Source organism: Lepisma saccharinum, chromosome 5, assembly GCF_977018435.1.
Source record: "Lepisma saccharinum chromosome 5, izLepSacc3.1, whole genome shotgun sequence".
NCBI lineage: Eukaryota > Metazoa > Arthropoda > Insecta > Zygentoma > Lepismatidae > Lepisma > Lepisma saccharinum.
Window position 1 is genome coordinate 19,315,702 of NC_139233.1, and position 144,179 is coordinate 19,459,880.

General features: G+C 38.4%; 2 protein-coding genes and 1 non-coding gene across 3 annotated transcripts; all 3 read left to right on the forward strand.

The window, feature by feature from the left end:
• Nucleotides 1-22,940: 22,940 nt before the first annotated feature.
• On the forward strand, nt 22,941-93,846 carry LOC145987807 (fer-1-like protein 6). Its single transcript, XM_083122515.1, has 26 exons — nt 22,941-23,159; nt 29,839-30,028; nt 31,755-31,960; nt 38,393-38,590; nt 40,605-40,721; nt 42,611-42,763; nt 43,353-43,538; nt 45,519-45,635; nt 47,831-47,965; nt 52,368-52,532; nt 53,518-53,618; nt 55,221-55,389; nt 57,842-58,022; nt 59,587-59,774; nt 61,249-61,389; nt 64,464-64,598; nt 65,622-65,750; nt 71,714-71,985; nt 72,357-72,527; nt 73,029-73,177; nt 74,943-75,073; nt 76,414-76,601; nt 83,970-84,208; nt 86,999-87,180; nt 89,492-89,592; nt 93,578-93,846. The coding sequence occupies exons 1-26, from the start codon at nt 22,941-22,943 to the stop codon at nt 93,762-93,764; spliced, it is 4,350 nt and encodes a 1,449-aa protein (XP_082978641.1). The 3' UTR covers nt 93,765-93,846.
• Nucleotides 93,847-111,936: 18,090 nt separating this feature from the next.
• Nucleotides 111,937-115,317, forward strand: LOC145987815 (uncharacterized). Its single transcript, XM_083122537.1, has 2 exons — nt 111,937-111,973; nt 114,934-115,317. Exons 1-2 carry the CDS (start codon nt 111,968-111,970, stop codon nt 115,315-115,317), a joined length of 390 nt encoding a protein of 129 aa, XP_082978663.1. The 5' UTR covers nt 111,937-111,967.
• Nucleotides 115,318-120,959: 5,642 nt separating this feature from the next.
• Nucleotides 120,960-121,033, forward strand: TRNAT-UGU (transfer RNA threonine (anticodon UGU)). The gene has a single exon. It is a non-coding gene; the product is annotated as a tRNA-Thr (tRNA).
• The last annotated feature ends 23,146 nt before the right edge of the window (nt 121,034-144,179 follow it).

Consider the following 144,179-nt stretch of genomic DNA (forward strand, 5'->3'; position numbering starts at 1 on the left):
CGGAGAGCGACACGAGTCAGAGCGCGGCAGGTGTGATTGCGCAGTAGGAGGGATCTTCCTCTAACAAGCCACAACTTTTAAATAGCTCTTTGTCTCCTGGATTACTTTCATCTACGCTGTTCTTTCCAACACACTTTCTATTTTCCAGTTTTGTATTTGAACTTGACTTATTGCATTTTTTACATCAGTTAGTTATCTGGTCTTCCCTTGAGATACCAGGCTCGTATCCCTGCCTGATCGTGGGTGTCCTTTGTGAATGTCCCTTCATCAATATCACATCACTCATCCTCATCGTTGCGATTTCTTAGAAGTGGCAGAAAATCTACTCTAAATAACAAAAATCAAACAAAATAAAATCATATTTTAATTTACTATTCTCTTTCACGAATTTTTCATCATGAATCAGCCAACTCATTCATTGTGAGTTTTGATAGGCCTGTTTGTTCTAATCCTCTATCAGTATGTCTATTTTTTCATTTGTTTCTTTCTTCATTTCACTGCCTCTTTGAACTTCTTTTCATTTCTCCTTTCTTTAGTCTTTCTAATGTACTCTCTCTCTCTTTGTTGCTCTATTTCTTGTCTCTTCCCCTTCCTCTCTTTCTAACCTTTCCCCCTTTCTCTTCCCTCTATTTTTTATTTTCTCTGTCCTTTTTTTCTCACACACTTTTTCCTTTTCCACCCTCTTTTTATCTGACCCTGGTTTCTTCTCTCTTTCTCTTCTTCCAATATTTTATTTCATCTGCTCTTTTCTCTCACACACTTTTTCATTTTCTTCCTCTCTTTATCTGAGCTTGGTCTCTTTCTCTACTTCCTATTTTTTATTTCCTCAGTCCTTCTCTCTCACACACACTTTTCTCTCTCTCTCTCTCTCTCTCTCTCTCTCTCTCTCTTCATCTGTCCCTCATTTCTTTTCTCTATTTTTCGCTTCCACTTTCTCCTTTTCGTCCTTCGTTTACAAGCAAGAGAATGCATCAAATAAACCGATCCAAATATATCTAATTCAACAAGACTGAACGAGATACATTCAACATTTCCCCCATTTTCGCCAGAGAGAATTTCTTGCAAGGAAGTGACATCAAAACATTAACCCCCCCCCCAAAAAAAAGTGAAACACGTAAAAAACAAACGAACATCTGGCAGCGTCGTGCTTTCCGGTGAGATTTAATAAGCAGTGGCCTCTCTCTTGGTGAGCCTGCCGTGTGTCAATCTCTCCTTCCTTCATTCTAGCCCCCTCCCCCTTTTTCCAGATGCTCTCGGAGGGGGGAAGGGGTACAATGTGGCACGCAGTCACTATCTTCTTCCCATTCACCGCCAGGGATCGCCTGTTTGCCTAAATTGTAATCATCACTTCCTTTCACGTAACCCTTGGGCGACTGAGACCAGACCACAAACATCCGGCCAGAGACGCACCACTGCCCCCTGGTAGCTGGTTTCGGAACTATCTCGGCAGTGATAAAATTGTTGCTATTTGATGAACAGGGAATGCATCTTTAGATTAATGGTGACCACGTGGATGAAAGATGATTAGTAAGCACCGAATTTGTAAGTACCTGAAACATATTCTTAAATATGGACGAAAATTTACTAAAATATGTACAAAATATGTAGGCCTAAGTATATAAAAATGTGCATTGTGCAATGTACACTTTTAGAAGTTACCGCGAAGTTTAACATGTTACGTAGTTAAAATTTAACCGTATGCTCATAAATTTACCTAAACTATATGCGACCGTTTTCGTAACGGCATGCGCAAGTGCTACGACTCAACAGGTCCTGGATTCGAATCCCGCCGTCGGCATTTCTGTTGTCTGTTAGAGTCTTAATCAATTATCATCATATCATAATCGTCGCGATTAGCTGACCTTCGTTGCGGTGCGGTTAGCACAGTGCGCTACAAAGCCAGAGGTGCCTGGTTCGAATCTTGGCCTGGGCATGGGCGTTCTTTGCAGGGGTGCCCATCCCCCCCAAGGCCGAGGACTCATCCCCCCAAAATTGTTCAACAAAATCCCCCCCCCAAAGAATTCTTCATCATAACCTCCCCCCCCCCACACACACACAAATATAGTTTGGATAAACATGCAGTAATTGATTTTTGTTTGAATGTCGATAATTTGATTTCATTTTTTAAAAATAATAAGTTTTCGAAAAACGTAAGTTTTAGACAACGAAAACTGAAGTATTTTAAACTATCCAGTCAGTCGTAGCACAGGAACACATACAAGCGAAACAAATCGTGCCTGAAATAATCCAACCTTAAAACTGAAGTTCGCATGTCGGAAGTTCCGAGCCAACTCGGAATTACCACAAAGAAACACCAGCCAGTTTACCACTAGCTGAGATGCGGACAATTGAAAGGCGCATGAAATTCGAAAACTTTCATTGCAGTTGAAATTAAGAGACTGAAGAAAGAAAAAGCACGGCTCACTTTCATGTGTGCTAACATAAAACGTGCAAAACTTCTCAGGCTTACTGCCATTGTTAGTGTACTGAATCAACCTTATTCTTAATAGTTTGTCTGCTTGACTAACCTTGTATTAATTCCAAACCGATTCTAAAGGCATAGGAGGTAGTGGTTCATTTCAAACCAATTGCCGTGATCACTCACAGGTAGGAAGAAAGAATAATAGTAACAACCATAACTAAAAATCAAGAACAAGCCAATCAAACCAAACAATCCCCCATTTTTGTGTGAAAATATATACAGAAGAATTGGAAGTTAAACTATAAACCCAAAAATTCCCACGACGCAGGCGCCTCATAAATCCCCCCTGTGGACACCCCTGGTTCATTGTGAGTGTCACTTCGACAATTTCATCATATCATCACTTGTCCTCATCTTCGCGATTAGCCAAATGTGGCAGAAAAGTGACGCTAAATAACAAAAATCGAATCAGAACTTTTGGAAGATGCAGTGTCCCTGTTCCTTTCTCGCTAAAATACCTACAGACACTAAAACATTAAAATTACCCAAAACTTCTTGAGATGCTACAAATTCTCCCCCCAAGATGGAAGTCAGTCACGTGTGAGAAAGTGAAGGCAGGAGATGACACGAATATTTTTAGAACAGTTGGTAGCACTGGAAGTTGGAGTCTCACCTACTGGAGGCCGCCACATGTTGGATGGGAGATCTTCAAAGCCAGGAAGAACACATCCTTAGGGCGACCTTCCGTGGATCTGAGATATTGAGAAATCCTGGATGAAGAAAGATGAGGAATGTGATCTTTTTTTACGAACTCCGCCCAGTTTTCCCTTCCAATCGACCCTACTTCCCTCTCAAAAAATGCCAAAGTGTCAAAATGTCTTTTAGTCATTCCGTTTCAGAGTTGTTTCACGGACGAGCTCACTCTGACATTTCATATTTGGGTAGAAAAGGGACAAAAAAAATGTTTGGAGGGGAAGACAGACGAGACAGATCTGTTCCTCAGAAACAAAACATATGTGTTGTGCTAAAGAGAACGCCAAAGTATTTCGGAAGACATATTTGTATTTCCTGCCCTTTGACGTTCTTGATTTCAGGGCCTCTAATTGGCTGAAAGACGAAGAGAAGCAGGGTTGGTGTTTTCCCCTCCTTTTATTTTTTCATTTTAGCTAACAATCATATTGAATGGAATTTTTATACAGTCAATATTGTACTAGATGGCGCAGAAGTCGCCCATGGGTTTCACATGTGAAAAACTACCGATATTGAACTAATATTTTGTTCATTGTCCAGATATTGATGGACCACAGTAGGGAAATTCGCCACGGTTGACAACACCGAACACAAATGAAAGTTCTCCAATGCTATTGTGAACATTACCAATTCAAAATGCAAACACGACCGACGTATTACAGACATTTCAGTGATGGACAGTAGTGGTGTGTCCAGGGAGGGGGTCATACCCCCTCCCTTTGGCCCAGTATTACTAAAAAGAAGAACGCCAAAGGCAGGAAAATATGGCAAAATATTCATAACTTCCCATTTTGAAAATCCTGGGCACGCCACTGGCGATGGAATATCGCGATCCCGAACGCGACAAATTACCTACAGATACCTGTTGCTGAAAATCGTCGCACTACGTCACGAGTCATCAATTCTGAGAATGTCTGCAACACCTGAAAATGTCTGCACTACGCACGTCACGTATGGACTATGAGAAAGGCGATATTCATAAAGTTTATAGGAAATTACCTTGTCGAACAAGTACCTTCCCGCTAAACTTTCACTTACCAGAACGTCTACTTTCCATCCCCTGATATTTACCTTTGTTGCCATCTATATACGACTGGGAGAGGCTATTCAATACCGCTTTCAACACATTGAGAACCACAGTGTACATTTTATCAGCATCGAACATTAACTTCCATAGTCACAATATGCAAGACAAAACATACTTCTTAAAAATTTCTTGATCAAAACACTACAGATACCATCCCACGTTCTGCTCAGAGCCACACGTCCAATAAGTTTACTCCTGACGTTGTAATAACAGGTCTGGTGCGAGGCACAGCCAGCTTCCACCCACCAAGCCCAAAACTAAATATTAGCTCTAGACCTGGCTCTTCTAACCTACATTTCCGCTCAGGTCTAATAATGCATATATGGTTAGGTTAGGAGCAGTGGCGTAGCAAGGGGTGGGCGAAGTGGACAACCGCCCGGGACCTCGCGCCTGAAAGGGCCTCGCGTCTCATGGGATTGATACGAAAAATGTCAAAAATAGAAGTGAAAAAAATATGGAAAAGGCTTATTTCTGTGGGTAAAAAAATAAAACCTTATCTTTTATCTGGCTTTAAATTCTAGTTAAGCCTTATAATTTGAATAAATACGTCAAATCAGGGACGTAACATACAGGCGGGCGGGCCCTAAGACTAAGAGACCCGAAAAGAAGTAAAAATTATTGTCGTATTTCTCATGTGAAATATTTACTTAAAAATTCACGATAACTTGATTGGACATTTTTATCCATTTATTATTATTTTCTTGAAAAAAAGCACTCCCGATTTTAATATGTTAAGAATAAAGTACCTCCAACCGCCACGAAGCAAATATGTGGTATTTAAATGTTTGCAAGTGAGCAATATCACTTATTTTGAAAATTGTAAAAATTAAGAAAATTGCAATATATTAAAAGTAATTTATCACATATTAATACTTAGGGAAAGAACAGGCATGTATGTCATGTGTGAATTGTATGCAAAACCTCTTGGGTGACGAATACCCCCCCCCCCCCCGTTAACATCGAAAGGTGTCAGATGTATGCTATCAAGCGAGGGTTAAAGAACGGATGGAGCCTCGCATTCTAATCTCGCCCAGGGCCTCGCGATATTTTGGTACGCCACTGGTTAGGAGGGCCAGGATTAGAGCTTTTAGCATTTAGATTTGGCTTTTGGGGAAGCTGGGTGTGGCCCGCACAAGACCCACGTTATAACATCATCTCATCCTTCAGCCAGTATTGCATGTCTGTGCTCGATTCTATCGGTCACACACGTCGAATAAATCTTGCACAGAACCTGCAACAGGCATATTGGAATGTTCTTGTTTGTGTTATAGGGGGATGGGGGGGGGGGGAAGAAAAGAGAAAGTGTTTGCATCTCGACTCCCATTTACGGTAGCCATGCTTGGTCCTGATAATCCCCCCTGCACCGATCTGTTGATACATGGTCCACTGTTGCTGGTAGTGCCACTTGGGTTCAGTACGAGAGACGCTGTCAGCTGCTTTTGCATGCAGAGACTGGTCAAGCTTAAAAGTAGGTCAGCGAACAGACTGCACTTATGTTTCAAAAGATAACTTGCGTATACTTGTAGTGTAGTGGCGAATCCATTAAGTTCTAACTGGCATTGCTTGTACAGGGCGTTTCACAATGTTCTATGGGGTTGGGATAATTTATTACAAGAACGAAACCAGCACCAGTTGAAACAGGAACTCAAAACATTTTTTTTCACTCAGGCCGTCACGCCGTAGTTCACATGTCCGGCGATACGCGGAGCTAGTTTAATCCATTCGTGAAAATGACTGTTACATCTGTTGGGAAATAGAGTTGCATGTTGGGATTCCAACGAAGTCCGCAATCACCGTGCAACTTGCATTTCGTTGAAAATTTGTTATGGACCCAGCTAGTGACAATTCAATTCCCGAGTGATACTATAAACAGTTTAGTGAGACAGGTTGCTTGGGTACGCGCAAATCAACTGGTCGTCCGTGTACTACTTAAGAAGTTCAAGTTCGTACTGTTCGTACAAGTTTTTTGCGCGTAGCCAGAAGAAATCAGTTGTAAGTGAAGCTACAGAAACTGGATATGTCAAAATTAACTGGGTGGGTGGGGGATTTGTAAAAATGTTCGTGCTTAATTGTATTCAAACATTTGTGCTATTGTAACCGTGCTACCTTCAACTATTGCCGGGTTAAAAGGGCGTATCACCGCAGCAGTAAACACTATTGACGGGCAAATGTTGATTAGGATGTGACATGAACTGGAATATCGTGTCGGCGTCTGCCGTATCACATGGGGTGTATACATTGAACATTGTAGTCGTGAAAATAAACTGTTTTGAGTTTCTGTTTCGACTGGTGCCGGTTTCGTTGTGGTAAGTGCAATATTCTTCTTGTAATAAATAATAACACCGATAAACATTATGAAACGACTGTATAAACTCACAATTTTTTAGTGTAATGATTACAAAATATTTGATAAGAAGAAGGATATCTCATCATCACTGTCACTATTATAAATGTAATATTGTAGATAGATAAAATATGCAACTGGTTAGGCACTCCGCCTTTTTCTAGGACTAAGGAAATCTAGTCCAAATATTGGTGTCTACAGCGAGAGCGCTGAACAGGCCCTTTCATCTTAATATACGTATATCAGGATTTAGTGGACGAATATGGAGAAAAAAAAAAAGGCGAAGAACACTCTTTTTCCTACTCCCCTTCGTTTATCCCATACTCATCTTCTACCCCGAGTTAAAATGAAACTTAATTCCCAATGGGAAGCTCGGGCACTTAATCAAATTGCAAATACGACCACTTATAAATAGTATGCAGAGAAAGTAGTCAGTCGACCCTGGTTTCATAAACTGCAACTTCCTCGTGAAGTGATAACTTTCACACTTCGCCTACGAACGGGACACGTTTGCACAAACGAACACCTAGCAAGACTGCATCAAAATCCCTCCCCTGCTTGTGATTGCGGAGAAAACAAACAAACACCAAATCACCTCTTCTTCCATTGCCCGTTAAGGAGCAAACACAGACACGCTTTTTTTTAACAGATTACACAGAGCCAAGATACCATTTCCTGTATCCATACCCTCCCTATTATCGTCTCCTTCCCCTCGTACGATGTGGATATTATATAGTTTTGCGCGACAGAGTGGTATTCAATTTTGAAATTTGTGTGTATGTTCAAACTTCTGATCAGTGTTAAAGTACAGTGAAGTGTAATATTACGATATCTTTACGACCACAACTTACTATGACTTCGATTCAATGGTACTTCTACTCACCAGTGTTCTACATCCCAGATCTTTGACCAAAACTGCCATATACTCGGCTGTAAGGGTCACGAAGAAGAAGAAGAAGCAACTGGTACGTTGATTTTTGTGTGCTATTTAATAAACTCATTTACATATTTTTTGTTGCTAATGTAAAAAATCTAGCAGAAACAAAGTACAATGTGTTTTTTGATATTGAAATGATAATCTTTTATGATTTTTCATTTCATAATATTTGAAAAGAAAAACCCATTGTTTTACAGAACGTACCGGATAAGAGTGGGGGGAGGTCTATGGATTTTGAGCACTTTTCCCACAAGGACTCGGAAGCTGAAAAGTCATATGTTTTCGGAACCTTTAATTAAGACGATGCTAAACGTAATAGTACACTGTAACAAGTTGAATAGATAAATGGTTGCCTAAGACCATTCATTTCCACTGCCATACAACTACCGTACATAAATGACCATGACCGTTTTTAAAGCATTAACGGCCATTACATAGTTACCCTGATTAATATACTACAGATGATTCAGTTTTAAAAACATATTAATTGTACACGAATTTGTAATTTGTAATCATTATCTATCTTTGTACATAATAAAACATTAAAATTTAAGAAACAAACGGTTGCGACTTAATTTTGAATATAGGCCCTATTAAAAAAAAATGGTATCATTTTGCTTAGCTTACTTGAAGTACTGTAAACACATGTTCGTCATAGGTTCGATTCTCACGTTAAATAGATAAGACTACATGCGGTAGACTATGGATAATGTCTACTAAGAATTGCACTATGGCTCAGAGAAATGGAAGTGGATGGAAAAATTTACTTTGCATTCCCTCAAAGGACCGATGTGCATTTAGAGCTCGACTCACTGACAAAGATGCTGGGTTCGAGCCCAGGATTGCTTTTGTCCCTTCATTAATTTCATCTCATTGTCTCTAGGAAAGCGACGTTAAGGAACAAAATCCACACAAAACCCTTGCAGCGAGCTATTGTAATACTATTTGCTGTCCATCATTCCAGGCAGAACATTGGCCTGTAAATTTACTTCTGCAGCCATTATCTTAGTTTTACAGCTCGTTGAAGTGTTGTAATTTTAGAAACTTGACGCACACGAGCCCATCGTTTGATGCGCCAATAGCAGACGAAAGGAGAATGCACTCTTGGTAGAAAGATATGACTGGATATCCGCTCCGCAGGTAGTGTAGCCAACTATTTAAGAACAATGTACCCAGGTACTCATGTAAAATGCCCCTTCAAATTGACAAAATATTTGCAAAGTTTTAAAATTCCAGTTTATGCACAAATAGGCTACTACTTTAAACTAGATCTATAGTTTAAAGTGACATCCAAACCACTCTCAGTTTGTTCTAAGTTCACTTTATGCTAAGATAGACAAAAGGGGGACTAAACGTGCAGTTAAAGTGTAATGCGATCAGCTGTGGGATGTACTTGCAATGAAGATTGAAACACGAAAACAGAGCAATTCAAACTCATCTTAGTGCACCCCAGGCTCGTAGACATAATTTTATTTTGGGGGCTTATCCCTTATCAGCAGCCATCATCTAAAGGCAAAATAGTAGATGGGGGAAGCTCTGAAGATGAATTTCTCAGTACTTTACAACTCATTATTCAAGATGTTTAATCCTACTAAGGAAGTAAAATTAATTACCACTATTTAAATTATCTATTTGTAGAACTTCGTGAGGGTTTCAGCTCCCGACCCCCCCCCCCCCCCCCCGACTACGTTCCTGGGCACTCTCAACAAATAAATTAACCTGCGTACGCCTATCATCCCAACGTACAATTCTATTTCTATAACAGCGTTTCTCAACCACTGGCCGCGAGAGGTTCTGAAGTTTGCAACTTGCAGCCCGAGCTGGCAACCTTATGTAAAGATGGCCTTTCGTTCGGCGTTCACTACCGGTAAGAGAAAATCTTTTCTCGCCAGTGCTAGTGAGAATTCAAAGAGACTGATATCGGATTATTCCCCTTGCGGACACCAAATTTGAATTTTAACGGTTGAGTCTTTCTCGAGTTACGGCCGGAAGAGTGATGCGACTTGCGGCCCGAGGTAGCAAGCATATGGAAATATGGTTTCGACGGCAATAACCAGAAATCTTTTCACGGCAGCTAAGGTGAACGATCAAGCTATTTAACCTGGCGTCGCATTGCCTGATGAACAGGGACGAGGTCAATTTAGTTTGTGCTTCAATTTTCATTAACAAATATATTGAAGTGGAAAAATTTTGATTAATTGGAATTTTTCTGTGACCGAAATGGAACATCCCAATGAAAATCTGCACTTATCTAATTAATTGAATGATATTGTCCAGATAAACTAAAAGATTCCATTAAATCCAACTAATTTAAACTAAATTTTATATTATCTAAAAAATAAAAAAAGCTAGACATAATCGAACTAGTACTCTCTATGATTATCTATGCCACAGTTTATTTATTAATATTAAATTTCAACGGTACAAATTAAATAACGTATAAAGTTGTTTTTTTTTTAAAAAAAAATAGTAAGCTATTTACAAGTAAAATTGTTGGGATTGGGTCATCGACTTTCAAAGAACAAAATTTACCGGACCGCGAGTTCACGAAGGTTGAGAACCGCTGCTTTATAAACACACAGAATGAAGAACAATTGTTAGCAGTGGAAAGTTTGCCTACTTTTCTCTTTGTGGTTGCTTGCATAATCTCAAACATTTTATTTAACTGCTAAGAATTTTAATAATACTTTGACTCAAAACTGAAATTTTGAAAAAAATCGGTTCCTCCAAGAAGTATAACAGAACAAATGTATTGAGTTTCTTGATTATATAGTTTGGGATTTTAGCACTCAAGAATTCATTAAAAGCTCATGACTTTTGAAATGAAAAATTGTTAATTTCAATTTTCTGGTGATATATATTATTTATTGTGAATAATTGTGACGTAAATTTTTAATTAAATCGTACGTTTTTGTAATGTTCTGGTGACCCTATTCATTTCCACTATATTTCTTCTTTGATTTTGTTTATGTGGACATGCCAACTTCATGTAACTTTACGGTTGGTAACATTGCCCCCAAGTAGCTGGTGTTTGTTTGCGTCTGTTCGTTTTTAAGGAACAGCATCTGCTGGGCGTTTTTATGTGCATCCACCCGCTGCAGAAACTTGAATTCCGGGAGTCCTCGATAAGATACAGCAACCTTGCGTTGCATCAAACAAAGCGCGGCATTCTGGGTAAAGGGTTATCGAGACCTACACCAGAGAACGCACCAGACGCCAGCTCCACTTGGTGGTTGGTCCTGTCGCGCTGGAGGGTTCGAAGGAGAGGGGGTGCGGGAAGGGAGATATGTTACTCCTGCAGAGATAAGGGAATCAGCAAGTGGTTCCTGCCTGGTGGTCGCTTGAGAGGGGCCTTGAGGAGGTCACACGTGTGGAAGTTGAACTACTTTCCAAGTTTCTTAAAGAGTTACGTTCACATAGCTGGATTTTTTGTTCAAAAAGTACCCTGATCAGAGTATATATGTCACTGGAGTGATAAAAGCAGCTTCCTGCGTGTAGTGAATTGACACAGAGGCAAATTATAAGAAAATATATTTACAGTGTTTTATCATGTGTAAATGGGGTTTCAAGTTTAAATTGTTGTAATTACTTCGTTTTCTCGCCTTCTTGGCGGCATTACGATAGCCAAATAATTTGATTGAAGAAATGATAGCCTAAGACAGTGAATTGCTGTTGCCGTCCAACTGCGTAAGAATATGACCATGGTTGTTTTCAAAGCATTAATGGCCATTACATAGTTAACCTAATTAATGCAAATTTTATGATTATTTTTTTTAAATATATTTATATCGCATTCAACTCTAATTTATAATTATTATCTACCGTTATGGAAGATAAAGTATTCAAATTTAAATAGAAAACTGTTACATCCCAATTTTGTAAATTAACAGGCAGATTGTTAAATTTTAATGTATGTTTAAAGAATGTTGTAAATTTCACTTCAACTTCTAAGAGTAGTTCAAAATATTATTTACTATCTTAGCGATCGCTTCATCAAAATTATATCAATTTTCACATTCATAGAAATGTTACAGGGAAAAGAATTGGGCATTTGCAACAAAACTCCGTTTAATACAATAGAAGCACGACTTGGCTGATACCAGCGCCTCTAGCGGATTTGATCATGAAATGGAACCAGCCAGGAACGGTAGATGCTTGCCGTTTGCCGCGACGTGATAGGAAGAAACTACTGCCATTTTCAAAATGAGAGTGTTCGAATTGATTAAAAAAAAAAAAAAAAACAATTTTAGAAACAACTGATAGACGCATGATAAGAGGAAGAAGAAGAATTTGTATTTTATAGCATGTTATTGATAGGTTGTGATAGTAACCGTGTGCAAGATGTACGTGAATGGCTTCCATCCATTAAAGTTATGTTGTTTAATTTGTACCTACGTGTTTGTATATCTTGTGTAAGTATAGATAAGAAATCACAAACACAACAACAAGGCTTACAACAACTTCACCCACGAAAACCACTGTAATGAAATACCGTATTATCCGGTCGAAATGCTTATCAATATGAAGACATGTTACCAACATCATTAGAACATGTCGCATAGGTTGACGTTTTCATAAGGCGTCAATAAACATACTTTTATACTTGAGGTCAAACCTTATTGTGTGAATCTTGGAATTGAATTGAAAATACTGTTGTGTATTGCATGTTTTATGCCGAATTTTCGACTCTACATCAACCTAAAGATTTGTAGTATGATATCTCGTTTACGTCAGTGTCCATGCAGTAAACCACTGTAGAAGAAGAGGAAGAGAAGATAGAATATTCTGTTTATGTGTATCTTCTTTCCACTTGTACTTTCCGTCAGAAACGTTTACAAACGAGTTGATGTTATCATATTTGATATACTTTAACAAGTGTTGAACTGTTTGTAGTCAGGTAAGAATGGTCTATGTACTTTTTACTTCAGCGTGTGTCAAACGCTATTGTAATAAAGCTGCATATAAATTTGCTCTGAGAGCTAAATATCTTAAATTCTACCCTTGTACTTATATTTACAGGGGCTTTTTTTTGGGAGGGTTACGTTCAATTGCAATTTTCCTTTCAGCCTTCAAGAAAATTCACTTCTCTGTATCAGTCTTGATAATATAAAGCTAATCTCAATATTTTCGTAAAATATTGAGATTCCTACTAGAAATAGAACAGTAAAAATTAAAGGGTAGGTGATTGAATACATATTTTTGTTTAAAGTCTAAAACATATTTTTATGATATTTATCGAGTTCAGTAAATAACAACATATTTTCGCACCAGGATTTACAGGAAAGGAAAGGGGGGTGTCCTCGGGTCGACATCTGCAAAGGGGGCTTCACTGTGAAAAGTTGCTTCAAAAAGAACTAGTAAATAAATAATATTGAGATTCCTACTAGAAATAGAACAGTAAAAATTAAAGGTTAGGTGATTGAATACATATTTTTGTTTAAAGTCTAAAACATATTTTTATGATATTTATCGAGTTCAGTAAATAACAACATATTTTCGCACCAGGATTTACAGGAAAGGAAAGATGGGGGGGTCCTCGGGTCGACATCTGCAAAGGGGGCTTCACTGTGAAAAGTTGCTTCAAAAAGAACTAGTAAATAAATAACAGTGAGATATTTCCAATGTGGTATACATATTATATAGCCTACTAGCTGGTTACCCGGTGTTGCACGGGTGTTTAATGAAATCTAACTATAGCGTAAAATGTAATTAATTTTATTTATAGGTATTTAAAAACATAAGTACAGTATACAAATTATAAAGTAATATCTTTTACAAATTCACTATAATATAAATTTAACAACAATTTATGAACAAAATTTTTAATTCCACCTCCAGGAGCAAGAATAAATAAATTAATAGGCATTGGGAATGTCACTATTAATCTTAGCGACCCGGAAAACTATGGATTCCACACTAATATCGGTCGTTTTACATGTCACCCCCTTCCCACCCCCTCCCCTAGGGGTGCCAGTGGAGTCTTGGAGTTGAACGGCATTGGGAGTGTCACTATTCATCTTAGCGAACTCGAAAACTATGGATTCCACACTAACATCGGTCGTTTTCGATTATTTTTACATGTCACCCCTTTCCCGCCTCCACCCCGCCCCTAGGGGTGCCAGGGGTGTCTTCGAGTTGAATGGCATTGGGAGTGTTCCTATTCATCTTATCGACTCCGAAAACTATGGATTCCACACTAATATCGGTCGTTTTCGATTATTTTTACATGTTATCCCATTCCCACCCACCCCCCTAGGGGTGCCAGAGGTGTCTTGGAGTTGAACGGCTTGGGAGTGTACCTATTCATCTAATCGACCCCGAAAACTATGGATTCCACATTAACATCGGTCGTTTTCGATAATTTTTGCATGTCACCCCCTCCCCACCCCAAACCCCCAGGGGTGCCAGGGGTGTCTTACCCCCACAGTATTTCTTTCGAGATTGCAAGTGATACGCGTTCCAAGTTTGGTTGAAATCGCTCCAGGCGTTCGAGAGTTATGCCGGAACAAACACACACACACACACACACACATACATCCAATTTTATATATTAGAAGATATAATTAATTGTTTGACATAACTTCGTATAGAAGTTATAACTGAAATTGTATATAAGTAGGCTTGTGATGATGTTACCCCGGGCCTTGAGAGATATATAAATCCTTCACATATTACATTTTTTGTAGCTAACAAGTTTGTTTAACTTGATGTGCATATTCTCTAGTTCAATTTAGTTCTTTATTGTCATTCAGCATAATTTTCTGTAAGATTACACAGTGTTACTTTAAAATTGAAATCCATGAAGAGGCATACGTAAAAGTTTCGTTGGTCAGTTTACACTTCCCAACATTTTCCTACATATAATTTTAATGCAATATTCAAATTTACAAATCGACCTGCATTTAATAGCGTAAGATCCAATCCCGATTATTGTATTTGTGCTAAATTTTATTTTATTCTTCGACTGTCTGGAAAGTGATATTACCACAGATAAATGTATATCCTTTTATCTGTGGTATTACTGAAGGGAGTTATTGAAGGATTATATTTTGTATTGTTCGAACATGTTTGTTCTTTGGAGTCATAGGGCGAATTAAGCCTTTTGCTTTGGGAGGGATGGCCAGTCAGTGGCGTATTTGTGATTTCATTTCGGGAGTTAGTTTTTTTTTGGGGGGGGGGGCATCAGTCAGTTTTTTTCCTGACGGTACAGTACATACCGGGTAGTCCAAAAGTCCAGGAACGGTCATATATCGTGTGAAATACACATCGAATCGGACCCCCGCCCTATTCCATATACTCTATTGAAAGGTCTTGACGTGCAGATTACGATCAGCAATCGTTTTCACTCTAGCTCAATTAGGGGCAGAGAGTCCCTTTGATTTATTTATTTTTTTCCTGCGAAAATTTTAAATCGCCATATCTTCGTTCCTAATTGAGCTAGGAGGATGGTTGATAGCTCGTTGGACTCGGAATGAAGTTCTCTTTCCTATTATACAATACAAAATGGGGCGGGAGTGGGGAATCAAGTGTGATATCATTGAATAGCTTTCTTTCACTTATTAAACAGGTATTTTTTCGTTTTCCTATTCGATGTGTATTTGTCACGATATGTGACCGTTCCGGGACTTTTGGACCACCCGGTATATTATTTGCATTCTAGGAAAGCCAAAACTCATACACAAAAACATCTATCGAAGTAGTAACACCGAGAACATGACCAAATTTCTATTGTCAGCCTACCTACAAGTTTCTTGTGAACTTTAATACATGTAAAATATCAGACTTATGCCATGAAAACGTTAGTGGAAAACAGCTTGTGGTTGGCTCTGTGAGTTGTTCAGTTGCAGAATGGTGTTCATTTTTAATTCACAAGGCTACATACTCTTCAACAAGGAAATCTTTCATAACTGGACCATTAATGAACACAAATGATATTTCAATTGTTTTTTTTTTATACATAGTTAAAATGGTATACTATGTACTATGCGCTTTCAATTCAATTTTCTTTGAAAGGGATAAAAACATCCATGGCAGGGATAAAAATAAATGTATTTTGCCAGGGATAAAATTTCTTGTGGGGGTAAATCCGCGGCATCCCCCCGTTAATTCGCACACTGTTTGGAACATAACGATATCTCATCAACGCATTTGGGTGGGGAACTAGTCCCTCCTCATTAAATTCGCCAATGCTATAATCTGATTATTTTGTTGCAGATAAATGGGTCAAAATGAGCAACTTCAGGTGTGCGTGACGGTGCATGAGGCAAAGGAGCTGAAGGGGCAACATATCAGCCCTGTTGTTTGCATCCAGATAGACAAGAATAAGCAGTCTACGTCTTCGAGGGAGAATACGACTGCTCCGTTCTATAACGAGGTCAGTAGCTACACCGTACTCTTTAAAATCTCTTCTTTACCTCATTAAATTAACGGAGACTATGAGCATTATTAATGAATGAGTAAAAAATATATGATTATCTGAAATTCGAACTCAAAACTTCTGACTTTGCAGTGCGTTGTGTTATGTAACAAGCCATTATCGACTGTACCACATTAAAGAGTTTATCAGTAATACACGTGCATATTCAAATCATCTGGCATGTGTTACTAGCGTTACTCATGTGCGTTTCATATAATCAGAAGTGAATACAATTTTGTACTCAAACTCGAAGAGCCCCGACCTCGGTGGCGGAGTGGTTATCATACCGAGCTGCGGTGCCAGGGATCCAGGGTTCGAATTCTCGCCTGGGCATGGATGTTCTTTGTGAGTGTACCTTCATCAATTTCATCATGTCATCACTTATCCTCATCTTCGCGATTAGCCAAAAGTGGCAGAAAAGCGAAGTGAAATAAACGAAATCAATCAAACTTGAAGAGAATTTATTATCTTTTTTTCAAAATAATTAAATTAAAATTGAAGAGTAAATACTTCTCAGGCTTGAAGTAAATATAGTATATCTTTTCGAGTAGCTTTTAGTTCATACTTCTTACGCTTGAATGAAATAAATTAGTCGTTTATCGAGATATCATTAACCAGTTTCCCATCCGAGATTAAGAGGTTTAAATGTCTATTTATTGTGCTTCTTATATCATTCAATATATTATTGTTATTGAATCGCCTAATTTTCTCTTCCAGTATTTCGTATTCGATTTCAACATTCCTCTGGATAAGTTGCTGGAGAAAGTAATTGTAATCAGCGTAAGTATTCTCCAATTTGTTTTACTAAACCATCTATTATAACTCTCATGTTTGGGTTTCAGCTTATTACTGACTTCTAATATAAACCAGTATTTCGTATTCGATTTCAACATTCCTCTGGATAAGTTGCTGGAGAAAGTAATTGTAATCAGCGTAAGTATTCTCCAATTTTTTTTACTAAACCATCTATTATAACTCTCATGTTTGGGTTTCAGCTTATTACTGACTTCTAATATAAACGAGGTTCTAATGGCCAGTAAAGTTCTCCCCTGTGGTTTGCACCACGCCATGAAGTCGTATAGGGGGTGTGGAGGGTTTGGACCCCACACTTTCTTGATCTCTGCCGAGCTGGGGGTGATGTGATCAGCACCACGCCCCTGGCCGCCTTTACCCCCAACTGTTTCCTCCAGGTACCCACTTTATACGACGCTGGGTGGGTGCGGAGCCGGTTGAACAGGTTGAAAAAATCCCAGTTCTCCCCCGCCGAGGGTCGAACCCGGGTCTCTCGCATGGTAGTCAGACGCCCTAACGACTTTTTTCTTTAAGGTAATACCCCTACACGGAGGTATCCCCCACCATTCACACTTTTTCTCACTTTTACACTTTTCAATTGTTACAGTTTCTCAGTTTCATATCATCTGGACAAACACAAATACCCATGCCTTACCCGGGACTCGAACCCGGAACCCCTAGCGTTGTAGCGCGCTCTGCTAACCACTCCGCGACGGAGGTCGACAGCGACTGAGCTACCGCGGCTGTTTACTGAAGTAAGAAACGTAATAAAAGTTATTTATCATTTTGCAAGTTTGCACGTTATGTATGTTTGTGTGTGTGTGTGTGAGTGTGTGGAGAGGGAGAGAGGATAGAGAGAAATAATGTTATTCATTTTAATAACAGTGTTATAATATGGAATATGGACCAAAAGACACCCCTCCAAAGGAAAGGTTATGGCATTCACTCACTTTAATCCTTTGAATGTAAAAACATAATTGTACATACTTATCAATATGGCTTTCATTATTTTTCTAGTGGATACAAATTTGTAAGAACCACGAAATTTACTTTGTCTTCAAATATTTATAATAATATTTCAGCTTTTTGTTCAGCAATCTTTATATTTCAGTCAGTGGTCAGCCAGGAGAATGTTGTATGTTTCCGATTCTTCTAGTACATTTTTGTTGGCACATTGTTGTAAATTACCTGTACAAATGTTGAATTCCAAATTCCTACTAACTAGTACAAATCTAGGGTTCTATCAATGGCAGATTTATTTCTTATTTAAAGTGAGAGAGTCAACATACACTGTTGAATTTAAAGTACTAAAATGATATTATGGAAAATGCTTCAAAAGCATAAAGCAAATAAGAAATTAACTAGATCACCACTACACACTGTGTAAATCAGCCCACAACCACTCCTGGAGATAAATGGTTGATACCAGAAAGGGGGAATGCAACAGATTTCCTCATGCCTTTCCCAGTCAATGTATATTACCAGGCTGTCCCAGAAGTCCTGCACCATCAGCACACTGAGCTACAAGAGGTGAAGTTTGCGAGGGTAAGTTGTGTTTCCAGTGAAAGACTGTTGGCAGGCATATAGGACAGATTCGTGGGATCAAGTGAAGGCACGCACAGCATGTGTAGCGAGTGTTCCCGTGAAGTTAAAGTGGGCACGATGAGTGAGGACCAAATTGCACTTCGTGCAGTGCTACGTTTTTTATGGAAAAAACTACTAACAGCAAAAGCGGCAGCGGAGAAAATTTGTCGTGTGGAGAACGAAGAAGTGGTGAATCGATCGACAGCTTCCCGTTGGTTTAAAAAATTCGCTTCAGGCGATCTACACCTCGAGAACAAGGCTCGCACGGGGTGACCTCCGATGGACATTCACGAGTCTCTGCAGGATGCTGTGAATGCTACACCACAATCCAGCACACGTGGGTTAACAAGAGTGGTTGGGGCATCCAAATCGACAGTAAACCGTCGCTTGCATGACATGGATTACACCAATAAACAACCCCGACAAAGTCCGCGAGAGCTCACAGAGGTGCAGGCCAAGCGCAGAATTGCAATTTGCCAGACATTGCTACAAAACCTGCGTGATCTTCGTTTTTGGAGGAGAATTGTAACAGGAGACGAGAAGTGGGTGTTTCTGAAAACCCTGATACACGTAAACATTGGGTGGAAAGAAGACAGGAGGCCGTCGCCCATGTGAAACAGGACAGATTTGGGAAAAAGCTCATGCTGAGTGTGTGGTGGAATATTGACGGGATTGTCTATTATGAGTTTGTTCCAGAAGGTCATGCTGTAACATGTGAACTGTAATCTGAACAATGACGCCGAATGTATGCCATTTTAAACGGGAAATACCCAGCATTAACGAGGAGGAAGAGGTTACTGCTGTAAAATGACAATGCTCCCAGTCACCGGTCTCGAAGATTGACCAACACACTAGCTGAGCTTGATGGATTTGAGTTGTTACCTCATTCCGCCTATAGTCTGGAAGTTGCACCATCGGATTACGGTTTGTTTCGCTCTCTCTCACATTTCCTGTGTGGTCGTCACTCAGTTGATATGATGAGGTAAATTCTGCCTGTCGTGAGTTTTTCAATTCTAAACCTGCCACCTGGTATCGCCATCAGATTGAACTGTTGTCGCAGAGATGGATGAAGGTAATTGAACATGGAGGCTTGTACTTTGCTGAATAAAGTCTGTCTTTGTTTCTGATATTCTGTGTTTCATTTTCCCCCTTGTATGGTGCAGGACTTCTGGGACAGCCTGGTAAGTGCCAGTCAGTACACATGCTAAAAGGGGCTCAAGGGAGCCACAAAAGCGTTTGGCCCCCACACAGTCCCCCATTTTTCTTAAGAAAAATTACTATTAATATACACGTATAACGGCACCATTATTAACACATGTAACATTTTTATTAATTTTCAAACACTTCCAAATTAACTTTCATCTCTCTCCCTGCTTGGCTCCCTTCTATTTTTTAAAGTTTTTATTTAAGCAAATTCAACACAGCAGAAAGTAATGTATAAATGTTTTATATACAGGTGCTGAACCAAAAGAGCCTTATAAAAGTAATGAAGAAGAAAACTCTTTTGGGCCTCGCAAAGATGGACATAGGCTCTGTATGGGCCGAGAAAGGTAAGAACGTTGTAGCTATTTACCTTACTTTATAATTGTATTTAATAACCAGATTCTGTTACTAGTGCAAAATGTACATACGTGGAATAGAGGTTGACATTTGGATGTATTTTGACAGGACCACTCCCAGCATTACACTTGGTAATGTCATGTTAGGCTGGCCTTTGACATAGTTTATGGCCAGCCTCCAGCCAGTTGCCATTGCAACAGACCAAGACTAGTATCATACATTCCAATTATTCATTTCCAATACTGTGAGCTATGAGTTTGGTTTGGTTTGATTTGGTGTTTTAAGTCCACTTTATGCACAGTAAGGCTAATCGGGACTGGACCTACAGTTTAATGTGTGATCCGAACTACTTGTGCCTCCACCGGGTATCGAACCCGGGACCTCTTGATTACAAGGCAATGACGCTACCAATGCGCCATAGGGGAGGCCCCACTGGGAGCTATGAGATTCACCTAAGGAAGGAATTACCAAACTTCCCGAAAGATGGATCTGATTCCCTATTTCAAAGTAACATGTCGGGTTAACGAGTGAATTGATTTCTCCATAATTTTCTTTTGCAAGTATGAAAACTTTAATATTTGATGAAACTTGATTTTTTCTTAAATCGAAATACATAAGAAATAATAAAAAAAATATGAATATTTACACCATATTTTACTTTATAAATATTCAGATTTGCACATTTATAAGTTTCTTAAGTGGAAAGGCATAAGATTGTTTCTCTCAATCTTTTTTATACGCGATTGATCGTCAAGGTCAACATGAAGGTTCAGTTGCCTGCGAGGCTGAATGTTTCCCAGTGTATTGGACGATTTTTGTTGTGATTGCTTCTCGTAATATTCACCAAACTGTCCGCTTCCTGTGGTGGGAGTGCAATCAGCACGAAGACGCGTTGTTGCTAAGGTTCGGACCCAACTTTAAACTGTAGGTCCAGTTTCGATTAGCCTATCTGTACATAAACTGGACTTAAAACAAGCTCTGGCAATTTCACATGTCTTTTTCAACAGTTATACAAACTGTTTATATTTACTTAACTATCTTAAAATTTATACATATGTAATTTCCATATTCTGTATATGTATAAACAATTAGCACAACTGTTTTGCTTAGCACATTATTTCGTGTAGTACAGGGCAAGAAGCTGTTATTTTATAGGATTGATTTGGTTCATTTTACTTCGCTTTTGTGCTACTTTTGACTAATCTCGAAGTTGAGGATGAGTGATGATATGATGAAATTGATGAAGGGACATTCATAAGGAACATCCATGTCCAGGCCAGGATTCGAACCCGGTACCTCTGGCGTCATAGAGCGTTGTGATAACCACTGCGCCATGAAAGTCGACATAAGCTTAAGTGTAACCCTAAATAAATAAATAAAATTAATGGTGCTGTGAATGTGATTACACGTCCAGTCTGAGATCATTCTAATCTCTAACAGTCCTCATGTTTATTTCCATTCATTTTTCGTTCTCTCTCTTTTAATTGATTGATTGATTTGGTTTATTTAACGCCTCATTTCTTCCTTTTTTGGTTAATCGCGACTGTGTGGGTGAATGGTGATAAGATGAAATGGATGAAGGAACACACACATGGACAACACAACACAAATCTACAGAGGATTATAGTGGCTACAGGTTCAGGCGCGAGAGCCTTGTTATCCTGCAGTACTGCAGTTACCAGGATTTGCTACATGGAAGCGGGGTTGACATTTAGGTCCCTACTCTGGTTTTTCACTGCAACCTCCAGTCTCACATATCTTGCCCCTTTATCAACGTAGAACCACTACGTATTATCTGCCATTTGCCATCTTCTCCGCCAGATCATTTCCCCGTTACCAATTCCTTCGAACAGACCTCCGTGGCAGAATGGTTAGCATAGAGCGCTGCGACTCCAGAGGTCCCCGGTTCGAATCTCGGACTGGAGGTGGGTGTTCTTCGCGAGTATCCCTTTATCCGTTTCATCATATCGTCACAAATCCTCATCTTCGCGATTAGCCAAAAGTGGAAGAAGTGAGAACCGAAGTTAAAAAAAAACGAATCAATAAACCATTTCTCCAGTGTGTTTTCAGCAGACAGTTCCTTCAGAATCGCTCGTTTCACCATCTCTTTTTTAAACACAGTTTATTGCTTATAATTAAATAAAAATTACGAAACCCCGGCTTTTGAACCACTCTGTATAATGTCATATGTGTTTAGAGATTTCTTAAAATTTAACTTTTATGATTCTGTGAATTTCCTTTACTTGTTGTTGCAGATCACCAAATCTATCACAAATGGGCTGTAATTCGAGGCGACGTGGACATGGGGGCGGGACCTCAAGGGTATGTGAAGCTCGACATCAGCGTCGTCCGAAAGGGGGAATCAGTGAGTGCTCCTCCACTTACGGAGATCGACGAGGACATACAGAAGTAAGTGAGCTCTAGTAGACATAGACATCGTAAATGCTCAGTTTCTGAGTACGACTGCTGAATACATGTATCGATGCATTGCAACTAATAGTACCTGTAGCTATTTGAAAATATCAGGCTCCGGTACTGGTAATACAGGAATATCGATAAACTGGAAATCGTTATTTTTCGATATCTTCCATATATTTCGTATTTCGCTAGCTTCGGTATTTCCGTCTTATAGCCAGATTCTCACTATTTTTATTAACTAAATTAAAATTCAATATTTTCCACGACTCCAATCAAAATGCCAAGACGCCATTCTGATTCGACGCTACATATTTTGTAAAACTTGGATAGTATAGCGCTCCTAGTGACAACATTTGGAAATGCTTATCACTGGTCCACAAACTTCAACAACGAAGTGCAACAAACGTCCAGAAGTCAGCATTCGAAAGTTATAAATAACTATAATCGAATAATTATTTTTTGGACACCCTGTATTTTTGTAGAACCAATTAAATTATCAATTTTTGGATGCTTGTAGAGAAATTACCGAAGCAATGATGTAGATTTTCCAGTTTTGAAACTTAATTATCATTAGATAACTCTTTTCTATACCAACTCTAACAAATGCCTAAAGCATTTAACAATAATTGAATGGCGTATTTCTATAAAACACGGCATATCTCTCGTAGGAACCTTCTAGGCCTGCAGGGAACAGCAGAGGACCAGCGTCTGGCTCGCTACATAGTGAAGGTGTACCGCGCAGACGGCATACCTGATCCAGGAAGTGCTTTCCCCTCCCTAAGGACAGGAGGCGGGAACTCCAGAGAGCTTGTGGATCCTTATGTCAGGGTCACGTTCGGTGATCTTGTGGTAAGCAGTTTGTCAACAACTTGTATTTCAGGAAATTTACGAAATTTCATTTTTGCATATACAGGGTGATTCAAAAGTCCCAGGACACTCTTTTTTCTCTGAAACGGATGCGGTAATGACAGTTCCAACTTCACCTGGGTACAACGGGGTAAGGGCGCATGTGCAAGGGTGCTTCCGAGACATGGCCGCCATCTTGAAGTTCACCATATTGGATCGTGATCAAATTTAATGACACTGAAATATGGCAATCGTGTGCTGCGGTACCCACCGGTATGTTCTAGAGGAGGTGCTCAAGGTGGTTCCCATCGTGCCGACATCACTCCCCTGAACTTTTTTCTATGGGGTTACTTGAAACAGCTTGTGCACTCCGAGAAAATCTGCGACGCACATCACCTTCGCTACCGCATCGTACAGGCCTGTGATTGATTGATTGAGTTGGTGTTTCAAGTCCACCCTATGCACGGTAAGGCTAATTGGGACTGTACCTACTGTTTAAAGTAGAATCCGAACCACAATGTTCCTCCACCGGGTATCGAACCCGGTACCCCTTGATTACAAGGCGATCAGGCCTGCGATAAAGTACCCCTACAGATGCTCATGCGGGTCCATGCAGAGTGAATCTCACGCCTCGAAGAGTGTGTTCGGCACTATGGATACCACATTGAGCACATCATCTAGGACATACCGGTGGGTACCCTCAACATGCGGTTGCCTTCTTTCAGTGTCAATAACTTTTGTACCGTTACAGCTATCACAAAACTAATTACAGCATTTCATGCCTTAGAAAATTCTAATGTGTTTTGATACCCCACATGGCCCCCTTCCTATTGGATAAATTTGACTTCGATCCAATATGGAGGCCATGTTCCGGAAGCACCCTTACACATGGGCTCTTACCCCGATGTACCCAGGTGAAGTTGGATCTGCCATTACCGCATCCGCTTCAGAGAATAAAGAGCGTCCTTGGACTTTTAAATCACCCTTCATAATGCTCTTTAATTGTACCGAGACAATTCGAGGAGAGAACAAGACCAGACACTTGGAGAGTTGACGAGACCGAGAACGAGACAGAACTCTGTAAAATCTAGACGATACCGAGAATCGCCATCTCATTCGAGACTGAAAATTTTACGCAACCTAAATTTTATTTGCTTCAGATGTACCAAGGGATACTTATAGACAGTAGTGGCGATTGGGTGCCAAAACTGGGGGGGGGGGACAAGGACAGTTTACTTTCTCTTGGTAAACAATGGTTAGCATAAAGATGTCATGCGGGGGTAAGTGTGTCAAAAAGTGAGGGCTAACTGACCACCACGACTCCCCTAAACGCCGTCACTGCTTATAGATAAGTCACATATATGTTGTTGTATTTATAGTAATTGCAATGTGCATTCGTGGCAATTTAGGACCTGTGTTACATAGTTGTCATGTGTATTCAGGATAAAATTCCATTTTTCGGACGTTCGTAGCGTCGAAACTATAAGCGTTAAACAGAAAGACATTCTTAAGAACAGTTAGTTGTCTTAATAACTAATATGCCATGTGTAAGTTTGTTCTGTGGATCATGTTGCTTATGCTACGTATTTCGAGATTCGAGACAACGAGACAGGCATTTGCAAGAAGATACGAGACCGATTCTCTACCAAGTGTCTTATCTTCTGAATACGAACGGTATCTAATTAAACAGATTGATATGGGAACGAAGATGAATCGTTTATTTCAGAAACCCCCCAATCGACCTCTTCTGGCGTAAACGATATTTGTACATTTTCATAGAGCCCTTGTGTCATGATCGATTTCTGTATCAAACGATGCGTCTGGACAAGGACTGTATGAAACTTTACAAATATCGCTTACACCAGAGGTGGTCGATATGCAGTTTCTGAAATAAGGTACTCCCTCTGTCCCATAATTATAGTCCGGTATGCCAAAATGGTAGTACAGGAATTACAGACGAAGAGGCAGATGGAAAGCACATGGATGAGGAGAGGCACAGTACATCAGTCTTCAAGATTGTGAAGAGGAACAACGTGACCTTATCGCAACGAGCAAGAAATACCGCCCAGACGATTACCAAAAGGAGGCGTTGGGTTGCAACACACCGGTGTGGCACTGTATGGCAACCGGTCTAGCAAGGCACGCTGCAAATCATTAGTAGAGCACTCCTTCAGTGAGTACGTGTGAGAAGAATAGCCATGAACACACAACCCATGATAGGAAGCGACAGCGGTAGCAAGAACCTCACGGACAGTAAACGACAAGCAGTGTACGATTTTTTCTTTGAAAACAGTACGGCTGGGGTAGTGAAGAATGGTCACCAAACCATTAACTGTTACCAAAGATGTTTACCGGGACATGCTCATCAACAAGTTAATCCCAGCAATAGATGCACAATGGCCTCGTGGACTGCGCGCAGGGAGAATCCAGGTGTCCGTTCAGCAGGACAATGCGCGTCCGCAAATCGTTCCCAATGACCGCGCCTGGATGGATGCTGCAGCGACCAATGGAATCACTTTGGATGTCCTATGCCAACCGCCAAACAGTCCGGACATGAATGTTTTAGATCTGGGGTACTTCAGGGCAATTCAGTCTCTCCAGCATCAGGCAGCTCCACAAACTATTGATGAGTTGATTGCCGCCGTTGAAACATCTTTCTCTGATCTGACACGCGACAAGCTCAACAACATCTTTTTCACTTTGCAGTCCTGTCTCATTGAAATTATGCGCCTCCAAAGGTGTGGACAACTACAGGATTCCCCATATGCAAAAAACACACTTGAACCGCCGAAACTTCCTGCCATCTCGCTTGGAGTGTCCTCGAAACATTTACGACGAGGCTAGAGCAGCACTGCAGCACTAGATCTAGCTCGTTGAAGGGATGACAACCTTCCTGGACCAACAATATCTTTCGTCTTGATGTTTTATTTTGTCGAACTTCTTGGTCACTTTGTATTGATCCTGGATTGATTACTTTTTATTTAGGTTCTTTTGGATACTTGATCGGCCAATTTGTACTGATCCTTGAGTTATAAAGTTGTATGATTCATTCCCGTGTTTCATTTTCTTCTTCTGTATACACCAATGCCAGAGTTTGAATATCGGACAATTATTATGGGACAACAAACAAAGGTGTACCGGACAATAATTATGGGACAGAGGGAGTATTCAATTGTGGAGAACAAGTTCTGAATCACATCAACTTACGAGTACAGAACATAAAGAATTCTAGACAAAAAACTGGGATATACAAATATACAAATTTTACTATAAACCTTTTTACTATAAACCTATACTATATACTACTATAAGTTTTCAATAAATTTGGCAACTTTATTGTGAGCTCCAGTCCAAATAACGTGAATGGTTATTCGTTATTGTTTGTATTACTTATGTTCCTGATTCACTTATATTGCCATCCTTAGCTGCATATTTTCATAATCATTTACTACCATTTTAGTATAAATTTAGTCTCATTCTGTTTGATTTATTCTTACAACTTATAGGAACTTTGCTTTATGGTGGAGCCATCTACCTTAACTCATCTAAGTTCTCTGCTCTTCACATTCCTCTGAGGTTAATAGTGATGATGAGAATGATTGATGAATTGATTAAATGGATAACACCAAGGAACAGGCATTTTGCAACAGAGTGATCCATCCACTGGCGTACGGAGGGGGAAGGATGATGGGGCTAGCAAGACCTTCTACAAATTTCAGGAAATCAAAGTTTTCAAATGAAAGCACAAAGTGGTAAATGTAAACCTATTTTAAAATGAATCTGATTACCATTTTTGAGCTTGAAGATCTTTTAAATCAAAGCTTAAAAATGGTAATTACGAAATATTTCATCCCCTAGAACGCAGCTATGTAAAATCCACCATTGCAAGTTCAGCCCCCTCCGAAAGAAATCCTGCGTACGCTAGTGAACCCATAATGTGTGTCTTAACGATGTTTGGTTCTCTGATTTCAAATATGTGAATGCTACGCTAGATGCGATTTCAAGGAGGTGATGGGGGATTCCCCAAGACTACTAGAAGGAAAGGCTGGGGTCAGACACGCCTCTTTTCGCGACTGCCGCGGGTGTGACGTCATTGGGCGGACAAAACCCAGCTGAGTCTTTACCCCATACGGAAAGAAACGTGTAAAGGCTGATCTGTTTTGTTCTTTTCGCTCCTTTTTTCTTGTATTTCTCGATTGTTGGGTTCAGGGTGCGAAATCCTGGAGGGGACGAGGGGGATTTCCCCCCACCAACAATCTTGGCCACAAAAAAAAAAACACCAAAAATTTCCCGGGAGAAAGAGTTTTTGTTATAACAATGAAAAGATAAGCAATTACTTTAAATTTCAAATATACTTTACTAAGAATAATATTGAAAACACACACAAATTAGTGTAGTTGTGAGTGTTGAATGCTTTCTGTCTCAAGAGATCATTAACAAATCTACATCAATACGCACAGTAAAAGTAAAACAAGAATGCAAAACAATAATAACTATGAAATCTAATTGATTTATATTAACATAGTGCACAAACTAAACAGAAACTTACACATAATAAAACCACTTCAACTGCCATAATTTATTAACATCTTTAACCGGTTAGTAAAGGAATTAGTTAGCTGCTTTACACTATCTGATATGTATGAAAGTAACAAATTAATTTCTAATTAATAATCACAATAATTATTTTAATTGAGTAATTTATTTTTACTTTTAATAACATTACAAATATGTACATCGTATAATTCACACATATGTTTGTGGGGAGGGGGGTTGTAGGTTACGAACTTTCTCCCCCTCACCAGTTTTCAATGATTTCGCACCTGGTGGGTTGTGAGGTGTTGCAGTTCACAATGCCTTCAGTGAGGTGTTGCGACGTGTCGTGATCTCCGATGAAAAAATAAAAACAGCGGGCGACAATATATAACTGAACACATCGCATCTAACGAGACTTGTTAGTGGATTGCAATACCAGTAGTCTCATTACACAACATCAGGCTACCATACACTTCAACTTGCTATTTATATACGAGTTAAGTGGACTCAACCAGCTTTCACATACCCGCCTGTAGGCACCCCTGTTCGACATTCCACTGATTATATATACGTATAAGTATATAAAGTGACCCTCGACTTTCTTCAGTTCTATGTCTCAAGTTTTCGTTCAGTGAAAAGTTTTTTAAAGTGTGTGTTACATAATACACACGGAACTTCCTCACATTGTAGTTCAAAGATTCATAAGACTCAGAATTGTAATCTGAATAAGGAAAATTAATTAAGAAATAAATACCAATAGTCGAAGCAAAGTTACCAAGTTTGAAGAAGTTAAGTGAAAACAGCTCCTCTCTCACTCCTAAAAGAGAGCAATAGACGAGATTGTTTTCTTTTACATATTCAACTTATCCATATTCTGCCTTTCTTTATTTAACAAAATTATTTTACGCATTCAACATATATATTTTTCTTTCTGCCCTAACAAAATGCATTACTAGGTGTATTAACCCCAATTTTACATGAATTTTACATGAATGTTTCACAGAGGAATGTGACGACATATAAACTACCGATAAAATGTGTGCGTAAATGGCTGTGTAATCCAACTGTAAGGACATACGTTATGACGGATCCTAAGTAAGTCTGTGTATTCACTCCCAATTAGCTTCTGGGCATAATTACGGCTCTTTTTTGTTCATAATTACTGCTTTGATTCGGCTGCGAAACCGGAGCGTAGAGCGTTCTGTCCGCGCGTGACGTCACGCCTGACGTCAAGGACCACGTGGTCAGGTATGGCCCCAGCCTTCTACTCTACTAGTCTTGGGGATTCCCTCCCTCCCCATCTGCCTTGAACCACCCCGCTCAACTTTGGGGGAAGGCACTTTCTGTCCCCACCCCATTTCACGTAAAACGACACATTTTGTATATATTTACATATATAAAATATTGTTTAAGCCAACCATGCCCCCCCAAATTTACCTTGCCTCCAAATTATCTTAAGTTGGCGTCTCTGGCCCGGTCTCTGGTTATGAATGGTACATCCCAGTCAGGGATAATTATCGCCCATCCGCTGAACATGTAAAGCATAGAGTCTCCTGTTGTGCCCTTATAATCAAAGGTTCCGGGTTCTATCCCCGGTGGAGACACATTGCACAGTGGTTGAGGTCCCACTTTAAACTGTATGTCCGGTCCCGATTAGCCTATCTAAATATGGCCGAGCGTGTGCTTACTTTTGATCTCGCTACTGGACCTCCCGATGGCGCAGTGGTAGCATCGTCGCCTTGTAAGCAAGGGGTCCCGGGTTCGATACCCGGTGGAGGCACACAGTGGTTCGGGTCCCACTTTAAACTGTAGGTCCAGTCCCTATTAGCCTTAAACTTTAAACAACATATCAACCAATCAATCGATCTCGCTACCAAAGTTTCCGGCTTCGAATCCCAGCTTAGGCGTTGGTGTTCTTTGTGAGTCACCCCTCCCTAATCATTACTTCACGATTAACCAAACATTGGCAGAAGGGCGACGCTAAATAACAAAGAAGCAGTAATACTATCCGAGATTTGAATTCGCTAGTTCTGCATGCGTAGACCTTCGGCATAGAACCGTTGGGAACAATTTTCAATGTATTGAAATTTTTATTTCCGTCCTTCTTTCTTTGATGGACTGATTTTGAATCCTAATATATTTTCAGGGTAAAACAAAAGTTAAGAACAACACGTGCAGCCCAGAATGGAACCAAGGGATTGTATTCACTGAGCTGTTTCCTCCGATGTACCAGCGGTTCAAAATAGAACTTCTTGATAGTGACCTTGGCAAGGACACTGTCATTGGCACTCACTGTATTGCCATTCCCAGCATTTCCAGCAGGGATGATGCAGATGGTAAGTGAACCTCATTATTGATTCTTCATTAATCGAATACAGCATACTTTAAAGTTTAAACACTTAGTTAAGTATAGTTGCATGCACAGTACCATGAGCTCACATGGTGAAGAAAATCATTGAAGTTAAACTTTTGGTTGCGTCAGCGCTTAGGCCCATTTGCACCAGTCACATGATACAGGATACAACCCCTTACTTTATCTAAAACATAACTAATAACCAGTGGTAGCGCTTGGATTCCCAAACTGAGGGGGGGGGGGGTAGGAAGGTGCCAAATTTGGGGGCGGGAAGGAGCGAAGAACAATTTGCTTTCCCTTGGTGGATAAGATTTAGCATAGTACGGGGACAAAGATGGCAAAAAGTGGGGTGGACAACTTCAAATCACGTAAGTTCGTATCCAGCCGAAAAAAATAATTTACAAGTAAAATGTCTCACATTCCCCTTCAGGCAACAATTGCAGCAAAAACACACGACAATCGTGAGACAAAGGTGGTATTTCCCCATCAATCATAGAATATTTAATGTATTCTATGTATTTGTTCCACAGTGAAAAATTGTTCGTAATTGTAAAGAAGAGTACAGGCCACTTCTCATACTACTTCAACGTTTTTACAGTGTCCTTTGTTAAAAAAAACCTCTGCTGGAATATTGTCGACATGTTTTACGCAGTCTATCTCCATATTGATAGAATGATCGCTGTTTACGCATAAATGTACATCACTGGAGGTGCATGGCGAGCTCCACGTATTCTCGATGACTACCTCAATCGAGGCATGCGTTCATGACGACACTCTGCCGACCCCCACTCAAGGTCGCCTCTACGTAGGTATTCATCGATGGAAGGTTAGATGTGCATCCTGGTAATTGAACATGATTCCCTTGGTGGCAGTCAGACACCTTGCCGAATGAACTATCGGCGTTCCTAAATTAGAACCGTATGTCGAGAAAATTGTTATTGCTAATTATGTACGCCTGACCTAAAAAAAAAAAATTCATTTCATATACAGCATGTTCCAAAATGATTATCGGAGTTTCAAGTAGTTGGTATATTGGAACAGACGAAGGTGAATGTTTATATGGTTCATGTACGATAAGAACGGCTGTGGAAGTTTTCTACCCTGAGCGCTTATAATTTGTTTCCCATCAGTCACAGCGGCGTAGCTGTATTACAAAATGGCGACTCCCATGCAGAAGTCCTTTGGTGTCATTGAATTTGCAAGGTGTGGTTCTGCTGTTTCAGTTCAGCGCGTTTATAGAGGGCGATTTGGAAGTGATCCTCCGTCCGATAACAACATTCGTCGATGGTTTAATAAGTTTCAAACAACCGCATGTGTCTGCAAAGAGAAGAGTTCTGGACGTCCAAGCGTGTAGAACGAAAGCGTCGAGAAGCATTGGAGTACCGGATAGATGTATGCCGTGTTACGAAAAGCTCACATTAAACATTTACAAGATACACTATGTAAACTTGTTGAGTTTACTCCCATATAAGCTTTGTCATTTTTATACCCCACATATAAGGAAAATTAAACGACTATGAAACCACTCTAAACACGCTGTACATATCAATTTCCTGTCTACACATGAACCCAGGTAGGGTTATACGAATCACGATATTGATATTTTCAGCATTGGCACTCTGTCTTAAGAATGCCCAATTATATTCTGTTCACTCCACATTCCACCTAGTGGACCTGACTTTCATTTCTCTTCATTGTTGCATTTCCAGGATTCCCGCCAACATTCGGGCCAGCTTATGTTTGCCTATATGATCCACTGGTGGAGGATTCGCCCGGGTCATCTAGCAAAGGCTCTTCAGGGAACATCATTTCATACCGAGGGAGAATTCTTCTGGCCATAGATACAAAGTTTCCGGGCGGGAACGAGAGAACGGGTGCGAAGGCTGAAGTGCAGGATACCAAATCAATCACTCAGGTGAGATTTCGCGAATTGCCATCAGTTGAACAGCTGATTTTTTTTTCAAAATATAAAATTTCATTATTAGAAACTGGAGAGACTTAAAAAAACTTTGACCCCTCTACCGATGCAACTTCCGTTGGCCCTACTCCAAAACCACCATCACCACCACAACAACTGCGGCTATCGTTGTTAAATCACGATCACTGCTGAAACTATCGCTCCTAAAAATACAAAAAGAAACACCATTACAACTAGTGTATCAACTTGAACAGACACCGCCGACCTCCGTGGCGGAGTGGTTAACGCATCGCGCTACGACGCCAGGGTTCTCGGGTTCGAATCCCGGCCTGGGCATGGATGTTCCTGAGTGTCCATTCATCAATTTTATCATATCGTCACTCATCTCCATCTTCGCAAATTAGCCAAAAGTGGCACAAGAAGCGAAGTAAAATGAAAGCAAATCAATCAACCATACTTTATTAATAACGAAAAAACATACATTTTAGCACAAACATGCTACTTTGATGTCACATTTCTGTTCGTACAGTTGCAATGAAAATAGAAAAACAAACATAAAAATGAGACAGTTTAATAGCCAGATGCATAACCTTTGGCCTTAATAGTTGCTTGGTTTCTACTGTGCATAGAAGCGACCAAGGTCTCTGCAGAATGTCTGGGCTGACTCCCTCCCACTCTAAAGTGACGGCCCTTTTCAGATCTTTTGATTTGCACTCCTGTTTATGAACAGGTTTATTCAAAAATGTCCATAAATGCTCAATCGGATTCAGATCTGAACTTTGAACTATTGTTTTCAACTGCTTTGGTGCATTCAAAATCAACTACTTCCTGTTGAGTTGAGCAGTATGTTTGCTACAATAATTCTTGAAGCTTTCCTTTCGTTATCCTGCTGAAACAAAAGCGAAGTAAAATAAACCAAATCAATCAATTATGTAGAACTGTCACCGCTACCATGCAAACACCATCACCACCAAAATACTAATACTATAACTACTGTAACACCATTAAGCCTTGTTTCCATGATATGAAAAACTCAATATGCTGACCAAGGCAAAAATTTATTTTATTATAAAACATAAACTAAATGTAACGTTTTAACCTTCTAGCAAGGTATTCTTCAGACTCTGTACCAAGTATAAATGAAAAAGATACAAAACAGGAAGATATATATATACACAAAAATCACTCGCCTCCAGACACCACCACAAGATTATTAGAAAGTTGTTTCTGGAACATTCCAGCAGGTGGCCTTCCCTTGTCAACTGTACTTTCACCTGACAGGCTATTTCATTTCCTTTCATCTGGAAAGTGGTTGGACTCTTTATCTCACTCTCTTTTTCCATTCTTTCTTCATTCCTCTTCCTTCTTCTCTCCTCTTTCGCTCTTGTCCTTTCCACTCTTTCTAACACCTTCTTCCATTCTTTGTTTATCTTGAGTCCCCCATTCCAGTTCATTGTGTCTTCTTCACCTTTCTTCTCTATTTCCTTGAAGAAAGATTGTAAAAGAGAGTGAGATAAAGAATCCAACCACTTTCCAGATGAAAGGAAATGTTTAGCAAAATCGCCTGTCAGGTGAAAGTACAGTTGACCAGGGAAGGCCACCTGCTAAAATGTTCCAGAAACAACTTTCTAATAATCTAGTGTCTGGAGGAGAGTGATTCTTGTTGATTGATTGATTGATTTGATTGATTTAGTTTATTTTACTTCGCGTTTTGTGCCTCTTGGCTAATTTGCGAAGATGGGGATGATTGATGAAGTGATGAAATTGATGAATGGACATTCACAAACAACCAAGCCCGACCGGGATTTGAACCCGGGACCCTTGGCGTCGCAGCGCGATGTGCTAACCACTCGGCCACAGGGTCGGGCTGAGTGATTCTTGTGTATATATATATATATCTTCCTGTTTTGTATCTATTTTCATTTGTACTTGGTACAGAGTCTGAAGAAGACCCTGCTAGAAGTTTGAAACGTTACGTTTAGTTTATGTTTTAAAATAAAATAAATTTCTGCCTTGCTCAGGATATTGAGTTTCTTATAACTAATGCTGATAAGCGCCTAACATCTACTATTACCATCAATATAATACTACAACGGCATCAAAACCACAACCATTTATCAGTTCCTAAATATTCAGGGTGAGAACGTGTGTCTAACTTCTCTAAAGTAAGTCTCCTTGTTCCTTCATACAGGGTGTCTCACTCGCTCTCGGCCCCAGATGTTCGCATATACAAATCAAGGTAATTGTTGTAATGTAATAAAATTTACTACGGACATACCTTGGTGTGTGTGAAGTGTGGTGACATCAAAGAAAATGTTGGAAGTGATCGCCATGAGCATCAACGCATGTCTGCACACGGTTCTCCACATTCTCATCTTCGCAATTAGCCAAATGCGGCAGAAACGCAAAGTAAAATAAATCGAATAATTCGTTCGTTCATTTTATATTATTTTTCTTTCAGCACTTATATTACAAGCTCAGAAGTTATCTGCTGTTTGCAACAATTTTTGAAGTTTCGAAGATTGATAAGAAAGTTGCCGACAAGTCGATATTCTTTCAGATAACTATAGGACCGTCTGGTAAGCGAATTAATGATACACCTTTTTTTCTCAGAGCAAGTTGTTTTCATATTAAAGTTAACGGTTTCCTTGACAACCCATGCAATAATATTTTTTTTAATAAAATTATGATTACCTTTGTAACGCAAACTGAAGTAAAACCTACCTTTTTCATTTTCAAAAAGTAACAAAAGCATTTATTCTGAAATTGTAATAACAGTTCCAACCATTTTATGTGAAGCTCACTTAGAAAAAGGGATCTTTTTACATAAATTTACTCCTTTTACAGAAGCGGAAGAGGATGAAGAAAATCCAGATTTGGATACGACGCCCCCAGTGAAAACAGGATCTCTCACAGAAAAAAATTACTATCTGGAACTTAGGGAAAGGAAACCTTGCATGTATATATGTTCTTCTTGGCCGGACAATAGGAGTCGCCTCTATCAGTCGAATGTGTTATCGAAGATATTGGAGAAATTGGTACGTTCTTATTTCAACTCCCAAGATTTATATACTTATCTTCCAGAGTTTAAGTATTGGAAAATTGTCCATGCAGGCACACTCATCCAAAATTTAATATTTGCTTGAGTTTTCAGTCCACTTTATTCACAGATAGGCTAATCGGGACTTTAGCTACAGTTTAAAGTGGTATCCGAACCGCTACGTGCCTCCACCGGGTATTGAACCCGGGACCCCTTAATTACAAGGCTAAAGTTAGAATTAATAAGAACATTTGTTTCTTCAATGGCTATAATTATATAATTTGATCAGCGTTTCAACGTAAGCTAGTGTGTGTCGAAACGTCCAACAAATTGAAAATAAAATTAGAAAATAAAAGTTCTTATTAATATTAAAAATACATATATATATCGGTGTACTTTTCTCTTTAGTCTTGGGGACTATATGTACTTCTTCTTTCAAACCTTCAACAACAAAGTTTTCCCAGATGTTTTAGTTGTACCTCCCTTTTCAGTCTTGGTGAAGAAACATGAGTTCCAGTTTCTATCAGCTACAAGGATGTTCATTATGTTTATCCTTATGATTTTTAGTGCCTGTTACCATACTTTTTGCCACAAGTTGCAGTGCTTTTATTCACAATTTTAGTGCATTTTGTCTGCACACAAAACTCGAAATCGTATCACGTCGAAGGTCTGACTCGAACCCGGGACCCCCGGCGTCATAATTCGATAGACTAATCTCTTCGGCAAGGGGTCCGGCTGAAGCGCTGGAAGTAGCTTATTACACCGGCGACCTTTAGTGGATCCGTAAATTCCGTTGACACGAAAATCCACAGGAAATCGGCCGAAATAACGCAACGTCAGCCCTATGAAAAAAACACCGTTAACGACAAAACTGAACTCGCCCAACGGCTTTAACGATCGGAAATTTGAATCTCCCTTAAATAGATCGCGAGAACATTTCTCAGCCCCAGTTGTAATCATAAAGTTATAGAGTGAACAGTTGTTGTCTCCAATTAATAATCTGATTCGATCGATACGTAAGGAGTTACAGCGGGAGTTGCGCTCCCGAAAGAAGTTTAATTTCAGGACCGTGCCTTGCCTACTAAATCAGCGAGACGAACATTTCTACAAGACACCAGAGGTAAACAAACATTCTTTTATTCATTTTCTATGATTCTCACGACCCTGCCAGACCAGTCAATCGAAGTACACACAGAAAACTAAAATGCATCATGTCGATTGATGCACCAGAATGCATCGATTGTTGCACTAAAGTGTATATTATGGCTTCTTCAAAGAATCAGATTTGCATTTGATACATTTGGGTGCATTTTTGTATGTCATGAAAGAAACACGAAAGTACATCATTTGATTCAAGTGAGGATTTATTTCAGTCGAGATGCACTTCAATGCATCAGTTGATGTTCCTTGATGCACCTTCCTGCATCATCAACTGATGATCAACTGATGCATTGAAGTGCATCTCAACTGAAACAAATCCTGACTTGAATAAAATTATGCACTTTGGTGTTTCTCTCACGACATACAAAAATGCACCCAAATGCATCAAATGTGAATCTCATTCTTTGAAGAAGCCATAAAACACACTTTAGTGCATCGATCGATATGATGCATTTAGTTCTCTGAGTGTGGATGGCCCGTAAAACGGACAAATGATACAACTGTTCGGAAAATGCACACATCAAGATATCCGGATATTTCGGATAATCCGAATATCCTGATAATCTGGACAATTCGGTTATTCGGATGAAAGTACCCTTATGCAATTCTCTGTGTATTTTGAGACACAAAAGTAAATCATTAGCTGTCTTTACATCTAATGTGTAACTAGAGCCAACGTTTCATTGGTAAGTTTTTATGTGCCTACAAATCAAGGCTTTAAAGCTAAGTGTAACGAATGTGAATAGCCTAACTCTTTAAGGGGCAGGAAATGTTTTTTTCAAGATATTCATTTGCAACATTGATTATATGTAAGATATTGGGTAGATAATTAAATTTTGCCTTTGAACTTTTTCTTTTTTTTTTAAATATTTTTATAGTTATTAACAATTACAATGTGGTTACCTATGCTAACCACCGCCCACTTAATACACACATTTAAGTGTTTGGTAAAGAATAGTATGTAATGTTTATATAAATGATTTTATCTAAAATCTTTTCCTTAATCACTTGCTTTATTGCGTTTTTTGTCATACTTTAATTTGAGTGAAACATCAGAAAACAAGTTTTCCCTTCCTTAGGCAGAATAGTACATTGTAGGCTCTGCATGCCCAAATTGTCCTGGTTGGTGTTGCACGCGTACTGAATGCAAATTACACATTTTCTTGAAATTCCCTGCACTGGTTGCTATCGTTTGCCTCCAATCTTATTTGCTTATTTACTTTTGCTTTGTGATTACTTATTTCAACATATTTTCCCTGCAAACCTCGCAAACTGTCTCCATTTTCATTCTTTACAATAACCTTATTTGACAACAGTCCCTTGTACATTCTTCATCGCAAATCCTAGTTTGTCAGAGGATCATAGCCAGAATCCTCAATAATACTCAATTCGTTATCTGAGCCACATGGAAGTTCCTAATAAGCAAGATTTTCTACGAATTCTTTACACAAGTTTTAAATAAACAAGCTTTTCTACGAGATCTTTACACGGAGTTCTCGAAGACAAGTTGGCAAGAATACACCGTCGTCTGAGCGCGGTGGTTAGTGACACTAACCACATATTGTATAAGTAATATGTGTCAGGACACACACATAAGTCAAATCACAAACACTTTACATGTGAGAAGTACAGCTCAATTACTTATAAAATGTCTACGATCACTTCGAGGTGACACTTATTTTGACGAAAAGCTAAGGAGAATCGAACACATGACCACACACCTTGATATCTAACGCTGAAGTGAGTAAGAAATGTTTCATGCTTCTCTAAGCTCAAACGAAACAGCCAAGTAGAGTTCCGGGATGTATGATGCCTACAAAATTAACAAGAAAGAATGTTGACAGTGACGTCAAGTCATACATCCAGGGACTCTACAATCTAATGGTGAATTGAGGAAATACATATGTGGTCAGCGGTGATAACCACCCAATAGGAAAAGAACCGTTACAGTTTGAAAATGTGGTTAGCATAGGTAACCACCGCTCCTCAAAGAGCTAAGTTGTTTGATTGATTGAGTTGGTGTTTTAAGTCCACTTTTTGCACAGTAAGGCTAATTGGGACTGAACCTACAGTTTAAAGTGGGATCCGAACCACTACATAGAACCCAGGACCACTTGATTACAAGGCGACGTCCTTACCACTACGTCATCGCGGAGGCCGTGAATAGCCTAAGTGTTGATGTACCCAGAAGCTCAGTATCATTTAATAAAACTTCCATTTATTTTCAGGAAGACGACCTTCACATGGTGCAATGCAGTTTGGACAAAGAGGAAGGCGAAGTTGCTGATAAGTTGGCGTCTGTCTTGCAGAAGTTTTCCCGAATATTTTCTCAGTTCAAGACAGCGAGACCGCCTCCTCCCTTAGGAGAAACATCCCTGAAAACAGCCCTTGATATCAACAGGAAGAGGGGTTGTGAGAAAACAATGGTGAGTTTATTGTATTATTATTCAGCCCAACAACCACGTTTGTTGTTGTTTGTGATAAACAGTAAGCTTGGATTGATTGAATTTATTTGGTTTGGTTCAGAGTTGATAAAGGTCCAGGGATTGTAAATAGATTCAATTCCGGTCCGGGAGGGAACATTAGCAAGCGTAAATACGTTCTGGACCGTTAAGAACCTTTCTATCTGTAAAGTATTTCAATTCGTTCCCGCAACCTGTCACGTGCCAGTTCCGACGACACAATGAAAAATGCAAGGAAGAACTGTTTCCCAAGAGCAACGATAGATGGCAGCGCGTCATATAAAGAAGAGCAGAGCTCATTGTAGAAACTGGGTTCCTGGACCTTTAACAACCCTGTTTTTTTTACTTCGCTTTTCTGCCACTATTAGCTAATCGCGAAGATGAGGATGAAATGGTGAAATTGATGAAGGGACACTCAAGAGGGACACCCATGTCGGGATTCGAACATGGAGCCTCTGGCTTCTTAACGTTATGTGCTAACTACTCCGCCACGGTTTGAGTTTGTGTTTCAAGTCCATTTTGTGCACACTAAGGCTAATCGGAAATAGATCTACAGTTTAAAATGGAATCCGAACCACCATCTGCTTCCACCGGGTATCGAACCCGAGACACCTTAATTACAAGGCGACGACGCTATCACTGCGCCATCGGGGAAGCCCTGCTCCTCCACGGAGGTCTGCGAAATCAGTATAGCAATTTGCATCTCTACGTTTGGAGAATCTAGGCAGTGTTTCAAAGGCAACAGATCCCGTTGCAGTAACACTGACAGAGACAACTTCACGCAGACAGTGAAAAATCAGGCGAAGCCTGGGCTGGCTCGGTAGCTCAGTTGGTCGTCGACCTCCTTGGTAGAGTGGTTATCATAGCGCGCTACGACGATAGAAGTCCCGGGTTCGAATCCCGGTTAAGACATGGATGTTTTTGTTTGTCCTAAATATGAAAATAGAAAATTGAGTAAAACTGATGCATGTGAAAACTGAGAAAGAAATAATGACGGGGGAAATTGCCACTTAGGGATTTTCCATTTATATATACTGGGTGGCCAGAATTCAAGTTACCCAACTCAGAGCCCTCTGTAGCCTGTTTGAGGCATCGTAGAACTCTGAAATTTGGTGAATCCACTATGCAGACCATGGAGAAGAGGATGGCGATATATATAAAAAATAGTTCAATTTTCCGCCACCAGGTTGAAATGTGGCACTGTACTTCCATGATGGGTTGTAATAATGACGTAAACTGCTCCAGTTGGTTATGTATTTGCCTTTCCCTTGCAATCTGGTAATAAACGAGAGATTATTTTCTCGCAACTTCCAGCCACTAAAAAATGTATTTCTAATTAATTACTCAGCTAAATCACTTAACGTGATTATTTGTACAACCCATCATGGAAGTAAAGCACCACATTTCAACCTGGTGGCGGAAAATTGAACTATTTTTTATAGCCATCCTCTTCCCCGTGGTCTGCATAGTGGATTCACCGAATTTCAGAGTTCTACGATGCCTCAAACAGGCTACAGAGGGTTCTGAGTTAGGTAACTTTAATCCTGGCCACCCGGTATATGTATATAAAGTTGGAAGAGCAAAGGCACGATATGCCAGAGAACTGGCTTCGAGTCCTGGTCGAGCCTGCATTTCTCGCTGAAATTTCTACATGTTAATTTTAGTTATTTCAGTACTCTCTATCTTGCACATAGGCGATTGGGTTCCAAACCTGAGGAGGGGGCAAGGTGCGAAACTGGGGGAGGGGGGGCAAAGACAGTATATTTCCTTTTGTAGATAAGATTTAGCATAGTGCGGGGGGAAAAGTGGCGTAAAGTGGGAAGCAGCTACCCCCTTGCCCCCTAATCGCCGCCACTGCTTGCATACAGTGCGCAGTCTAATTGATTTGGGAGTGCCGAAAGAATCTCTCCTAGGATCAACATTAATAGTGTTACTCAATATCCGCTGTTTACGACAATTTTCCTTCTCCTTTTCACAGGAATACCTAAGTACTGTTACAACTCAGTTGCTTGGGGGCTTGAGTCCTGAAAATCTGCTACAATCGTTTTCAAAAGCAAAGGAAATGTTACGGAGTTTAAAGAAGATAATTGAGGATGTAAGTTGTAGATTTGAAATGAACAGAAATCTCGTTTAAACGAAAATACTGTTTATTCGAAACCATTTTTAGTCAATTTAATAGCGTACGTAAGCAAATCTAATAGATATAACATTGTATGTATGTGCACGTAGTATATGCTATAACTCTATCGACAACATTATTCAATATCTTACAGTGTATCAATATTGAAAAGGATTCAAAAATACAAAAAAGAGCACTGCGTATTTTGGCAAACGACCGTAAAACTGAAATATGCAAACCTCGTTTTAAAAAAATCCATAGACTAGCATTTCTGCTCATCAACTTGCTACGTCTCATTCGTGGGTAAGTTAGGGTAAGGCTCCACGTTATGGGCGCCACTATGCTACAACCCTGGGGGTACGTACTTAAATGTTACTTACCACGGCTATAGAAATATCTTAATCTCAGGGGATAGGTTCTATATTCGAGAATCCCAAATAAGAAAGCGTTTTATAGCCAAGAGGATATAGTTAAATGCGGATCTATATTCTGAAAACTGTACACAATACAGAGAAAATATATAGCGAAGCTTGTATATACATTGAAATATATATATGTGTTGATTCCTAATTTACGTCGGTTATATTCTTCTTATATATATATATATATATATATATATATATATATATATATATATATATATATATATATATATGAATAATTTAAAGGAAATCTTCTTATTTCTTCTCGTAATTTTTGGTAAAAGCTTCTTCTTCTTTTCTTCCTTCCATTTTGGTAAAAGGCTTCTTCTTCCTTCCTATCTTTGATTTGGGAAAAGGCTTCTTCTTCTTTTCTTCCTTCTATTTTGGTAAAAGGCTTCTTCTTCTTTTCTATCTTTGATTAAGGAAAAGGCTTCCTCTTCTTTTCTATCCTTGATTAGGGAAAAGGCTTCCTCTTCTTTTCTATCCTTGATTAGGGAAAAGGCTTCCTCTTCTTTTCTATCCTTGATTAGGGAAAATGCTTGCTCTTCTTTTCTTCCTTCTATTTTGGGAAAGGCTTCTTCTTCCTTCCTATCTTTGATTTGGAAAAAGGCTTCTTCTTCCTTCTATTTTGATAAAAGGCTTCTTCTTCTTTTCTTCCTTCTATTTTGGAAAAGGCTTCTTCTTGTTTTCTATCTTTGATTTGGGAGTATCTTTGATTTGGGAAAAGACTTCTTCTTTTCTTCCTTCTATTTTTGGAAAAGGCTTATTCTTTTTTTATTTCTTCTAATTTTTTGTCTTTCCTTTTAAAGCGTAATCTTATTTATTACATATATGCGCTCGCTTTCCCCGCTTCTTTGGCATTATACAAACGACAAAAGCTATACTTTTAGAAAGATTAGGGGCGTCTAAACTGACAGTAGTGCCACCTCCTATGTAACGACCAAAGAGAAATAGCCCAGGATCGCTAACAGCGCGCTGCCTATGGTCCAATGCGTCTAATAAGGAGCGCAACCGTAAGTGCTTCGGGGCGACTAATTTGGACACAGCGACACCGAGGGACGGACAAATACAAAAGCTGACGATGTTCTTCTCGTCAGAGGTATTAAATCAAATTCTGATCACTAGGATCAGAAAGGAGATACATTTCTGAATTCATTTGCTCACTTATTAACTTTCCTAATTGTTTCATATACGAGCATATTCTTATTTATCTTAATTGGCTATTTAAAACATTTTATTCACTCCTTCTATAATTTCTATACTCTTCCTTTATGTATTTTGCATTTACTATAATATATATAATCACTCTTCTCCGATCGTAGTTTCTACAATGAACTCTGCTCTTCTTTATATGGCGTGCTGCCATCTATCGTCGCTCTCGGGAAACATTTCTTCCTTGCATCGTCGGATCTGGCTCGTGACAAACTTTTCTGTATATTTCAGCCTCAGCATACAATTCCCGACGTGTTTCTCTGTATGTCAAGCGGATCTAGGAGAGTAGCATACAGGAGGATTCCCGCTCGTGAAATTCTCTTCTCTCCTTACAAGCTGGAAAGCGGGAGAGACTGCGGGAAGGTCCAGACTATGCACCTCAAGGTACGTATAGGGAAATCCGTTTCTAGTGGAGATAGACTTCGGGAAAGTACATCCATTCATATGACTTTTGTATTTTCTAAGTTACCTCTGATCACAGTTAATGTTTTATGGATTTGTTCCGTTGTTATTAACAATAGGAGAAATGCACACCCCCCTCAATGTTTTCTCTACCGTTTCTGTCAGGTTTCCTCTCTCTGCCTCGCACGTTATTTTCCTTAACTTTCTCTTTCCTTTTCACTCTGATTTGTTGTACTACTATTTCTTTCTCGTTTCTTCTTTCTCTTCCTTTCTCTCCATCTCTTTCTATTGTCTCTTCTTTTCCCATTTTCTCTCTTTCTTCCTATCTCTCTCTCTCTCTCTCTCTCACACACACACACACACACCGTATCTACAATCTTCATTGCTTTCCTTTCTTTCTTCTTTCACTCCCTCTGTCTCTTTTTACGATGTCACGTAAATGCGATCTAAGTGCACAACTTGCCGAATTTGAATCCCGTTATCCTTATACCCTTCTCTCAAATGTACATTATTGTTGTGACATTGCTTCATTTTATACTTTTAATGGTGTATTTCTTATGTTCTGTTCTAGCCTACCAGGAAAGGAACTTCTGCTTGGACAATACCTGCGAAGGTTACTTTTTATATGTGGCTTGGGCTGAGGTCAGACTCTCCTCACTGCTTGTCTGGTCTTCCTTCAGGCTCCATCGCAGAGTTCAAGGGCAAACAGAAATCTACGCCGAAACTTCCGGCTGTGCTTAAGTACCCAGAGGTCCATGTAAGTAGTTACATCAAATCCTTTTTATCTGTGGGTATAGAGAAGTGCGATAAGAACGTGTTATAGTCTCAAAGTATGTTGAACAGTCAAAACGGCCAGTGTACTAATGTTGTCATGGATATGAACGTAGCTAACCTGTTACTCACATCTCAGTCCAAGTAACATGCAGCAGTTTATACAGTATGTACCATACTTGTTGGTACAGGCTGTATACATTGTATGAAACCCCTCTGTACGTGTTCAGTTGGCGAAATATGATAACGAAAGTTGTCCAGTATTCAAGGAGGACCGTAGAAAAGGTAATTTGTACAAAAAATGCGAGATGCAGTAATTGTACTGGATGGAGAGTATTATAAATCGTTTGAGGTTGCATGATGTATGTACCTTTCTTGTTCGTACACACGAGTCACTTAGTGACCATGTCACGTTTTTGTTGTGTGCAGGACACTGCGTTATTATATTTACAGCTTCAGTTGCAGGCCTGTGCAATCACTTTGTCACCGTTCAACCACACTGCTAGCGTGGGCAGTCCGTAATGGGGAAGCGAGAGGAGCTTTGCTCTGACCTGAAAGGTGTGATAGTGATTCTTGCTCTTAAAAGACATTCTTTAAAGAGAATGGGGTCATTAGTGAACAAAATCGCATTGTACTGTGCAGTACATAGTAAATAAAGTCAAATATGAGGGTTCAACAAAGTATCGGGCAAGAAGAAGTAGAGAGAAAATACTAACCGAAAGAGAGGAGTGTTTCTTGGTGAGATAAAATAAGGCATATCCAAAATTAAGTGATTCCGAAATTGAGATCACGGGTAGAAAATGCAACAGGAGTGACAGAGCAATTCAACCGTTCGCCGTGCATTGTACAGATAGGGATATCATGGGAGAATGCAACAGAAACATGTGCATAAAAACCAGGAGTTCTGGGACAACGAACGTCATCTGCTCCGATGAGACCAAAATAAACCCTTTCGGATCAGATGGTGTCCACAGGGTGTGGAGGAAGGCGAATGAAGATAGCAATGTACCAGTCTTGTGAACATCATTTGAGCATTTTTTTTTTTTTTTTTTAATTTTTGTTTTCTAGCGGTGTACTTTATCATTTCACTTTCCAACTACCTCTGTACGGATAAGACTGGTACATACTGTATGTATGTGCAATGCCCTATTTCGGTACTATTGCTCTCACCACGAAAGTAGACCAGTCAAGGTTGCGCGTTTTCGAGCTTCCTCTTGCCTCTTCCACACACCTGGCCTTCCAAGTTTTCCACACTTGTTCCAAGGTGCTCAGTCGACACTTGGCGCGTTGTATGTACGTATACGTTGATTTTGTCTTCGCTGGTGTATATTGTAAAGATTATTTGGTTTTGTATTCATTATGAAAGGCATTGAGGAGCAGCGTCCTACGTGTGGTACATTAGAAGGTGGAAGCAGTGATTGTGTACGTGCCTGCCGAATGGGCATTAATAAACAAAGTAAGATAATCATTGGAAACGTTTGCAAGTATTTCAGAAATCTTGCCTATAACAAGGAAGAAGAAATGTGTCCAATTCGTTGTATGAGAACCAGAGAAACGTAACGACAAAAGTGTGGTACTTAGTTTTATATTTAAATAAACTCATCTGAAGAGCTATTTGAAGTCAGATCAACACATCTCCACTTCTAATCGTCAGCAGTAAGGTCGAGTTACGTACATCTTCAATTTATTGACTCTATAAGAGTATATTATTTTCTCCCTCCTGTAAATTTGATACATTGGAGTTACATCCCTCTGGTTCTCACACGACGAATTTGAAAACAGTTTAATTTACCCATTTCAGAGGTACTGTCTGATTGGCTCTTCCCCAGGAGCGTACTTTGATGCAGGAAGGCATAAAGTGGGAATTAAGAACAGTCTTATCTCTCTCAACTACCATACCTATCAATAATGCGTTAATATTTAGTCATATCTCTCTTGCATGCATACATTAAATTCCTTTTTGCAGGTATACCAAATGAATGCTTATATATATCATGCAACGATTCGTCCTGGGCTAGACAGATCCGGATTGGCTGATCCTTACGTGGAGGTTTCTGTTGGTCCACACAGCAAGTCTACCGAGGTGAGTGGATATCATTATTGGATGTTTGAAGTCGTCTAGAGAGGGAAAGAGTGATTAAGCGAGGGAGAGAGGAGAGATCAGGGGGACAAAACAAGGAGGGGAGAGAAGATAAGAGGAGAGAGAGTAAGAACCGGAAACGGAAAGATAGATAGAAACAATAGGAGTTTCGTCTGATTTTTGTAATTTAGAGTCGTTTTTCAGAAATTTTTGGCTAATCGCGACGATGAGGATGAGTGATGATGATATGATGAAATAACACCCACGCCCAAACCGAGATTCGAAGCCGGAACCCCTAGCCACTCCACCACGGAAGTCGGCTAGATGTAAAGCGAAATGAATAGTAATTGTACGTATAAATGGCTCGAATGGGAGAGAAAGAAGAGTTTGCAGGATTCTTGTTGGGAAACCTGATGGTAAGAGACCAGTAGGAAGGCCAAGGCGTAGATGGAAGGATAACGTTGAGATGGGCCTAAAGGGAATCGGTAAGGATGGGAAAGATTGGATTGATCTTGCCTAGGATAGAGACAGATGGAAGGCTTGTGTTGCTGCAGCCACAAACCATCGGGTTTAAAAATGCTAGAGAGTTAGTTAGTTAGTTGTACGCATAAAAGATAAAAATTGTTTTAGAATTGAATAATCCTTGCGTTACTTAGTTCACATATCTCAGTCAACTTTTCCCCTCCTCTTCAGCATTTTTAGCTTCGTTTTGACAATCAACATTGCTCTTAGTATTGTGTAACGCACGGATCTGTTCTATGTGTAACAGGCATGTACGAGTTTTTCGACAATCTCGAGTGATATGTCATCAATAGGGCTCGGATTGCCCAAAAAAAAAAGACCTATAAGAAGACCTAAAAATATTAAAAAAAGGACCTAAAAACGGAAAAAAGGACGTATAAATGTGATCCAAATTAATTAATAACTTCAGTTTTAACTTCCCACCCCCTCCCTCTGCACGGCACCTTAAGATCTTTGCAGGCGCGTGCTGTCTGGTCGTATACTCCGTGCTGAAAGCTTTAAAACTAGGGATGGCCAAACGGATCCGGATCCAAAAAATCCGGATCCAAAAGTTGAGATACGAAACTCTCGGATCCGGATCCGGATCCGAGAGTTTCGTATCTCAATCCCATTATAATATTACCACATTTTAAAAGGTATTATGCAGTCGGTAACGCGTCTGACTACCATGCTAAAGGTCCCGGGTTCGATCCCCGGCCGGTTCAAATCCGGGAACTTTTCTAACGGTGGAAGCGGCCCCGGCGCCCACCCAGCGTCGAATAACATGGGTACCTGGGGGAAACCCTGGTGGGTAAAGGCGGTCAGGGGCGTGATGCTGATCACATCACCCCCACTCACGACCGGATCAAGAAAGTGTGGGTCGTTACCCCCACACCCCTTATACGCCTTCATGGCGTGGTGCTAAGCACAGGGGAGCACTTTACCTTTTTTTTTTTTTTACCTTTTTATGATCTTCGATTACAAATAAATTTTTCATTACTTAGTCCTACAAGAATTTTTTTCAAGTGTTCTTCCTAAAATACTTTGCTACGCATCAGCCAACACACTCGTGCACAAAAATAATCTTACTTGTTTAACATAAAATGTCAGAGGTCTATACACCTGCCAGGTTTCATGGAAATCGGAGGGGGAGACTTAGACTTCCCTTGTAAGTGTATTAATTAATTACAAATCGCGCACGCGCGCACACACACTATATATATATGTGTATGTATGTATATTATATATATATGTATATTAGCAAGTAACAATATGTTATAAATACATTCTTACTTTCCAAAGAAGCGCATGTGGGATGGCAAAACGGATCCGGATCCGAGAGTTCTGGATCCGGATCCGAGAGTTCTGGATCCGGATCCGAAAGTTCTGGATTCGGATCCGGATCCGGACCCGAAAAATTTTAGGATCCGGAACCAACCGGGTCCGGATTTCGGATCCACCAGGATCCGGATCTAACCATCAAAATAAGAGAAAGTTGCCACTTACAGAGCGACCTTCCAGACAAGTTACGGTTAAAGGATCTTGTACCGTACCTGCTTCAGTCGTCGAAAAATGTTTTTCTCTCGTTTCAGGGATTGGTTCAAATATATTTATTAAAGTATTAAATTAATGCATATTGTTAATTATGTGAGGAATTTAAGAAATGTTAATGTACAAAGAGATATTACCTTCGATAGGTTGAAGAAGAAACACTCAACCCGACGTGGAATCAGACGTTAACGTTCAATCGAATAGAAATCAATGGAAGTGTTCAGTTTGTCCAGGAAAATCCACCTGTTGTGACTCTACACGTGTTTGATGCTGATCTAGTGGTGAGTAATGTCTTATACCTTACTTTCAAGCAAAACTGTTTCAGCCTTTACGATGTCTCTGTATGTATTTTTCCATATTCAGCAGCAGCTGTTACCAAATTGTTAATATTTAAATGTTTGTTTATTTGAGTTTTTCAAAGTTCACTTTATGCTCTGAAATGCTAATGAAGTTTAAAGTGGGATGTACCTCCTCTGGGACTCGAATCTGGGATCTCTTGATTACAAGGCGACAGCGTTACCATTACGTCATCGGGCGGCCCAATTGTTCATTGTTATATACAGGGCGTTTGCTGCAGAACACCGACAAATTTCACATCGCGTAAAGGCCTTCAAGGCGATCAACTTTCCTAGTAACATATTTCGAGCCAAAAGCACTTGGAACTGATAATTTCATCCTGTATATATGCAACCATGCAGCACTGAATCATGGATTCCAGTAACAGTTATATTCTCTGTGGGAAAATACATTTTTTTATTGTGCTACGGACAGACATCGCCATTAGTCAATGCAATGGATTTATCTCCTAACAAAGTGACAACATTTGGAAAATTTGTTCATCATCATCATGTTCTTTATGGATGTGAATATGTATCGGTATTGTACGGGGACGCTCTGTATATAGCAACAGCAAGCTATAGTGTAAAGGACAGGGTGCAAGCAAGTTTCCGATGGCGTAGTGTTAACGTCCTCGCCTTATAATCAAGGGAACCGGTACGATACGCGCGGGACACATAGTGGTTCAGATCCCACTTCAAACTGTGAGTCCAGTTCCTATTAGCCTATCCGTTCATGAAGTGAACTTAAAACAAAAGAAAATCAAACCACACTCTTGACCATCCCTGACGATGACTCTGAGACCGAAAGCTTGGGCAGATTGTTAATGTGGTTTTTATCGTGCTATTCATTTGTTTTGTGTTGTGGTGCACCAAATACTAATTGCATTCTATCGAATTATTATTTAGCGTCGCTTTTGTGCCACTTCTGGCTAATTGCGACGATGTGAATGAATGATAATTAGAAAAAATATGAATGGACACTCACAAAGAACGAGGTGCAAGGGGTTACATTTTCTAAAGACATCCGGACGTCATTCTCTTACATTCTCTGTACTGCATCTTGCAGACTAAAGCCCACTTCAGACGAATTCATTTTCCTTAGCATTTTTCTTAACATTTGTGCCATGACCAAAATGCTGCCGTCTAAAGTAAGAAATCTTATGGCATTTCAGATGCCATGGCATATTTCATGGCATTTCTCAAGGATAGGGTCGGTCCGTAGCATTTTTCGTAGCGTAACCAATCAGAAGCGACCTCTAGGTCACGAGTGCAGTTGTAATGGCGGCCACGTGAGATGTAAACAACGTATCACTTCACATTTTTAAACCACGATAATTATTCAACCGAGAGGAATTACGCTTCGTATTAAAAGGTTTTAGGTAGAGAAGCATGGCGCTGATTCAATATATACTTTACAACGTTTACTGTACACGTATGGAAGAACATTTTAGTTGTTTCAATTGCAAACACCGTGCACTGGCCATATATGGTGTATCTCGATGTGCGTATCGTGCTGTATATATCAAACAATGTAATCTCAACAGCTAACCGAAATATTCCATGAATGAAATGCTTTCGTCTAAAGTGCTATCTGCTATAAGATTTTTGGAAGCATTTACATAGCATTTATGGTAGCAAAAATGTTAAAGGAAATGCTTTCGTCTAAAGCCGGCTTAACGCAACTCTGGGGTCTGGACACATGGCGAGAATAACCATCTATGGGAATTGTGTGCTGTGCATATATATTTGTGATTGTTCCTTCATTTTTTTCATCTTATCACCAATCATACTTATATTGGCAGAAACGCTATGTAAAATTAATAAAATCATTCATTCACTCCCAAAGAATACAAATGTCTAGGTCGGGACTGATTTACTTATAGAAAAAGTAGCTTTCGAAATACTATTTTTTTATCAACTATTTCATGTAAGTGTTTGAGGAAATTGCTATTTAAGAATTCGATTTGCCGTTTACTTTATGAATTGTATTAGATCTGCCCTCCATACACAACCAATCCAGTTCTGTGCTCTTGATAAAGCTAACAATGTAGCCAGAATTTGGCTATAATGATATTGCGAAACAATGAGAATATTGTTCACAACTTAGGTTAATTGTCAACAGGAATCATGGAAATAGAATTTGTAACTACGTTTCGGACAATTTGCAACGCACGCAGCCACTTTTTATCTGTGTGTTTGTGTGTGTGTTCGGTAATTTTGTTGAGACATAGGGAACCTTGGCAAATCCCCACAAAGTGACTGTTCTGGAAAGATTTCATTACAGGTAAGGCTTTTGGGGGCTCAGATCATCGTAAAATTAAGGTATACGTAACTGTAGAATAATTATATAAAACTGTTAAAATTATCGTATTATTCAACAGAAAAATATATCATTTAGTTAAAGGGTGTCATTTTTTTTAAAAAAAAAACACCCAAATATCAAGTTCTGTTTCACGTAGAACACCCTATACTACAATCTTTCAGACTAACAACGCTTTGACGCCTGTATCCACAGTCGATATAATCCTCTGTGGAGCTTCAGTGGCTCACTGGATAATTCCTTGCTTCAGAACTTAATTAATTTATGAAGCTTTATTCACTTAGAAGAATTGAAATTAAATTCCAAGTTAGTAATACTGTCAAAATAATTGCTATTATTTTTCTCAGATGTTTTAGTGTTCGATTACCTTGTGTAAAATTGTATAAAATAATGTTAAGTTTTTTAGATTTAGATCATCTTAATTACCAAGAAATATTAATAAAAATGACCTGCTATCTATGAACTACATTGTTCCTCTTAAAATACTTTAAGAAGTCTGATGTTCCTAGAAATAAAATTAGTTCGAATTCCTACCGACAGATGGAAATTTACCTATTATTCCCTTTGTCTTTAGTTATTTATTAAAGAAGTGTGTAAAGTTGATTCAGTTGTAGTTTTTTATATTGTACATCTTTCATTAGCTATAATAATTGTCTTCAGATCTTCTGGCGTTTGTAAATATTTATGGGGGATGATCAAAATTCTAAAATTTCTTAAGTTAATAAATCCTATTATTTGCTAGCACTAAACCTTTATGAACTGGTACATACAACCAATTATGCATATATCTCTTGGAATGGGGTACATTATGTGCCCCTCATGCAAAATTCGTAAGTTAAATGACGACAATCATGTAGGGCTTAAGTCAGTGATGTAGTTAATAGGGAATATCATGCTTCCTCTGACCTCCAAGTGTTCTCCACTCAAAAATATATGCCTTACATGAACCTCTGGGTACTTGAGCACCGTCGGAAGTTTTCGCGTAGGATTGTGTCTTGCAAGCCCGTACCCAGGGAGGGGCCATGGAGGCCATAGCCCCTGCTCGAACTACGAAATATTTAAATGCGAACTTATAAAAAGTTACGGAAATAAAGACTATATTGCCTGAATTCGGTGTTCCCATGTCTAGACTCTATGATTACCTCCTTTTCTACTTTCTCTCCAGAAAAACTTGTTATCCGCCATCTACCCCTGTATTGTTGAAATGCACCCTTGACGAGATTAGGTGACTGACCCGTTCTTTGTCCATCAGCACCGAGAAGTGGCACGGCTCAGATGGAAATGCTACCTTCTCAAGCGTCCTTTTGTTATCTTCCGTGATTTTGATCCTCAATTACGGCCTGATCCTTCACTCGATTTTTATTAACCTTCGGAATCTTGACTTTTAGAATGTGTTTTACCATGGTCTTGAATTTCTGCTCAATCGGTCCACTAGATCAAAAGTTCCTTTTTTCGTTAATGTCCATAAGAACATATAGGCTACAACTGCTGTTTCCCGAACGATTCGTTGTGGCCAAATGCAACTTTAAATGTCATCCACTTGCACCTTGCCTTAGTTTAAATTATATTAAGTGTAGAATTATACTGAATACGTTTGTTAATTGGATTAATTTAATCTATAATTATTTTAATCAGATTTGTTAATCTGTTAGGCGTGATTTTCCGTTATAAGTTTCATCACATCATCGCTCATCCTCATCGTCGTGATTAGACAAACTTGACAGAAAAGCAAAGCAAATAATCTAATTTGTTCCACATATAAACACATTTTCGGATCTGGCCCCACCCTGAGAAAAATCCTGGGTACGGGCGTGGTGTCATGTCCTGTGTTTTATCCTTATATGTGGTGAGTCCCCTTTACAGCCTCAGCTTTTAACGTGGGTAAGAGACACGTGTTGATTTTAGGTATGGTAAGGGTCCCGTACAATGTGACGCGTGCAAATAACCTAAGTGCTGACGTACCCTCAACTTTAATTTCAGCCAGTCAAATCCTGAATGCTTTACCTGCATTTCTTTTCGTTGCAGGGAAAAGACGAGTTTATCGGCAGAACTTCAGTGTTACCGCAAGTTAAAGCAGCCGGGGAACCATACGAGAAACCCAGATTTCCTGCTCCTCTGCAACTGCGCGAAATTTACAACGAAAACGGTAGTCTCACTGGAGAGCTCTTGGCAGCATTTGAACTTCTTCAGGTAATACCATAAGTGTGTTCAAATATATTTTAGTTGCGAGGGACAATAAAAATTTCCCCTAACTCACTTCCAGTGGGCGTTTGGGTATGAAAGTGCACAAGGATAAACATGCGTCCTCACATGTCACATACTGCAATTTTTATAGCCATAAACTACATGCACACTTTCTGATCGATCTTTCATCTCTATTTTTTGTCTCTGAGCTTACTTGCTGAATAGGAAAAGAATATTGCCTTGTGCTGCTTAACTGAATGGCAAATATGATTTTAAAGATGTTTATGCTGGCGTTCCAGTGGTCATAGGATCAGGCGGTGTTGAGAAAGTTATAGAAATTTATCTTACAAGTGAAGAGAAAGCAGTGTTTAATGCTGCTGTAAAGGGTGTACAAGATACTATAGCTTCTATGGCAGGAATGCTAATGTAAGGATGTCGAAGGTTTTTAATAAAAGCGACTTAAAGCAAGGCTGCATAGACCTGAACATAGCCTAGAATGTATGCCCCTGAATGTGTGTGTATATACATACATGCACAGGGTGTTGCCGTGCAACAAGAGAACATGAAGACGAACAACTTTTCTTTTAACGTTTTGCTCATTTACAATGCAAAAGAGTAAAAATACCTCTGAGATAACATTACGAAGTCCGTCCTTAATGCAAACATTATAAATCAGAATATGGAACATATTTATGGATTGGGATCTACGAGTAGATATCCTCTACGTGCTTGTGTCGGTGTTGCACGTACAACACACGTTCACACACAGTCTTATGAAAAACATTATAATTACTAATTTGCATGCTAGTTCTTCTTATAGATATTGTTTTCTTTATAGAATTCCTCTAGTTTACGGTTGTTACAAGCTAACAACCGTAAACTAGAAGAAAAACTATTTGACATACGCCATAGCTACTTTATTTCGGTAAAGTATATTTTTAGGGAGACTTATATATTGGTAGATATATATACCTATATATATTTTTTTCAGATTAACGATAAGGATATCAAGAATATTCCTAAAGCTGACATAACATCCAATGCAGTTATACCTTTACCTAAGGAGATTCAGCTCACTATGGCAAAATATAGGTATGCATTTAATAGTTACATATCTTACAAAATATCTTTATTTTAAAGAGAAAAAGCATGTAGTACTGTCATTGGCGGCTCGTGATAAAGATATGTAATGGTTCTACAATCAATATAAATTATAATCAGAGTGGTATTTGAGGATGGATGAAGGGGAATTTCCTTCTCTGGCGTCATATTTTAGTCAGTCTCCCCCGTTAGTGCAGTTGTAACGTCTCGTCGTCGCAATGTAATCAAGCGGTCCCGGGTTGAATACCCTGTGGAGGCACTTTGAATTTGAATTAAAATTTTGTTGGGTGCGTCAGCACTGAGGCTATTTTGCACCCGTCACACTATACGGGGTCCAGCCCCTTATCATATCAAAAATGAAAGCGTGTCTGAAAACTAAAATTTCCTTACCTTGGTTAAAAGCTGAGGCTAAAAAGCACAAATAAGGAAAAAACACAGGACGGCACAGAATTATACTGGCCATGGGGGTCAGTCGCCAGAGCCTCGTTAGTCTACAGTCCAGGGTGTACTACATGGAAGTGAGGTTGACTATTGGGTGCACTACGTAGAAGGAGCACCCCTTACACCCGGCACTTTAAATTGTAGGTACAGTCCCAATTAGCTTACCTGTGCATAAAGTGCACTGATTTAAGTCCACTTTATGTAGGCTAATCGGGACTGGACGTACAGTTTAAAGTGGGGTCCTAATTTTCTTAAATTCTCCTGTCATTATTCAGCTAGTATTCGTTCTCACTTCTGGTATATGTGTGGGCTTTCTTCTTAAAACCTTTGTACAGTGACTATTCTTTCATTATCTTGTTTTTCTTTGCGTTATCCTTCTAAGCAGTGTCATTCTTGTTTCTCCTTCACTTCCCTTTCCAATATATTTTCATTCATAAAATCTCCTGACTAATGTTCTCTTTTTATTTTTATTTCTCCCATTTTCTGTTTCGTTCTCCTGTTTCTATGTCTCTGCTTCCCTTCTCTTCTCTTCTCTTGTTTGTCTCTCAGTTATGTGGAATATTCACAGACTGATTTTATGAGAATCACTAATGATACTGGCAACACTGCAGCCAGGCCGCAGTCCTCGGAGGAGAAGTAGGAAGAAAAGAGAGAATTAGACAAGGGAAAGGGAGGGGGCTGGAAGCTAGACCTTGAGCCGCTTCAACTCGAGTAGCATGGAATAGTTCACATGCCTGTAATTGATTGTATAAATTACACGATTCAGCTTAATATTACGAGATAGCATATTAACTACGTTTTTACATGAGGTTTCTCCAAGTTCAGTAATGATAATAATAAAACAATAATTTGAATAATTTCCTAATAAACAATTTTGATATGATAAATTCAGTTACTGAGATGACTACTAGATGGGATTAATGTTACTATTTGATTTTTTGTTAACATTTTAAAACTTTTACCACATTACTAATTGCTAATGTTAAATATTTTACCATGACTTTAAAATTCCTGTAACGTAATTAACTTATTGTACATTGATTATTTAATGCAGTATATAAAGTTATATAACAGTCAATTTGTCTAATGTTGTAGAAATTTTGAAATTCTGAATAGTTTCCAAATACTTTCAATTAATTATCCTTTCATTAGGTTAGAAGTTCTTTTCTGGGGCATTCGAGATCTGAAGAGCGCTACCATATTTGGAACTATAAAACCACAAGTCATTGTCGATTGTCTAGGGAGGTTCAGCAAATCTTCCGTCATACAAGATATGAAGAATTTTCCGAATTTCAAACCGTCGGTTTCTTTCGTGGATGTTGTGAGTGTTTACATGTATACAAATTATTTAATCGAAAGAATCAGGATATCTGGAGTACAAGACGAACAATTTTTCTTGGTAACATTTACTCGTTGAGGTCTTGATCTGACGCTATAAGTCCTCGAAAGACTGCAGTTTTATCCTGTAAATATCCATCACAGATTCATTTCCTGTTTTCGAATACTTGTAGTGTCGGTAAGAAGCCTCAAGGTATATAATGTTATAGAGAGAAGTTGTTTGGTCTTGATGACATGAACGAGAGAGTTTGTGGATGTTTATGGTGACACCCTGTGTGTTTTTGTAATATTATCCCCATCGAAAATTATTTGCCATCAAGACTAACTACCTAGGTAGAATCGCATAAAAAATGGCGCTTCTTCTTTTCCCCAATGTTGTGCAGTCGCGGATAATTCTGGGTTGTAATGATTCCATTCAAAGTCAGTGTGGTTGTTACAACCAAGAATTGCCTGTCACCGAACATTCGTATTGAATAACCCCCTCTCATGGTCTCGGATTTTAACACAGAAGTGGAAAATTGGTTTAGATTCCACAGTTTTTAGTATCAAGTTTCTATCTTACATTAAGACGATTTTGTCCGTACAAACAGTTTTAGCACAACGTTGAGAGAAATTGTTACACCACCAGGCATCTGTTATATTTCTTTCCTATATAAATTGGTTGACCCTGTGTATCGTCGCACTGGCGTGCGTAGATTTTTTTTCGGGAGGGGCTGGATTTGTAAAGGTGGAATAGCTGGTTTCGAGGGGTTACACAATAAAATATTTCGTATATTTAGAACTCTCAAAAATGGCAGGCGAGGGTAATTTGAAGGGAGGTTTGCATTAACCACTCTGTTTTTTTATGAGTTTTTCACTCTTTTGTTTGAAACTGTTAATTTTCTCAAAATTCTAAGAGGCTGTAGCCCCATCAGCCCCCTTCTCTGCTTGATCCATTGTATCATCGTATGGTATGTCACGTACACAAACTGCATTGTTGTTGTTTGAGGTAGAGGATCATAGATGGCAGCATGCAAGAAGAACGACGCTTACATTTGATAATGCATAAAGCAGTTTAGAAAGTGGACCAGAGGTGGCAGCTCTCAAGAAAACGTCTACAATGGTAAAAATAGAAAAAGAAAAGCGCTGATGTGGTGAAATAATGATTGTAGATATTAATACTAATTATAATGGAAGAAATAAATGAACTTAGCACAATAACAGGATATAAATAAGGTGGAAAGAGTAATTAATATTCAGTAATAGCATAAGTGATCATTATATAAAAGTAAAGAAGTCGAATTGTAATTACGATACTGGGTATATTACGGTTCCCACAAACTGAGAGTTTCGTGCGGCTTTTGGGTTGTTTTCCCAGGTGTAGCGCCATTTCACGGCAGGCACCCAAGCACTTTTGGTAGGCGCATCTATTGCAGCTCCAAGTTAAGGTTAGAGTCGGCCAGGCGGCGATCTTTAACTAACTCCTTTCTCTTTGTTTGTCTGGGAGATCGATTTTCTTAATATTTCCGTCAATTTGGATAAGATCGACAAAGAAACCCAAAGAAGAAAAAATACACACTATGTAATAATTACAAGAAGAAGAAGCCTTAGTAATTACAAGAAAACGAAACCTTAGTAGTTATAAGAAGAAGATGCCTTATTAATTTCAAGAAGAAGAAGCCTTAGCAATTATAAGAAGAAGCCTTAGCGATTGAAAGAAGAAGAAGCCCAAGGAAGAAGATTGGCTACAATTAATAAGAAATAAAAAGAAAAGAAAAATATTGTATGAAAAGATTTCCAAAGTTATCTAATATTTGTACATGATCATTCAAGAATATATTACGAATTGTACCCTCCGTAGTGGGTTAAATCTATTGTTTCTTTCCATATATTCGTAGTGTTAGTCACCTGATCTGTGCCCAGAGGTATCTCATTCTTTCTACCCTGTGCTAAGCTGGCAGATGCACACGTGAGAGGACGTGGCAGGTAAATAGGTACAGGTTTTGAGCAACTCGCTTGCAGTTGTGAAGGCCAGCAAGCGATCCGGGCTGTGCGAGGTCCCCGCCTGCACATTTCATCTAAAGTTCAATTGCAGCAGAGCAAGAATTCTGAAGCTTCGTGCGTTGAGAGGTAAAAAATTAATGAGGGAAGGCACTGTTTTTCACGGGAGCACCTCCTGTGGTCATTACAATGCCACACTGCACTGTTACTCACGAATTTCTCGCAGCATCAACGCTACCGTCGAAGCCTACTACCTCGCTCATTTCCTCCTATCCGCCCTTCTTACAACGCTACAGTACCGCTGCTCGTCCTGCAATCCACACAGGCATACAAGAACGCCCTTCCACAAATACAGGGAGTTGGACAGGCCTGACGTGATAGCTGATATGCGGGTGCAAATCTTAAGATGTGATCACACTGTATAACTAATACCCAAAAACTACATTTATTTTCAGACGTTGCCAGAGGACGAACTGTTTTTCCCTGCTATTATTATCAAAGTAGTCGATAATAGGAATACTAAGAACCCGGCATTGATCGGAACTCACACGATCAAGAATCCCTTGAGGTTCAGATACAACCCTTTGACGAACGAGGAGAGGGCGAAATTCTTAAGTCAGGAATTGCCACTTGAAGGTATGGGCGATTATTAATTATGCACTTTGCTGAAAATTATTAGATGATACATAAACATTTTTTTATTCTTTACTTTATTGTATCGAACTCGCATTCAAAGTTTGCTTTATGTTAACTTTGTGCACAGACAGGCTAATCGGGACTGGACATAAAATGTGTAAGATACCCACACAGCACACAAATGTCCAAGAGACATCCATTGAATATCCCTTGGATATTCGTATTGGAATATATATGGCTTTGTATTGGATATCCAGAATGGGATGACTTTTAGATATCCAGTATTGGACAAGATTTGGATCTGTATTGGATATCCAGAATAAGATGAGATTTAGATATCCAATGGATATCCATAATATCCATGGATCTGATCTGTACATTGTGGATATCTCTTGGAGATTTGTGCTGTAAGGGTAATGATGAAATGAAAGGAATCTTCCTCGATTGGATTCCGTAATAACAATATGACTATCACAACACATTATGATCTGAAAATATGGCCCTCACGTGAAATAGTCTGGCGCCGCAACTATAGTGGTGGAAAAAGCTACTTCCCCCATAGGCCTTGAGAAACAATAGTCATTTTTGGGGAAGTATGTTATTCCACCTCTGTACACCAAGAGCACTATATACACAAAATATAAGTATAGCACCATTAAGCCTTGTTTCCATGATATGAAAAACTCAATTTGTTGACCAACGCAGAAATTTATTTTATTATTAAACATAAACTAAACGTAACGTTTCAACCTTCTAGCAAGGTCTTCTACAGACTCTGCACCAAGTACAAATGTAACAAGGTACAAAAACAGGACGATATATGTACACAAAAATTGCTCCCCTCCAGACTATTAGAAAGTTGTTCTGGAACATTCTAGCAGGTGGCTTTCCCATGTCAACTGTACTTTCACCTAAAAGCTAAACATATTTTCTTCCATCTAGAATGTTGTTGGACTCTTTATCTCACGCTCTTTTTCCTTCATTCTTCTTCCTTCTTCTCTCCTCCTTCTCTCGTGTCCCTCTTTCTCACACCTTCTTCCATTCTTTGTTTATCTCCAGTCCCCATTCCAGTTCATTGTATCTTCTTCACTTTTCTTCTCTATTTCCTTGGCCTCCTTCCATTTTCTCACTAGTATTCTCTTCTCCCTAATAGTTTGGAGGGGAGTAATGTTTGTGTATATATATCGTCCTGTTTTGTACCTTGTTACATTTGTACTTGGTGCAGAGTCAAGAAGGCCTTGCTAGAAGGTTGAAACGTTACGTTTAGTTTATTTTTTATAATAAAATAAATTTCTGCCTTGGTCAGCATATTGAGTTTTTAAAATATAAGTATGAAAATCTCATTGATCAGTATAAAAAGAAAATAAAAATTAAAGAAATACTAGTAATAAACTATTGGCATTTTGAGCCAGTTGGTAAAATAATTCATTCCATATTTGAATTCCTTCATATATTTTAATAATATATAGTAAATTCATAATAATTAATTTATGTGTGTGTATATTTGTACGTGAAATGAATCTTCCCAACCATTTTTAATGATTTCGCACTCTCTCCTGTACAGTAATATCAGACACACGGAAACCTGTGCCATCATCCTTAGCCTCGAAGAAGTCGGGTGAAATACTGGTGAGGGCGTCTGGTAAGGAAGTTATAAGGAAAGTTTCCACGAAAGAAAAGGAGAAGAAGAAACCGTTTCTCGAAATGCTTCTCGACTCCTGCAGGAACTTCTTCAGCTGTCGGGATACAGTGGTGAGTAAATTGCAACAAGTGACACAATATAATATTAGATGCTCAATATATGCATATTCCATATATGATTTTGCACTACAACAGGCTCTTCGATTGATTGATTAAATTAGGTTATTTTACGTAGCTTCTCCTCCAATTTGGGCTAGTCGAGACGATGTGGATGAGTGATGAAATTGATGAAGGGATACTCATAAAGAACATTCATGCCCACACCGAGATTCGAACCCGGGATCCCAGGCGAACAGGCTCTTCAATATTGCGCCTTACATTTTATAGAAGCGTATGATATATTTTCTTCTGTAACTTCCATCAATGTTCCAGCATAAGTGTTAGTACATACAAGATTCAGTTTTTAAATAGGCTATATATTTCTGGTGCATATAACTGTAATTTGTAATCATTATCTACTTTATGCATGACAAAATATTCAAATTTAAATACATCTGTGATTAACTTGTCCCTTGCTGCTCTCCCAAAGGCAGAAATACCAATGGTCGAGTACCATATTTCCCCGAATATATAGAAGGGTGCAGAATGCTCTGAACTGCCGACGCACCAAAAAAAAATAATTTTAATTAATTAATTCATTCATTCAAATTTAAATAAACACGGTTCTATTACTGCGGCAATAATACCAGACAGTTAGTTATAAAATTCAATGTAAAACTCCTTTCATGTAAATGATTCATTATTTTGTGTACTGCACCAAGTAATGACTCGTATTCAGCATGTTTGTTGGAAATAATTTGAAGACTTGCGTCACAAGCATTCACAGAATTCTCTTTTGGAGTGGGCTAATATTGTAAAGGTGTATATTACATGGGGAGGCACACTATAACATATATCGTAATTATCATCTTGACCTTTGTTTTAAAATTTGTTCAAAGACAAAGATGATAATCGTGGGCCATTTTAAATGGGGGTTGCATTTACCTCTTCAGTTTTTCATCAGCTTTTGATTGTTTTCATCTTAAAACTTTGATTTTCTCAAAATTTCGGGAGGAGCTGTAGCCCCGTCAGTTCCCCCCGCGTACGCCAGTCACCTGCATGTATAGTGCGGAAGAATATCGTACATTTGCGGTTACTTCTAACAGTGTATATTGTATTTCTCACTAACCGCCTGTAGATTTTTTTTTTAATAAACGTATTATAGGCAGATGTAACTCAGGCAGCAAACTTTCTTCGCTTTATAATTAGCCTCTGCAAGAAGTTCTCGTATCGTCCGCTTGGAGGCGCCTGCTTTTACTTCTGGATCAAATTATCAAACAAAAGATGGCGCTGCTATAATATGTTTATCTGTGTTGATAGTGAGGGAGGGGAAAAGGTACCTTGCCCAAAACTGAACATGTATGTTTCAGACTATAATCTTAATATAAAATATGGTGCTTCTTCTATGTTCTACAATAGCATAGCCTAGTAGCATGTTCAATACGAGACCCTCAAAAACATTTAACGACCTCTATATTTTTTGTAGCGTAAAATGGAAGTCAAGGTACAGAAATTTTCGGAACGAGATCTCCTGGTGACACCCGATCAACAAGAGGGATCAAATGCCAAGCAGGAAGAATTTGATTGGTGGTGCAAGTTTCACGAAGCATTGGAAACAGCGCACCTGGTAAAGTTTCTAGTTTTAACTAAAGTGGCATTTTCTCGTTAAAAAAATAAGGTTAGAGATCCATTTACCTTACGTTTTTAGTGTTTCAAATAACTCATAATTTTTAAAACAGTATTTGTTTTTGAATTATAATAACATAAATACTATTTCTTTTAAAAAAAATGTGGTATGAGATTCTACTATCGCCTTTTTTGGTGTGCCAGTATTTTATTTTAAGGAATAAAATTTGAAATTAATATTTGTCATTAAATTCAGTAAAGACATTTTATGTTCAAGTGGTAGTAATTGTAGACAGTGTGAACATTCGTGGGAAATGTCAAGGATTCCACCACACGTCAAGATATCCTGGCAGGTAAAGGAATGATTGTATTTCACATTAGATGTGTATTTAGTATTTAACTTATTCTATGTCGCATGTCTTTCACTGTAGACTATATTAATTAGATGATACTGATGAAGGAACAAACAAAGGAATACTCATGCTTATGCCGGTGAAAGTGACTGAACAGTCGTTTTTCTATCGAGAAAATTCACTGTACAGTAATTTCTCTACAAGGAAATTTTACCATACAGTAATTTTTCTGCATAGAAAATTGATTTTATTCACTTTCCTGAGGAGAAAATTCATTGCACAGTCATTTTCTACTGAGAAAATTGACTGAAGAGTTCTTTTTTTCTGCGGAGGAAACTGACTCTGTAAGCATTTTTCTAAAACGAAAATTGATTTTATTCACATTGCTGCGGAGAAAATTGATTGCACAGTCATTTGTCTGCGGAGAAAAGTTAATCTATGGCCATATTTCCAAGGAGAGAATTTGTTTTTAGTCATATTTCTGCGGAGAAAATTGACTGGACAGTCATTTGTCTGCGGGGAAACCTGACTGTATAGTCTTTTTTGTAAGGGAAAAAATTGATTTCAGTAATTTTTCTGCGGAGAATATTAATTGAAAGTCATGGAGGAAATTGACTACTCTCACGAAATCCAAATAATTGTAAGGTAGTAGAAATTTTGCGTAGAAAATTTAATTTTATGTACTAAAATGAGAGAGGGGTCAAAATTTCCATAGAGAAATGATTGCCCACTTAACTCACTTTTAAATATCGAGGGGGTTAAACTTTCACGTAGGAAGCTAACGGACCGCTTAATTTCCTATTAACTAAGGTAGGAGTAAAAATTCCCCGCGGAAGATTGACTGCCCATTAATGTACACTTATCGGCGATTTGTTTTGAAGATTTGCTATTGTCATTCTTTTATCGCCGTAGACTTAGGCAACACACATAACGCCTGTGCAGGGAAGCAAGTGTTTCAGGATCCAGGTGTTATATTTTTTTGCCGGTGACTGTTTCCCTGTTCTATGGAGTCAGAACGTGCGTCTTGGAAAATTATAGCCTTTCTTTACCTCTATGAGGAACGCCGGAACTACGCGAAGACCGCCGAATGACACTACAGCGAATTGGAAAAAATAGAAAAGAAAAAACAAAAGCTCTAAAACCCGCCCGGTTTCTAGCATGGAAATTCCACACGCCGCTTCTGCACGTTTTGGCGGGCGCGATGAGCTGCAATGGGTGATAAGCTTAGCGCGGATGTAAAGTCTTCGTTTTATTTTCCCCTAAATTTCAATGTTATTTTTTACTGCATTTCGGTGTTATTTTAGCGGTTTAGGATAGAATTTGGTGTTATTAGTTATTAATTTAAAATCGATGTTTTTTTTACATGCGTTTTCACTCTTTCTTCTATGCTTAAAATTTTCACATTGCTTTACTTCTGGAAAATTGAGACAAATTTTAGTTTTAATGACAAAAATACTAGATCTTCTTGGAAGATTCCCGTAGTGAATTCTATTTCATAACGAGGTCAAAGCACTGTCAGTCATGTCTACGCTAAACTGCATAAAATGGCGCGTGACAATCTCTCTCGACTCAAACTTTCACCAGCTAGACTGGAAATAACAGAACTCATAGAACTTTAGGTGATGTCTTTGAACAGACGTGTTATCCCAGGTTTATAATATATAATTCGCTGCGTTTTACGCATCAAATCATTCTAGGGCATCACGACAAGTTGCATGCTTGGCAGAAAGAGGCACAACTGAAATAGAATACGTTACAACACAACTAGAAATGGCAAATAGTCACTCGTTGGATTTTTAGAACTTTCGAACCTGAATCATACATGGCAAGGATTAGGATAAATACCTGTCTAGACTTACAATGAATGATCAAATCACTAACGAAGTGTAAAATGAAATCGTGCTTTCTCCAGGCTTCTCAGCTATATTCCTTTTCCGGAATGTCTGGAGTAGCGATGCGCAGAGGGGAAAGCTTGTGGGCGGTGCCAGACTATGAGGCGCTCTCCTGAATGCAGAATTCCCACAGAACGACTGGACCGCGAATGACCAGTCGAGTCGCCCCTTCCGCGCGACCCCTCTTCTTCGCGCGTTCATTGTACGAGGCACACACCGCAACGTGTGCGCAGGACGCGTTCGCGTTCTCCGTCAGGGTGACTACTCTCCTTCCCTACTCTCCAAAAGACCTGTTCACTGTTTCCAATCAAATCGAAAAGTGACTCCCCTCCCAGTCTGTCCGCTCCTCTAAAACCCCTGTCAATCCAGACTTCCTCCAAGCTGATTCGTGAGTTTTAACTTTCCTATAATTGTAAACAGCTTACCACTTGTTTACCTCTTGTAAACCTTGTAGCCTCAATACATCAGGAAGTCTGCTTAACACTCGACTGTGCATAATTCAAATACATGAGAGGAGTGGACAACTGGTGAATTGAAGCTTCTGGAGAAAGTTTAAAAATAAAGAATAATCGTATGGATTGATACGAAAGCACAAAATTCAGTGTTATTCTGAAAAAATGGCTTAATTCGCCTTATGTCGGGAATCCGAAACACAGAAAACTTGGCTCCTGAACCTATCGAAATACTACATTTTAAACACTTTATTTTGCTTTCTTGAACTTTTCGTTGTTTTCGTTAAAACGAGAACTTCACGTCCCCAGGTATGCATCAACATGTGGTTATGTATTAAACATTGATGATGTGTTCATATATATTTGTTTTACTTATAGGAATTCAAGATGCAGAAAGAGTCTAGATTCGTATTGGAGAGCGAGCGACTAAACAGAGAAAGCAAGACCTCTGGAAAAACATCGAGTGCTTTACCTCTCGGTGCGAAATTTGGGAACTATCAACCACCTATTACGGTAGGAACTTATAATTAATTACGTCTCTCTGACTTTTAATTTATTCGGGAATAAGGTGTTATAAAAACTGTAATTATAAAAACAAACATTATGTTTATTGATGGATTGATTGATTTGGTTCATTTTACTTTGCTTTTCTGTCACTTTTGGCTAATCGTGAAGATGAGGATGAGTGATCATGCAATGAACACCCATGCCTGGATTCGAACCGAAAACCCCTGATATCGTAGCTGCTGTGATAACCACTCCGCCACGGAGCCCGCCTTATTTTGTTTATTGTTCTTTTTAACGTGGAAAGTAAAGTAAATGATATTCCATTTCCAAATGATTCCAAGTAAAGAACTGGCTCTCGCCGGAAAAAATGTTTGTCCCCTGAAAAAAAAGTGTTTGTCCCCTCCCTGGACACGCTCCCCCACTGCAGAATAATTTTTAAAATTTTGACCCTGCTCCACCTTTCAAAATTCCCACCTGGATCTCGTGACAATAACAATATTGCATTGAAATGAAACAAAGTTAAAGAAGTCATTCTTGGTGTCCAACATTGTTACCAATGCCGTAACTCCGCGACGGAAATAGTTGATGTTCACGGTTTAAGAATGTCTCCAGGTATGGTTAGGTTTAATGATGCACTCTTGTAATACTGGTTAGCTACTCGTGATATGACACCAGTGACCTAGATTCGGGTCGATATATGATGATATATGATGGAATTGATAAAGGGTCACCCATGATCAGACCGAGATTCGAACCCGGAATCCCTGGTGTTTTAGCACGCTCTGCTAACCACTCCGTCACCAAAATCGGCCCTCCATACTGGAAAAACTTCAACGTTTTTGGATGTACCAGTGCAGTTTTTCGAGCCTAACATTGGTAACCAACATAGCGATTTGCTCTTTCTTATATTTACACCACATATGAAATCTTGTATTGTAATAGACCACATGCAAGGTGTAATATTGTACTATGTAGTGAATTTCTTATAAATAAACCCATTTGGTTTTTTCCTATTCTTATTTCTTCCAGATTTATACGAGTGAACTGGAGAAGCAAATTGAATTCGGTGGATTCCAGGACTTGCTTCGGAGCTACAAACTCTTTTATGGAAAGACGAAGGAAGACTTTGAGAACACCGCAGTTGCTGGAATATTTAAGGTAACAAATGATTATTAGTAGTAGTAACATCAGCAGCCGCGTAAATTGGGGACGCAACTTTGGAGTATGGACAGAAGGTTAAACATAAATACCCCTAACATGCAAATTTTAATAAACTTTGAGACCAGCGAGTGTCCCTCCCACGCCACGTTACGCATATGATCATTATTATTGATACTAGTACTAGTTGATAGTAGTGGTCGTTGTAGCTTCATTAGTACATTACTACAACTTTACTTCATTAGTTCGTGAGGTTCACACGTGTTTTGATTCTCTATTGATTGACTGATTTGCTTCATTTTACTTTGCTTTTTGTGCCACTTTTCGCTAATTTACGAAGATGGGGATGAGTGATGATGACATGATGAAATTCATGAATGGACACTCACAAACATGCCCAGGCTGTCATACATGCAATGTGGTTTTTTTTTTTTAATATTACTAATGCATTCTTTAATTCCTTCACACACTACCTGTTAAGCCTGTACTGAGTTTTATATTTTTACTTTTTTCTTTATTTTTTGCAGTACAATTGTTATTTCATGGGAATACCAACAGACAGTTAGAAAGAAAGATAGCGTGATAATTAGGGCTCGGAAGTTGAAGACCTATAAATTGCCAAAAAAAAGACCTATAAAAAGACCTAAAAATATCAAAAGAAGGACCTAAAAACGGAAAAAAGGACGTATAAATGTGATCCAAATTAATTAATTAATTAATAACTTCAGTTTTAACCTCCCCAACCCCTCCCTGTGCGCGGCACCTTGAGATTTGAAGGCGTGTGCTGTCTGGTCATATACACCGTGCTGAAAGCTTCAAAACAAGATAAAGTTGCCACTTACAGCTCGACCTTCCAGACAAGTTACGGTTAAAAGACCTTGTACACTTCGCAACATCTTATTTGACCGCCATGAAAAATTTCAAAGTCCGGAATTCGTAAATTTGGCAGCATAGCGCTTCAGAGCCAACTAAGAGTAGCCAACTTTGCAACATTTCTTCTTCCTGAATGAAAACGCTCTTGTGATTTTTTTTTTTAATTCTTTCACATTCCATAAAGTAAAGATACCCTAAAGCAGTAATAAACTATATGAGTAGACAAAAAAATGTTAAGTAGAAATACGAATGTTGAAAATATTTCAAGATTCTTCGTTCTGAATTTGAAAATAGGAAAATTTATGTGCATTGTGAAACACTGAACAGGTTCTCATCCACCTGGAAAGAATTGCGGTCACATTTGAATGCAAGAAGGCACATTTATAATGATTTTATGCGAAATGTTTAGTAAAGATACCTTGCACAACATCAAATGATTCTGCAAAGTGTGTCTTTTCCTTGTTTTTTGTCGAAAAATGGTTCGAAACTCCGGCACAATGTTGCTTCAACTGAGATTAAAGTGTTTTACTGAGCTTTCTGTTAGCAATGTCCTGGAGTAGTTGGTTAGATGACAGCACTTTCGTATTTTTACTGTTCTCGTCAAGATCGAAACTTCGTAGGTTCAAATCCCACCCTTTCCTTATTATTTTTTCCTCTTTATTTACCGAGTACGAAGTGTTCTAATAACGTAATATAATATTATATGATATTACTGCAAATATTTATGCGATGCATGCTCGGTGGCGGCGATTGGGTTTCAAAACTGATGGGTCAAGGTGGGAGGAGGGGGGAGGGCAAGGACAGTTTCTTTCCCTTGGTAGATAATGTTTAGCATAGTGCTGGGTCATCTGCCCCTCCACACTCCATAATCGTCGCCACTGTGCATGCCTCAAGTAATGCTTCTACTAATGTTTTTAATCTTTCAGTGATTGGCAGGATTTTAGGAAATACTTTTCCTTTCATTCAGCTGTCATAAGTTAACACATATTAAGAACTTACATGTCAACTTTCTCCATCCGGAAATGCTGGACATAAATCGCATAAATATCAACGGAAATATCCAAGAATCGTAGATAAGCATTCTCGTCCAAAGCCGTTTATTTCCCGAAAAAGATTTTGCAAAGAAGTAGGTTTGAACCCATGACCTTCCATTCCATAAGCAAACGATCCCCCTACACCACACGGTTCATGTTATTTTATGCACTCGGTTCGGATTCCACTTTAAACTGTAGGTCCAGTAATGATTAGCCTTACTATGCATAAAGTTGACTTAAAACACCAAATCAACCAATTCATCTCCTTTCAGAGCGGGCCTTCTATGATACTGTAGTCGGCCAGCATCCGAAAATACAGTTCTGCTTCGCGTATACCAGAGTGTAATTGCATTTAATATTGTGGCTAATTTTACTTTAAAACTACAGATTAAAGCGATAATAGTGTCCAGAAAAAGAACCTCAAAGTAGATCTTCACACAAAGTATTTTAATCCATTGCCAAACATTTCAGTTAAGAATAATATTATGCTTTTCCATTGACCGTATTTTCGATTCATGGTGAATTTGCTAAAAGGATCATGTCAAGAAATCTAAATATGGAAGTTTTACTAGTAAATGCATTTAAAATGCACGAAACAACAGGGGAGGAGAAAAATAAAAATACTGACAAATAAACTAAAAGCCAAAAAAGGCCGAAAAATGAAAAAAAAATGTAAAATAGAAAGTGTTTTCAGGCTCTAACTGAAGGGAAACGGACATGATATCAGGTTTAGCATTGTTTTTAAGGGTCAGAAAAAAAGTTGATTTTTCATCAACTTCCGGATCCTAATTAGTAATTATGACCATTGAAAAAGTTGGAGGTAGCTTACTTAAAATGTTCTTGCTGAGGGATCGTATCGTCCCATATCTCCACTTCATAATAAAGAAAAACATCAAGTTCATATTTCGAAAATGACTTGGAGTTTTCTACCACGAAAATATGTTTTTCATAGTTTGAAGTTCGTTAGTATTATCTTTCAAGGTTTCCATTGTTTTAATTTCACACATATTTTATATTTCATACGTTCCTCTCTCTTTTCATACAGTCTTTGGAAAAAAGCTGAAGTTTCTTGTCAAACGGGGTCTGATTCAAATGACTCATTTTCGCTCTCCTGTTCCTACTTTAAACAAACAACAAAATACTTCGTAACTAAACGATTGCTTGTTCAAAACACAGAATTTTTACACAATTTACAAAATATGACAAAACGCCAATAGATATGTTCATCATTTTTCCCATTCGGCGTTTCTCGATTTTATCTGAATTAGTTTCCTCATGAAAATTGCCATGAGGAAATTATAGATATGACATTATACTCGTATGTGAATTGGTTTCTTCACACTGGTAGCAAATTTTAACATGACCTACCTGGAGAAGAGGTAGCGTGCTTGATTCTTACGAGGGAGGTCGTAGGTTCGATTCTCCACCTAGGCAGGATTTTTTTCAGGAGTATATCGTTGGGTGTATCCACCGTGCTAAGAAGTTAACATTGGTCTCTGTATTTCACGAGAGGCAAGGAAATAGTAAGAGAAAGTTATTTCGATGATAGGAGGAAGTCACATGCCACGTGGAATGCGCAGAATCAAGTTACATAGAGCTAAATCTGTAATTGTGGTTTCGAATATTGCAAAGTTAGTGCGGAAAGTTTGTTATATCTGATACTCGAACTTTCTGTTCAAAGAAGACAAACATTTTAGATACAAAGCAGTGAGGAATTAACGATCATTATGAGGTTTTGAATTTTTTGTTTGTCACTCACTATGTAAATACTTATTAGTAGTTTCTTATCGAATCAGCCTTCGTCGCAATAACAATTTATTTATGTTAATTAGCGATTTACTATTAGTTTTAGACGCATGGTAAGATGGTGGTGAGGGGATTGACAACAGTCATTACGAAGGAACGGACATAAAATTACCAATGTTAGCAATTTGAACTCATTAAACGCTCTCCTTCGTTACAGTACTGCACTACATCACTACTTAACATAACTGTATATCTTTTTTTAGTATATCGAAATCAAATAATCAATATTTTAGGTGTCAGTGAAGAACAAACAATAACCATAACTTAAATAAGATTACATTTTGCATCCTGAATACATATATGTGATTTGTGAATTAATCATGATGTGTGTGTTAACACAACATATGAACAATAACTAAAAATAAAAGTTTTAACTTTAAATCCTGGAAATCTCCAACTTGTAAGGGGAAATATGCGCAGAAGGGACGTCCCTCAAGTGTGCATCAGATTCATTTTTAAAATATTCTAATATCAACGGTATCTGTTCAGCAAACAAAAAAAAAGAAAAAAGAAAGAGGAGAGGGTGGGATTTGAACCCGCGACCTTTCACGTTTGATGAAAAATAAGGATAGCAGCGCCTAACCAACTGCTCTATGTTAACTTAATGACGTTATATCCTTAAAAACATGTTGACGTTTATGAAGACTCCTACCTTCCTGTGTTTCAAGCACATTTTCTCGACAAGTTGTGCAAAATATATGTTTTTGAGAACTGTTCGATATTATGCAAGGTATTGTAAGTAAAATGTCGCATAAACTCCTCACAAATTTGCTTCTTTCTGCACAAACTTGATGGCAATTTCCTCCAGGTGGAGAAAAACTCTATTCAGTGTTTCAACCCCCCCAAATTTCAAGTCGAGCAAGCAGAATCGTGAATATCCTTCAAGGTCCTCTTTCCAATTTATTATTTCTGTTTGATTGTGTATTATAATAGCGGTTTATAGTTTCTAAGTTCATGGAAAGTGTTAAATTGAAAACCTATTACCGCAGCGTTTTTCGTCTAGTGGAAGGACCTACTCAAAGTTGGCTACTCTCACCTGCAGCTGGAGTGCAATGTTGCTAAGTTTACGATTTCGGGACTTAGAATTCTTTCGGGGCGGTCAAATAAGATGTTGCGAAGTGTACCGTACCTGCTTCAGTCGTCCAAAAATGTTTTTTCTCTCGTTTCAGGAATCGGTTCGAATATATTTATTTCTCTCTTCTTTTTTATTCCTTTACTACAGAAAGGATGTTTAAGAGGTGATGAACTGATGATGATTCGAATTGAGAATGGGCAGTAAAAACGTAGTCGAAAGAAGGTGAAGTTGCAAAAAAAAAGCCGTTAAGACCTAAAAAAGGCTAAAAAAGGACCAATAAGCCAAAAAACGCCGAAAAAGGCGAAAAAGGACAAATAAAACCCACCTTTTTCTGGCCTACAATGACCCAAAATGAACATATATATTATGTTGGGCCTCGTCTTCGGACACTAAAAAAAAAGGACCTAGTGATAATCAATGTGGACTACATCTACGTATTGCATTACTGTAATGCTTAATAAACATATTGATATTGGTTCTTGGTTCAACTCCTGTACCCGGCATGGTTTTTCCTTTGTGTTTGTCACTGCATCATCATTCTCGTCACATCATCATTCATCTTTGCGGTTAACCTAATGAGGTAAGAAAATAACGTTAAATAAGAAAACCATAATAGACGTCTGTATTTGTCGGCTCTGTAACATGCTTTTCCGACATGGGTGTTCCATGACGATCAAAGGGGGATTTATAAATTTTGGGACGCTAACCTATCCTTTGTTTTTCGGACTTCCGATATTATTATTATTATTATTATTATTATTATTAACAGTTTTTCTATCATTGTTACGTACCCAATAGGCTTAATACTTGTAAATAGTTGCTTAGTTGAAACAGAGATGGCAGTGCTAGGTTGGTAAAAAGGAAGGTCCCTCTATTATAGACAAATGATAGCGTATTTAGGCGTAAAAGTAAATTAGAAAGATGAACAATAATAAAAGACGGTGTAGAAAGAAAAGAAAATATAAAGATAACCAAATTAAGAAAGATAATGGCAAAATTAGCAAAGTGCTCATATGCAAATATACGCGAAATATAAAGAAGTAAAAAGACTGATGTAAATTTGTGTCTCCTAATAGATCATTGTTCGCTTTGTTCGTTTATTGCGATCACCTTGGTGGAATCTTTTATTACATTAGTGGTGGTGCGTTCCTGATTACGATTCCCTTGTTTTCCAGGGCTCTTTCAAGCTCTACCGCTGGCCCCCGGAGAAAGGGATGCGCTATGTAACTCCTCAGGGGCATGATCTTCAGAAGGGGCTGTTCCAGGCGACCCCGTCAAACAGTGAAGTCCGCGTCCTTCTGAGGGTGTACATTGTGAAGGGGACGAATCTACACCCTCAGGACATGGACAGAAAGTCGGATCCCTACATTGCACTCGCCGTCAGTTCCAACAAAGTCTCGGACAGGGAGGGATACGTCCCCAATCAGCTGAACCCTCTGTTTGGAAGGTGAGATTCTCAATCTGTGTATGTTGTCATACATTATAGTGCAGGAGACCTTAGAAAGATCGCTTCGCGGGCTTACAGCAGACGACAATATGGGGGTGTGTCTGCGAGAAGCAATCAGGTCCGCGAATGAGCGAGCCCGGTTGCCACAGCTAGCTCGCTGCACCCTTCTGGAAGGGTGAGTGACCTCTGCCTCTTGCTACCTCGGCCTGTTTGTTCGGCTGAGGAGCAGACGACACGAGAGTATCGGCAATAGTGCGCTGTAGACACATGCATTTAAAATATCCGTCTTGGTAGTTTCAGCCCACAATAATCTATTTCATTTTCACATATCGAAGATAATGAAGTGTTTTGTTCATTGAAATTTCTTTCAGATGCTTTGAAATGAGCATTGAGTTTCCCAGGGACCATCTTCTGACCGTGCAAATCTGGGATCGTGACGTCGCCACGAGGGACGATCTGATTGGCGAAACTCAAATCGATTTGGAAGATCGATTCTTCAGTCGACATAGAGCGACTTGTGGGCTTGCCACAAAATACGAACGGTAATGATAGTCATGTTCTAATTTTTAGTAATTACGTTTGTTCTGTTTTCTGTGTTGTAATTGACGTATTAGCACCATAATCTCTGAGTACCCTTACTTTTGTGGTATTTGACTGGATAGTTGCATGTATGCACAGTGACCACCATAAGTGGATGGTGTTGTGCCAAGTTGTACAAGATCAGAGTCAGTTACAAGGCATGACATGAATTGTGACGAGTTTTCGTTCAGATTGATGCCTCATTATCATTCTGACGTTTAGAAATCCAAATATAGGACAATTTGAAATCCAATTAAACATTTTGAAACACCCTGTATATTTTAGATGCGATAGTGATATTAAGTAACTGCGTTAAACCTTGTTGTTAAAGTAGGCAATGCATTAAGACCTAAAGACAGTGTAAAATATGTGGCTCATATAAACCATTTCTGTCTCGGATAAGAAATAGAAACTACTATTTATATACTCACATGCGTACTTATTTATCAGTGGTTTCCCTGCAGGAAAGGAAACAACGCCTGGAAGGATGGTAACAACCCAACAGAAATTCTGGAAGAACTGTGTAAAAGATACAGAATTGACAGTCCTTCCTATTCCGACAGAGAGGTGAGAGTTGGAGGTCTACGTTTGAGACTGACGGGAAACAGAACAGGTATGCTTTTGCATATACACAATTTTTAAGGTTTCGAGGTATATTCCGGTTCCATACGAACACTTTAAGAATGTGAATACCCCTGAGGGTTCAACATTGTCAGAAAAAAATATATTAAAAATATTCTTCTGAGAGCCGAAATGTCAGTGGGATTCTGCGCGAGAGATCCAAAATTAATTCCTAGGGCGATCTCAAGAATCCTTTTTATAATTGAGTTACGTTAAAGATTGAGAAGCGCTTTTGGATATTTTGTATTGGCAAGAGCTCTTGGAATAATTGAGTTACCTCAAAGGGCGAGATACGTTTGGATATTTTGTATTGGGCAGAACTCTTGAAATGATTGAGTGATTGGGTTAAGTTAAAGGGTGAGACACGTTTGGATATTTTGTACTGAGAAGAGCTCTTGGAGTAATTGAGTTACGTTACAGGGTGAGACACGGTTGGTTATTTTGTATTGCGAAGAGCTCTTGGAATAATTTAGTTACGTTAAAGGTGAGTCTTGTCGATAGTTTGAATTTGGAAGAACTCTTGGAATAATCTAGTTACGTTAAAGGGTAAGTTTTTCCGATAGTTTAATTGGGAAGAACTCTTGGAATAATTGAGTTACGTTAAAGGCTGAAACGTCTTTGTTTGTATTGGGAAGATTTCTTGGAATGATTGAGTGATTTATATTTTGTATTGGGAAGAGCTCTTGGAATAATTGAATTACGTTAAAGGGTGAGATACGTTTGGATATTTTGTATTTGGAAGAACTCTTGGAATAATAGAGTTACCTTAAAGGGTGTGACTCATTTGGATATTTTATAATGGGAAGAAATCTTGGAATAATTGAGTTACTTTAGAGGGTGAGACACGTTTGGATATTTTGTATTTGGAAGAACTCTTGGAATGATTGAGTGATTGAGTTATGTTTAGGGGAGAGACACGTTTGGATATTTTGTATTTGGAAGAGCTCTTGGAATAATTTGATTACGTTAAAGGTGAGTTTTTTCGATAGTTTGAATTGGGAAGAACTCTTGGAATAATTGAGTTTCGTTAAAGGGTGAGACACCTTTGGATATTTTGTATTGGGAAGAACTCCTCGGATAATTGAGTTACCTCAAAGGGTGAGACAGGTTTTGGGTATTTTGTATTGCAACAATGCCTTGGTCTAATTGCATTACGTAAAGGGTAAGACGCGGTGTGGATAGTTAGTACTGAAATTATTGAGTCGCTTTATGGGGTAAGCCACGTTTTGTATACTTATTATTGGGAAGAACTCTTGGAATAATTTAGTTACTTTAAGGGTCGAGAGAGTTTTTCAGTCGATGTCCGTGCATAAGTGACCAAGACTCAGTGAGTGGCAGATTCACAAATAACAGGGGAGAAGGGTTTATGGAGACGTCTACTTTTTCAGTTTCATTACGAACTTAAATTTATTTGTAAAATATCTAGCTTAATAAGTTTAATTGTGCTTACATTTTATACATGTATAATTTTAATTTGAAAATACGTAATCGTATGCAGTGCTAAATGAAAGTAGAATATTCATATTACAAACTGACGTGTTTGACTACACGGGGAAGATTGTTCAAATATACATGCTATATTAACCTTAATAGAGAAGAGTTAGTTATGGAGATATCTTGTCTACCTTATTATTCAATCTAGCACTAGAAAAGAAAGCGGCATAAGATATAAGATTACGTGTAAATTGTGTAGATATTTTATGATTTTTGCATGTTTTGACGGATACATTTTATTTAAATGTTTCCGCCGTCTCTAGATATGAAGGAGCAACTGGCGCTCGCGGCTCTCCACAGATGGCGCTATGTGCCGCTGGTAGGACGCCAACTACTTCCGGAGCACGTGGAAACCCGGTCGTTGTTCAATCCGAAGATGCCGGGCTTAGAGCAGGTAAAATTGGTTCACATTTCTGTTTCTTTATTTGTCTCGCTAATTTCCGTTTCCAGGAAGATAGAATTTACTACAATATTGATTGATTTGGTGTTTTAAGTCCATTTTATGCATAGTAAGGCTAATCGGGACTGGACCTACAGTTTAAAGTGGGATCCGAACCACTATGTGCCTCCACCGTTACTACAATATTGGTAGTATTTGCGTATTTGTTCCTCGCCTTCTCTCTTTTCCTTTACTCTTTTTCTTTTTATTGCTAATTTCTCTCTCTCTCTCTCTCTCTCTATATATATATATATATATATATATATATATATATATATATATATATATATATATATATATATATGGATAAAAGCAAGGAGGGCCAAAAGGGCTAAGTAAAATTTTTCTACTGTCCGGTGAGTGTTTCCTTTTACCTTCTTTGATTTATATATATATATATATATATATATATATATATATATATATATATATATATATATATATATATATATATATATATATATATATATATATATATATATATAATTCTTTGTTCTTTCTTTTTCTCCGTGTTTCTATTTCTTTATTTCCTCTCTCACTCTGACTTTTATGTTTCCTTCTCCTTTCTTTAATTGTACGTCTATCCATCCATGTCTCCTTTTGTCTTATATTTTCCTATTTTACTTCACATTCTCCTTCTCTGCCATATCTCTCTCTTTCTCTTCCGCATCTCTTAATCCTTTTCTATCTTACTCAATTGCTTCTTTTATTTTCTTTCTCTGTTTCGTTCTCTTAATTTATTTTCTGTTCCTCTCACTTTATCACATCTTTTATTTATATTCTCTCCATTTCTCACTATTTCTCTCTCTCTTTCTGTTACTCTCTTCCACTTCTTTCATTTATTTTCTATTTTTCTGTATAGTTTATTTTTTTGCTCTCTATCTCTTCGTTCGTTGCTTTTATATATTTTCAACTCTATCACCTCTTTATTTTTATTCTCTCTTTCACTTCCTTCATTTCTCATCTGCCTTTCTTACTCTATCACTTCTTTACTTGTTCTTATATATCTGTTCTCTATTCAAACATTTCTATTTTACTATGACACGTAATCATGTCAATATATCTGACTTCACTCATACAAATGCTCTTCCATATGTTAGTTTAGTGGTACATAAATTACTCCACTGGTTAGTTCAATTAAATAACAATTGTCGATTTTCTGTGAAGTAGGATATCTAAGCAGTTACTCGGTGAACACAATTCGAAATTATTTTAATCCATTTCGACCAAATTATCCTGTTAAGAAGTTCACATGTCAGATTTTATTTTATAATTTAACTTTCGGGTATTTTCAGGGTAAGGTGGAAATGTGGGTCGACATGTTCCCCCTGGGAGGGCCCAAACCCGGGCCTAAAGTGGATATATCCCCTAGAAAGCCAGAAGGTTACGAAATGAGGGTGGTCATCTGGAACACAGTTGAGGTTCATTTGGTGGACGACAACTTCTTCACGGGCGAGAAGATGAGCGACCTCTACGTTAAAGGGTGAGACAGGTTTCAGATATTTTGTATTAGAAAGAGCCCTTGGATTAATTGGTTACTTTAAAGGGAGAGATGTGTTCTTTTGGAAAGCACATTAATTGGAATAATTGAGTTACGCTAAAAGATGAAACACGTTTTAAATATTTTGTAATGAAAAGAACCCTAGAGTGCATGCCAAATCTCCTGCATATGGCGATAGCCAATAGCAGCGCACTGCAGCGGTGCCATGTCGAAATCTCACACAGAAAAGAGAGTGGTTGAGCGAAACGCCTTGTCACGGAGAGCACGGAACGTTAGATAATATAACATATATTAAACTTAATGGGAGAAAAAATCATACCTGATTAAGCCAGAGGGACTGCCAGGGGCTCCTCTTCATTCCAACAACTGCCGTCGTCGTCCTCATCGTCACTGACCGCACTACTTTCGCCCTCTGTGTCGTCCTTCAAATTTATTATAATTGGGTCCAAAATTTCGTCCCGATCTATCCCACTTACAAAAACCGTTTTCCTGTAATTGTTGTACATGTTTAACACAAGCGGCTCATTGTTCTTGTGTTACATTGTCAAGTTCTTCGTTAACAAGTTAACAACACATTTTAATGTGTGGTTCTGTTTTACCTATGTCTCGTCAAGGTAAAAGATTGGTCTCGAATCACCAGACACTCGAATTTCGTGCATAGTACGGAGGAATTTTACCCTGACGTAACAATGTCACTTCTCTCCATCAGAAATTTACGACCGTCGTTGGTTTTCCTGTTGGCACTTCTTAAAGTCAATTTTACTTCTCTATTCTTCACTCGAACATGAGAACAGGAACGAAGGGAGAGCAAAAAGGATACAATGCAAATACGTTTATAATAACATTGCTTCTACACAGGGAACTGTATAAGCTACAATCACGCTTGTTTTTCGTACATACTCACAAATTCATTACCTTTCCATCTGTTGAACTACTGACGCTTGAAATAATCTATTTATATCCGAGCGCCAGGTACAAGATTTAGCAGCGAGGTGAAACAGGTTCTGAACTAGGCAACGCCGCACGTCTGTGATTCGCTGGTGCTGTTCAGCCGTTCAAGGCCATATGCAGGAGATTTGACGCGCACTTTAGTTGGAATAATTGAGTATGTTAAAGGGTGGGACATGTTTTAGACATTATGTTTTGAAAAGAGCCGTTGGAATGATTCAGTTACATTAAAGGTGAGACACGTTTAAGATATTTTGTATTGGAAAGTATTCTAATTGGAAAAAATGAGTTACGTTAAAGGGTGAGACATTATTCAGAAATTTTGTGTTAAAATAAATCCCTTGGTAAACACTCTTTGGATATTTGTATTGGAAAGAGCACTTTCAATACTTGAATCATGTTGAGCGGTGAGGCGCATTTCAAATACTTTGTGTGGTAAAAAGCACTTAGAATAATTGAATCAGTGATTCACTTATCTTTATTAATGATTAGCTCACTATTCTTTTCAAATATCATCCCTACCCATAATGCATTGCCACTGACCCACTCCCCACACATTTTTCTTGGAACAAGAGGTTCTATATAAACTGAGAGCTTCGTAAATTTCACTGTTGTTTCCAGTAAGTTTTTTACATGTAAAAATATTAACAATAGTGCAGCGATCATAATGGCATTGTGCATAAGTAAAAAAAATAATAAATAATAATAACATGGTTACATATCCAAGGCTCATTCAATATATAACCGGAAATATGTTGTAACAAATATTTATTACAAGCACCAAAAGAACTACAGTACTATGTTTTCAACATATCCTCCCCCCAGTTCAATGCACCTACGCCAGCTCTTGATAAGGGCACTGATTTTCAGGAAAAAAAATTTTTGGATGCTTGCGTAACCACTTATGCACCGCTGACTAGACTTCGTCGTCATTCTGGAACCTCGATCTATTTAGTGCCTCTTTCCGCGGGCCAAAGGTGTGGAAATCGGAGGGTGCCAGATCGGGCGAATATGGAGGGTAGGGTAAGCACTCAAACTTTAGGTCCTCGATGGTAGACAATGTGACACTGGCAGTGTGTGGTCTCGCATTGTCATGGTGCAAAAGCACACCAGTGGACACCAGACCACGTCGTCTCTGCAGAATGGCTGGTTTCAGTTTTTCATGCAAAAGGCTGGAGTAGGTGGTACTGTTTACATTATGAGCTCTGGGCATGTAATGTTCAAGAATTGGCCCCTTGTAGTCCCAAAACAAAGTTAACATGACCATTTCGGCACTCCGTTGAGCACGCACCTTCCTCGGTCTGGGAGACGAAGGATGTCGCCATTCCATTGTTGTCCTCTTACGCTCTGGTTTATAGAAATAAACCCAACTTTCATCTCCAGTGACAATACGATGAAGAAATGCCTCACAGTCAGCTTCATAACGGCGCAAAAGCTCCCTGCACACATGAACACGTGTCTCCTTCATTTCCGGTGTCAAACGTTTCGGAACCCACCTCGCACACACTTTCCGAACCTCAGAATGTCATAACTGATACACACAGAGAACTAAATGCATCATACCGATTGATGCACCAGAACGCGTCGATTGATGCACTAAAGTGTGTTCTATGGCATCTGCAAAGAATCAGATTCACATTTGATGAATTTTAGTTAATTTTTGTATGTCGTAAGAGAAACACGAAAGTGCATCACCTGATGCAAGTGAGGATTTATTCAGTCGAGATGCATTATAATTATAATGTATCATTTGATGAGTTTTGATGCACCTTCCTGCATCTTTTTCAATGATGCACTTAAACGTTTCGTCTGAGCTACAGATTTTATTTAGCTCAGATGAAACGTCTAAGTGGATCATCGAGAAAGATGCAGGAAGGTGCACCACAACGCATTGAAGGTGTGTCAAAATGCATGAAATGATGCATTATATTGCATCTCGACTGAAATAAATCCTCACTTGCATCACATGATGCAATTTGGTGTTTCTTCTACGACATACAAAAATGAACTAGAATGCATCAAATGTGAATCTGATTTTTCGCAGATGTCATAAAACACACTTTAGTGCATCAATCGACGCGATTTGGTACATCAATCGGTATGATGCATTTAATTTTCCGTGTGCTGATCCTACACTTATTTCCTTCCATCTGGGAAGCAATTTCACTGACAGTAATAGCCGGTTCTCCCCTATCAAGTCCTCCACTTGAGCAGTGTTGCTTTCTGTGACTGCAGTGACAGAGCGACATAGACGCGGAAAATCTTCAATACTGGTTATGCGCTGTTCAGTGGCGAAGCGTGCTGTCTCTGTAAGGGTAGGCACAGGACGGAGCAGGGATTGAGGGGGGGGGGGAGCTGTGTATTTTTTAAAAAGTAGTATGTTGAAATATAGCGCCTAGAAAATAAAAGATAACATATTGCCTGAATATCGTCTACTGCTGTTCGAAAAAGTCGGGATAGGGATTGTAAAGGACAATGTAGTGATTAAGACTCTCGCCTTCAAGAAGTAGAAGGTTCGATTCCCCCTGGAGGCATTGGTTCAGATTTTACTTTAATCTACAACCTTAGTGACAATGAAGTTCGACCAGTCACAAATATAGGAGTGCATTGTGAAAGAAGGAGAACACGTGCATATGCTGAACATATTTTATTCAGCAGGCTACATGGAACAAAGGAAAACATAAATTTCCGCTGCAACGCAGCAATGCATGGTGTCCACACAAAATAAAACATTTTCGTCCATCTACACGTGACATTGAAGTTCGACCAATGTTAGAGGGGATCCTGTTTACCATGGTGTGACGCCGCCCCGTCGGCGAATAACTGTGGCAATGCGTCGGGGCATGCTGCGGACGAGTCGTTCAAGGTATTCCACATCGATGCGGTGCCATTCCTCCTGCAGGCAGGCGATAAGAGCAGCCACTGTCGTGGGTCCCTTCTGTTGCACACATCGCTTAAGAACACGCCACACATTCTCAATGGGCGAGAGGTCGGGACTCGATGGTGGCCGTGGCAGAGTTCGCCCGTGATGGCGAGTCAACCATTCTCTTGTCAGCCACGCTGTATGAGGCCTGGCATTGTCGTGTTGAAAGATGAGACGCCGCCTGTGGAACAGGTGCCTTCGCACTGTGGGAAGATGCCGCTCCAGTATGCGTGTATAGGCGTGTGCATTCACAATGCCCTCACAGACGTGTAGTGGGCCAACCCCAGATGCCGTCATGCATCCCCATACCATCACTGACGCAGGTTTCTATACCCGACGTGCATAACATTTTGCTTCATTCTGTTCCTCCTTCCGACAAATGACTGTTTTCCGTATTTTCCCGTACACAACATTGAAAATGGATTCGTCCGTCCACAAAACCCTGTTCCACTGCCGAAATGATCCCCGGTACATTCGTGCCCACCGTAGTCGATTGCCTTTGTTCAACATGGAAAGGAAGGGTTTACGTTTCGCCTTGTACACTCGGTAACCGCATCGCTGTAGGTAACGGCGAATGGTTCTGGTTGACACTTCAATGTGAAAGCGTTCTCGAGTCCACAGTCGTAATTCGGCCACAGAAACATGATTGTTGATCTGGATATAGCGCCTAAATATCCGTAGGTCACGCACGCTCAGCAGGCGATTGTGACCGGGGGCCTTACCTGGCTCTGTAGTACCCGTATTTTGGTGATGTTTGATGATGCAGTGGACGGTTGACTTGGGTAAGTTCAGTTGGCGCCCTATTTCCCGTTCACTGAGTCAATCCCGTTGCAACTCCACCACTCTTCTCCTCACGGTGTTGTCAATAGGTTTGCCCCTGGCCATGGTGATGATGCACTGTTGTTCCTCGGTGCACAGCACGCGCTTATATATGGCGGACTCCCTTATCGTGTCCGTGACGTCATGCTTCCGTCGAATGCGCCACTATCTGGAATTTTTCCGTATAGGTCTGGTGCCTGGTCGAAGTTCAATGTCACGCGTATAGTTCCCCGTTTTCGTTCTTTACGTGACCTTGGGTGCAACATGCTGGGATCACGATTCTTGCCTGCTCACACGCCTCCTCTTACACACATGCGTCACTTCTGCGGGTCACCCATTCCACCGCCTATCCCTCTGTGCATTTAATCACGTATTCCTTTCTGGTCGAACTTCATTGCCACCAAGGTTGTAGTCTCGATTAGATATCTGAGACCTTCTGTCTCGAAGATCAGAAAACAGTGACGATGGTTGATTGATTGATTTAGTTTATTTTACTTCGCGTTTTGTGCCTCTTGGCTAATTTTCAAAGATGGGGATGAGTGATGAAATGATGAAATTGATGAATGGACATTCACAAACAACCAAGCCCGACCGGGATTCGAACCCGCGACCCTTGGCGTCGCAGCGCGATGTGCCAGTGACGATGGGACCCGATGGTCTGACCACGCGTCACCGAATGAAAAAGTAGTTCTCTCAGGCCCTAGCCCTCTTACACTTGTTATATTAAAGCTGCTTGTAAAAATTATTTGCTACTATTGTGAATGTTTTTCGCATTAAAGAAATGGATCACTTGATCGTCACTTAGTATTTATTTCTTTTTAATGCTGACCTCCGCGGCGGATTGGTTATAACAGCGTGCTACAACAAGGGCCTCAGGTTCGAATCCCCGCCTGGGCATAGGTGTTCTTTGTGAGTGTCCCTTCGTCAATGTCATCATATCATCGCTAATCCTCATCTTCCCAATTAGCCAAAAATGGCAGAAACCCAAGTAAAATAAACTAAATCTATCAATCTATTATTTCTTTTTAACTCTTTTATGCATATAATTCTTCTTCAACACGCGACTTTTTTAAAAATTATAATATGATTTAGAAAATGATGAAATTCTAAATGAGAACACGGACACCTTTCTGTGTAACACACCGACCAGATAATTTCAGAAACATGGATTTTCTCAATACGTTTGCACTGTACTTTTCCCCCTTTTAAAAGTAGCGCATTTTCAGTTATGTCACTAATCATGAAAGGAAATTTCGCCTCAATATCCCTTTCCTCAAAGAAATAAAATACTTTACCCTCTCTGAATCGAGATTGGTGTGGGGCACATCCAGCAGCTAACACTTCGCGTAAAGCAGTTTCCCAAAAGAGCTGAAAGCACCAAACTTAACACTGGTAACCAAGTTACATGCATTATTTACAGTTAAAATTCTAATAATGCCTACATTGATAGGTTAGGAGGCCAGGTTTAGAGATGTTAGCAATACATTTTCGCGACGTGTTAGCAGCTAGGTGTGCCCCGCTCCCGACACAGCTCTGAATCTTCCATGGAAACGCTGCTTCAACAAGCTCTGTGCGTCCACTGCCTGCTTCGTCACGCGCGCGTACACGATCAGCACTCTTCGGTAGTCAGGGAGAGAGAGAGAGAGAAAAGAGGCCGGTCTCACAGTTTACGTTACAGTCGAAGGCACCCCTGAAATTATGTTTTCCCGCACGAATCACAAAGGTTGTTAAGGGGACCAGCTGAGGCACTCTCAGGCGGATGACCTAGAATTTCAGTTTTCTTTTATTAAGTGTCGTTTAATGAAATGATAAGTAATAAAATAATCCGTAATAGACAAATATATTAGGGTGGGCCTCTTAGGACGCTTCTCCACTGGCCCTTTTTAAACTTCTCATCCCACTCGTTCACTTGTGATCGACTCATACAGTTGTCACCGTACTGAACTGTCAAGCGGCGATGAATTTCTATCGGTTTCACGCCTTCACTCAACAAAAATCTCACTACACTTCGCTGCTCCAGCTTGTAGCACTCCTGTAAGGGTGCCACCATCTTGTGTAACTGTTCCCCAGCGTCCCGTGCGCGAGGCAGGTGTGCCAGCCCCAGCTATGAATATCTTTACAGATGCCTTCACAAAATAACAAACATATAAAAATTACGATAATATTTTAGATTTTTTATACTACTTTTCCGGTTATTTATTGAATGCACCTTGTACTTCTATACTACAGGACTTCTTCAAACAAGTGATGTTTGATTTTTCCCATTTAAGAGATGTATGGATGGTTTTGGTTCTAAATCAGGAAGCACAATTCAATGAGTTGATGCATGTGTTTCACAACACTATGTTTTACACAGCATCAGAATACCATTGAATTATGTATTTGAATTCACACAATTCTTTATATATTTTTTAAAATAAATTAAGGAAAACTGTTTTCTACGCAGACGTTGAGGTAAATATGATGTGCTGTACAGGGGAGTCTAAATGGAATAATTTGCTGTTAATTCTTCTTGCTTCTATGTTCAACACGTCATTGTTACCTTGCGACAACAATCGCAATCTTTCGAGGTGGTTACTATGCAACCGCTTATTACAATTTATAACTTACGGGGATAGCTAAATAATTTTCGCAGCAAGATGACATTTATTATCTTTCAGGTGGCTTATTGGAGGGGAAGACGAACAGAGCACGGACATCCACTACAGATCCCTGAACGGCGAAGGCAACTTCAACTGGAGGTTCATCTTCCCCTTCGACTACCTCAGATCCGAGCAGAAGATCATCGTGCACAAGAAGGAGACAATTTTCTCCACGGAGAAGACCGAGCAGAAGTTGCGGCCGATACTGCAGCTCCAAGTTTGGGATAAGGATGTCATTTCTGCAGACGATTTCATCGGTAAGCAAATTAAGAGACTACACTATACCAGTGGCGGCTCGTGGTCTGGCTCTATGGGTGTGCACTTTAGTCTCGTGTCCAGAAGTGTTATACCACCCCTGTCAAATACTCGCACCCGTTTTTGCGTACACAATGATTCTTAATATTTTGGCAACCCAAGTTTTGATCACCTTTCACTATTGTCGATTTGCAAAATATTTCATAAAAACTTCCTCCTCTGCTCCGCTGATATTAATGAACAAGGAGAATAATAACATTGGCGTACACCAGGGAAGCCGATCCAACTACCACATGGAGGAAATCAATTGTACTCTTTCAAGCTGTTGTTTATTTCTAATGGCAGACTGATCGAACCAAGCAAATCAAGCGAAATGAAGAGAATAATAAATCTTAAAGAAAATTACAGTACTCACTCAGTTCAGACTGCCCTGCTTCGTACCTAAGAATTTTTCCTTCCCTTCCGCCGTGTCCATATATTGCTGCAGTTGCTACAAGCTTTGTAGCTAACTTCACTCTAAAAATTCAACAACGTTAAATATTAAGTCTCTTCTTTCGCTATGTACAGTTTACCTATTCATCATGAAATCAAACATTTTGAACTGAAACAGGCACGAGTTCTTGACAGCGCTAAACAATTTTGCAACTCAGTAACGGAAACACACAATGCAAAACATCTGGCTGATTGATGTACGCTCCCTCCGCGCGGGTTGATAATTCGGCTACTACACCACAGAGACCGTTTATTTTGGCCAAGATGCACTAAGAAAAGGCAATATCATGCATGTTTAAAACACCCGTCTCGCTTTCAGTTGCCCTCCTCACCTTCCCCCTTTTCTTCCCCGTGTCGTGCTCGGGTCAGAATTGGAGGGAAAATACACCATCGAAATTTCCCCCTTTTTTTAAAAAAATCCCTCAATTTGCAATGATGTATGGGTTGCCTCTACTCTGTCACACGATCTCTAATGGAATGGGTTTGCAACACTACATTTGCTCTCACACAGATCGCTGCGTTCACAGCTTTCCTAAATGATGCAACCTCCCCTCACACGGCGCTCAAGCCAAAAGATCCAATCAGCTTCCTCTACGCGACTGCTTCTACATAGGGAGCGAAACTAACATTGCGTTCAAGCTCCAAGCGCGGATCGGTCGACGCGGGTTGACATCAGTGATCGCAGACTTCTCCACTATCTCTCTTGGTGGAGCGGCGTGGGAACACTTGATGTTTCGAAATAGATAGAGTTCAATAAATAAGTATAATAATAATGATTTGGATTACAGATATATTTGGGTGTGCACGTGCGAATAGGCAGAAGCCGCTAGTGCACTATACAAAAGATTGTTTATACTGTTTGTGAGTATCTAAGAAAAAAGAATAGCTATTTTTAACTAATTTCGACCAGTGTTTGGAAGTAAATAGGAATTCTGATTGTAACTAGCTACTTTTAGAAGTAAGTAGTTGTAACTGTAATGTGGTTAGTAGCTTTATCAACAGTTACCTTACACTTACTTGACGACACTTTGAACTCAAACCGTGAGAAAACGTTATACGTTTATAAAGTCGTTAAGTTTCTAAAAGCATCTATTCTAGAGTCACGGTAGCCTATTCACTTTCTAGATTTCATAATGTAAATGTAAAATAGTTGAATGTAAAAATTAGTCTAACTTTTATCTAGCTGCCCCAAACTCAAACTTGTTGTCAAATTCTTACACCTTCAAGGTTGATAAACGGAGAAAAGCAGCCGATTTTGAAATCAGTGTCGAATTCACAATTTTACAAATTGATATTTTCGCAGCGTAATTTACACAACGTAGATTTCCCTTTAGTATACAAATAATAGGTTTCAATTTGCTCTCATTTTGCTATTGGAGATTTCGTTCTCTACTTTGCGCTTAATTTATATCTAGAGGGAAATAGGGCGCTCGCTTGTTGTATTCTTTTTGTAGCTGTGTCTGTCACGTCGTTAAAATAATACCAGCTTTTTAATACCCGGTGGAGCATATATTTGTGTGCCATAATTGTCCACCGATTTTCATCGTCACTGTTAATCAAAAGGTAGAAATATACGTGTACTTTAATAATAAATTCAATAGTGTGATTTGGAATCCATAACATGCACATGTTTTCTTCACACCCAAATTGGAGTACTATGAAGAATTCGTGAATTTTTGGTGCATTTATAGCTCAATAAGTGTAAAGTGATGAAGCTACAACTGCAACTCAAACCGTAAATTTACTAGATTTTCTTGTAAGTGATCTATTTAGGCAGTTCATCATTTATACTAAATGGCGAACACTCTAGCCCCGAGGTAGAGCGCGCTACTCCTCTCTGGTGGGTGGGTGGTCAACACACACACACACACACACATATATATATATATATATATATACACACACACACACTATAAGTTTGTGAAGTACTATACTATACTCTTGATTAGTCCAAAAAGTAGAAAAGTTATGTAAATACCGAAATTTAAACCGAAATATAATTTAATAATATTTTTATATATTCGAACCCAGCCCGTGTTCGAATCCCATATGTGTTCTTTATGAGTGTCCCTTCATCAATTTCATCTTATCATCACTCATCCTCATCGTCGCGATTAGCCAAAAGTAGAATAAAGGCGACGCTAATGAACAGAAATCATATTTCATATTTAGTGATGGTCTGGAAATTATTGGGGAGAGAATGTTAGTATAGTAAGCCGAAGACCTTGACGCAGGGGCTTATAGTAAAAATGATTGGTGAAAATTATTGTCAGTAGTTACTCATTACATCTTCAATCCAGGTTCCTTGTATTTGGACCTGCGGAAGTTTCCCCGTGGCGCTCCCTCCAGCTACGCCTGCACCCTCAGGATGCTGATGAAGGATGAGAACGCTGCGGTGGTCGACTTCTTCAAGCGCAGGAAGCAGAGGGGCTGGTGGCCTTTCAGCAAGGTGGACCCTGTGACGGGCGACGTGGAGTTAACGGTGAGTGGATTAAGGTAAGAAAGGTACGAAGGCTTGGAGAATTGAAGTTCACGGAACTTCACGTAACTTCATTCGGCAGGTCATACCCTGTCCAAGGTATCTCTGAGCACAGCCGCGCACAGCGTCAGAGAAGGGGAGGAAATCGAGTGGACAGAGCGAAGCAGTACACGCTTCTGCGAAGTCGCTTTCCCCCTCTCCACGCAATCCCGTTCCCTCTCACGTGTTCATTGGTGGAGCCGTCTCTTCACTACTTGCGCAGAGACTTGTTTTCGTTCGCCTAATCCAGAGGACATGGTATACACATTTTGTTCTGCTCTGAACAAGGGGTTGATTTTTTGTCCTATATCCTGGTTGAATTCGGCCAAATTTGGCCCTATTCCCTTAGCGAATTCGGCCAATTTTGGTCCTATTTCCTTAGCATATTCGGTCAATTTTGGTCATATTTCCTTGACGAATTGAGCCAATTTTTCTCCTATTTGCTTAGCAAATTTGGCCATATTTTAATCTTATTTTTTTGCTACTTCGGCCAATTTTGGTCCTATTTTCTTGACAAATTCAGTCAATTTTGCTCCTATTTCCTTGTATAATTGGACAATTCTGGTTCTACTTCCTGAGCAAATTCGGTCAATTTCGGTCCTATTTTGTTGGAGAATTGGCCAATTTTGGTCCTATTTCCTTAGAGAATTTGGCCAATTTTGGTCATATTTCCTTGGCGAATTCAGATAATTTTGCTCCTATTTGCTTAGCAAATTTGACCAAATTTTGGTTTTATTTCCGTGACAATTTTGGTACAGTTTCCTTGGATAATTGGCCAATTCTGATCCTATTTCCTTAGCAAATTCGGCCAATTTCGGTCCTATTGCGTTGGAAAAATTGGTCAATTTTGGCCCTATTTCCTTCACGAATTCGGCTAATTTTGGTCCTATTTGCTTAGCGAATTCGTCTAATTTCTGTCCTACTTCCTTAACGAATTCGGCAATTCCGGTCCTATTTCCTTTGTAAATTCGGTCAATTTTGATCATATTTCCTTGCCAAATTCAGACAATTTTGCTCCTATTTGCTTAGCAAATTTCGCCAAATTTTGGTTTTATTTCTTTGGGAAATTCGGCCAACTTTGGTCCTATTTTCTTGGATAATTGGCAAATTCTGATCCTTTTTCCTTAGCAAATTCGACCAATTTCGGTCCTATTGCATTGGAGGATTGGCCAATTTTGGTCCCATTTCCTTAACGAATTCGGCCAGTTGTGGTCCTATTTCCTTCGCAAATTCGGTCAATTTCGGTCCTATTTCCTTGGAGAATTCGGCCAATTTCGGCCTTATTTCCTTAGCAAATTTGGCCAAATTTCGGTCTTATTTCCTTGGCGAATTCAGCCTATTTGGTCCTATATCCATGGCGAATTCGACCAATTTTGGTCCCATTTCGTTGGAGAATTGGCCAATTTTGGTCATATTTCCTTAGGAAATTCGGCCAATTTCGATCCTATTTCCTTGCTGAATTAGGCCAAGCTCTTGAAAGGAATATCAGCTACTGGTCAATGTTTGACTTCTAGCAGTAGATAGATCATCGCTGATCTCAGAACAATAGATCACCATTCTTTTATGAGCAATATTTGGTCTATTAACCCTTCAGGAGTACGTCATAGCACATTACGGAACAATAGGTCAACGCTCATCTTAGAACACCAGGTCAACACTTTCTTCGTGCAGTAGGTAGGTCATTTCATGACCCACACATTCTCCCACTTTGAACACTTTATTAAAGGAAAATATAAGTTTCCACTATCTGAAGAAATAGAAGCCATTAAATGATGGGTGAGTTTAAACGTGCGTTTTCTTAAATTTTACATCAAAAGACGTAATTAAATGCTTGTAACAACCGTAAACTAGAAGAATAACTGATATTTGCTAAAAGTACACGATAACATGTATAAAATATAAACGTTATTTGAATCATATCAGTACTATGAGTGTATATTGGAACGCTAATTTGGGAAATATAATATTTATGAATAGATTGTCTCGGGCTATCGACCAGGTGAGTTGTGGAAAATATTCCAAGCTTTCGATAGCCCGAGAGAATCTATTCATCATCCGCCGCCAGGAAAGCTTCAAGAATATAATATTTACATTGTTTCTTAAAATACGAGATAAATGATTTTATTGTATTGAAGTATAAGGCATGGATAAATCCGTAGTTCAATATGATCAGACCTACCTTATCAGAATTGTGAATGAAGTAGCTTATTTCTTTAAAAATTGAAAATGTGGGACAGAATTGAAATGTCTTAATAGCTTTCATGATTATTCACAGGGGAAAGTAGAAGCCGAGTTCACTCTATTAACGAAAGAGGAGGCCATAACGCACCCCGTGGGTCACGGAAGGGATCCCCCGCACCCATTGGAAGCCCCTAGGTGAGTAGAGAAACCTTCGTGAATTCTTTTTCCACGTGGTTGGTAAATACGTATTAGGTTCCATACAAGTCGGATTCGGACCAGTCCTTGTCCATGTTAGAGATCGCAAAAGCAAATTCCTTTAAGCATGCCAAGTCATGATTGGTATTCATAAAGCATATAGCGATTTACAGTAAGCAAAGCTAATATTCACATAATTTCTTCATGTGCTGTGATTTCTATGATGAATTCATAAACTCTTTAGACATAGCATATCCCCTCCCTAGAATAGGAGATCCAAACGTTTATGTATTTTCAAAAGTGTGCCAAATTTCTGATTTCTCTCCCTCTTGAATTCGTGAATTTTGTTAACTCATGAACTTTTTCGAATTCCTGAATTTTCCCGGTTTTCGAACATTTCAGGATATATCCGAATTTCGAGACTTTCTATTTCGCACAAATTCACAAATGGATCAGAACTTGAGGCACTTCAAACCTCGCGATTTACAGAATTTGGGACATAATATGGAAAATTTCTCTCTTCCACCATCTTTGAAATCTTGGACAGATTCACTCCACTGTAACACAAGATCAGTCGTCCAAGTCGATTATCAACTGCTCAGATGTCATCTTCCAAGCGATCTTGAGCACAAAATTGGAATCTGGTCTCTTTTCCCTCACCCCCTACCCCACCAATCCTAAACTACGCACTTTTTAATGTTTTTAATTACTAATCGAAGTATTCCGTATCCTTTAATGTATGCGTGTTTCATTGAGCATGCGCCGAAAATTGAATTCAAACAGAGGTTGGAAATTGCAAAAATGGGCAAAAGAGGGTTTTTCTCTGAGTTTTTAAGTCCAATTTATGCAGCACACATAGGTTAATCGGGACTGGACCTACGCGGGATCCGAACTACTATGTGCCTCCACCGGGTATAGAACCCGGGACCCCTTGATTACAATGCGATGACGTTACCACCAGCTGTATAAGATTAATGAAAACTTATTTGAAACGACATATTATATAATGTTCTACACCACGATATCAAACGAATCACATAATGATGGTCCAGTTTCCACCATGAAAGTCTCGATGAAAGTGTATTATTTGTAGAGGCACATATTTTTGGTAAATAAAAAAGCAAAATTTCGGTACAAAAACGGAGTTAATTTGGGGTTCAAAAGCGGTAAATAAAATGAAATATCGGTGTCATAGCAGTGAAAAATTGGATGAAAAGTGTGTGGTGAATCGGGACTTGTTTATCCCGTTTCGCCACATTCTTCGGCCCACCCTGTATAGAGGAATTAGACCCGATGCGTGGGATTGTCAGTTCGCTGAGAAACTTTGTTCGTTTCCCGAAAAACTCGCATGGTGGCGACGAGACTGCCACCTAGCGAGCTTCTCGGGGCAGAGGTTTTCCTTGTTGGGCGAACCAGTGTTCTCTCCCAGCCGATTCCGATAACATCAACTCCAGCAACGGTGCTCCACGGCGTGATAGCCGCTGAGTCGATGTGGGCGTGACTCAGCTCTTATCTTCTCGTACGTCGATTAGAACGTGGAACCTTGCGGATATGGAGTTAAGTATTTTTACAAAAATGGTTTAGTTTACCGCGTTACCTTAATAGATAATTTTTGAATCTTTCACCTCGCTTTCCCCCCCCCCCCTTATTTTAACTTAAAAGTTTAGAAAACATCGTGACTTCGGTTGCGAATAATTTCCTATCGCCGGGGTCTAATTCCTGCAAAATATATAAGTAGTCTAAAGAAGGAATGATCATGGACATAGTTTTGATAGCTTAAGTGATGTAAGAGATAGTGGGAACCAAAGTAAAAGGAATGGTTGACGTGGATCGTCATTGTAAATATTTTTGTGAAAATTTGTCAAGGGGGGTAATTGCTAACAGTTTTTTTTTCTTGTGAGAAACTACTTATTTAAAGAGAACACGTTGTTAATACTGTTGTAAGAAATTAAATACTCTGCACTTGTTAAGCAAATAAAAAGCATTTTTGAGAAAATACCTAATCTTACTGTTCACGTAATTAAGCAGAGCGCTGGGCGCCCTTTAAGATAAGTTCACCCTTTCCAGTATAATTTCTTGGGTAGCAGATATATGTGTATATATATATATATATTTTGGAAGGGCCCAAACCAAAAAGAAATAGCAGTTGCATGTTTTCAGTCATATACACGTTAGTTCGTCGGGAGTGGGACTAGACGAGCCCGCTACAAACTCCGGACCAGCTGGCGGTATATGCAAGACGGCTTGGAGCGACGCACTATTTAATACCTTAATAAACTGGGACTTAGTTGTTTGATTTTGCCCATTTTGATGGACTGATCCTTGGTTTTTTCTCCCTACAGCACGCGAACCACCTGTGATAGAGAAACTAAACATATATATATATATATATATATATATATATATATATATTGGCGGGGTGTTTTTTTTTATTACAGGGATATAACCAAGAAAAAGCACGTACTTCCAAAATAATAAAAAATTGGTTGTGACGGATTGTCAAGAACAACATCGAATTTGAACAAGACGTCACAAGTGGTATATAAAAATACATTTTGGTTTTAAAATTGTGAATATAATCCTAAATTTGATTTAAAAACTACACTTATTCCACAGAATTAACATTTCACTTCTAATAGCACATTTATGTAGTTATAAGAGTATTAAGTTTATTTCTGTGTAAAGGAGTCCATTTTTGCTTCTCCAATATTAACAGCAGAATTAATCAATTTTCCGGGAATTGCATAACGCACAGGATACTTAACACTTCAGAAAGTGTCGCGTCGGTATATAAATGGTAATGTTTAATGTTTAAGAGTTAATTTCGCTTTCTGCAGTTCATTTCGCATTATTTCGTGACAAAACATGGTCACAAAATGCATCTCACACCTTTCAAAAACATGAAAAATTAACACTACAATGTGTTTTTCAAATTTCGTTTTTTCGTCAAAAACGAAATATGCATGCCCCTAATTATTTGACACAAAACTTACAAAAGTAATATATTTCTGTGAACTCTTCGTTGTAAATGTTTTACACCATGTTTCATGTGGGTGTTGATTGATTGATTGATTTAGTTTATTTTACTTTGATTTTTGTGCCTCTTGGCTAATTTGCGAAGATGGGGATGAGTGATGAAATGATGAAATTGATGAATGGACATTCACAGACAACCAAGCCCGAGCGGGATTCGAACCCGGGACCCTTATTTAATGTGGATGTAACGCAGCCTTAGATTGCAACAGGAGTGCCCATCACCCCCCCCCCCCAAGGTCTATGACGCACTGCCGTCCCCCAAAGGTAGAACATTCCCCCCGCCCCCTTTATGCCGAATTATATACTTCAATTATTTTGGTCAGAAAAAAATTGCGGAATGATATAATACAGACATATTTAAACAATGTATGGTTACTTTATGTATTGTTTACAATATAGACATTCACATGTATATTTGACATTGATTGAAATAACACTTTACGTAAATGATAATAACTTCTGACATTGCAAAGTTGTTGCAGCAAACTTATTGTTAATTTCGTCATTTTGCACCACTTTTAAAATATCGGACTCAAGATGAATAATGTTTCCGCAGTAAGTACCCCTCCTTTCCAAACCGATTCTGAAGGCGTAAGATGTGGTGTCTCATTTCAACCCTATCGCCGCGATTACCCACAGATAGGTAGAAAAACTATACATAATGACTATAACTAAAAATCAATAACAAGTCAATCAAACGAAACGACACCTCCCCCTCATTTTTGTTCGAAGATATATAGAATTTATACTTATATTATGAAATGTTGTCTCCTCAAAAAATTCCCATGACGCAGCCACACCAAGGCACACCGGGATTGCAATGTGACTCAAGTAATAACCAACAAAATATTTTTGGTTCCAAGAAACAGGATGTTAGCCTTGTCAAATAATACAACATGATTGGAATTGCAGCTTTGGACTTTAAATTTAAATTCTCTTTCTTCCATAGCCGGCCTGACGAGTCCTTCAACGCTATGTTGAGCCCGATCAAGACAATGTACCATGTTGTGTGGAAGAATTATAGAAAATATGTTTTCACATGGTGCATACTCATCACACTTTTCTTGATGCTGTTGGTAACTTTGTACACTCTTCCGACGGTGTTGTTGGAAAAGATTATTGGGAAATTTATCTAACACTGGTCCAATGGTGTAAGACAAAAATCATGCATCGGAATGTCTCAACTATATTGAAAGGAGTCGGCTTACTGAACAGAGATTGGACGATGGATGAACCTTGTTGTATAATATTTTAATTTAAAAAATGAATGCAAAGATTTGGGTATTTCACTTATTTTTCTGTAAACTTTATAAAAATTTGTACCATTTGGATACTTTTTGTCCACACATCTTAAGAAAAATATACTTATCTTGTCTTCTTAGCAGTTTGCACAGACGAAACAACATTGTACAGTCTGTGCCGGAAGTCTGTGGAGCAACGCTCGCCTATAACGGTAGAGAAGGGGAGAAAGCGAGTGGACGATGCAATGCCTTTCCCTCTCGCTCTCACTGGTCGATCCTTCTGGAGTTACTACTTGCGCAGTGAGTTGTTTTCGTTCGCGTGCTCCAGAGATTCCCGGGACAGAGTATAGTTGACATTCTGTGCAGCAGTGTTTCTCAAATTCATTGACATCATTCGATGTCCTCTTTGGGGATCTTGTTTTGTATTGTATTCTAGTTTACATCTCTTTCCTACCTCATTCTATTAATCGTGTCGACGCGGATGAATGATGATTATAAAGAATCGTAAATCGCACAAAAACGCATAAGTATCTTTCTCAGGATTCGAACATATTTATCTCAATTGTCACTTTTTGAGTTGTGTGTGTACACAGGGCATCGTAGCAAAAACACACGTTTACTAAATCTTTACATTCCTCCTAGTCCATAGACTTTTCAGGTAGTTTTAGAAATAAACCTACAAAGCTTGATGGCTTTCTGTTCAGTGATGCCAATCTATCGAGTTTCATTGCAACCTTTATTTTATTTTGCTCGGAATACGCTGCTATTTTAAGGCAGCGTCCATATTGTGCGCACTAAAACCCATAATCTTAGCCTTCCTAAGATCGAACAAGGAACAACAAATTTGCATCTAACTGTGAACCTAAAGATACTGCTGTGCCAAGAAGAGAAAGCCGCTGTAGCTTTGTACTCAAGGGGTTCGGGGTTCGATACTCAGCCCAGGCACATTGTGGTCCAGATCCCGCTTTAAACTGTAGGTCCGGTCCCGATTAGCCTATATGTGCGTAGAGTGGACTTTAAAAAAACTCAATCCTAAAGGCGTCTCTCTCTTCAGACCAAAGGGATATAGGCACAGAGTGGCTGAAGAGCTCTCCCGGTTTTCTTGCAAGGGTAATATCGGAAATTAATGATCCAATGGTTTGAAAGTTTGTCCTGGTTCCGCCACTGAGTAACCTTGTTTGCGGACCGTTGTTTCCAGTTTAGGTTGAAACATGAATGTGCTGTTGCATGTTGTGTACCAGCTTGTCTGGTATGAGTGAGCGAATGAATGGTGTCAAAAATTTTGATAAGCAACATCTTCAATAAAACTGTATTCTGCTATTCACATTGCATCAAATAGGAAAAATTGCCATATTATGGTCAACTCTGACCTCCCCCCTCCTTGGCTCCGCCCCTGGTTGCAAGTATCCTCTGTATCAGAACGAAAACATGTCTCTGGGTAAGTAGTGATTCGAGAGGGCTCTAACAATGAACGTGTGAGAGGAGAAGTGAGTGCATGGAGGGGAAAACGAGCTGCAGCTACTAGCCGTTTGCAGCAGCCTTGCTCCACACATTCCCGAGACAGAATGTTATATCAATGATCTATTAAAGGCGTTACTTGGAGAGCAAATTCCAATCCTCTCGCTATCTGGAATACCAGCTCCCTGTGTCCCCAGCGCTCCAGTCAGTGGATGGAAGCTGTCACGTGATAGCAGATGACAGACCATCCAGTGGCGGGAACTGTACCATGTTAAATGTTGTGATATATAAATGTAGACCTTATCGAAAATATCGACATATACATTCACACAGAGTGCACCTATAGAATTGACGGAGCTATATCCCCACACCCAACGTTTTCCAAAAATTAAAAGATCGAATACATGATAAGGATATTAAAATATTCATTTCTTCAGTTCATACTGCAACGTCGTGCATAAAAGGACTGGGTTTGTGACATAATTGCGTGTGAAAAGTGAAACGGGCGAATTGCTTGGTATTTTAGAATAGTCTATGCTTGCTTATGTAACTAAACACCAAAAATAGTTCATACCTTAAAAGCCAGATGTAGCAGCAGGCAGTCTCTGTGGTTGTTGCCTGTATGATAACGCTGTTTAAATGAATATCGGCCAATTCAACAAAAGCGTCATAGGTAACACATCATTCGATCGCTAGTATACTGTTGATAAGCTCGGATGTTGCACAATTGTCTAAAAGATGGATAACATGTTAGTTAATCATTCCTTTATGAACTGTTTGCAGGAGAAAATGAAACCATAGCAACATTGCCCAATTCACTCAACATATAATAATTATAGGTTAATACTTACTACAACAATGCCATACAAAATCACGACAGATGTTGGCCAAAAATGCATACTTATTCGTGATTTTGGAAACATTTAGATAGCAATAAATTTGACATGCATATCAAGTCTTCCTACACCACTCTCTGTCCTCTTCCCAGTGAAGGATCAAGATTCTCTTCTGGGAAAGCGGATGATTTCATTTTACGGTTGCCTCCTGCCAGCTTCATTTATAGTGTATTGTTAGTTTCAGAAATCACTTCTGGAAGTTATAAGTTTAGACATCATGGCTCAATTGTCATTTACTGTTACTTTATTTATTTATTTACTTCAAAAATCCATATTATAGAATAAATGAATTTTATATCAGGCTATCAACGGTGAAATATGAAAACTAATTTAATAAGATACATAAACGCATAACAAAAATAACAGTAAAACCACCGCATAGTGCTAATTTTACACCTATAAATTCTTCCGTCGTATAGGAACCAGTGTCCATTCACAGCGCAGAACGGCTATTTTGACAAAATACTGTTTCCCTACTGGCTACCGCTTCTTGCCCAAGTTGTAGGTCTAATTTGTTGTTTGACCGCGAGTGCCTTCGTAGGAAAACACGACAACAGAGGGTTACTTCCATAAAGGCTGTCTCCGCGTCGGGTAGGCTATATAAGGATGGCGGGATTGTAGACAACCGTAGAATTTTTACAAGGGCAGTTAAACCGAAAAATTGAGTTCACGTGTGATTGACGTCATATTTACATATTTCGTATAAATGAAAGAGGAAATGTTTTTATTTGATTTTTGTTATTTAGCGTCGCTTTTTGCCACTTTTGGCTATCTGCGACGATGAAGTAAGTGATGAAATGATTAAATTTATAGACACTCACAAAGGGCCTCCCCCATGGCGCAGTGGTAGCGTCATTGCCTTGTAATCAAGGGGTCCCGGGTTCGATACCCGGTGGAGGCACAAGTGGTTCGGATTCCACTTTAAACTGTAGGTCCAGTCCCGATTAGCCTTACTGCGCATAAAGTGGACTTAAAACACCAAATCAAACCAATCAAACCAAATAGACACTCACAAATAACAGTCATGCCGAGGGCGAGATTCGAACCCGGAACCCCTGGCTCATAACTGGTGAGGAAATATTTTAAGAGAGAGAACAAAGGGATGTGAAACAAGCTGTATAGACTGAGAGAAAGGATGAGGAATAAACAGAGGGAGAGAGAGAAAAGAAGAGAAATGAAGAAGTGAGAAACAGAGAGAGAGGAAGGATAAAGAGGATAGAAAGGATACGGAGAGAAGCGAAAAAGAAAGAAAGAAGCATAAGGAAACGAGAAAAAGAAAGAAAAGAAGGAATATGGGTATAGAAGAGGGAGAGAGAGAGAGAGAGAGAGAGTAAAGAAATTAAATTGGAAGGGAAATATAGATTGGGAAATGGTCAATAATATAGAACGTAAAGCCGTGCTTACACCGGGGTTGCTAACACATGTTACCAACAAATGTTGGTAACATTTCGAAAAACGCTTGTGAATTTATTATCAACATCTCACGTCAGCCACAGATTTCCCGTGTTCGCAACAGAAATTTTGTTATCCACAAGAAGTCTGTAAAGATCAAAGAATGTTAGCAACATTTGTTACCAACACTTGTTAACAGAGCCTTTTCGATGTTAACAACATTTCCCTCGCTACCATCACGCCAGTGACAGCCAGCCAGCGAGTGCGAGAGATCGTTTCGTGCCCGACCCTGTGGCCGAGTGGTTAGCACATCGAGCTGCGACTCCAAGGGTCCCGGGTTCGAATCCCGGTCGGGCTTGGTTGTTTGTGAATGTCCATTCATCAATTTCATCATTTCATCACTCATCCCCATCTTCGCAAATTAGCCAAGAGGCACAAAACGCGAAGTAAAATAAACTAAATCAATCAATCAATCAAGATCGTTTCGTGCGCGGTGTGTTTTGTAATTTATTTATCATGGAAAATCTTGTGAGTGAGATGGAGTAGAAATAGCCAGATTACTAAAGACTATTGTTTTGGACTTTTCACTGATATCGAACATGCTTACGATTCGGTTCAAATTCCGATATTATATAAACTCCTTGACAAACTCGACATCCACCCAGCAGTAGGGTCCCTCATCTGGAATTTATACCAGGAACGAAATTAAATTTCTGGTTTGAAGATAGGTTGGAAGCCCCCCGTATAGCTCGAACTGGGTTCGCCCCTCAGCCCAATTCTCTTCAATATTTATACCCAACATTTACACCACCTTAACATACACGGTTTTGAAATGTTACAATATGCCGATGACCTTTGTTGCTACAAATGCACCCCCGACGCCACACAAGGTATACTAGCCCTACAGAAAACTGCAACACATAGATTACCTCAATACCCTCGGACTAACCATTTCCATCCCCAAATCTAAAATCATTATTTTTAACTCGAGACAAATGGGCAGTTACCCTATATCTATAATAACATCCGAGAAATACAGCATATTCCGGTAGTTGACAATGTAAAATATTTGGGAGTTTACTTCGATTGGAAACAAAATTGGAAACGGCACATACAATATTTAAAGGGAAAGGGGAACAAAATTGTTAATATCCTTCGCTATATTTCAACAACAAAGTGGGGAGGTCATCCCCACACAATGTTATTATTTTATAAAAACTGTTTCCGCGCATTGTTTGATTATGCCGCTCCAGCATATGGAGGGGCCACTACAAACCTTCTTACGTCTATTGACGTCTTACAAAGACAAGTTCTTCGTGCCTGTCTCGAACTAATGCCGTCCAGCCGTAATATTAGTGTATATTTAGAAAGCACCGCCGTATCAAACTTACCGTCCAATATTTGTTCAAATCGTGGGCGAGACACGCACATTACTTTAATAAAACATTTGCGATTCAAAGACAATGGCATAGCATGCCGACCCCACTTCCCCCCAATAAAGGTTTATTTTTCTTACAATGTTACAATATTGACCCTGAGGCATATCACACCACCTTTACACATCCCGATCTATCAATTCTATCAATTGAATATTCCCACAGAACCCCGATTAGCGATCCAGTATGAAGATCATGGCAGACACGAACCGAGCTTTGTGGCCCACATCCACTTTTATTTATACTGACGGGTCGAAGTCTGCAGACGGAGTGGGATGTGCTTATTACATACCATCTCATAACATCACTCGACAGTTTCCCCTCCCACCAGATATGTCTATCTTCTCGGCGGAATGTTATGCTAACTATAAAGCGTTACAACTTGTCCTGCAGTTACGACTCGATCACTCTTTAATTCTCGCGAACGCTTTGAGTGTACTTCAAGCGCTATCAAGAACAGGACGGGCAGCATATAAGTTAACGGTCTTTCCCTATCTTATCCTCCGAATCATGCTAGAACTTCAACAAAAGGGTCTGTCAGCGACCTTTACGTATATTCGAGCGCACAGTGACCTCAATAAATTTCAAGATCGCGTTGATGTAATGGCTAAACAAGCGAGAACGAAAGAACAGGTTACTCCGATGCGCCTGCCGTACACTGACCTTCTCCCACGGGTCAAAATCAAATTAGAAAAACAAAGGAACGATTGGTGCATCCAACAACTACAAAATACCACTACCTATAAGTGGCATGCACAAGTCGGAAACAAACGTCCTTGGTTTCAAAACATGAATTTACCCCGTGCAGCATTAGTGTTTACCATGCAAATGCGTACCGGTTACGTCGTTATACACCCCAGTTCATATACAGTGCCGGTAACTTCCTGTCGGTGTGGACAACCTTCACAATCACTCACCCATTTGTTTCTCCAATGCCCCACTTCGGCAACAACATCGCAATACTCTTTATAAGCAATTACAACGTGTGGATATCCCATTTCCGATGTCCCTTTCGACTCTACTTTACGAACCACGGACTGACGTCATGTGGATCTTGTACAGCTTTGCACGGAAACACAAAATCGTAACGTAAACAAACACAGACTTGAAATGTAAACAAACTTTCACATAACAAAACACGCACGTGTTTAGCCTTTAGAGACATGGCATCAGAAAAAGAAGTGTGTTACTAAAGTGTAGGTGTTCTTTGAGAAAAATGAACTGCTACCAACTAGGACCTCTGGCAGAAAATCGCTAATAGGCGTGTCTGCCACACAAAGAAGACAACGATGACGAGATGGAGTGGCCAAAGGATCAAGTGCTGAACATAGTTGACTTGTTCCGCAAGAAGCCTGTCCTTTGGGACCAAACTTGTCAACAATTTGAAGACAAAAACCAAAAGTACTATGCCTGGAATGAAATTTCGAGAGAGTACAACTTCCTGCACACTCCACATCTTGCAGTCAACTGAGGTCATACAGACAAAATGTTAAGAAAAGTTATTAACAAAAATAAAGTTAAACTAATGTTCTGGTTACCAACATTTGTTGCCAACTTCTGTTGTTAACCGTGTTGGTAACAAAAAGTTAATAACATTTGTTGGTAACATTCGGTGTAAACGTGGCTTAAGAAGGAACGAATAGATTCTTAGAAAAAAAGGGGGAAAGAAAGACAGAAAGAGGATAAGTAAAAGAATAAGAGAATAGAGATATAAATAAAAGGGAGAAGTGAAGAATAAGTAGGCATTTCTCCTTACTCCAGAGCAGCAAGTGACCTTTTTGACCCTCCCTGCGGGCGTCCATGGTTTTGTGACCTCTGTTCCCACCGCAAGTAAGAGGTGCACTTTCAAAACGATCATAAACGAGCATGCACCTGTTTTTAGTTGGATTGCGACCACGCGCCGCCACAACGGACGGGATACAACAAGATAAACAAAAGCGAAACGCAAGAGAAAAATGACCGTCACTACTCGACTGGCAGATGGCGAAACTTATTTCTGTCTCGGCGTGCAGCGAAATTCGTGTTTGTCCACGAGCGAGAGTGCGAGGGGTCATGACGCACGTGGGTGTGGACGTATCGGCACTCGCCACTGCAATTAAAATCTAATTGCAAAGCTCTGATGTTCATGGTCTTTTTCGTGCAGCTGGTGGGATGGATTAACTTTCAAAAGCTGTTTCGTTTAGTCATTAAAAAAAGTAGTGTACTGGCTCCATTCTTTTCGTATTTTCTTTTGCCGCCGTGGTTCAGCCGGTAAGATGTCTGGCTAACACGCAGGGGAGATGGGATGCGGGTTCGATTCCCAGCGTGGGTGATATCAGGCAGGATTTTTTTCCTTCTACGACTATGCATAAAATGTGTCACGTGCCAGATCCGACGACACAATGAAAAGTGCAAGGAACAAATGTTTCCCGAGAGCAACGATAGATGGCAGCATGCCATATAAAGAAGAGCAGAGTTCATTGTAGAAACTAGGAGCGGAGAAGAGCGATTATATATATTATAGTAAATGCAAAATACATAAAGGAAGAGTATAAAAATTATAGGAGTAAATAAAATGTTGTAAATAGCCAATTAAGATAAATAAGAATATGCTCGTATATGAAACGATCAGGAAAGTTAATAAGTGAGCAAATGAATTCAGAAATGTATCTCTCCTTTCTGATCCTAGTGATCAAAATTTGATTTAATACCTCTGACGAGGAGAACATCGTCAGCTTTTGTGTTTGTCTGTCCCTCGGTGGCGCTGTGTCCAAATTAGACGCCCCGAAGCACTTAAGGTTGCGCTTCTTATTAGACGCACTGGGCCATAGGCAGTGCTTGCTGTTAGCGATCCTGGGCTATTCCCCTTTTGGTCGTTACATAGGAGGTGGCGCTACTGTCAGTTTAGTCGACCCTACTTTTTCTATAAGTATAGCTTGTGTCGTTTGTATAATGCCAAAGAAGCGGGGAAAACGAGCGCATACATGTAATAAATGAGATTACGCTTTAAAGGCAAGGACAATAAATTAGAAGAAACAAAAGAAGAATAAGCCTTTTCCAAAAATAGAAGGAAGAAAAGAAGAGGAAGCCTTTTCCATAATCAAAGACAGAAAAGAAGAAGAAGCCTTTTACCGAAATAGAAGGAAGAAAAGAAGAAGAAGCCTTTTCACTAATCAACGATAGAAAAGAAGAAGAAGCCTTTTCCCAAATCAAAGATAGAAAAGAAGAAGCCTTTTTCCCAAATTACGAGAAGAAAGAAGAAGAAGATTTCCTTTCAATTATTCATATATAATTAAGAAAAATATAACCGACGTAAATTTGGAATCAGCATATATATATATATATATATATATATATATATATATATATATATAAATATTTCAATGTATATACAAGCTTCGCTATATATTTTCTCTGTATTGTGTACAGTTTTCAGAATATAGATCCGCATTTAACTATATCCTCTTGGCTATGAAACGCTTTCTTATTTGGAATTCTCGAATAAAGAACCTATCCCCTGAGATTAAGATATGTCTGTAGTCGTGGTATAAGTTTATTTTAAGAAGTGCAATAGAGGGACGTTGCACAAGTGGCGCCCATAACGGGGAGCCTTACCTTAACGTACTACCAAGGGCGTAGCAAATGGCTCTAGATTTTACACAGTATTAAAGAAGAGTTTACCTGGGAACAACCCTGGAGGCCACGGTTGAAGTGGTCGATGCATGGTGCTGACCACATCACATCCACAATCGTGTGAAAAACGCAAGAAGAGAAAAACCCTCTGGCACTGTCGTCGAATTTTCGACCCTGAACGAGCGAAGAGAGGATGGGTGATGCAATCAGCTGCTGCCATGAATTCCCTGCCGCCGCGTTGCCAAAATGTTCGGCGTTCTTCAACACATCGTCGTCACCTTTATTCAGTGCCAAGTGTTTGTATCATCGCAAAGCCGAAAACCGTCCACAGCGAAGGCAGAGGCATAATATTTAACGTTGTACTTTCTTCTTACACAAAGCAAGGCGAGGAACATGTTCGTATGCAGGGAAACTGCAGTACCGTGTTCGTTCCCCGTGGATGCACAGCGTTCGGATCCCACTTTAAACTGTAGGTCGAGACCCGATTAGCCTATCTGAGCATACAGTGAACTGGAAACAATAATACAATTTGACATCATTCAGTAATACTAAATATGCAAGTTGGTATTGGACGGGGAGGATGTAGGGAACCTAGTCCCCTCTGGTGATAAACTTTTGGCTCCCGGTAAGAATAATGCATTTATAACTTATATAATATCCTGATGTTATCTCTTCACTGAAAATGTTTAAAATATTGTCAAGCTCTTTTGCACAACCTGGACTGCGTTTTTTGTATGCTAACGAGGCCCTGGCGTCTGGAATCACAGTCCGTATAATTCTTAGCGGAGCATTGCTTCATCTATATATATTTGTGATTGCCCCTTCATTCACCTCATCACCATTCATTCCATCGTCTCGAATAGCTAAAAGTGGCAGAAAGGAGGCGTAATCAACAAAATCGAAAGCTCTGGCACATTTCCAGAGCTAACATGTCGAGAAAAATCTTATCATTAGGAGCAAAGGAAGTGTTATTTTCTTACCATTCTCATAATATCCGTAAAGGGTAGATGATGTATTCTCCAAACGTATTAGAGCGAGTCAAGTAGTATATTGCACACAAGCTACACGGGGTTGATTATATGTATGTAAGCGCATTACTGGGATTATTAAACAATGATTTTGTTTTAACATTATTTATTTATTTATTTATTTAATTGAAACACAACAGGCGCATGCCCAATTACAGTGTTCAATATGGGATGACACCATTACATAAACAAGAACATAACTAAGAAAATTAACAACAAATATGAATGACGCAATATACATTTTACATTTAAAAACAATTGTGAGAAGAAATTAATTATTAGATTATAGAAGCAAAGGGAACAGAGACAATACAATAATAAATTAAGCTAAACTGTTGGATATAACCTTACAAGCTGAATGAAAACCAAAATTCAATGAACAAAACAAAACAAAACATACAGAAATTCAGCGAATAGATCTTATGTTACAATTACATTTAAATAGGTCTACGCTTGGATTATTCTTAGAAACTGAATAACTTGCACATTCTCCTCATGGGTTCAGCTTCGGTCATTTTGGTTCTTCCAAGGGGGATTTGAAAGAGATCAGTTCTGGGCCTTAACATACAGTTTGGCACATAAAAATTTAAATTTGACAACAGATTAAAATAATCTATTTTACCATTGATAAGCTTGGAGAGAAAAGTTATTTGACTTGTTTGCCTCCTTTCGTCGAGTGACCGAATATTAAAGATTTCGCGTAATATGTTGCTAGGAGTGAGTTTTGGATATGTACCATCAAGTTTAAATAGTAGATATCTGAGAAATTTATTTTGAAGCTTTTCTAATTTTTCGATATCTTTCTTGAATTGCGGGTTCCAAACAAGAGAAGCATATTCGAGTTTAGATCTGACGAGCGTATAATATAGCAAGAGAAATGTTTCCTTTTTTCTAAATTGATGACCCATTCTCATTATAAATCCCAAATTTCTGTGAGCTTCGCTTAAAATGCGGGCAATATGTGATTGGAATGTTAACTTTTGGTCAAAAGTGACCCCTAGGTCGGTAACTATATTCTCACTTTGTACTAACACATTAGAAATAGTGTATGAATGTTGAATAGGGTGTCTGTTGTGGGTGAATGATACAAGTTTACATTTCTTTAGGTTTAGGCTGACTTTATTAATTTCACACCACTGAAGCAAGTTATTCAGCTCTTCATGTAATATTGTACAGTCATCAGCGTTTTCGATATTTTTGTATATTTTAACATCATCAGCAAAGATTAAGGTCTCACATTTTGTGAGTAGTTCTGGCAAATCGTTTATAAAAATTAAATATAGCAAGGGACCAAGGTTCGACCCCTGTGGAACTCCCGAACTGGCCACGAATTCGGTTGATCTGCAGCCTTGATACACGACATATTGTCGGCGGTTCTGCAGATAGGAAGAAAGAAGGGTAATAAGTGGAGGAGAAAGGCTATTGTTGGCAAATTTCTGTATTAATATATCGTGGTGAACTGTATCAAATGCCTTTGAAAAGTCTGTATATAAAACGTCAACTTGCCCTTTATTAGCTATACTGGGTGCAATGTAGCTTGTCAGTTCGACAAGATTGGTTACGGTTGAGCGTTTTTGGACAAATCCGTGCTGTTTGGGGGAAAGAATGGGTTTAATATGAAAATATATATGTTTGTATATTATCTGCTCGAAGAGTTTTGCTGGTACTGACAATTTTGCAATAGGGCTGTAGTTACATATGTGAGCCTTATCAGCGGCTTTGGGAATCGGACAGATTTCTGTTGTTTTCCACATTGCTGGAAATCTCGAAGTTCTGACAGCCAAGTTGAAAAGGGTGTGAAGAGGGTACTTAAGAATTTCCGAACATCCTTTAATTACATAAGGGGGGATTGAATCAGGGCCGGCGGATTTTTTAGGTTTCAGTTTTTTAATGGCTTCCTCAATTTCATTTAGTGATATTTCAGAGATATTTAAGATACTAGGAAGTGAGTTCATGTTTACATTAGGATGCGGATCTTTGTAGATAGATGGTTCTTTGGAATATACGGATTCAAAATACTTTGCAAAGAGATCTTGGATACTTTCATTATCGTCAATGGTTTTATCATTATACTTAGTTGGCTGCACGGGTGGATTTTTTCTTTGATTTTTAATGAAGGACCAAAACTGGTTAGTATCGTGAGCAAGATTGATTTCTGAAGTTTCAATATAGTTTTGGTAAGCTTTACTGATCTCCCATTTTAATTTCGTTCTTAAAGTTTTATACTTAATTTCGTGATGTGTTACATTTCCCATTCTTTGTTTCCATTTTTTGTGGTGACGTGATTTTGCTTTCAGATTTTTAATAATTTCCCGCGTGAACCAACATGGGTAAGATTTTTTTTACAGAGGAGCGAGAGCGTGGAACACATTCATTAAAAATGCTTTCGATTATTTCATAAAATTTATCAACGGCAATATCTACGTCTTCGCATTCTTTTATTTGGTCCCAGTCAGCTAATTCGAGTTTCCGAATTATATTTGATTTCACTGTTTTTTTTTTTTTATTTTATTTACAATATAACTATTACATTCTACTACTTTTTAACAAGGTTTAACCATACTTCATTTGTGGTTACATTCACAAATGTTACATTATTGTTGAGTCATACAGTGTGTGTTGAATATAGTTTGCATATAACCTTTTTTTTTTACTAGGTAAAATTTTCCCATATTCACTTCGGTAATAGTCCCTCATATTGTTTCCTGTTTGTCCATTGAAAAAAATATATATCATGTACGTACCTATAATCCACTGTATCGCTCGATGCTTTGTAGCAGGGAAAAAATTAAATTCCGGAAAAATTATTACTTTCGGAGTAATACACTGAACTGATGATCGACTTATATGTGCTATCATTTTTTGGAGTACCGGCCAGTCTTGTTTTGCCTTTCCACAGTACGTCATCCTGTGTTCTATTGTATCTTCTAATAAACACTGCTCACAATTAGGGTCTAAACTAAACCCCAACCGATGTCGTTTTGCTTTATTATCAATTAGTGAACAACTTGGTACCATTGACTGCATTGTCTATTGGATAAATGTTTTGCCGAGATATTGGTAAAAATTCTGTTCCAATTATATTGTGGGTGTTTCTTCACTATGTGCGACGTATCCATATTTTGAGTAAGGTATTGATTATACAAATCTTTCACTGTTAGCTGATTATAGTCTATTTTCTTTATAAGTCCATATAAATATTCCATTATAGCTTCTTGATATACTTTTTGGGAAGTGGGAATTTTGATCTCATTCACTGGTGCTTCTAATGGAATATCTCTTATATATGTATACCCTGGAATGTCCTCGACATTTTCTTTAGATTGAATCATTGAAAAATATCGATGATTAAACAAAGCTTTTGTTTTTTTACCAACGTCCACCAAACTCATTCCTCCTTGCTGTTTTTGTAAGCTAAGTGTCTGCTGATTCACTCGGAAAACTTTTCCTGCCCAAAGGAACCGGTTTAAACTTTTCTTTATTCGTGCTAAGTTACGATTATCACATGGCCAAATTTGGGCTCCATACCACAGTTTTGATAAGATATATACATTTGCTATTTTGACTCGCGTACATAAAGTGAAGGGTCGTTGTATAAATTTGTGTATGGTATAATTAATATTCTGATATATATTATCATAACTAAGTTTTATGCTTTTTGTAGTGTCATTTGTAAAAAACACTCCTAGGATTTTAACTTGATCCACTTTTTTAAACGTCACGTCAGGTGGCTGTTCATGTTGTTTTCCTAATGTTAAGTAACACGTTTTAGTCTTATTCACTAAGGCACCAGATTCTGTTTCATATTGTCGTATACATTCCATTAAGTTCTTAATCGCTGCCTGATTTTGACATATGACTGTGACATCGTCGATATAAGCTCCAATCGTAAATTCTGTTCCTGTAATGTTATTATTTACGGTCGTGCGACAGTGTTGAAGGAAAGGTGCCAAGGCCATTACAAAAAGGGGTAAGCTTAATGGGCTTCCTTGCGGAAGTCCTCTTTTGACTATGCATTTATTAGTTAAAAACCCATTGATTTTTGCCTTTAAGCTTATATTTGTCATTAATGTTTTAATATTTTCATACATTTGTCCATGAATACCCATCTTTTGTATTGTTTTTAACAAAAAACTATGTCCCACTCTATCAAATGCCTGTGAATAATCAATCGCTACGAGGTATTTATTTTGTTGGGAGTCTTGAGATTTTATTATTTCATCTCGTAATAGTGTCAATAAATGGTATATTTTTTTTTTCTCCAACTACTCCATATTGATATGGTGTAGCCAGTTTTGTCAAAATCAACTTTAATCGATTTGCTACACATCTAGTCAGTATTTTATAGTCTGTGTTAAATAAAGTTATTGGTCTGTAATCTTTCATCTCCTTGGGTTGACTATTTTTTGGTATTAAAATTATTATTCCTGTTGTCTCGTAATTTACTAAATTATTTTTGATTAATACTGTATTAACCCATTTTGTTAAAGTATTACCCATTGTTGGCCATAAAACTTTATATGCATTAGTCGCTATTCCATCTTCCCCAGGTGCTGTTCCCCGTACCCCCTGTACTATTGCTTTATACACTTCTTCATTTGTGTATGGTTGGTTTAATCCAACCATTTCTTCTGATTTCAGGATTGGTATGTATTTGTCTAAAAATTGACTAGCCTTCTCATTATTTTGATATGCGTTTGAATATTTATTTTCCAAATATTTATACACTATTTGTTGTATTTGGTTCCCCTCATTATGGCCTACTCCATGATTATCCTGCATTTCTGTTATCAGACTCTGTTTTTGTCGCTGATATATATTTGTTACGTGAACTAAATTTATTTCTTCTTCAATATCTATATTGGGGAGCGCACTGTGTATACGTATTCCTTCTACTTTTGTTGCCTGTAGGCGCAGTAGTTGTGCTTTTACTTTTTTAATTTTCGTTTGCGTGTCACTGTCATTTTTCTTTTTCTTATATAGGTCGTGTAATACTGCATAATGGAAATTAAATTTATTATACCATTCGTGTTGTTTTTCCCAGGAGTATTGTTTACAATATCTTTGGAAATTTGGCTTGAAAATTTCTGTCCACCATCTATTAATATTTTGTTCATAAAATGATCTCTTAGTCCATTTTTCCCACTGTTTGTCAAAGCCAAATCTAAAATCTTCTTCAATTAAATGTGATGTATTCATTTTCCAAGTTCCCCTCCCTATTCTAGTTAACCTTACCGGTGATTTCATTGTTGTAATTACAGCATGGTGATCACTAAAAACCACCGGTTCCATATGAACAGAGGTAATATTTGATTTTAGTTCACTTGAAACATATCCCCTATCTATTCTCGAGGCACTAGTTGCAGTGACGTATGTGTATCCGAGTTCATTGCCTCTTTTTTCTTGCCACACGTCCTTTAACTGCAAGTTGTGCACCAATTTTTGCAAAGCATTTGAAAAATTATAACCCGGTGTTTGGTCCACATTACATAATACGCAATTAAAATCCCCTGCTAAATACATTGAACCTGCACTACCTGCAATGTATTGTGGTACTGTATATGTATAAAAATTACTTCTTTCGTTCCGGTATCTTGATCCCGACGGGGCATAAACGTTAATTAATGTCAAGGTTCCCAATTTCCCCATGATTAGCCTTCCACTGGATTCTTTATGTACTTGGATAAATGATAGTCCTTTACGAACTAAAATTGCAGTTCCTGTACCACTTGAATTATAATTATTATATTCTATGTAATTTTGATTACATTCTAGCGAATTTCGGCCTACTTCTTGCAACATCGCAACATCTATACTTTTTTGATGCAAGAAACTACGTAGTGATTTTAACTTTGTTTCATTTTGTATATTATTTATATTTATATTTGCAACTCGTATTACTGATGTTTCCATATTCCTATATAATACTATTAATAGTATTAAAATAATCCACACTTTTGTATAATACATATTTTCCATATAAATAAATTACTCTAAGTACTATGTTCTTGAGCTGCCTTTTCGCTTTCTTTACTTCGATTACCAGTCCCCATCTTCACTACTGGAGAATTTAATCCAATAATTGGAGCACTATTTGAAAAGTTATTTCCTAATCGTCTGGTAGAACGCCGTTTTGCTATAGAGTTTTTTGTTTTTGTTTTTCGTTTAAGCTTAGTTTCACTTACCTTCATTTGATTACTATTCTCACTCCCACAAGTGGAAATAAGATCACTGTCTTCTTCTGATTCTTGTTTGTCACTCAGTGATTTAGTGGCGGATGCAATTTCCTCTGGTGATAAGGTAGTGGGGGGGAGGGATGTGTCCATGAATTCTTCTTTTTTCTTCTCACTCTTCAGTAATTCTCTTGATTCTTTTTCTTCCTTCGAGTGTTTTTTATCTTGAGGTTCTGACGTTTTTTTATTTGCTCCCTCCTCTTGTGTTCTTCCTATTTGTTTTCCCATCTCATTATTACTGGTTGGCTTCATTTGTGAGGTAACCTCATTTTTCTTCTGATTTGATGCACTAGCTAATCCCTCTGAGCTTACTATGTCGGTCTCATTGGGCAAAGCTGCCTTACTGTAGGTTGCCTTGACTTTCGGTGGGACCCGTAGGGTAGTCATTTGCCGCTGGTTACAACTGTATCTTAAATGTTCATCCGAACCACAGAACTCACACGTTGGAGTTTGTCCCGTATATATCACGTGTGCCTTATATTTGCCAATAGTTACAAATGATGGTATTGGCTTCTTTAATGACATTTTTACCGTACGTACGCCACTGGGCACAGGGTAACGAAACTTTTCACTCCACATTTCTTCTGTCACTTCATCCACTGTTCCATATTCACTGAATTTCCCGTGCACTTGTCTTAATTCAACTTCCATAGGTAAATTAAATACACGTACGTATTTCACTGTTCGACTTGCGTCGCTAATTTTTACTTTCACTACGTTCCCATTATCATACTTAAATTCTAATTCACCTGGGTACTGTTCTAGCAATTTTAACATAGTACGTTGTCGCACTAATTTCAAATAAACACCTCGCGCAGTTGTCGGTATTTGTATTGCTAAAATTTCATCAATACTAAGTTTAAACTTACTGTAAATGAACTCATGCACGTCCATTGCACTGGGTTTTGCTGCTCCATATGCGAAATTTATCAAAATGGTATTTTCACGTTCCATTTCTATCCTTTTTGTTCTTATTAACTATTGTCAAATACTATTACCGATCAGAGTCCTATTTTCCACTTGGCTCAACACTCGCACTCGGTTTTCCACGTCACGCGTTATCTAAGCCCGCACGACTGCTTAGCTTCGACCTGCCTCTCCCGTGGCCAAGCACGGACTGTCTGTTGGCACGCGTCTTGCTTGAGTTGCTGTTTTAAGTCCACTTTATGCACAGTAAGGCTAATCGGGACTGGACCTACAGTTTAAAGTGGGATCCGAACCACTTGTGCCTCCACCGGGTATCGAACCCGGGACCCCTTGATTACAAGGCAATGACGCTACCACTGCGCCATGGGGGAGGCCCAATGTTGGCACGCGTCGAACACTCCTAGAGTTAAGGTGGTTGAAAGGTGACGTAATTTCAAACACACCATATATGGACACACACACACACACATATGCAATTGTGTGTGTAATTTTTGCTGTTGTGCACGTTCTGTCCGAGCCCCACCTCAAAAACATTTTCGGAACCCTGGTATTGAGGCTAAATTTGATTCTACAGTAATGTACTAATCAGTGTTTAATTACAAATGTGTTTTTATCCTTTTTCCAGATCTAATAAATACTATCTATTTTAACAATTATTCATAAACAAATAAATAATTCGTTACATTCAAAATAATGTTTGTGTAGTAAAGCGTACGAATTTTCTTGAAGAACAGCTATTTGCCATGCCCGACCCTGTGGCCGAGTGGTTAGCACATCGCGCTGCGACGCCAAGGGTCCCGGGTTCGAATCCCGGTCGGGCTTGGTTGTTTGTGAATGTCCATTCATCAATTTCATCATTTCATCACTCATCCCCATCTTCGCAAATTAGCCAAGAGGCACAAAACGCGAAGTAAAATAAACTAAATCAATCAAGCTATTTGCCATGCGGAAAGTAGATTCTGCGATTACGTCATCGGCCACCTGAAAGAAGCAAGCATGCGCGCCCACGTTCAGTTTTAAGCTGTGCTGGGAGCAACTGCATGACGAACAGGTGTGTGTGCGTTCTTCGTCTGTGTTCGAATGGAGTATGTCAATCAAACATGGAACAATCTAGAAATGGAGGTAAGTATTTGTTCTCGAAACCGATCTATGCGCTTCTATCCAGGTGAAACTTTTTTATTTTACCATATGTTCGTGCATATGGCAGTAAACATACAGTAACAGAAATTAATCTTACCTTATAATTCGGCACATGTATGACAGACTCTGTGCTGGTAATAGAACTTCAATCACTCGCTTGCAACTACGTATTATTGTGCTTTGTATTCCCGTAATGACTGATTGATAGATTTACATGCATAAAGAGTTATGCCCACTGAAGCAAGCAGGTTGAATTATGTCGACGAAAACTGTCGCATGCATGAAGTTTAATCGTAGTACCATAACAATAGTACGCGGTGATGCACGGAATCCTGGTAATGAATCTCGAATGTGGCATGGTGCATCAGGTTTCCTGAACCAGTTGTTAAAATGTCAGTTTCGTATTTGTGTTATGTGCTACGTATGTTATGTAAACTTTACACAGCCCCATTTGCTTCAGTACGGTTATGTATGCAGTTTCGCGAATGGGGTGATTGGGTGTTTTACGCTCGAGAAAGTGGTTGATTTGCTTTCATTCAAACGTTTCTTGGCATAACTCGAAGATTTAAAATCGCGAACTGTAGGAAAGTAGTTATGTCGTGCGGTATTTTTCTCGTTGAGCCAAACTATATATACCAGTCACTTTGTCGATGATTTGCTTTATTTTACTTCGCATTTCTGCCCCTTTCGGCTAATCGCGAAGATGAGGGTGCGTGGTATGATGGAATTGGAGACACGCCGGGATACGAACTAGAGACCCCTGGCGTCCTAGCGCGCTATATGGTTCAAATTACTACACTGCAAAGTAACACATCATAAAGTACCCCATATTAAAATAATTAAATACGGTAAGTGTCGAACACACATTCGAACTTTGTGAATTTTTCTAATATTGAGAAACCAAGAACAGTCCCCTAATTTTGATTGATTTGGTGTTTTAAGTCCACTTTGATCACACTAAGGCTAAAAGAGACTGGACCTACAGTTTAAATTGGGATCCGAACCACTATGTGCGTCCAACGGGTATCGACCCCCCCCCCCCCCCCGCCTAATTTTCAGAAAGTCAACAATAAAATAAAAGCAGTAAAGAAATCGGAGGGGGGAACCAGTAGTAAGTCCAAATCGTCCTTAAAATAACCCGGATTGACATTTCTTGAGAGTGGAAAGTTCTAATTATACAAAATTTCTTAATTGTGCATGTCGGCCCCTAGAAAGCAGCTATTTACTATCCATATTTACAATCCCAGACCCACCTGACAAAACATCCTGCGTACACCAGTGGGTTCGCAAATATTAAAAGGAAGTTTGTTAGTACAGGCAACATTTGTCACAAGTCTGAAGGGGGTCAAATTCTATGTACGAAGCCCCAAAATCTCGTCTCACCCTCGACGCAGAAATCTGTCTGATTAAAAATTATAGATGTTAGTAGAATTAACCGCACTGACTCGGTATACACAGTTCAACGGACATCGCTCTGTACCATGTTGCCACGTTGCACGTAAATCTTGACTCAGTTGAATGAAAATCTGTATAAGATCTGTTTCGCAATGTGAATTAACAATGATAATGGATTTTATAAACAGATGCAATGAGCTTCAAACAAGACCAATATTGTACTCGTATTTGTAGGATTACACAATACTAAGAAAAAGATGTTTTGCAAAATTTATAAGAACTACTTTTTGACAAATTTTAAAAATCTTAAAATTGAGAATTATGTTTAAAACCTTTCTGCCTACACCGTACTAAAATTTGATCACGATCGGACAATCCGTTTTTTTTATTTATAAATTTTAAAGAGCGATCGTTTGCAAAACTAAAAAATACGGCACTTTTTATTTGTTCTCAGGACGAAAAAAAATTGAAGGCATACTCGAAAAAATTGATTAGCATAAATTAACACAAATTGAATAAGCTAAATTGGTAACAGTTTCAACTAATCAAAACGGATTTCTTCAGTTTTACACAAGAAACTTCTTACGCGAATCACTTTCTGTAGCATTGTTGAAGTTCCCGAATGTATTTTGTCATCGTTTCATCCTTTTTAGCCATAACTCATGTTTTTATCTATAAAAATATCGCAATTGCCGTTGCTTCAATGTACTTTCTTTAACTCAACCGGATGTTCCGTGCGTTTGATGACGTAACCCCCCTGTCGCTTTTTCCAAAAAGACCCCAATTTTTTTTTATGCTTGCCTAACCTAACCTTACTGTGAATGGTTCGTGGGGCTACCCGTGCATGGTTCTACGTATTAGCATAATTTAAAACCCGGAAGTAGGTATTTTTTTTTCGTTTACAAGGTTGGAAACTCTGCATACCCACTCGAAATCGACAAAACACAAGCACGACGCGCGATGATCCAGAACGCTCGCGCCATATTGTGTGTCACGCAAGCGAAAAAAAAGGAACAATAATAATTACTCGTGACATCAAAAATTGAAGTTATCTTCGTGAGAAATTCATAATTACACCTTATAGAATGTTCCGCAATGCACAATAAGTAAGTAGCAATGTTAAAAAGGACGAATTGAGTTATAGGTGTTTGACTAGATGAAACTAGTAATGCCCAATTTTGATACAACTCGTTTTTATGTAGGTCTACTGGTTAATTTTTAATTGGAGTCCAAACTCGAGTATCTATAATTTTTAATCCGACTAGTGGATCTTATTGATTCTCTAAATTCTATGATTTACCAGTATGCCCGATATCCACGGAAAATTTTTACAAAAACTCAATTTAGGTTATTTTGTGGGCAAATTTTGTCTTGTACCTCCTACAAACTACATTAAACCCCCTTATGAAAAATTCTGAATACACCCCTGGCCACGTGGTTAATGTAATTTGACCGAGTTGCTATGAAGAGAAGGTGCATCAGGTCCTGTTCTGATGGATGCTTTGACTAAGTTCATACAGTGCAATTAACCTCAATTTCCATTTCAGACTCTGCTGTCCGATGTTCGTCGCTCCAGAACTCTTGCAGTATGCTGGTTTAATATGGAGACTAGTCCGAAGGCTTCATACTGGATAAAACCCATGCAGTTTTGTTTGGTCCAAATCATCTCAATTCTGTACTCTTCCAGAGTTCTGTGGATACTAGATGAACATTTGGAAGGCATCTCAATGTTTGAAATAAGCGAGTATTTTTTAAGCTTAGCTACACATATGAAGGTACACAGAGGGTGTAGAGGAAGGTCTCTAAACTTCTTGATCTCAACCATAGTGGTGCTGTGGTCAGCACCATGCTCAAGCTGGCATTACCCGTGGTTTCTTGTGATTAGCCATTGGTACTACCAATTTGACAGAAAAATTAATACCGAAAAATGAAACTTAAGTTGTTTGTATGGACTACTGTCGTTCTTGGAGCATTTTGTGCTTAAGTTGACTGGTTTATTCAGGTCATTAGATACTACGATATTAAAAGAAACCAATATAGCATGGGTTCCAAAAAATCATAAAATGTAAGAATCGAACAAAAAAAACCCTCTTCCTGTGAACTTGGCAAATCCAGTTAGCTTAGCACTTAAGAAGGCAAATGTGCCAGTGTTTTGTCCATGTAATATTTGTCCACGTTAACCACTAAGCCTATATTCTGGCAGAAAACACTATTGCAGATTCTTTAGCTCATTTTCAAGACTAGTTAAAGTGATCTTGTATGTGTTGCTTGATGTATATAATTTTCTATTCAAATTGTATTTCGAAGCAATATTGCATGTTGGAAACTAGTTGAGTTTTCACAGAACAAACTTTTCGCCCAAGTAATGTATGGTCTACGAAAGTGAACTTGTTCTGAAAACGTATCATAGGAACGCCAATGAACTTTACAATATTCATGAGAGAACTTTCACAATCTATCCAAGATTTCTTAAAAAAAAATGTGTTTATATATGGGGAATTCCATGTGAAGTGCCCCTTAACCTCAATTTTTAAAATTGTCTTAAGAGCGGCAAGAATTTAGATTCTCTTCTCTATACTTTAGAAAGCTCCTTCACAGGGGAGCTTCTTTATCTGTACCTTCGTTGCCCCTGTTGCGACCTCTCTTTTATACAGATATGTGTGACTTTGATGTCGTTATGCAAATTGCCTGGGTGACATGTGTTTCAGAACCCTGAGTCAGGGCCGCCGGAAGGGAAGGTTGAACCGTGCCACCGCCCAGAACGGCAAATTTTCAGGGCGGCAAAATTTGAAGAGAAGAAAAAAATAAGCCTATTAAAAACTTGAAAGTTATAATATTATATTATATAACTTGGAAGTTATTATACGAGGGCCACTATTTACATTTTGAGCCTTGGCAACACTGATTGAAGTTAGGCGCGATTTGGCGTTTGCACGGAATCGTCTGGCATTATTGACCATAACATACTTCAAATGTTTTGTCAATAGCTTGATTTGTGTTGTTTATGTTGACTTGGAGATGGCGCGACAACAATAAAATGGAATTAACTCGAACATTTTCGTGCGATGATTTTTTACGATTTTCGACGTGGATTATCAAGACAAGAGTGCATCGATCAACTTACTTCCACATTTGGCGATGAAGCCCCATCCTTTGCCACTGTGAAACGCTGGTATAACGAATTTAATCGTGGCCGCCATTCGCTCACCGACGAGATTCGCGAAGGTCGTCCAAAATCAGTTGTTGTTCAAGAAAACATTGATGCTGTGCAAAACCTAATACTGCAAGATCGTCATGTGACATACTGTGATATTGAGGCAACCATAGGCATTAGTTCCACCAGCATATATAAAATATTACATGATCATTTAGCTGTGAGAAATGTATGTTCTCGTTGGACCCCACACAATTTGACAAAAACTCAAAAAGACGCTCGCATTCAATTGGTGCAAACAAATGCTCAATAAATACAATCGTGGTGCTTCAAAAGACGTACATAAGATTGTAACATGTGACGAATCATGGATATATGCATATGAGCCGGAACGTAAACAGCAGTCGACTGTATAGGTGTTTCCAGATGAACCCAATCCAACAAAAGTTGTTCGCGCTCGAAGCACATCGAAACAAATGGTCACCTGTTTTTTCGGGAAAACTGGTCATGTGGCAACTGTGCCTTTAGAGGAACGTAGAACGGTCAACTCTGAATGGTACACAACAATTTGTTTGCCAGAGGTCTTATGTCAAATACGGAAAACAAACAAACGCCGTCGGATCATTCTTCATCAAGACAATGCCAGCTGTCACACATCTCGTCTAACAACCGACTTTATGAACAGTCAAAAAATCGAATTGATGGGTCATCCACCGTACAGTCCTGATTTGGCACCCAATGACTTCTTGTTCCCGAATGCCAAGAATAAATTGCGTGGACAACGATTTTCGATGCTAAAGGTCCCGGGTTCGATCCCCGGCCGGTTCAAATCCGGGAACTTTTCTAACGATGGAAGCGGCCCCGGCGCCCACCCAGCGTCGAATAACATGGGTACCTGGGGGAAACCCTGGGAAGTAAAGGCGGTCAGGGGCGTGATGCTGATCACATCACCCCCACTCACGCCTGGATCAAGAAAGTGTGGGGCGTTACCCCCACACCCCCTATACGCCTTCATGGCGTTGTGCTAAGCACAGGGGAGCACTTTACCTTTTACGATTTTCGTCGGCGGAAGACGCCGTTGACGCGTTCAAAAACCATATTATGGAGGTGTCTCAAGAAGATTGGAAAAACTGCTTTGACAAATGGTTCGAACGAATGCAAAAGTGTATTGACCATAAAGGAGAATACTTCGAAAAACAATAAAGCAGTTTTCAATGCCAAATTCCTGTTTTTTCATTGTTAGGCTCAAAATATAAATAGTGACCCTCGTATTATATAACTTGGAAGTTAATATATGCCAACCCACCGTTTTGAAGGAACGTATCAGTAGTCTCACTTTAAAACCACTGAGTGCCCACAAGGTGAGAAAGCAGGTTCGATGCCTTATTTCCGTTGATATATCAAGTAGGAGAGTTCTATGATGCGCTCCTTCAAATAAGTGGCGACAATAAAACTGTCCAAATGGTCGTACATGAGGCTCAGTGTATTGCAAACCAGTTGTGTGGTTTTACATTCCTTTGCTCACTAGTTATGATTTTTACTTCACGTATTGTAATGAGCAAATGTCTTCAAAACATTAATCTACGATGTGTTAGATGCTGTTAGATTTCTTGCAAATATATCAGAGCTTTGAAAAAAGCAGCAGTGATTTAAAAATTTAAAGTTTCTTAGACGCCACTTGGCAGCCTGGCAGGGCCTCCTACCTACACTCGTGGAGGCGTAGGGGGCGGCGACCTGTGAATTCTGGTTGATGGGAAAGAATTGGCATCGAATTTAGATATAGATAATCCAAAGATAGGCAACACTGTACAGGGCCGATATATATATAAAAGAAGCGGTTTCAGTATGATGGATCTGTTGAAGATCCACAAAAATGGTACAAAGTTAATTTTGATTCCCAGGTCCTAGACGATTATTTTAGCTCTAAGAGAAAGATTTGAGCAGCTTAAACATCATAGTGAATTTTCAATATCTTTTATGATATTACTAAGGATAAAGAAATGCCATCTGATCTCTTGTCTGAAAAGTGTAAAAAACTCCCAGAATGTTAACACATGAATTCTACCGAATTAAAAGATGAACTAAAATTGCTTTCGGCTATAATAAAACAATTACACAATAGGAGACCTTAAACTGATCAAGGGTCATGATTTTGCACCTAATGTGAGTGTAGAACTTCGAATTTTATTAACTTTGTCGGTAACCGTGGCAAGTGGCGAACAAAGTTCTTTTTTTGGAAATTAAGGCTAATGAAAATACTAAGGTCTAAATCACCATCCCTGAGACCTTCTGTAAACAAACGGTCTCACCGATTCGATGTATCACTCCGCGTCAGCTGATCCATGACCTCAATCATCTGCTGTTACACTCATAGTTCGCCGCACCTATTCATTTTATATAAGAGCCTCTGAATGTGAGAACCCGTTCTCAAAACATCAGACGAATATGCAGCCGCATATATTGTTACTCTCCCGGTCATTCTCTCTTTCATAACCCTTAAAACTGCAGACACTGACACACCACTGCACTGGGATACCAACTTAACCACTTCATTTACTGGTTTCTCAGGATACCACTGACAGAACGTTACATAAATATTGAGTAGAATCTGTTTCTCACCCCTTTCAAAGGCTGTCCTTGCTAGTGTTTTGAAAACAAGCTCGGAGTAAACGGAGACTTTCCCTCACGCATAGAACTCGGCATGTTATTTTTCTAAGGCTAAGTCAGGCAATATTACTAAGTTGCACTACTTCCTTGCTGTTCACATGATTATTTTTAGATGTACAGAAATCTCTAAGCTCATTGAAAGCTACAATGCATATTACTACAAAATGTTCACACTTATCTTGCCTTGCCATGTCACCAAGTTATTTTACGAAGTGCACTATATTTGGCGGAACAAAAATCGTTATTAGGATGCTTGTCAAAGTTTCCAACCGCAATAAATTTACGAACTTTTTGTCTTGTTTTGATCATCATCAATATATTTATTGGACTTACAGCAATGCATATGGCTGTTTATGCCCATTATATATTTTATTTACATAAGATACAATTTACATAAAATGTACAAACAAATTTCAAATACACTCCTATCTATATCAAACATTAGAAATATACATTACCATGTTATATCATTTTGTCTAAAAAATGCAAGTAAAATATATTCAAAGAAAGAAGCCAAATTTATGGGAAATGATTACTGGTGCAAAGAGTTAACCATAAAGGTGAAGCAATAAGTAAAAAAAGAAAGAGCATTGGGTTTAAAGTGAGACGTCATTTGCGGCAGCGTATCCCATACTACAAATTTGCCATTGTTTTACCTTACGTAATGAATCCTGTAACAACGCTGGATTTTCGTGTGGATTATTTTACTTCTATGAGTTTGCAATGCTTTCTGCATGCAGGTGGTTTTGTTTACAGAAGGTGTCAGGGTTTGTGATTTGAACTATATCTTCGGTCAATCATGTCTGAAACACGCTTGTTTCCATTTAATGCAAGATATCATTATACGAAAAATAATATTGCATGCGAAGTAGAGTTCATTGTGCATATAGCACCATGCCATCAAGGCACATTTAGATGATTGGGGGGGGGGGAGGTAGGGCCACACACATTCTCGATCTCGGCCATTTTGGAGGTGATGTGATCAGTACCACTCTCCGGTCGCCTTTACCTCCCAGGGTTGCCCCCAGGTACCCATTAATTTGAGGCTGGGTGAACCCCAGAGCCGATTTATGCGGGCACAACGCAGGAAAGAATTGAGACCTCAGATCACCCACGCATAGATCCGGGAATATTACATACAATTCTTTTAAATCATATATCACAGACCTACAACGGTAAACATATGAAGTCAAGCCTTAATTTCTTTCCTAATACTTGTTACATTTAAGATACGTTTAAGAGAGAGCTAGAGTTTTCATAAAATATAATAATAATAATATAAAATTAGTGTCGCATTTTTTTAAAGTTTAACTGTGGTCGAGCGAGATATCCTTTTGTGCTTAATAGTATTGAAATGGCGTAACAAGTTTGATGTTTTACTTAGGAATATATTGATTTTCAATTTCCTGTTGCTACGTAATGACGGGGGGGGGGGGGGCAGCGCCGGCCCTGCCCTGAGTCATTATTGTAGGGGTTTCCATGTCCAGGTTAGGCCACTCATTCAAAGCTCTCCAATTTCCTCATTATGGTGGGTGGCCACCGGTCACGTACACTGGTCGAAATCTCGGGGGAAAAATTATTATGCTTCTCCCAGGAGAGACTGACCAACACACTTCTCGTAACTCGAGCCCAAAGCTTTAGACGTCACAGCTGCAGTGCTTGATGCCCGAAACCAATGCTGTTTGTAAAAGTAAACCTAAGTATGGCCAATTTCTATCCATTATAATTTGTGTGATACTAACATATAAAAGGGCCTCCCCATGGCGCAGTGGTAGCGTCATTGCCTTGTAATCAAGGGGTCCCGGGTTCGATTCCCGGTGGAGGCACAAGTGGTTCGGATCCCACTTTAAACTGTAGGTCCAGTCCCGATTAGCCTTACTGTGCATAAAGTGGACTTAAAACACAAGCTCAACCAAACCAAACTAACATATAAAACAATGTCTTGAATCTTTGAAGGTCCGTGAATATTCAGGTGTTCCTGTCCTTTGGTATGGTGGCTGTACCACCCAACAGCTCCCCCTATCACGTACTTCCCCCCCACCCATCCATCCCTTCATTGCTATGGGAAAATAATTTTATATCTTGTGAATTAACAATTGTAACGCTCACATTACGAATGAAAATGGAATAATGATGAACAATTGTTAATAACGAAAATAAATTTCAGTTGGTTATTAATTGAACAGAATAACAAAGGAAAAATATTATATTGAAAAAATGGAGTGTGACATACATACTGTACCAATTTAAACCAAAGAATAAATAGTTTCAAAATTTTAAAAAAATCAGAGTTTTATGTGAAAGGTCACATATCGTAAACACTATGGTTAATCGTTTCCAAGAAAAATAAACAATTTTAGTCGCATGTTTCTCACAGATACAGCATGTCTAATGGCGAGCTTATTTGTCATACTAAACAAATGTACGCCGGCCCCCGTGGCGGAGTAGTTAGCACATCGCGCTACGACGCCAGGGGTCCCGGGTTCGAATTCCGGGCATGGATGTTTGCGAGTGTTTATTCATCAATTTCATCACATCATCACTCATCCCCATCTTCGCAAATTAGCCAAAAGTAGCATAAAAACGAAATAAAACAATTCAATCAATCAATAAATAAACAAATGTATTATAACTGGCATTGCACTCGGTTGTAATGAGGACTGTTTGTAGTTACTGATACCTTTGGCGCTTCAAGGGTCAAAGTTAAGATACTAAATTCTTCATTTCATCTGGGATAGTAAGCAGCTTCTTTTGGAAATTTCTATTGATACGGATTCAGGGCATGTAACTCATATTTCTCAACTTTTTAACTATCAATTACCAGCCAGAAAGTGATTACAGATTTGGATTATTTTTCAGAATGTGTGCCTCTCAGTATAAATATGTATGGGATAGCAAAGGCGAATTTTAATATTTTCTTAATTTCCAAGTGCCTTTTCTCCTACTGGAAAATTTATGAATCCCACATTGAAAATAACTTTTAACTGTTCGTAAAGCGAAATATTTTGTGTAAAATTACAGTTGCTTTTACAAATGTACTTGCCTTTCTCCATGAAGGTAATACGTGCCAGTAGTTGACGCCACAGATATTATTAAATTTCTGGAAGGTCTGAGATCGAATATTGTTATAAGTCTGATGCCTTTTGGGATAGGAGTGTCTTTGGTATATCTTATAAAGTATAAAGAAATCTAACATATTATGTGAACACATTTTGTTATCAATATCATTAAATAAATTTGTCACATGCTTGATTGATTTGTTGTTTTAAGTCCACTTTATGCACAGTAAGGCTAATCGGGACTGGACCTACAGTTTAAAGTGGGAACCGAACCACTTGTGCCTCGACCGGGTATCGAACCCGGAACCCCTTGATTACAAGGCGACGACGCTACCACAGCGCTATCGGGGAGGCCAAATTTGTCACATGCGATCCATGATGTTTGAAGTCATTTCACATTGACGTTCTCCTCCATTTTGAATATTTTCAATATTGCTGGCTGGCTGAGGTCCATGAGCAATCATCTCACAATCTTAGAACCAAAGGGTCTAGGTTCGAGCACCTCTCTTTGAGTGCCCTTTCATCTTCATTGTTATCATTAGCCAAAAGTAACGGAAAAACAACAATATACAGGGTAGCCGAAACAAAACTATACCCAAATGTTATTACCATTTTTGTGTTTGGGCCACTCTGCATAATTACAAAATTGTTTGCAGTCTATAGAGTAGCTAGGGAAAATAAATTGGTGATACATTGTATTACAAAATAATGTGTATAATCATTGAATTTTAATAACAGAGAAACTATTAATGATGACTGGACTTTTTTAGATTTGAAGCTGCAATGTCTATGTGAGCATGTGCGAGAGCATACAGCCCTTCTTTTAATCTCATCACAGCCTGCCAAGTGGTAGTCATTTGTGAAATAAAATGGCAGAGGTGAGAAAATTTTGTTCAAGAAACGTAATAAGAGTTGAATATCCATCCAGATCTCTTGATTTAACACACTTAAATGATATCTACATTACACTTAAAGAATGATCCTTATTTTGAATACATATCATTTTTAATCTCACATGTGTCCTTAAACAATTGATGCAATTGATCTGTGTGTGTTATTTGTACTATTTTAATAAGTTGTTTTCAGCAGTCATATAAGATGAAATATGGAATTAAGAGGAAATCATGAGGGACAGAATAGTTAAATACATAAAAAGCACAATAATTACAATGACCAGCACTTGCAGGGAAGACAAGATGAAAGAAATATAAGAGAAAGAGGAACACCAATAAGACTTATAAACAAAAATTTTGTATTACATGTGTAAATAAAATAGAAATATATAAAATTATGTAACATTACTTGAAGTTTTCATGCAAATAATTTTATAAAGTAAACACAAAATGAACCGCTCCGGGTTCGAATCCCAATCTGTCCATCTATGGTGAGTGTACCTTCATCAATTTCATGACATCATCACGATTTGCCAAACGTAGCAGAAAAGTGAAGTAAAATAAACCAAACCAATGAAAATAAAATCACACTATCACCTAAGAGCAATCAGCAGAACATGTTGAAGGTTAAAAATAAAGAATTATGCGTGGTTCTAAATTGGAGTTTCTTGGTTCGACGTTCATTATATTTAATTTACAAAACTCTTTAAAAGTTTGAAAGTGGCAAATTTCAGTCGTATCTAATAAAATTCTCGATTTTGGTTTATTTTTCATTGAATTTTGACACTGTTGTGAATTTGCATTCTTTCCAATAAAATAATATTACCAAGGACACCCACAGGATTTTTCTCAAGGGGGCCAGAATCATAGAAATGTTTATTATTATTGCTATTATCGTCGATGTTACTACTACTACTTTACAAATCATAAAATTCAAATTTAATTGAAAATACTTTGGCGTTGTATACAACTTCAGACTCGATTCTACTATTTAGAGAGAAAGTGGATTCCCTTTCTTCCTTTCAATAATCACTTTGTTTATGAACGGTTTTTGCCTTTTTGTACTTGTTACAATGCACAGATATCAATCAAAGTCGGAGACCACTTAATCTACTGTCTTTCATGGTCCCTGTGATCCATGTTTGCAAGTTCGAAAAAAGATAAGTCTCATTATTTTAGGGAGCTACTTGTGGGGCAAAAATACCATATCCCCCCTTGATGATGAGTGGGGCCCCTTCGGGTTACGACGTCCCTGACGCCTGTGAAGTGGAGTGATTATTTTAAGATCTGGATGTCTCATTTTTATTTCGTATGACTGTACATCTTCGGGGCACAACAATTCGGAAGTAATAATTGGGCATTGTTGACAAATAAAGCAGTATCTTAGTAACTGTGTTCACATACTTATCAATTACTGATTGCGTGAGTACCCGTAAGACCTTAGAACTTTTTAAAATTATATTCTCACTGTGCGAATTAAGCATTCTGCTTTTTTGGGGTGGGGGAGGGGGAATGCCCACTCTTTGGCATATTTGTATTTTCATTTTGGAAACTCTTTCTTTTTTGGGGTACTTGAATTTGTTTCAAGTCCACTTTATGTGCAATATACCTCCATTTTTTTGTTACGTAAATTTTCATAATATATTACCAGTCAGTAACTTAAACAATTCCCTTGCAGTTCAAAGGACTTTCTAACATTGGTTCTGACCTAGGTCATGAGATCCTATGATAATATTTACACGTAATTTAGAAACAGTACCCACTTTAAACTGTAGGTTCAGTCCCGATTAGCCTATCTGTTCACAAACTGTGCTTTAAGGGGGTTCTAAAGCCATGCTAAAGCATAGACCCAAATTTCTAAGGGTAACCGTACAACTAATATAGATTCGGTAAGGAAGAAATTTTCCGATATAAAATATTGTTTTATTCACTAGAACATGTGAACCTTATAATTTTGTTACGATTGAAGGGATTTAAGTAAATAACAGAAAATATAAGGTCTCCGTCATGTTCAAACTGCTGCGTACAGATGGCGTTGAAGTGGTAGTTTTGTTAATACCGGTGCATTTTCTTTGTTTTATGACTAGTATGGAAGATTTCGTGGTGAAACAAAGATCACATGTTCTTCCCGCAAGCATCTTAAATACTATTTGAAAAAATGAAAACATTTCGTACCTTCAGTGAGTAGTGCTTATCATTAAAACTTTTGAAGTGGCGTTTCGTCGAAATATACTCCGTGGTGCAGATTTAGCATACACTGTTGCCAATATTTCATTCCGTGTTGTCAAACGATATGATCAATGCAAGTTCTTGAAAGAGTGAAAATCAAACCAAGCTACCAGAGGATATCGAATTCCGTACAGATACGAGAACAGGGAACAAATATTCCACGGAGGATGTTAAAAAGCTGAACAAGCTCGAAGGTAAGTCTTAATATTTAATTGCTTGTTGCTTAATATTATCCATCAAAGGCAAAATGTTTGAAATATAGGCAAAATGTATAATTTATTTACATGTTGAAGAAATATCTTCTGATGTAATATCGGTGAGAATATCGCTTGACACTGCATGAGTTTTTTAACTTCCAAACGATAATTCTTTGTAAATGTAAAATCAGAATAGAATGTTATATTTTACGTTAGGCATAATCCTAATAACTACCGTTTTGAGATCATTACTATAGCATAAAATATACGTAGCTTAATATAGATTATATCTGATATCATTAAATCAATATTGCATAAAATGTTCTATTTTCATTCCTGTAAGTTAATTTCCAAACCTACGAAACTCGTGCTATTCACATGTACAACATCGGAATGTTTATTACAAATCAGTAGTTTGTTTAAATGTTTTTTACTTTGCCCTTGTACATGGTTGAAACGAGTACTTGCTGACCTATTTTCTACAAGAGTTTTTCTCTCTTTATTTTTGAAGCAGCTCGCAAATATTCATATGTATTAAGTAGGTCAGGCTAAGTTAGGTTTGATTCGAATAGATGTAATGTGAGATCCCTGAATGTTTGCAAGTTTCGGACACAGTTCTGTTATCTTCCTTTACAGAAACACGCCAGAAAACTGGTTTTGTAAACTGTATGAAGCTCTTCTGTTTTCTTGTCCTTTTATAATTTAGGACGGCTCATAATGAGAGTGCATTTCGTCCAATAACTTGATACTGTATATATTTAAAGTGTAAAAGAACACCCTAACAGTTATGACACTAAAATCTTACTGTCTATCGAACACAAGTCTGTATGTTTACTGAGAATTTCAAAATGAGTACCGGTATAGATAAATGTTCCCATACTTGCAAGTACAAGGGCAATAATTTAATTGTGGATGACACAGAGCTTCATAGAAATCATAATTTGTCCTGATTATGCTACGTATATTTGGTTCAATATGAGATTGGATTTCAGTAGCCGTTTGTACTAAATAGTTTACTTCGAATACCAGTGAGTTTGAAGCTTGACTAGTTTTTCTCTCAGACCTATGACTGATTGATTTTGCATGGATACCTATTATTAACATTCCATGCAGATAATTTTTTTTAAGCTTTTTTGCTTCTTGGCTGGTCTACTATCATAATTCAAATAAAAATATAGTAGGGACTGAATTTCCATTTCATAATGTATTTCTGTTATTTTACCTCCAACTTCTGCTCCTTGGAACAATGATGATGAATAATGATTTGATAAAATGGATGATTGGAACAAATATAATGATTAAATACATACATGAAACCAGGATTCGAATCTGGAGGAACCTCACTCCATATAGCGTTGCAATCATCACTCTACTATGAAAATATTTCTAACAATTATTTTGCCAATTTCTGTTTTAGGCTCATCATATTTAACATTCATTATAAAGTTAGATCATTGAAGTGAGCTCATATCGTGAACCAAACTGCCCTTTAATGACAGGACGACATGGTTAAGCATTATAGTGCCAATTTGATTCATTATTTTCAAATCCATTTACTCAACATCTGAAAGTTCCATTATTAACTCAACTTGTCTAAGGTTGTAACAATGTAATATCAATATTTTTTAAACATGTTTTATAAGTTCATAGTCTCATATACGATGTTAAAACTATTTTTATTTGTTCCTTTTGCAGATGAGCATTTGAGAAACTAATCGAAGTGTCTTCTACCAATAGTAAAGAGCACTATTGAAATTTGTACAAAAGGACAATAGGTTTGACCGACAATGGCAGTTGCGTAGCATGGTAGTTGGTGTATAAGCTTCTACGGAATATACTGTAAATTTACAAAGTGGACTGTTTGAACTTTACATGGAAGAGTACATACATATTTACTTGCTAGCGTAGACACTTGATTGAATGGTGATGATTTACTAGAAATCAAGAGTCGAAAATATGCTCAAGAAATTATATTTCAAGCCTTAATAATATCTGATAGCAAGTGGTCATCAATTGTAAATTGTATATTAGGTGAAACAGGAGAAAAAAAAACAGTGCCAGGGGTGTGACTTACTTGTCTTGTGTGTCAAGCATTGGTACGCATTCATTGATATTCTTGCAAGTTTAAATTTTTAGAGGTATTTTCAAAAATCCTAAGGAAATAAATTTCTTCCTGAATACGATGATGATTTGCAAAAAGCATATCTCTCAGACAGTGGCGGCAATTAGGAGGAGGGGCAGATGGCCCCCACTTTTACCCCAATACTATACAAAACCTCATCTACCAATGGAAATTAAAGTGTCCCTGCCCTCTCCCACTTTTGGAACCCAATCGCCAACACTGCTCTCAGAGAACGCAATAATGTTTTGCAGGGTACGATAAAGAAAAATAATAAATATGCATTGAAACAACAACGTAAATATGATTTTATATATCCCGAAAATCTAGTTTTAGTAGTCCCTGTAAACAATTATTTTGTAAGCTATTGAACTTCTATTCTAATGGTATTTATTACTGTATTGTATCTTCCCTCGAAATACGTTTTTTAAATCTTCTTTATACACAGAAAGGCTAATTGGGACTGGACCTACAGTTTAAAGTGGGATCCAAACCACTATATACAGTCACCGGCAATAAAAATGGGACACCTATATTCTGAAATACCTGCATCCCTGCAATGCGTTATGTGTGTTGCCCAACTCTACGGCTATTACAATTCACTCATCGCCGTAGATTTAGACAACACACAAGACGTATTGCAGACTTTCAGGATCTAGTTGTCCAATTTTTATTTGACTATCACTGTACACTCACCGTCTATCGAACCTGGGACTCCTGTATTACAAGGCGATTACGTTACCACTTTGCCAAGGGGGAGGCTCAACTTCCCTCGCAATTTATACTAATATGTTCAAATTCAAATTCTAATTCAAATTCTAATTCTTTATTCTTTATTTACGTGGGCGAGGTTCAGCCTGAGGCTGTTCTGCCACCTAACCCGTGTCATCGATTACATTTAAATTTACATTTCTTATACATATGTTATTACAGTATTAATACAGTGTACAATAAACTGTATGATTTAGTTACAAAATCTATTGATAAAATAATTGTAATAAATGTATGAATAAAATGATACAAAAATTGTGAAAAGACAAATACATAAAAATAAAATAAAATGAATGAAAAATAAGTAAAAATAAAAACATGTAGACAAAATACATAACATAAACATACAAGTTACATCATAGTATTTGAACACAATCTCTGCTCTGCCAAAAGAAAATTCTTTACTTCATTTCGGAAAGATTCTATTTTAGATATGCTCGACATGGTCTTAGGTAGGGCACTCCATATTTTTGCAGCAGAATATGAAAACGACGACTGATATGCCTGTGTGTTGCAGAGTGGAAGGTTAAATTTGAAATTATTTCTTGTATGGTGGCTGTGAATACTGGTGCGAGGGATCAACATGTCTGCCAGATACGACGGCTTGCCAGATGTAATAATTTTATGTATAAGGCAATATGTATGCAGTAGCCGCCTACGGTACATATTGAGGATATTCTTATTATTTATGGAAGGTAAAATATGTTCACGTCTCGGGATGCAAAATATGAACCGCATGCACACATTTTGGCATTTTTGAATCTTTGCTTGTAAAGTTTTATTTATTCTACCAGAGTACACTACGTCACAATAGTCGAGAAATGGATATATAAGTGTTTCAACTAATCGCTGCTTGATTTCTGAAGATAATAGTTTGTTAAATTTAAACAAGAATCTAAGTGTTCCAAATGATTTATTGATTTGGCGGCTAATATGCTCATTCCATGATAGACGAGTGTCAAATATCAGTCCAAGACTTTTAACTACTTGAGCTCTAGGTATGACATCATCATTTATTGTAATTGTTGTATTAGTGTGCTCGACCGAACCAATAGCATTTCGAGTTCCAATAAATGTATAACATGACTTATTAGCATTAATTTTAAGGCCATTTGCATCACACCATGTTTTTATCGCACCCAAATCATTACTTATGTATTTAATACTTATGGCAATTTCTGTTGGATTGAATGATTTGGTTAGTTGAGTGTCATCAGCATATGAATGTACGTTACAGTATTTGACAACTGAAGGTAGGTCTGCAATATAAATCGTAAACAATAAGGGACCTAGTATAGATCCTTGTGGAACACCAGATGAAATATATAATTTATTAGATAATAAAGTAGGCGACAGTTTTACACGTTGATTTCGGTTACTTAGATATGAAAAATACCAGTTAAGGGTAGATTGTGAAAAACTGTAATATTTCAGTTTACTGAGCAGTAATTTATGTTGTACCGTATCAAATGCTTTGGACAGGTCCAATAATATTAATGCAGTGAGGAATTTCTTATCCATAGCATGGAGGATGTCATTTGTGACTTTCAGCAAAGCCGTAGCAGTGCTGTGTGCCGGCCGAAATCCTGACTGTGAGGGTGGAAGAATATTGTTTTGGGCAATGAAGCTAAATGTCTGTTTATAGATTATTTTTTCTAGTAGTTTTGAACACACAGGCAGAACACTAATAGGTCGAAGGTCGTTTACATTAGTTGGTCGGGTCGTCTTAGGGAGTGGTGTTATCAAAGCTTCTTTCCATTTCCTGGGAAATACGGATTTCTCGAGCGAAAAGTTAATAATATGTGTGATAATAGGCAAAATAAAAGGTAGCGATAACTTCAGCATTTTAGTTGATATTTCATCTGCACCAATAGCAGTAGACTTGATTTCGTACAAACATTTTCTTACAGTATAGCCATCCACTTTTTTAAAAGCAAATTCTGGAAGCATATTATTAAACTTTTGGTTACTAAATTTTAAACATTCTAGAGATATCAGACGTTGGTCGATATTTAGACTATCAATTGAATTAATAAAGTGTTCATTTATCTCGTTCGCATTGTCAAACGTGGAGGGGAGATCATTTTTATTTGAGCCAATGCCTATAGATTTCAGCTGCTTCCATAAATGCTTTGGTTGTCTTGGTGTTTTATTGATGTTATGCTCAAAATAACACTTTTTTTCTTGCCGAATAACGGATGTCGTGAAATTTCTCAATTCTTTGTATTCTTTCCATGCAGATTCAGTTCCGATTCGCTTGAATTTACGAAACGCATTGTCCCTTAGTTTCATCAACAGCTTCACATTCGATGTAATCCACGGCATACGTTTGTTACGAACTCGTGTTTTACGGACTGGCGCGTGCTTGTCAAAGAGATCAAGTAAGTTGACATTGAAATACTCTACTTTCATATCCAAGTTATCGGTGTTATATATTTTTCCCCAGTTAATTTTGTCTGCATCCTTCACGAATTTATCATAATCAATATCACCGTATTTTCTGTGGTATATAATTCTGTTCACGCTTTCTGGTTTGAACTCGATGATATATCAGCAGTGTTTGAATAGTTACTCTTTAAAAGTAACTCCGAGTTAATCACTTGAGAAAGTAATTCGCATATAATTACTGTTATTACTGTTCTTTAGAAAGTACTTGACATAGTTATTATTACAGTTACTTTACTCTAGATTTGTTTCATCTCGTAAGACGTTGTTCGGATCATGAGTTGCAAGCACGATGTTCTTTTCACCACCGATGACCACTAAATGCTAAGCATTAAGTTTCATGAAATTATAACTTATTTCTTACATTTCATGTACAAACATTGAGGCAATAAAATTCACAGTAAACTTCTGTTACAAAGCAATCACGATTAACATTTCATTTCATTTTGTTGAGCAAACCAAATATTTTTTAGAATTTTTGTTGAACTATAAAATTACTGTGTCCATGAGGATTGTTGGAGATTATGTATGTAGTCTTATATGGTAAGTGTTCTAATACAAATAAACTTGGGATACATCCTGGCTCTTGACGAAAAAAATACAAAATTGTCCTCATGGTCTCGAGATTTTAATAATCATCAATTGATTGATTGATTGATTTGCTTTATTTTACTTAGCTTTTTGTGCCACTTTTGGCTAGTTTACGATGATGGAGATGAGTGGATATGATGAAATTGATGAATGGACACTCACGAACATCCATGCCCAGGCCAGGATTCGAACCCGGGACCCTTGGCGTCGTAGCGCGATGTGCTAACCACTTTTTTTTTTAATTAAAGGAAATACCCCCTACACGGAGGTATCCCCCACCATTCACTCTTTTTCTCACTTTTACACTTTTCAATTCTTACATTTTTCTTTGTTTCTTATCAACTGGACGAACACAAATACCCATGCCTTACCCGGGACTCGAACCCAGAACCCCTGGCGTTGTAGCGCGCTCTGCTAACCACTTCGCCACGGAGGTCGACACCACTCCGCCACGGGGGCCGGCTTTAATAATCGTCAATTTACCCATTCTTTGAGGAGAAAATTTGGTTCAAGTTAATATTTCTTTCCATGCAGTAAAGTAATTGTACAACTTACTAGTTAGGTGGAAAAATAACTGAGTTACAATTACTAATTTCATAACGTAAGTAGTTTACAGTTACTGTTACTTGGAAATGTTACTGATACTTCCAAAGATTCTACATCAGCTGCAGAACTGAAAACCAGAATAGACCAAATCCGTAAAGAAACTATGAAACAGGACATTGCGTGGTGACATGACATGCAAATAAATTAGATGCGCTACAAAACTGTATTTAATATTGAACTATTACAAAAATAACAAATATGTCTTCTATTGTGTATCCAGGATTCTTCTGACATTATTTCTTTCAAAATCGCGATATTAAAACTCAGTAAAAATAAGGGTGCAGAATTACATTTTTATTCACTTGAAGGATAAAAGATTGAGGATCGTTAGAGAGCGCTAATATTTATAAATATTTACAAGATGTTTCACTGAAATTCTGAAAATTCATGAAGAAAATCTGCTAACGTCACCGATAAAAGATATAAATATGTTCAAGTACTGTCATATAAAGTGAATTCTACAGTCAATGCAGCATTCGCTTCAAACGTAATTGCAAAATGTTTTCAATTATTTCAATTACTCTTCTTACTTTATGCATTTCGTGTTTGAATTAACTACAGCTATCTTTGTATGTTCTCTTCTGCTTTCGAAATATTAAAAGAAATACATAATGCAATACAAGGGATTTTATATTACTATTACGACTATTACTATCATGCATTGCTGATAAATTGTTGTATTTTTTTCAATAAGAACATACAACTAAAATCTCATGATAAACAATTACGTTGCTCCACATCTACTTAGATTTTTCAATAAAATCTGCTAACCAACGTGACGTCATATCCCATCAAGGAGTACCCTAGTCGACCAACCTGTATGTATCTACCTTGATTACGCGGAGATCTGGCAACATGGCCCTCGGTTGCCATGGCAAACGGTGCTGCCATCTGTTATCGAAAAATTACCACAAAATTGCCTTTAGTACGGCCTTAAACAACAATCCAATTAACTAGTGGCATCGAAAACTTGACCAACTTTCTATTGCCAAGTTCAAATTTAACGTCCATCTAACTTACCTACATGTTTCTTGTGAGGACTTTAATACATGTAAAATTTCAGCACTATGCCATGAAAACTTAAGTGGAAAACAGTCTGATGTTGTCTCGGTCGGTAGGTCAGTTGCAGAATAGCGTCCTCCTTTAATCCACAAGGCTGCATACTTTTCGGTAGGGAAATCTTTGATGGCTGGACCGATAATTGACACGAATGATTTTTCAATTGTGATTGTTTCATAGTTAAGAAATGTTATATAATATTGTTTCAATCTCTCATTGAGGGGCATAAAAGCATCCTAGGCAGTGATAAAAATAATTTTATTTTATAGGAGGAAATCCCCTGTACCCCCCTAAAAGAAATTTTCGTGGTTTACAATTTTACCCTCTCCCCGTTAATTCGCACACTGATTATTCCAATCGAGTTATATGCTTGACCTCAAGAAGTGCACTTTTGTAGTCGAGTGGATATAGTTGTCGAATGCGTGTGTTGCCCTTATGCGCTAGGTACTTTTAGGTGTTCTTGGGTCGTAGCCTTCCTCAGCAAGTGTGCAGAGATAGGGTGGCTTCGAGCCTTGCGACCCAAGAAACGCTCGAGTCGAGTAGATAAGGTTGTTCTATGTGCTTGTTGTGCTTATACGTAGGATAGGTAGGTAGTTGGTTCTCCGGCGCAAGGCCGTAAGGTACAAGCAGCCTTGGGTCCCTCTCCAACTGTAAACAAAAGAGGCCCCCACAGATGGTAGAGACGTTGACGGCGTTGTGGGGCTTTCCACCAACATCTACCTGTACCAGTTTCTAGTTCTCTTATTTGCAGATGATCCAGTGAAAGTGAAGCCAGTCTCATTAAAGTGACAAATAAAATGGAAGAAGTTCTACACATCGGTTGTAAGGGAAGGAATGAACGACAGAGGAGATGAAGGAACTTATTTAGATTATATAAAAAATGTACAGATAGGAAAGATATAACAAGAAGAGATTTTGTGTGTGTGTGTGTGTGGGTGTGTGTGTGTGTGTATATAGTATCCATAGTACGATTGTTTTCCCGCTAGGCAAGCGTCAAGCAACTCATCGTGAGTTCAGTACACTCAGTGGCAAAGAGAATGGGATTACAAGAGAGATGAAAGTTCGTATCCTCACAATAGAAACTTTTCAGCAGCCGACTTACAAGAGAAACCAATCAGGAACCAGAAATATAAAATCAAACCGGCCAATCAAGGAACAAGCATAGAACGTGTGCTGCCGCCACCGGCATCTCCCCCGAACTACTGCGGTTACCATAGCAACGCCGGAAGCAACACGGTCTGCCAATATGTTGCAACGCGCATATTGAGAACCAACGCAGTTAAGTTCACGTAAGCAATCTTGCAGAACCAGTTATAATATTGCAACAAATGGAGACGATAGTTCTGGTAATTTGATATTCCTTGTAGTTAGCAGTTCATAATTTCCAGGAATTTCGACCACATTCGTTAAAAATATTAAAAATGGTAATGCGAGTATAAAATGCATTTGCTTAAATCGTACAAAAAAACTTCGCAATTGTGATTTTCAGTACAGAAATAAAAAAGTAAACCAAACCTTTTCCTTAAAGTAGCACGTAAAAAAGGAGAAAAATTACTTGTTCCAGTGTAGAGCATCTTCTGAAGTGATACCAACTAAATATGATTTTTATATGCATCCATGCATTTTCGAAATTCTAATTTATTTTGGTATCCACCGCAAGCAATATGTACACGTCTTAGGAGATTAACAAAAATTGATGTGTCCTTTAATTCAGTTTTTTATAAATTTTTTTCATTACAGACTATCGTAATTTTAAATAAAAATGTAAACACAATTTTTTCCTGAAAATAAGACAAAAGAGAGAAAGAAACTTACTTGTTTCAGTGTAGAGCATCTGCTGAAATGCTGTCGACTTAAGATGATTCTTATTACGTCATTTAACTTTAATAATAACTAATAATTTTTGGAATGCTAATTTATCTTGGTGTTCATGCAAGAAATATTGGTAACAGTTTCATACATTGGAGACACATTTCTTAATTTTTACAGGAGAAACTACGTATGGAAATGATTTTCTTTAAGGTTTCCAACGTTAGTCGAGGTATTTTCTTTCATCGTGGAATCTATTTCACAGGGAAATCATGTATTTTTCAATAGAAATATCTCACCGATGCACATTTGCCATTGCTTTCCTACGTGAACCGGATGCTCCATACGTTGGATGACGTAACCCCCGTCAGTGTTTCCAACCCCCCTTTTTTTAAACCATGCTTGCCTAACCAAACCTAACCTAACCTTCGTGGGGCTATCCGTCAGCTACCCGTGCATAATGTACAATTTGCAAACGTGACTAACACGATAGTATGTATTTTTCGGTGAAGAAGGTTGGAAACACTGATATTCGAAAACAAAAGAAGCGATATCATTCGCAAAGTAAGCGATATCACACCGTTACATGTGTTCGGTAGCACTTAGAAAAATGTGTTATTTTAGTAGAAAAAGTGTGTGTCTTTGTGTAAAAAGCATAATGGCACTATGTTTCGCAATACACAATTGGTAAGTACGAACTAGGCAAAACACAAAATATTTTTTTTTTTTTTAATGTGTCTCCGATCTATGAAACTTGAACCGAAATATTTTACCAAATGATATGCAAGTCATGGGTGTTGAACACCCCCCCCCCCCTCCATAGGACCTTAGAACATAATATAGCTATAATTTTCAACACAAATAATAAAAATATCATACCCCCCACGCAATAGCGGATAAGTTTTCGTAAAATAAAACAAGAATGCATTCAAAACTAAACATTAAGAACAGCAAAATCCTTTCATGACACATTAATTACTGTAAATGTGTAAGTATCTATCAATGAACAATTTCATCTATCCCAAATAAATCATGGCGTTTTTAGTAAATCAGTGAAGATGTAAATGCAATAATCTTTCATTTTCTACTTGTGGATGTACATGTTGAGTGTTCTGCACACACACATGGATAGTAATAATAATAATAATAAATAAAAATAATAAAATTCAATCAATAATTGAAATAAATAGAACTTATTTGAAGCTGATCCAGTCATGTTGATTTGTTGGACTTTTAACCACTGTTCATGTTGTGTTTAACACTGTTAATGTAAATTTTCAAGTTGATTACTCCAAGTGTCAACCACAAATTTCTCTGAAATGGAGGAACTAAGGCCACTAGAAAAATAATCCTCCCAGGCACATTACAACAAAAAACAAGTGTTATCTAGGCCACAAGACAAGGTGGAGCCTCTGCCACTGATAAAGGCACTCTGTTTATGCCATACTTTTACATTATAACCAGATATATCAACTGTTCAGCAGTCAGTGAACATCCTGTGTTAGACATCAAGTTAGAGACAAATGCGTTATCCTGGGGCAGAGACAATCATAAAAGTCCAACAATTCAACTCTAATTGAACTATGTAGACAGTTAAAAATATATATATATATTACCTGATGATAAATTGACTAAAGCATTTTTTGCCGAATCGGACCACTTCTACACAACACTCAGCCACCAAGGAACACCACAAGACTCTTGATATGCATGCACCTCCAGCAATACTAATGCTTTTCATTACAACTATTGCAGGTATTTTGTGGTGCAATGTAATAACAACAGGCAAGTAAGGATAACAGAAACAGAGATAGATATTAAAAAATTCATTATTGTCTCCAAATTATACAGTACAAAAATATGTAATGAAAAACCATGTAATTTATTATTAGACAAAATGAAAAAGTAACAGTGTCTCTTTGTACACAATAAAAAAGAACCATGAATAAAACACCATTTTCAATTTATAGCAGTAATGATACCTCCTGATAATGTTAAGTATTACAGAAGTTGTGCAACCAACCAAACAAAATATGTTGTGCATATTTTATTATGAGAAAATGTGTTCTTATTGGAAATAAAAGAAATTTAAGTCTATGGCTTATCTGCTTAAAATGAGAGAAGATACTGCAGAAACATACATGTTCTTACCTGGGAAAATTATTATTTCATGTACGTTAAATAATCCCATCATTGTACTTATAATCTAAAACCTGTTTAAATGAAGATTCTAAAAAATGTTTATATCACAAAGACACACCATGATAATAAAAGCACAAATCTTACAACATTTTGAAAATCTTGTAACCCTGTAATTGGGATAAAAAACATGCAGAGAATATGAGGTGAAAATACTAACACTATAAAAATAAATAAGCAAGAACTAAGGATCATGCATTACATCCCAAAAAGTAAAGTAAAAAGACACCACATTTGTAATTTGTCACAGTGCCTCACAAAATGCAGCTGGCCAAACATATACAAAACATATTGTTTTATTTACCTTATTTTTCACAATAAGCTTCCTCTGTGAACATACAAAAACACAAATTGGCCAAAACACATTCTATATGCTGATAAAAGGCCCAGGATACCAAACTACACCCCCTCCCCCTTTTGTAGAGTTTATGGGTGTCACAATGTATTGTGAAACAGTACTTTTTTCCATAGTGGAGTCTTAAAATTATATTTTTACTGCAATTTTCATAACTTGTCACTTAATATGAACCGAAATTACTTGCATGTCATGTATAATGAGAAACACTCATGATTTTTAGACTCAGAACAGGCTGGACCTGCTTGCCATGGCACATGGAAATCTTCACTTCAAATTCAGTTCTAATAAATACTTTGCTTTATTTTGTCTTCCCTTATGGAAATGGAAAAATCTGTATCACATGTACCATTGCATCAGGTTAATGAACATGCCATTATAAATTTTTGTACTGCTGCTAAGTGAACGTTGAATTCTGCAGTGATATGGCAGAGCAGGCCATATATTAAAATGTATTGCTAACAGGGGTAGACAAAACTAAAAATAATTCTGGCATCAGGCAATTTTTTTTTTTTTTTGCGGAGCCATGAATTCAACTAAAATCAAGCTACACATTTTAAAATCTGACCTTAAACATGTAATTTATTTATTTATTAATGTGAGCTTTTTGTCCCGCACCGTGGTTGTGCTGGCAATATGCTTTGGGCTCTGGCTATGGGAGATACATGCAGATTGGAGTCTCCTGGAGGAAGCATAACAACTTTTCTCCTGAGATTTCAGCCTGTGTATGGGACCAGTTGGCATGAGGAAATTGGGCAGTTACTAACGAGTAGCATAACCTGGTCATGAAAACCTACAACAATGGCAGAGGTGTGTCATGCTGAGCACATATCACTCCGTAAGTGGTTTTTGCCCCAGCACTATGCTAAATCTTATCTACAAAGGGAAATGTACTGTCTTTGCCCCCAGTTTTGGGACCCAACCACCACCACTGCTGGCAGGCGAGTGAGTATAATCAGGTGGGAGTGAGGCTAGCAGCCGGTAGGTAGGTCAGGGTCCTCAATGAGCTGTTGTGCTCAGGTTATTCTTATAAAGTGAGTTTGGATGAAAAGTAATTATAATTATCGGTTGGAATGGCTTTCCTGAATAAGGCTCAACTGGTTACCACATGAATAACCATGCAATGCACTAAAAAAAAAAAAAAAAAAAACCTGTGGGAAATTTCACAAAAAATATATGTTTGGAATTTAATGTGAAAATTCAGGCATCATGTCTACCCATGACTGAGAAACCTACCCACATACAATGTACTTGCCAAATATTTTTGCAGAAGGAGTTATTGAATGTAAATGCTTATCCAAAACCACAAAAAAGGGGGTTGAAATATTGAATATATATATATATATATATATATATATATATATATATATATATATGACAGTAGAAGGACAACTGAAAGATGTGGCTTGTAGATTTAATACAGACATTACTACAGTGTATCGTAGCACTATACACTGAGGGAGACCACTTGCATCCACACCTGGCAAGGATCCTTGTTGCCTGTGATATCATCAGAACGACTCCATTTTAGAAAGGATGCATCAGAGCTTCTTATGATGCTGTCGTGTCTGCATCGAAGCCACTTTGAATACCTATTCTAACATTTTCGTCGTAGAGTGATATGACACTGTAGTAATGCCCGTATTAAATCTACAAGCTGCATCTTTCAGTTGTCTTATTCAACTGTCATAAGCAGCCCAAACTAGTTTTGCCTTATAACTTTTAAATGAGGCATTTCCAGACCAGGGTCCCTTATCTCACATTGGTACTTGTGTCAGCCTCCATCCACTTTGCCAGTTTGAATTAAGGTTATGGAAACAACCTGTATATATGTAATAAAATAAATCTTAAAAAGCAAAAATGGCCAGATAACATGTGATACGGGGGGGGGGGGGGTAGTTTGGTATACTGTAATCATTTAAGATATCTAGTATATTCATACAATGTATAAAACTAAAATCCACATTGAAAATTTTACCCTCACTAACAGATATTTAAAAAAAACAGAACTGTTTTTCTCATATTTTTAAAAATTCAGAAAACTGTTGATATGTACGTCTTGCACTAATACTTGTATTTATAACATAACATAAAGATTAATGACAATTTATTTGGATTTGACTTTAAAGTTTTAGTTGCATATAGTATTATAGACTTGCACAGGCAAATTATGATGTGAATATAGCAGTTTGTAAAATTCAAATATAAGAGCATGTATAAAATTGGAAGGGAAGTTTCTTTATGCCTTCCTTTTTCTTTTTTTCTTGCCACTGGCATGCATAACAATAACCATCACAAAAACTATGTTCTCTTTTAATTTTTATGTTTGATTCTAGTTTACGTTATATAAGTATATTACGTATAATTTACATGTCATGTAGAAAACCTTTCTTTACACGTTAACTGCACAACCCTGGTAGAAGCACAGCATATCCACCATAATTTTAATATTAATTACCGGGCCTCCTCAATGGCGTAATGGTAACGTTGTCGCCTTTTAATCAAGGGGTCCCGGGTTCGATTCCCAGTAGAGGTACATGGCACAGTAGTTTCGATCCCACTTTAAACTGTAGGTCCAGTCCCAATTAGCCTTTCTATGCATAAAGGGGACTTAAAACAACAATTCAATCAATCAATATTAATTACCATAAAAAAACATGCACACACATCTATACTTTCTGGACACACACACACACAAAACCACCACTACCAACAACAATAACAACAAAAACTAAGAAAAAAACAATAACAACAAAAACTAACAAAAAACACAACAATAACAACAAAAAACACAACAAAAACTAACAAAAAACATAACTGGCCACTCACTGGTTTCACATGTTAAACATGTTTAACGTGTTTCAACTGTTTAGTCTCACCCCTTTTACGTGACGTGCACTTAATTCGCTCATTGATGTCTTTGACACACTTATAAATAAAAACCCTAATAAATACACCTATTAAATAATGCTTGATGTTATGACAGGTATGACCATCCAGCCATGGAATTGCAATTGCGGCAAGGATGGTATATAATGTCCTGCCAACGCCTTGCTGCTTTAGCACATGCTCTGATTGTTGTGCCTTTTCAGAGAATTTACTAATAGTATCACACAGAGCCAATGATGGATACTTCAACTTGCAACCATCATATTCCTTAAAATCTATCAACATACCACTCAAAAGCAAATCATCTTTAGGGCCTGTTAATAGCTGGAGGCAAGTAGGACATTCCTTAGTTATTGTTGCTGTCTTGCGTACAAGGTATCCAGCAATATACACAACGGCATTTTGTTCAGGAAGACTGCGATCAATGTCAGCTACGGGAGGGATATCTACAAGAATGTCCTGACAAAACCCAGCCTCAGAACCAGCATCATTAGCAGCAGTTCCATTATTCCCTCCTGCTCGTTGAACATTTGGAAACAATGTACCTGCAACTTCACGAAACTCATTCTGACACATAGAAGCCAAAAGGACATCTGAATCAGCCTCACAATTTGATGAATCAGAATGCCTCAACAAATTGTGTGCAACAACAGCCCTCATGGAGGACTGAAATTGCAAACAATCAGGATTGTCATTGTTTCCACCTTTTCTTCTTACAGTAGAAAAGGTATTCTCAAGACAATCCTGGTTGAGCCGTTTTGTCATCAAGAACTTGAGACCTTCACTTCTCAAACCCTCCCACAACTGAATGATAGCATTCAGTGTCAATAACCACCCTTTTTTACAGGGTGGAGTAAGTCTACTGCCATCTGCCTTAACAAACTGCCATTTTTGTATCCATTCACACTTTGATTTCCAAAATTCCACATGTGGTGACCTATCTGTCACTGCCCGCCCCAAAATTTTGACATTGTTTAACGAATGGCTATTGAATGAGTCCCACAAATCATCCATTTCTGCACAAAACTCTGCCGTGAAGGCAGCTTCTGAGGGTAATTCGCCAATTGATGTTAACAGGCACAGACCTGCAGCCACAGAATGGCTGAAGACCTGTGCTGCCAAGGAGACACGCATGGCCGCAAACCCACTGACATCAATATGGCGCTTTGAAAGCTTGGGACAAGTGCGATATTTTAGCTTTGAGTCTACTTCATAGAGCTTCCTAATGAAGCTCCATGAAGCAGACTTCTCTTGCCCATCTCCAAAGAGTACTTTGTACTTTTGGAAATTGTTCCTTACGGATTTCAGCAGGTGTGGCGGATCATGCATGGCAAAAATTTTTCGACCCTCATACTCAAAAAATGGATGATCTGGAGTCACATTTAAGTCTCTAAATAGCCTTTGATTGTGGACACCTTGATCACAGACAACAGCCACTAATGTTAATCCAGCTTCAGCAATCTTTGAGCATGCTTCCTTTAAGAGAGCTTGTAGAGCTGAAGCGGGAGCACCATTACCACTGAAGAAATAGCCTATTGGTTGCTTCCAGTTACTACAAAGGCCTCTCACCATGAACACAAGTGCATTGGATGCTAACTTTGGTTCATGATCAGACATTACAGATGGGCCATAATTTTCATATCCATCTATAACATCATACTTCTGATTATACACAACACTGGTTTTAATGGCCATTTCGTCAAATGACAGCACGCACATTCTGTCCCTCTGCGGTAACTTCTTTGCAACTAGGGACATAGTTTTCAGAAGTACTGGGCAAAAACCGGGACGTTGGGTGAGACTAGACATTGACTTCATCAATGTCCTCTTACTGGGAAGTATAATTATTTTGGATAAAGCTTTGTAGGCAGCAGGGCCATGGAGATACACACTTAAAGCTAATGACTTATCTTTTAAGGTCCACCTTCTACCTCTAGGAGACCTAGCACTTACGCAAATTTGTTTTTCTATAAAGCTATATAAATTCACTGGGACCATATTTTTAAGTTGCTCCAAAACAAATTTTCTGCTGTTTGTTTTTGGAGCATTTGCACTTATAAGTTTCCTCTTTAATTTGCTAACTGTTACTCTTAATCTTCTAATTTTTTTTGTTTTCGGTGTCACTTCTACCTTACCTTCAAACTCACTACCTTTAGTAGTCACTGGGGTAGCAACACTGGGAACAGTTACCGGGGTTGTGGTGGTGCCTGCTAGGCAGACACCACCTTCAAAATCACTGGTTGTCACTGGGATTGGGCTGGCGCCTGCTATGCAGACACCACCTTCACAATCACTGGTTGGCACTGGGGTTGTGGTGGTGCCTGCCAGGCAGACAACACCTTCCAAATCACTGGTTGTCACTGGGATTGGGCTGGCTATGCAGACACCACCTTTGGAATCACTGGTTGTAGTCACTGGGGTTGGGCTGGTGTCTGCTATGCAGACACCACCTTTGGAATCACTGGTTATACTCACTGGGGTTGAGGTGGTGCTTGCTAAGCATACACCACCCCCAAAAGCACTGGGTGTAGTCATCAACGAATCACCATCACTGGTTTTTTGCCGCTTCACCGGGGGGCAGAACTCCACTTCTGGGCTCAAAGTGGGTACGGCAGACACTATGAGCCTGTTTTTGAACGTAGAGGTAAAGCACCAGTCCTGGAAATGCAGTGCACAAATGAAGTACTTTTCCACATTGCGCACTTCCAGGTCTGGTCTCCCAACTACGTTCAACCACTGGGAACATCTGCAATATAAAAACAGAAGTTTAGATTACCTACTTTCAGAATTGATAGTTCCATATACCATACTGCATTCCATGTACACACACAAAAAACATCACATATGCATTCTAACTATATTAGATTTAGACTTACACATGTACATATAGAGAATTCAAGATCTGCAGATTTTGGAATTTGTAAAATTAGGTTGTTGATATAATGTATATTATTATACTGGAGTAATAAATCAAAATTTAAAATAACAACATCTGATAATGTGCAGAAATGCGCTTCATTTCTCACTTCACTGAAAGTTGATATATATGCAAAAGAAAGATATGCCTGCTCACTATTTTTCCCTAATCGGTAAAAATTTACTATCCCTCGGACACCTCTCATTTTTTCGTTTCGTCAATTTTTGACAATCGTACTTACGTATCTGCTTCGCGGAACATTCCTGAAGGTGTATCAACGTTGTTTTGATGAAATTAATTGCAATTTTTCACATTACCAGTACGTCTTTCTGATAGACCTTTTCGCTTGCCTGAGACGAACTAACCTAACCACGCGCCAATGGTTCGTGGGGCTAGCGCCAATGGTTCACAATTATTTCCAATTTCTAGACCCTGATACTAACACGACACCAAATTTTAACTATGTTCCCTAACCTAACAGAACTAACCTAACCACGCGCCAATGGTTCGCAATTATTTCCAATTTCTAGATCCTGATACTAACACGACACCAAATTTTAACTATGTTTCCTAACCTAACAGAACTAACCTATCCACGTCGGAGAATTAATTTTCAACGAACAACATGAATTTCAACGATGAAACATTCCCACATCACACAAAACACCTTCCCGATGTTCGATAATGCTACAGGAACTTATTACGGTAAGTAGTTTCTTCTGTAAAAATAAATAAATGTGTCCAAGTACCAAAAATATAAATTTATCGACTCATTGTGCACGTAGCGTTTGAGAACACATTCTAACCACTATAAATTTGTACATATGATTTAAT

Bases quoted from the DNA above. Each gene is read 5' to 3' on its own strand.
- LOC145987807 (XM_083122515.1), top strand. From the start codon at position 22,941: ATGGCGTATTTCTATAAAACACGGCATATCTCTCGTAGGAACCTTCTA. The intron at 23,160-29,838 runs GTAAGCAGTTTG...ATATATTTTCAG, and splicing joins TCACGTTCGGTGATCTTGTG to GGTAAAACAAAAGTTAAGAA. The intron at 55,390-57,841 runs GTGAGTGTTTAC...ATTTATTTTCAG, and splicing joins CGGTTTCTTTCGTGGATGTT to ACGTTGCCAGAGGACGAACT.